Genomic DNA, 121896 nt, shown 5'->3' with positions numbered 1-121896 from the left:
GATTGAAGGGATAAGGCAGTAAGGGCCCCATCAGAATACCTTGCGGAGAGCTCTAAGATTTTGTTATGCCTCTGAGAATCTACAAGGGGAGAGCATTCCAAATCCGTGCTATGGTTACCGCAATGTGTTGACCCCTAGACTGGCTTTCCTAAACCTGGGGCTGACAATAAAGCCAGCGTGTCTTGGTCTTAATACTTTAACTGGAGTATAGAAAGAAAATATGGAATTCATATACAAGTGTAGACCATTACAGAAACTTTTTGCGGCACTGACATAGTGTTTTAAATATACATCTCTTCTCCCCTTCGTAAGCCAATGTGAACTGTCTCAATGATTAGATATGGAGATGTCTCTCCTTAACCCTAGGATCAGCCTTGAGGCTGCATTCTGCAGTAGCTGCAGACGATGAATCAGGTATTTTGGTGCACCTACCATAGGGGCATTAAAATAGTCCATGAGTGAGATGACAATTGCTCGGATCATGTCTCTGCTAGCTGATGTTGCGATAAAGGGCAAGATTTTCTTGAGTCTTGAGGACATAAAGTAATCTGAAGCCAGTGGCACACATAACTTTCACACAAACATCAAAATTCAGATCTTCATCCACTATAAAACCCAAAATCCATGCATGGGCCACAGGCACTGGCAGGGTCCCTAATTTAGCCGACCACAACTGACCAAGCAAAGTCGGGGATAAAAAACACCACTCTGTCTTCCTCCTTTAGGGTTAGGAAGTTGGTCTCCATCCAGCAGGCCACTGCCTTTAAAGACTTAAGATTTGCAACCGCATCCCCAGAATTGACATTGAGTCTGAAAATAAGCTGGGTGTTGTCAGCAATGGTAAAGAATGCTATCCAGAAGGATTCTTTAAGCTGTGCCAAAGATGTCATATACAGATTGAACAGGCTAGGGCTTAACACTGAGCCTTGTGGCACTCCTGAGAAAATGTATTTAAGAGAAGATTTAAACTTAGATAACATCACCATCTGAGAACGGTCTTGCAAAAAAGAAATGAATTACTTAAGCACTATCCCCATAATGCCAAGATCATGAAGACATGTAATCAGCAAGGAATGGGAAATGATGTCAAACACTACTGATAGATCTATGGGGATGCGCATTGAAACTTCTTTGTCTGGTGGTGCTTGCATGGCGAGGGGACTGCATCACCAGGAGGTGGCCAGGCATCAGTGATTGGCCTAGCAGCCCTCGAAAGGGCAGTGACAGCTCCGCAGCATGGGATGCGCGTGGGCGCACCCTGGCCAAGGGCCTGTCCAGGGCTGACCCAGGCTGGCCTGGGCCACCCCTCTTGGCTAGTTGGCCCTGGAAGAAACCTCTTTGCTGGTTCTTGTGCAGGACCTCCACAGTGCATCAAGAAGTTATGACTAAAACGGTGTCTGAGAATGGGGAAAAGGAAAGTAGCAATCTCTAGTAAGTGGGCAAATGGTACTCTTGCATCTAAATCATCAGTTATAAACTGCCTGTCGACTGTAATGGGGGCAATCACATTAGAACTCTAGCAAGTAGAAGAGAGGATTGTTGCAGTGGAAAGGCAGGCCCAACAATCTCTCCCTGTAGCCAAAGGTAACCATTCATAACATAGGACCATCTTTCCTTGTAGGGACCACAAGTGGTCTAGACGCTCTGCATCAAATGAAAGAGGGGGGCCTTCCTTTCCAAGAAGCACTCAGTGAAGCACCCCCACACGTTATTCCACCTATATCTAGTGATGAGGTGTCCCTTGTTTCAGCTAGCCCCCCAGCTAAAAAAGGGACATAAGGCAGAAACTCCCTGCAAAGCCAGACCAAGGCCAGTGGAGAGTCAAAAAGCAAGGGTGATGAAAATGGTGACTAAGGGCACAGATCCCTTAACAGCCCTGGAAATTGAGAACACTACTGTTGTGTACAATTTGCTCAAACAGTACATATCCAAAATGGAAGCCATGTTAAATGATTTTTGTAGGAAACTGGAAACAAAATGAATATCCTTAATTAATTAAGAGCGTGCACAATTCAGAAAAACTACTCAATTGGGCGTGACTTGGTGCTGCAGCTAGATGGCTGCAGTTTGAGGAGCTCCACAGCGGTTGCAGAATTGAGTCAGCCAGACTCAACAAACTTACTCCAGCACACAACCGCTTGGCAAGGCAACAAATGAAAGCCTCTTCCCCTCACATGGGTTAATCCTTTCACCCACTTGCTTGTTATTTTTGGCTCAAACGAAGTGGACACGCTGACTGGAATGTTGCACCCGCTATTTTGGAAATGGTTGTCTCGTGTTGCCTCAGTGCTACCATCCTCCTTCTTTCCAGATATGAATTCATCTCATACTGTTCATGTTTTTTGAAAGTAGATATTGCTGGAACACATAAAATATATCCGACATAAAGCATAAATATTTCCTTTTAGGTACTTGATATTTTGATCTCTTCACTGCTTTGGATACATATATTACAAACACTGTCTGCTTTCTCTCTGGTAACACTGTTGTTGATATATCTTTCCTCACATATCTCATGGGAAGAATTAAAGGACTGAAGTCTTTACGTCCAATTCTTGCAGAACCTCACATCATTTCTACATTTGCACTGCCAACTCTTTTACTCTGCTGGTGGGAAATATGGAGGACAGTAGGTAAGAGTTGATGTAAAACCTCCTAATGTCATCTCAATTAAACTTTTACTTGAAGAAATTCAAGTTCTTAACTCCTATATGGAGGACACTAGCAATAAACTGCAAATTTTAAATAATAATTTGTCCCTCACGGATAGAAGGGTGGCAAATTGGGAGCAAAGAGTTAGTGACATCAAAGACACCATACAGTCTCTTGCTAATCTACGAGACGAAGTATCTCAACTAAAAGGGCATGCAGAAGATTGAGAAAATTGAAGCACGCTAAATAATTTTTGCATTTAGGGTTTGGCAGACGGGGTGGAAGGTAATGATCCTGTATAATCTTTTCTATAATTTCTCCCTAAGATTTTTGATCTCTCAATCTCTTCAATATTAAATATACAGTGAGCGCATTGATTGGGCCATTATATTCATCACCTTTTGTAATTCCAAAAATTATGAGGAGCCATCATCTGCTTCCTGGAATTTGTTGATCATCTTCAAGTCATTAAAGTGGCTAAGGCCAAAGGGAGAATATCTTGGACTGGTTTGCACTGATTCTTTGTATAAGATTTTGCTAAAGCCACGCCAGACAGGAGGAAAGCATTCTTGGATATGAGACCAGCTCTTTGCGCTTTGAATACAAGATTCAGCATTTTTCATCCTTGCTTGTTTAAAATAACATATAATAAGAAAACTATGAATTATGAAGATCCTGCATTACTGCAACGTTTTATTGACAAATGCAGAGGAGAAGAGATCGATACTTCAAAATTTCTTCAACCTGAATCTAGTTATGCCTTGAGATTATTTTTGAGATAATCCGAATAATATTCCTGTTAAATGTTATTTTTCATATGTCATTTTCATCGGTCTAGCTCTCGTCTTGTAAACTGTCTTTTTTAGGTCTCGCTGAGACAGCGAAAACTGTCTCTTTGAGACATTTTGTAAGTGGGTTTTCAAAGTGCTTCCCCTGGCATAGAGCTACAGTGCACGAGGCGTGCACGCGCGCAAAGCAGCCATATGGCTTCACGTCGCTCTCCCTCGTATCCCCTCTCCGCCCCCTTCCCTGCTGCTATTTCACACCAGTTTTCATCAGAACTCCCGCTTCTCTCCCCCACCCCCCCACCATCGCGTCTCGCGCGTCCAATGCTTCTTCATTCCCCCCGCCCACCCATCGCGTTTTGCGCGGCCAATGCTTGTTCATTCTGTTTCATGTAACACGTACTGGGAAATTCTGCTCCGCTAGCTGCGAGCCAATTCCTTAACCACTGGGAATCGAGTCCCCCCCCCCATCAGTGGGCCCCTCCCCTACACGGCGCCTTGCCTGACATACTTTGCGGGGCACACTAGGCTCCGGCACAGACTTTCAATTCTGGCTCCAGTGGTAGTGCTATTGTCTGCTTACCTCTCCTTCACCGAGTCGTGGATTAGAGCATAAGAACATATGGGCTTCGCCTCACCGACAAAAAAATATAATCAGGTTTAAATTTGTCTTCACGGTGACTTTATATCAAGACCCGCCATCCGCCGCTATCGCCAGGTCCAGGTTAGAAAAGAGACGCTTAAAAAATACCATATTAACTGTGTTTGCTTTGCGCGCATAGCTTTTCTGCACGTCTTAAACATATATTTTTTTGAACCGCCGAGGAGAGCGCACGTCCTTACCTTAGCCGTTTGAGACCACATAATTACTCATTCGCTGCTACTTATAATAGCGGGGTTTGGTTACCGCTTAATAGGACACTACTACGCTTTCTAGGCGCTGTAAATACTGGGTATATTTATGACCCACTTTTTACCTACCTCGCAAGGACTGAGGTTCCATTAGCATGTAAATCACTATTAATTGGTCTTCTGCCTGGGCCGGAACGCTCCCGGCTGCGCTGCCTACTTTGGTGCAGGAAACCAGGGTTCGAGCCTCGAGGTCGCGTTCACATCCTGTGATCCTGGGCAAATCACTTCATCTCCCCGTGCCTGAATGTGTAATGTAAATACGGTGCTCATATACAGCGCTCCAATACCTTCGGGTTGAGTTCGCGCTATATAAAAGATGCAGAAAAAATAAATGACACAATGTGACCAGTTCGAAAAGCTTTGCTGTTTTTCCATGGGGGTCTCGCAGTCCTGATGGGACAGGGCCCTCTCACAAAGGTTATAAGCGAGAACTTACAACGAAGTCCTGTGCTTGATACTGTCTTCAATGTGAGCAAGAATGGCTTGGATTCGCCATCAGGTCAGAGTCGGATACCAAATTACAGGTTCTACTAGTGGGACGAAGAAACTCCAGATATTCGAGTGGATGACGACTTGTGCTTAAAGGCAGGAACATTTATTTTGCTCTAATTTTATAACTTTTGTGCTGATCCAAATAAACTTGGAGATCGAACAGTAAATTAGCCCTTAATAGAAGTCAGTGGCTGGTCGCCACCGTGTAAGGGGGAGGGGCGGGCGTGTGCTTGTAAGAGACCACGGAAAACATAAGTGCACAAAGACAATGGACGTTCCAGAGTATGTGGCAGGCCCACTGGTGTAAGATCATGCGGTTAAGTTACGTTCGCACCACATGTGTGTGTTTTAAGACCACAATCATCTCGAAGTACAAACGCAAAGTATTCACTGTTGGCTCTGAGGCATGCTTAAAGGGTACATGCGCATCACAATATGTGGAGGTTACATGACTGCAGCAGGCCTTGTGGTATTTACAGGCACCTGCTGCAGAGCAGCGGGAGGAACAGACAAGAGCCGTGCGCAGTCTGCAGCCAGGACACCTTGTATAGCAGTCCTGTCTGGGACTCAAGGCAACCACTTAACTCTTCCTCCTGTCCCTGATAAAGTCACCAATCACCAGAGTTGCTCTGTCAGCCCTGCGCGAGGTGACGTGCACGAAACGTCCACCACAACCTCCTAAATTAGCAATTAGGCGATGCAAGTTTATCTATCCTGCATACAACTTGAAGCCCAGACATGAGCCTCCTTCAAAAAAGAAGTAAAAATTCATCTAATTACATCCTAAGACTTTAAATCATACGTGACTGTTAGCAACATAATCCTATCTACCACTGTCTTTTGTATTGAATGTCGATTATTGAATGTATGTATATTACCCCCCAACCATCTAACGTTTCTGAACGGTGTAATGCAAAGCACTCTGATACCCTCTAGGATCATGTTTGCGCTATATAAAACTTTATAAACTGTATAGGAGAGGTTGACAAATCGATATTGTCACACAAATGCATATTATACCTCCTTCAACCATTTTGGAATTCCTTGCCAAAACTTTTGTGTTGCATGTTAAAATGAATATATACTGTGCTTAGTGCTGCTGAGTCAGCTGCAAGAACCACTGACAATTACTGAAGTACGAGTTTGTACTCATCGCGAAAAGCATGTGTGTGTTGAGCATTAAGCGGAGCGTTGTGTTTTGCTAGTGTAATATTACTTAAGCAATGCTTCCAAATGCTTCCAAACATACACAGACGCAGTGGGTGGCGGGAGATCATTACGCACAGTCTTCTTCATAACAATGCCTTGGCGTGTGAGGACCTCTGCGCCTGTTTCTGACTCCTGTTTTTATTTCTACTGTTTGTTTGAACCATTCTCTGGTCCAGTTATCCACAGGTAGCCTGCTGGCTGCAAAGGAGCTATAACACGATGCTGCCATGCTTCTCAGCGTCAAACTCCGCTGTATATGAATGCATGCTTTGTACATGTCCAGTTATGGTATTTTGGTAGTCTTGACGTCTTTGAAGTGAAAGTAGGCTGCTAGGCCACTGCAGAGGTCAGGTATGGACAGCTTAGAAAACATTGCAAGAATGCATAAACACAAATCCAACTGCAGTGCCGAGCTTTTTCAAATATGTTATAAAAACAGAATTATGAGAGCGACTTTTTATGGCTTGAAAAAAATTGATTTCTAGTTACAGGCTTCTTTTTCTGACATTTTGTGTAATTAGCTCTCACTGTTCACAAGCTGCTAATCGCACAGCAGCAGACAGTCTTCCACCTCGTGCACAAATCTCAGGTTATTTCAGAATTCATGGTATTCAACCCACGAGGGTTCAGCCAAGGGTAGCGGGGCCGTTCAGCTGTGGGTTGCTGATTCGTAACTAACTCTGGGTTTGCCATCCTTGGAAGGCTGAGAGTGTCTTGCCAAGACTGGAACTCATGATACGCCAATGTCAGCAGTGAGCGTTTAACTCCTTGGATAAACTGGCTGTCAGGTGCAGAACACTTTGTGTAACAAGTCAAGAAAGGTGCATCTCACTCCCAGAATGCATTGCTTATTCGGTAAAGGCCCCTGACATGGAATAATCTGGTGAGGCTGCCTTTTTAATCACTTGTGATAGTTTGATGCACACACTAGTGACTATTGTGAGAAAACTAAAATTCACTTTGCTCGCTTATGCAGTGTTCTAACTGTAAACGTTCTATGCCCGTAATTAGTAAAATATACTGGCTATGCCAATGCTTGTTCTATTTAGCCATCTATTTTTTATCATTCCATTTCAGGTACTGTTTGACCTCCACCCCCAAGACTGCATCATTATTGTTTTTCGTGGTCTGACTCACCCCTTGTCGGCTGCGTTGAGATTTCCTGTTGTGCGATCTCCCTTAGTGGTGTCAGCTCCCTCAGTTGCTTGTGTGTTTCATAGGTATGCTCATTTTATTATTTTGTCTTTTATGTATTCTGTCCCTATTCTTTTACTATCACTTTCTTCTTTTTCTTTTCTTTCTTTTCTTTCTTCTCTCTTACATATTTTACAAATCTCATACTTTTTTCTTCTTTACATATTTATTTTCTCACTTTCATGCTTCTACCTTTTTTTCTTAAGTTATCCGTTATCAGTCAATATGGAGAATATGTATAATGTGTACTGGTTTAAAAGTATTCTTCTTACAAATTTTTATTCAATGGTTATGTTTATCGCTACTTTAGTTAATTATATAAGTATCGATCATCTAGATGAAGTTAACTGTATAGACACTGGTAAGTTTAACTTAAATTGTTATTTATGTCTCTACATATAATTACATGGAATGTTAAGGGTTGCTTACACATTAAGCTAAGTTAAATGCAGATATCACTTTATTGAAAGAAATGCATGTAGTTGACAAAGAGGGTCAAAGCTTATTCGTAAATGGATAGGATATGCTTTTTTATTGCCAGGGAATGGTAAAGGAAATGGAGTTGATGTATTATGTAAAAAAACTTTAGATGTTAAATTATTATCACAAGAAATAGGCACAGAAGGTAGATGGTCCTTTTACATCTCATCATTAAAATTATACAGTCAACGATTTTCAATGTTTATGCTCCCATCCACTAGATAAGTCCTCTTGCCTAGCATCACAAATACGTTGATGTCTATTACAGATCACAATCTAATTTTTGAAGGCGATTGTAATCTTGTTCTAGATCCTTTTTTGAACCGCTCCTCTAAAACGCATATTACACATAGATATTGGATCTATATTGATTTTTGACCATGCCCCAGCCAGTCTTGATTTATAATTGCTTCCTATTACTCCCAGAATTAAATGTTGGTGTTTTAACACAGCTCTTTTATTGGACACTAATTTTACCCAATGTTTTCAAACTTTTATTCATGAATATTTTCCTTTAAATGAACAACAGAATTATCCTACCAAACCATTTGGTATGCTTTTAAGGCTGCCTCATGTGACTTTATCTTATCATATGTCTCTGATAAAAAGAAAACAAATGCAAAAAAAACCTTAAATATTATAAGTCATATTAAATCTCTAGAGTACACTTATTTTAATTCTAAATACAAATCATGTTCAGATGATTTAGTTAAAGCTAAATTTGAATTTAACAACATTTCTGCTGGTAATGCTGCTTCGTATCTACTCAAGTCCAGTGCCAAATATTATGAAGGACAGAACGAGTTAAAATTGATACAATAATACATGCTAATGATTCCCCAGTAACTAAAGATAAGGACATTTTAACTGAATTTTCTGATTAGTTAAGAAACTTGTATATCCCAGAAACGAATCCTTCTCATGTTGATATCATTCAATACTTATCCTCAATTCAAAAGAATTTGATTTGCTGATATATCATTCTAAGATATTTATAAAGCCATTAACTCTATCAAGAAATATAAGGTTTCTGGGCCATATGGTTTCCCCATTGAATTTAAAAATGAATTTTCCAAGAATATTAGTCCCAAAGCTCTATAAACGTTTTTCATCTTTCACTACAACTAATTCAGCCTCTGGCACCTTTCAAGATGCTTTCTTTGCCGTATTCCTCTAGATCACAAATTATGCAAAAACTATAGGTCCATATCTCATGTTAACTTGGAATATAAAATGTTTGATAAAATCATAATGCTCAGTTTAGATCTTCACGTTCCAAATTCAATAGGTAAAGAGCAATCAGGTTATGTTAAAGGTCGTCATTTTTCAGATAATACTAGAACTTTTTTCAGTATTTAAGTAAATCCAAGGCATACTCAAAATCATTAGCTGCTATATCTTTAGATGCTGAAAAGGCTTTAGATCAACTTCATTTTCTACACTTTCTTGGTTTGGATTTGGTAAAAAATCTATCAATTTGATTTCTATCCTATATTCTCCTAGGACTTCAGTTTTTGTTAATGGTCTAACTTTCACTTCCTTGCCTCTTCACAGAGGGGTAGACAAGGTTGCCATTTATCTCCTCTTCTTTTTAAATTGGTACTTGAACCTTTCCTCTCTCGTATTCAACAGAACTTTAATATACAAGGATTTAAATAGAGATTTACATATCAAATGTTCTGTATATTCAGATTATATTCTTTTATATATCGATAGATTGCCTTATGTTTCAATTGCCTGTGCCCCAGATTCATGTACAAAGGTTTCAGTGGGGTGCTAGGGGGTAGGTCAACCAAGGATCTTAAAAAACGATTTTCCAGAGCTGTTAAATACGATATATTTCCTGTCCCCCACAGCTCTACACCATACATACAGCAATACCCTTTGAGGGCAGACTTGAAATTATATTTTATCCATCCCTTTACTTTTTCAGAATTCTTGTATTTTTCTGATTGTGCCTTTAATATGTTAATGACTATCTTAAAAAATGCTTGTAAAACATTGCATCCTATCCTCATCTCTAATGTTACGAATTTCTTCAATCTTTTATTTGGTATAAAAAACTAATTAAAATTAATAACAGATATATATTTTGGAAATCCTGTCATCAGAAAGGTTTGTTATGGGTTAGTAAATTAATACAAAATCATTCAGTGATTTCTTTCTCCCAATCCAAAGAAAAGTTTAATTTGACTAATTCACATCAATCTAAATATCAAATTGTAAGCACAACTCTCTATCATTCATATCTTTCTCTCTCCTCCAATACTTCCCTAATTCCTATAACTTCTTCTTTACAACAATTATTGTCAGCCTTTCCCTCTGCCTCCAAAATATATACCAATCTCACCACATTGCCTAAACCCAGACAAAATTTTTTCCTGGAGTTACTGTGGGAAACTGATTTGCAAACCTTTTTCCCTATTTCTTTATGGAATAAGATTTGGATGAAAATTTGTAAAACTTCATGTGCAGCTAACACTACCAAAACATTATTTTTCGTTTATAATAGACTAATGTATACTCTGGATACTCTCTCTAAAATAAATTAATCCTAATATAGCATACATGTTGGACATGTCATCTATCTAACTCAACGTTATTTAAGTGCCCTCACCCCAACCAATTTTGGCTGCAAGTCTGGTAAAAAATTAACCACATTTTTCATGCACATGTCCCTTTTTCTTTCATAAATGTATTTTTAGGAAGCCTTTCAGAAACATGGAAAGATTGGGTTTTTAATGTACAGATTGTTGATCTATTAATTGTTGTAGCTTTCCAGCAAATAACAAAGAATTGGAAATATGCTCTCAATATTTCTTTTCAAGAATGGAGGTATGGTTTTTGTTATAATCATAGACTAGCAGGAATTTTGTAACTCCACTCTCTATGGCTATTAAGATAGATTATCTTTGGTCGCCAGTGACTGCTTTACGAAGGGGTATCTTGGTGCTGTATAAGAAGATATACAAATTTGGATTTACCGATGTTTACATTCACTATAATGCCAAGGGTAGAGATAGTGACCTCCTTGCTTTACAGCGTCTAGTGGCAAAGGTAACTACACAGTCAAATATATCATTAAATTCAGTCCCTCTCATTGGTACTTAGTTCAAAGACAGATTCCAATATATGTATAGCGTTACTATACTGTTGTCAAGAGCAGAGAATACACCTCCCCCCATCAGTAAGGTAAAATGGTAAAAAAATCTCCAGCTTCAAGCTTTGGCAAGATATGGAAAAAACACCCTCAGTGGTGAAATGGGATTAAGGACCTTACACACTTGGACAATGAAGGAGGCAAACGTAAACCCCTCACACCCTTAGGCAGGTTAAGGTGTTAATTATTATAACTCCTAGCCATTGATTAAGGTGGGGATTTAAAACAGCAAAATGATCCCTGTCCATGAGAAGGGTAGTAAATACATATAATCCCTGTCTTTGGTCATGTTGGGGATGTTGAAAAATGTCTACGCCTGGTGAGGTTTGAGGGGTTAAAGAAACACCCACCTGAGGGAAACACAATAAATGCACTTCGGCAAGGAGGGGAAATATGCAAAAATCCACCACTGGGCATGTGAGGGGTTGACACATATGTCAAAGGAGTTGTGCATACACAATCCATCTCTACCCTTGACTAAAGTGGGGTGTAGAAAAACATAATACTCACTACTTTTGATCAATTTGGGGGGCCATGACACAGCACACTTGCTCTTGGACAAAGCAAGAGCATTGATCTTGATATCACTCTCCTCATCCCTAAATAAGTATAGGGGTTCAGATCTCAGTGGAATAAGAAATGAAACAGTAGGCACTCATGAATTTCTATGCCTTTGGCGTTAAGGTCACACAATATTTTCAAACATTTGCCACCTAAAAAACCCTTCATGACACAGCACGATGAATAAGCCAGTCCACAAACAGATTAAAGTGGCAGAGAGAATACCTTCACAGTATAGAACACATATCTTGGGAGATTATCACATAAGGGTACTGACCAGACTATCACGATATTATTAAAGAGCCATGAATGCCACCCTTTTTAAAGATGTTTAACCTTAGTTTGGCTACAGTGGTGACTACTCCAATCCCTGCTGCTGCTAAACAACAACTCAGACGGCCAGACAGAGTGAGTCCAATTGCGATGTGCTGACAGATAGCTGTTTTTTATTGTCCATCACCACCAAGCAAACACTGGAGGCGAGGGACAGTAATAATAAATAATGCCCCCCACCCCATCATGTGAGATAATTCTAATGCTGAGGGGTATTCTCTTTTTTTATTAAAAAAAAAAAAAAATCTCATTTTTGAATTTTCTTTTGGAAAATGTAAAAAGTAATCGGTTTGGTGCAAGGCTCCGCCATGTTGACCAAACTATTAAAAGCATTGACAGGAGTCGCCATGACGGCGGTTCCTGGGAATACATTATAAATGACCCCTAGCCTGACAGTCATTTATAAATCTGGCAGGCAGTCCCTTCACCAGGGCGACAGAGTAGTTTACTCCGTTGCCCAGAGCAACGGGCTGTCTGCCAAAATATTAATTGGGGAGAACAAAGCAAACACAAGGAGATGATGGACGGAGCGCTGAATCTTTTCTGACACTCACCCCTAGTCACAGATCTGGGTTGAATGATGGATTTAACCCAGATCTTTTGACTGGGGGTGAATGTTTAGATTTGTTCTGCATTCCGTCCATCAATTGTGTGTCTTTTGCTTTCTCGCCCCCAGAATATAAATTGGGTCCTTAGCCAGAACACATTGGAGCTTGAGTAACATTGGATCAATAGAAACCTTTTGGTATACCCCAAGCATGGGCTTTGGGTGTACAATAAAGGGTTGGTACAAGTAACACCTAGTGCAAAGTAGTGTGCACCGGCAAATGGCAAAATGACATGAATGTCATGAAGAACAAGTGTAGCAGCACTGATTCTATTGCTGATATTGTAGAAGAATAAATACATACGCACTTGAAAAATATATAAATAAATCACTTCTGTCTAGACCAGAGTGGTGTACAGTAGTTACACTAAGCTATTCAAAATGCAAAATGTCAAAATATATTATGCAGAAGTGTACATTTGCCAAAAAGATACAGCAGAAAGAACATATCGGCATAATAGACACAAAGGCAGTCATTACCCGTGCCGAGATAACTCCATTGGGGCTGGGATCACGTGAAACGTCTGGGGAAAATGGGGCATTACAGAGGTTGCGAATGAGGTACATGGATGAAAGTTGGAATCAGAGATAAGAAATGTGAAACTAACAGAGAAGAAACAGACATTTGGAGAATTATGTGTTTCACAATTTATTAAGGATATATAAGCCGAATACACCTTGCCTGCAGGTAATATATTGCAGTAGGTGTCACTGAAGGTAAGATAAAGCTATGGAGAAGTAGACATGAGGAGAGATTGGTAGTAGGTGTTTTAGGGTTTTGTTTAGTTCTCCTTTTTGGTGTGTTGGGTCTACTTCAAGATTATATATACAACTCTCATTGGGCCTAAAATAATTAGGAGGTTTCCAGACTACAGACAATCTTGAGGATATAGTAGACCAGCTAAGAGCATTATTAAAGTCAGGAAAACCCCTTACTGAAGGTTGCCCAAAGTGTTATATTGATGATTATGTAATATGACAGCCTACCTCCTTCCTCACACATTGACCCATCTTTACATTTTCTAGGCCTCAGAATAAAGAAAATCAAGTCTGAGTCACTACAAATGTCGACAATGCTTCTTCCATGCCTACCTATACTGGTGAAACTGTGCTTAACTGTGTTGGCATCTGCATCCTACAACCAGCAACATGCATGTAGGCTCTTCACACCAAACATGGAGGTGTATTCTAGGGAGGGGGATGTCGTCTTTGGGATCCTAGCTGCTGTCCACCAGGAGGTTGTTTACCCTCCCCCCAAATCATTATTTGCCAAGGCACCTGCACCCAGGCGCTGTGAGAGGTAGATAAATGCTCCTCACAAGAATCCTTCTCCTGCATGCCTTTGCTGAGTTTATTGTTTGTGTCAATGAGAATTGAGTGGTATATAAAGGGAGTATCAAACATTTCACTTATCTGTTTAGTACAGCTCTGTGAGTACATAATTGTTGTACTGTGGATGTTTTTCTTATTTGGTAGCAATATAAGATGAACAAGTAGATTTTAATTCCTGTTACTTGCACTTACAAAACTTTAATGAATATTTATCGATTTTACAGTCATTTTATAGTGATGTGATGGTTGTTTTATGTAAATGGAATGTAATGTATTTATTGGCATATAATTCAAATAAGTGTGATTTGAATTGAACTCTTGTCATGCCTTCTTCCCAATAACTTCAGTATATTACAATTTTCTTTTACAATATTTCCCTAAGGGTTCGTTTTGTAATTCATATATGAAGGTTAATGTTGACCAACTGCAAGTAAATTGGGCTGGATCTAGTTGCACCATTTGAGTTTAGGACTTTTGAAAGTATGGGAAAAAGTGAGATGTTGTACTAGCTTAAAACCAGCAACTAAAACCAATTAACACCATTCAGTGTTTACTAAGGTAAAAACATAAGTGCAGGGGGCCAAACATTTTATTGGGCGACCTCCAGAGTTGTCTGTCTAGAGGCTAGAGACTGTCTAGCCTTGATTCAACCTTGAGTCTCTTTCGTCTACCACCCAAACTTCCTGTCACTTTATCTGAATATCGCAGGTACTTTTTTTTTGTTACATATTTTTCCCTTTGTTATTGTTTTCTTATCTCTGTATTCTTTCTTCTTTACCCTTTCGTGCTTTCATCTACTGCTCTGGATGAAAGACTGGTCATTAAAAATAAAGGCTTATTTTCAAAAATGAGTTTGAATGCTCACTGTCTGCGACCATCAACACAAATAGACTGAGACGCACCACTTAGCACTTTTAAATGTTAATTAAAGTACCCACCTAGAGTAGAAACAAGACTCTACCTTCAACTTCATATGGCTCTAAACAATGTCTGTCCTTCACCTTTTTCATAATGATTCCCTCTCAGGCAACCACTTCTACATTATATCAGGAGTAACAAGAGGCAACTCCAGATCCCCCAAATGCATGTTATGTCTGATGAGTTGTATTTACACATTAAGTGATAGCCCAAATACGTAAACTATTCTTAAATGTATTTACCAATAGCAACATGCTATTCCATCATTTTGTAGCTGGCCTATGCCATTACAAACAGGTACCAATTACATGTAATTAAGACTTAGCTGCAGTCCCCAAGGGGTGGTCCAGGGTGAACTGCTATATTAATTTTGCCAACACCTTACATTAATCTCACACCTTGGCAACAGATCTGATGTTACATTTCCAATCAACATTCAGTGACCAAAAAACACCATTTGAGGACTATCAAGAGATAACTTCATATGCCCATGCATGCTATATTTTTGTAAACACAATACTTGGAAATGATACAGTGTATAATTGCATGCACAGAAAAGACCAGGAAGTGACATATTAGCAGCATACAAAATAGCAGGGGACTCATTTAGAGCCTGGCAGATGTTCTGTCTGGCCATCATAGGGGTAGACCATACTTTCGTACGACCATTTTCCCCACTTAAAGATCCCTGTCTGTCAGGAGCAGATTTCTGTGGCATGATGGTTCCATGAGGGTAGTGGCCCTTTCATAGCAGTGCGGGTTTGGCAGGAAGGTACCATGTTTAAAACACCCAGTGGGCAAACTTTTTTTTGTTTAGCGAAAACAAATTCCCAAAGTAGAAGTTTGTTTTCTCTAAACAAAAAGCGATTTGACCAACACACATGGATGTGCCCCTATCCCTTTTCTCACCAAAGAACAAATAAATACTCTTCTTCCAAAAAGTAATTGATTTTGAACATGCAATGATATACAGAATAAGCACAATGAACTTTGAAACACATATTCAGGGTTGTGATTTTAATTTCAACTAAGCCATTTGGCATTAGGTACAGAAATCAATACTAAAGGACCTATTCTCAAACAAGTATTCACAGCCATACATCTCACGATGAGGATGTGGGTGTTCCTTGGTATTCCACGCTGCTTGTAATGCCCACAGACATTTATGTTTGTGGGCATTCACAAACTCCTATAATTCCCTTCCCCAGTCTAGAAAGAGATGGATTGTTTACTCCAGCACAGAAAATATCTTACATCTCTCAAATAGATGAAGATGCTTGGTAATACATTAGATCTTAGAATCTGTAGAGGAGCTAACAGTCTCTTTCTACAGCTTGTTTCTTATATTTGTATTTTAGCTTGTAGTGCATGAGCATTCAGTTTTTTTCCAATCATCCGAGAGACCACTAATGAATTTGGCAGCTGCTGCATTAGTAGAGACTTTATGAATGGGGCTGGTTTATTTGCGTGGATACTATCCTAGAAAACTACAGAACAGAGATCTGTTGTTGGAAGAATGTAAAGTATTGGTATAAGAAAATTCTTTTAGTCACTGATTTAAAAAAAAAACTTTATTGTAGGTAACACTTTGAACACAGCTATGTGCCTACAACCCTGAGGCCGGCAGCAAAGGATGACTTACAGTAGGAATGTTATTACACAGCTGTTACACCGACAACCCAAAGGCCCGGCAGCGATTTAGAACATTGCGTGTTAATATTGCATTTGTTGTGAAAAAGTCTGCATGGAATAACCAAAATGTACGAACCTGTGACCAACAATTAAAACGTTTGTAACTTCCCCACCCCACCCCACCTGTCATTTACACAAGTTAACAAATTAATATCTGCACATTTAGCGACGTCACTGGTGCTCCTATGACATATCACAGTTGTAAAAGTCCACATACCCAGCCAGCAGCGGGCAGCCTCCTATAACATTAGGCATATCTCCAACTGCATAAGAATATGGTAAGGACTAATAGCCCCATTTTGCTCAGTAGCCCTCAGGCAGCGCTATCTCCCCAAAGTTCTGCCCCTACGGCCGCCAACCAGTTCACGAGGGGAACCCATATGTCTTTAGGCCTAGATCTGCTTGGCATTAGTTCCCAATAGCAAGTTAGTTGATCTTTGCAATATGTGTCAGCTTTCAGCCACTCTGCCACTGTAGGAGCATGCTGTTTTTTCCAGTGCATTGCCACCTGACGTCTTGCAAGCAACAGCAGCATAGCCGTGAGTTTACGAGAACCTTTTGGGACCTCCAGTACAAAACCCAGCAGTGCCACCAGTGGTGTAGCCCGTAGGTGAAAGCCGGTAATTTGTCCAATGTGTAAGAAAATAGACTCCCACTATTGTGCTATTGTGCTACAATTACATGCCAGATGCGTAAATGTGGCTGCAGACGCACCACATCTCCAGCAGTTCGTATCTGGGTGTAGGCCCATACGGTATAATTGTGGTGGTGTGCAATAGACTCTGTGTAAGAAATTAAAATGCACAAGCTGCAATCTATAATTTGGTGACAGGTGCTCCAGCTGGGACCAGCAGAATTGCCACTGTTTATCTGTAATAGATGTGCCCGCCTCCCTTTCCCAATCTGCTTTAGTTGTATTGAGGATAATAGGGGAGTTCTTTTGTGTTATGCTAGATATACGCGTGATCAATTTACGGGGAGATGGATTTGACAATACATTTTCTAACGCTGGCAACGTAGGAGGTTCCCGCGGGAAGTCCGTATACCTAGCCCTACATGCCGCTCTGAGTTGATAGTACAATAGCATGTCCAATGCTGTGGGTGTCTGAGTTTTACACATCTGCTGAAGTGACATGAAGGTTGCCTCCGGATAAAGGTCACCCCTTTCACCAAATCATGTGCTGTTGCCCTCATAGTGGTAGCTTTGTCCATTAGTAGCGCTAGTAGTGGATTTCCCCCTAGGGTCGTAGATGGTGCGTATAGTTCCCTCTGGCCCGCCCTCTTCGCAATGCCTCTCCATGCCCAACGAGTTGTTTCTACTGTGTCTATCTCTAGATGGGGCCGCCTATACGGTTTATAAACAGCCGCGTTTAGCGGTATAGGAGCAACTCGATCTATTTCTATCGCAACATGGGGCTGAAATGGAGTTGGGTGGTGCCATAAGTGCAGATACTGTGCCTGCGCACTGTAGGCATAAAGCTCAAAATCTGGAGCACCCAAGCCTCTCTGAGCCAATGGCAGTGTCAATAAATTCCATGAAACACGGGGTTGTTTACCCGCCCAAACTAATTTGAGGATGAGATAGTGGAGCCTTTTAAAAAAATGAGTATTCAGTGGCATAGGGATGTTCACAAACAGATATAATAGTTTGGGTAGGATCACCATTTTTGTAACCTCAATGCGCCCTGTCAAGGAGAGTGATAGTAGTTTCCATCTATGTATCTTGCTTTCTATCCAATCGATCACACATCCATAGTTGGCTAAACATATTTCTTGTAGAGACCTACTTACTCTGATACCCAAATATCTTGTAGTATCCTTGGCCCAGTGTATCGGGAATTCCATATTGAATGGAATAGTGTCATCCGTTAGTGGGAACAACACGGATTTAGTCCAATTAATCTGAATACCTGTCAGCCCCCCATATCAGACCAATTCCCTCATGACCGCATCAAAGTTGTCACTTGGATTAACCAAATAGATAGCCATGTCGTCAGCGTACATTGATACCAAGAGACCTCTAGAGGTAAATCCTATGCTTCTATGCGTGTGATGTTGACGAAGTCTGGCTGTCAATGGTTCAGTGGCTATAGCAAATTATAGGGGCGAAAGAGGGCAACCTTGTCGCATCCCTCTCATAATTTCAAAAGATTCCGACACCTGCCCATTCACCATAAGTCTCGCCATCGGTTTTGTGTATATTTGCATCTGCTTAAAAAATAAAGGGCTGAGACCCATTTTGGGCAATAAAATGAAGAGAAATTTCCATTCCAAGGAATCAAAAGCCTTTGTGACATTAAACAATGAGGCGATTGCCTGTACATGGGGGGCCAAGTAGTGGAGGAGCCCGAAGATAGTTCTCAGATTGTGGGTGGTCGAACGCCCGGGTATGAACCTCGATTGCTCCGGTAATGCAATCTGCGGGAGCATCGGTTGCAGCCTATTCGCTATCAATTTGGCATATATCTTAGCATCTAAGTTAATTAACGAAAGGAGACGATAGGACTCCGGCCGCGTAGAATCTTTATCCGGTTTCAGTAAGGTGATTATAATTGCCTCACGTAAGGTAGGAGGGAGCGTGCCTGTTTCCATAGCCTCCAGATAAACCTGTAATAGCCAGGGGGCAATGATGTCAACATATTCCTTCTAAAAAGCGGCGGTCAGCCCGTCCGCTCTTGGGGCTTTGCCCGCCGGCATGCCATTTATTACTTGCCTTATATCTTTTACCAATATTGGCATGTATTCTCGAGCCCTGTTGTTGAACCACGCTAGTGCGACTGTGTTTAGGTAGTCAGAAATGTCTGTCTGAGATGGATTAGTTTGGTATGTGTATAGTCGTTGGCAAAAGCTGGTCATCGTTTGCAATATGTCCGACGGTGATCTGACCACCACCCCTTCATCTGTATGAAGTTCAGTGATGTAATAGATGCCTCTTGGGGATCTGAGTAGACCCGCTAGTGTTTTCCCTGCACGTTCGCCCTCCCCATAGCGCCTTGCCTGAGTATATTTATGCAGAAATTTTGTTTCCCTCTCCGCCTCCTGCTGAAATTCAGTCAATTTGGACCTGATCTGGGCCGCAACACCCGGGGCATGATTTATTAGTAGCAATCGTTCTAGCTCTCTGAGTTTACGCTCTACCCTGTATAGTGTATTGCGAATGTCTTTGAGTACCCCTGTTTTGAGCGCTATGCAGTTCCCCCTCGTAACCACTTTGAACGCTTTCCAGAGTACACCCTGAGACTCCACCGTGCCCTCATTCAGTGTGAAATATTCAACACTTTTTTCACGCAGCTCCTCACGGAAAACCTGGTCCAGGAGTGCACCTGAAGGGAATCTCCAGGTAAATGGTTGTTTGTATGGCTCAGGTACTTGTAACTTTATATGCGTGGGTGCATGATCAGAGAATGTGCCTGGGTAATGCCCGGCTTCCAGAACCAAGGCATGTATGTTCTTGGATACTAACCAGTAATCCAGTCTGGACCATGCATTTCGTTGATGTGTCACACACATACCCTCCCTAGCCATTGGATGTAGCGTTCTCCAGGTGTCCACCAGTTGAAGGTCCAGTATGATGTCGGACAACATACCTGCCGCTTTTGGGTGATGGACACGAGATGCCCCCTTTCTGTCTGCCGTGGCCGAGAGAACAACATTAAAATCACCCCCCACATCACCGCCACGCTGCCTATTGTCTGTATTTTCTGCCAAATATGTTGAAAAAAATCAGGACAGTCAGAATTTCGGCCATAAGTGTTAATTAGCACTACTGGGATGTTATATAGTGTGCCTTGCAATATAATAAACCACCCCTCCTTGTCCACTGTGGCGTGATGTGTTTTCCAATGTAGCCCCTTACGTATGAGGATTGCGACACCCCTGGAGTAATTTGAGTAACCAGCTTCCACCACCTCTCTCCATCTGTTATTTCTAAGTAAACCCGCAGCTGCAGTAGTTAAATGTGTTTCTTGGAGCAGACAGATGTCCACCCCATGTCTTGTCAGGTAAGAGTGGATTAATCTGGTCTTCCTGCGATCATTTAGACCTCTAACATTCTATGAAAGACATTTGAGGGTTGTAATTACAGCAGAGTGTAAGAGAGACAGACCCGGGTCCTAGGACCGCAACTAGTGTTTGGTGCATATATGAAAGACAGTGATAGTGCGGAGCAATTCGTAAAGCTACCATTCGCAGAATAATGCGCTGGCATGATTAGACAGATGTTCATCCAATAACAGTATGGCATACCGCCTAGTGGACTTGTGTGACAGACTGCAGGCCATGACAGGTCTAAGTAACAGAACTTGAACCCCCCCTCCCCCTCCCACACCAACCCCCAATTAGGTCATGTCAATTCCCCCCCTTTCCCGTCAACTGTAAACGAACCATCCACAGTAGTGAACATGAGGGAATCATCCCATGGGGGCACGTGGGGCCGCTGGCAATACTCCCTGCACTCTTGGCAGGGTGGCCGAGAAAACAATGTACTAACCTGAAACAATGAGCCAACCAACGCTATGGTGCAATAATTACAGTGCAGGAGAACATATTGACAAACCCCGATCAACCAACACAAACATACTTGTACATTTTACAGACAACAGGATCTTTAAAGCCCAAATTGGGCACTTATCTGTGTAACCAGAGTGCAGGTCTTAGGCCTTCAGTCATTATCGCTCAGATTGTTCTCGGTTTGAGCATCGCCAGCCAGTGAACGTTGTTTGTGCTCCTTTGCTAACTGCTTTGTGTATGTCAGAGCAGCTTTAGCGTCTGTGAAAAACATGGGCTTGCCATTTCCCTGATTTCACAGCTTTGCGGGGTAGATCAGGGCATATTTGGTGCCTATTTGCTGGAAGATTTTTTTTGCAGGCATGAACTCTCTTCTGGCTGCCTGAACCTGTAGTGTAAAATACGGATATAATGCAATGTTATTTCCTTTATATTGGATTTCACCTTTCTCTCTCGCCAACCTGAGTATCGTATCCCGGTCTCTATAGTTTAAAACTCTTGCCAGTATTGGTCTTGCCGGTGCACCCGGTCGCGGCCTGGGCCCCAGTGTCCGGTACGCTCGCTCGATTAAAAACATGGTGGACAGGTCGGGACCGAAGAGATCTGACATCATTGTCTCCATGTACTTCTCCATATTCTGGATGTCTGTTGATTCCGCAACACCCGTGATTCTGATGTTGTTCCTCCTCGACCGAGCTTCTAAATCCTTGTTCTTTTTTCTTATAACGTGCAGTACTCCATCCATTTCCCGCAATTTCTTGTCCATATCCGTCTGACCCTCTTCTGTCTCTGTCACTCTCATTTCCAGTACACTCATGCGGCCTTCCTGTTTGTCCATACGTTGCGTTATCCTGTCCATCCTCTCTGCTAGCGAGTCCATTTTGGAATCCAATCCTTGGAGGCTTGTTTTCAGGTCTAGAAACATTGCACAAATGTCCTCTTCAGGTGGGCGACCAGCCTCCCCCTCCTCGGTCGACTCCTGCTGGCCAGTGTCAGTGTCAGCCGTTTTATTGGACTTCCTGTCGAATGTAATCTTGGGTTGGCGTGTGTCTGGTTTCCTCATCGCTGCAAGCCGCAATGACCTTGACGAAGGGCGGGTAACAGATGTCTTATTACGTTGCACTATGTGCCTGTGTCTAACACCCCACAGCAAGGACCACTTGTCACCACGCTGTCACCCGGGAACTCCCTGCTATTACCGACTCCACCACCTGTAAGATTTTTACACCAGGAGTATGAGCGTTGGGACTATGGGTCTCGCCGCCTAGTATTGCCTGATTACTGACACCAGCAGGTCAGCCCTCGACAGCCTAATCGTTCGCCCCCACTGACCGGCCGCAGGCAGGGGCACCGGAAGACTCTGCTATGATGATGCTGATATAGCCAGGCGGCACCCACGTCGTGATATGAGCGACGAGCCGCAGCAAGACAATGCAGCGTGTATATGAGAAGCAGCTGCCCCCGTCCAATGGTGCAGCCCGCCGACCCCCCGCAGCTAGCGTCCACCTCATCACACCTAATAGACGTCGTCAAGGAGCCCCGCTGTAACTCAGCACAAAGGTGGTTGCTCTGGGTGCCAACGGCCACAGCAACGCGCAATCTGACCTTTTGATATCTTCCTCAACAGCTGCCCCTTTCTCTGAAACCTCCGGTCTCGCCACCGCAGAGCTTATGTCAAAACGAGGATATCTTGGCTGTAACGCCTGGCCCAAGTTGCACGACAGTTCTGTAGGAGAGCTCCTCACAACACCCCCGGCAGTTGCAGGTCACGCGACAATCAGGCCAACAGTCTCGACCGGCACCTAACAGATGGGAGCATGACTGGGAGGCCTCGCATATCCTGAAGTAGCGCTGGATCCGACGATTAAGCTACGCTTCCGATCCGTTAAATTCAGGGTCGCCCTGGCAGTGGCAGTTGATTGAGGTTGCAGATTGGTTTTAGCGCGGAGCCTCAGACGCCGCTCCGGCAACAAATGGTGCCTGAGTCGGCCGCCGGTCACATGCACTCTCAGCCCCCTCTATCCCTCAACAAGTTATGTGTCAATGGGGTAACCCGATAGACCACTGGACTCGGGTATATAGTGGTACACAGTGGAAATAGTTTACAAAATGTCAGAGAACACATGTGTCGGCAATGTATATGAAATTATGACAACACCTGATAGTAGATGCGATTAATGACTGATTTATTCAGCTTACCAAGTATTAGGTCAAAGGATCAACAATTCAACGACATGTGTCAATGGAGGGAAAAATAAAAGAAAGTAGTTGTTTCTTCATCTGGTTCAGAGTGATGAAGAGGAGTCAGTGCCAATTCAATGACAAAAGACTTGCAAAATATTTGGATATGAACTGACTTAACAGTTCCAATCTCATCTCAGAGATAGACTGCTTTCTCATTCACCTTTTGCAATTTCTCTGAAGTTCTACAGGGGACCTTCATGAGCCCTAACCATTTCTGCACATATATCATTCCTCTGGCATGACGAATATGCTGTCTTGGCTTTTATTTTCTCTCTTGCTGATGATAATCAAATTATTAACCATCTTGACAATCCTTCTCCTTCTTCACACCTTTATCAATGTCTTTCCTCAGTGTGTGCTTGGATGACCTCTAATCACCTTAAATAAATACAGATAAAACTGAAAATCTGCTCTTTGGCAAATTTTCCACCTGTCATTCCTCCCTCTCCTGGTAACCTGCAGAACTGGGAAACCATCCCACCCATTACAGGTGTGCAAAATGTGGGTGTCTTATTTGAAGATTTCCTGTTTTGATTATGTTTGTTTACTGACAAAAATGCTCACTTTTCTCTATTCTTCCTCTCACCAACTTGCAGTTCAATCAGTCATTACTGCCAACCTGGACTTCTGCAAATCTCATCTTGGTTTACCTCATTACCTTATCCACTATTTTACTCTCATTTAATACTGCTGCTTGACTCCTATTCAACCTCTCCAAAAGCTTTCCTACTTCTGCAGCTCTTTGCAAGCTTCCCTGGCTTCCAGTGTGTGCTTATATTCAATTTAAAGCCATGTGCTTGGCTTTTGCAGCCTTTCTCAAGGCTTCTTCTTCCTACAAAACAATGTTTCTTCCTACCATCCCTCCCTCATTCTCCATAGATTATATTTTTATGAACAAATAAACGCCAAAACAAACAAACACCAAATGCAGAGAACTGGAAATATGAATTTTGAAAGAATTAACACTTTCTCTTACTTAAAAACCTATAGCGCCACTTTGGGACATCAGGTCACTCTTGACTGGGACTAAGTTAAAGTTTGATGCTGACCGTGAGGGAGCCCTGCTCGGATACACTTATGTGAAGCCTCAGTCAAAAGTTTACTTTTCTGGAGGATTTTCTCTCGAAGTCAAGCGGTGCCTTCCAGCAGGCCGATTTAGATATAATGTCCTTGTATTGCTTCTCTGCGAAGCCTCCGTCAAATCCTGGAAGTCTGGAGCTCATGAGATTTCAGCGGGGCAAACCTAAAATCCAGGCTGGGTTGTGGTTGAAGGTAGCTCTCTCTCTCGACGTCGAGTCGGTCACCTTATGGAGTTTTTTGACAAAAGTTCCCAAGCTTCACCAAACTTCTGGAACTTCTTCAGGAAGTTCCTCTTGAGGGTTCAAAGTGTAACAAACACAAAGCCAAGGGTCTGCAATCTCCAAGGTAGTCCTTCACATGTCTGCACTACAATTCCCACAATGCACCTGGCTAAATTCTTAAAAGACCACTGGGCGTACTCCAGAATGGGGACTCTTGGTGAAGATGATGTGGTGGGCTCTGTTAACCTGTAGCTTGCAGGGAGTCCACTCCTTAATCCTTCTTGAAGCAATATAAGGTCCTTAGGGATGTAGTACCAGGTTGTATAGCAGGTGCAGTCCTTCAGAGTGCCGTCTTTTGGGTGAAAATACAGATTCCAGCAGGGAAGTCCTTCTTCTCCTTGTTGTGTCAAAAATCAGATCTGAGGAGCTATGCAGCTCTCCCATATTTATTCAGAGTTTCTGGGCTTCAAGCAGGGGGGCACCCATGCCAATGGGATACTGGGCATCACCCAGATAACTAACCACTTCCTCCAAAGTGTGGCATATTCTTGTCTCAGAAAGCACTATTCTCTCAAAATCTAACATGGAAAAGGTCTCTCCTTTGTGGTTAGACCTGGATAAGCCAACACATTGGTATGGCTAAGATTCACTGACACCGCTTCCAAACCCCTGACTGATCAAATTACTGAGGCTTCTGTGTTGCTGGAGGTGTAGGATGTGTGAGTCAGCCTGCACTGGTCCCAAACTGCAATTCTCCCTTTGAAGACCAGTTTGGCTCATCCACCCTCTTCCTTCCTTTTGGCTTCTGCAGCTAAAGTTCTCCACCCACAGGAAATTAATTGTCTACTCTGATAGGACACATCACACCTCATCAAGAAGCTCTGGCCCAGGCTGGAAAAGGCTGGTAAATCGGGAGAGTGCTGTAGCAACAAATGTAGGATAGAATGCTGAATAATTCATACATTCACCCTCAGTCAAGATCTGGGTCAAATCCATTGTTCTTTTGCTCCCTATGCCACCCTAGTTTGGGCTCAACCATATATCAGCCTTGACCCTGCTCCTCATGGGAACAGTTCAACCCGAACTGATAAGTTGGATGATCCCTGGGACCAGATACAAGCATCTTGGGACCGGTTTCTGGTTGTTACCCCTCATCAGCCAGGCTAGCTTGAATCCAGTGGCACAGTGAGAAAGGGATCCGCGTATGGGCATACCCAGCCCACTCAGGGCGAAAAGTGCTACAACAACAAATAATGAATGGAATGCTGAATAAATCATACATTCACCTCCAGTCAAGAGATCAGGGTTAAATCAAATGTTATTTTGCTCACTATGCCACCCCAGTTTGGGCCCAGCAATATGCAAAACAGTCATGACCCTGTTCCTCATGGGAATAGTCCAGCCCGAACTGCCAAGCTGGGTCCTTCCTGGACCAGAAACAAGCATCCTGGGACTGACTTTGGGGTATTACCTCTCATAAGCCAGGCTAGCTTGAATCCAGTGGCACAGCGAGCAAGGGACCCACATCTGGGCAAACCCACCCCACTAAGGGCGAAAAGTGCTGCAGCAACAAATGTTGGACAGAATGCTGAATAAATAATGCATTCACCCCCAGTCAAGAGATCTGGGTTAAATCCATGTTCTTTTGCTCACAATGCCACCCCAGGTTGGACCCAGTCATATGCAAATCAGTCTTGATCCTGCTCCTCATAGGAATAGTCCACCCAAACTGCCAAGCCAGGTCCTTCCTGCACCGGAAACAAGCAACCTGGAACCGGTTTTGAGATATTACCCCTCATCAACCAGGCAAGTAGAATCCAGTGGCACAGTGAGCAAGGAACCAATGTCTGCGCAGTCCCATCCCACTTAGGGTGCAAAGTGCTGCAGCAACAAATGATGGACAGAATGCTGAATACATCATGCATTCACCTCCAGTCAAGAGATCTGGGTTAAATCCATTCTTATTTTGCTCACTATGCCACCCCAGTTTGAACCCAGCCATATATCCAAATTAGTCTTGACCCTGCTCCTCATGGTAATAGTCCACTCGAACTGCCAAGCCAGGTCCTCCCAGGACCGGAAACAAGCACCCAGGGACTTGTTTGAAGGTATTACCCCTCATCAACCAGGCTAGCATGATGCCAGTGGCACAGTGAGCATGGAACCAATGTCTGGGCATACCCATCCCACTTAGGGTGCAAAGTGCTGCAGCAACTAATGATGGACGGAATGCTGAATAAATCATGCATTAACCCTCAGTCAAGAGATCTTGGTTAAAGCCATCATTCTTTTGCTCACTATGCCATCCCAGTTTAGAATCAGCCATATGCAAATCAGTCTTGACCCTGCTCTTCATGGGAACAGTCCAGCACGAGCTGCCAAGCCTGGTCCTCCCTGGGCTGGAAACAAGCATCCTGGGACCTGTTTTGGAGTATTATCCCTTATCAGCCTGGCTAGCTTGAATCTAGTGGCACAGCGAGCAAGGGGCCAATGTCTGGGCACATTTGGGGGTAGAAGCCAGTAATCTGGCTAAAAAGGAATCCAGCAGGGAGAAGGAAGTATTTGAAGGTAATGAATGAAGAAGTTCAAAGATGACATCTATAGGAATAGTAAATATATGCCAGATAAATCGGGGAGACTGAAACACTGCTTGTAATTGAGGAATGGAGCGAAGATTGGAATCGTCCAATAAGTGGTCAACCCATAGTATGACTTTTGGTCCCCAGGATTGCCAGTATAGAGGTCTGTTATTTATGCTAATAAGCTGCTGGTACTATAAGGGAGGATGCAGACAGACTTGTGAGAAATAGAATTAGATTGACAATAAAGATTCAAACTGTTAAAAGTATGTTTGAATAAAAGTGAAGAGGTAGTTGTGCTCTGAAGAAAAAGAGAGAATTTCTCTACGAGCGAATGGTGCAAGTAATACTTGTTCGATATCAAACTAGAAAGGCATGACTGTGGAAGGTGACATAAGGAGCCATTTCGAGGCTTGTCTCAAACAAAAGGCCTTATGATAAGTCTGAAAATTAGGAACATTTGCTCCACCCTCTACCTTGACTTTTGTTAGATGAGGCAGAGAAATTCTAGCTTTTTTATGCCCAAGAAAGTAAGAAAAGAGATTCCACTCTTTTAAAAAATGTTTGAGGAAGGTGTACTGGAATCACGGACAAGGTATACAACAAAATAGGTGAAACCATAATTTTATTGGAGTCTTCCACCACAAGAGGAATAAAGGGTTCAAGGAAGATAGCAATTTATTGATTGTTTTAATTCCTTCATGCACATTTGATTAGACAGATAGTAGCCGCCTGAAAAGTGCCACCAGCTAAACCAGACATAGAAAAAAAGCAAAAACAATTGTAAAAGTTTAGGAAGAAGGATATTTGAGAAGTGTAAATAGAACTCAACTGTAAAACCATCAGGCCCTGGAGTTTTACCTTTTTTAAACAAATTAAGGGGCATATCAATAAGGCGGCGATAAAAAATTATCTCCGCTTTCGCGTCCGTTTTCGGACGAAAAGCGGCGATAATTTTATCACTTTATCAGCAAGGTCACGCTATCGCGTGAATCCTTGCCTTAGCGCCCTTTCCCGTAACGCCCACCTTTGCATCTTTAATGAGATGCAAAGTGGGAATTCCGTCCAAAAATAACTGGAGAAATGTCGCTAACCGATATTTCTCCAATTATCAATGGGCACGCTAACAAGCATAGCGATAAGAAAAAAAGAGCTAACCTTGGTTATCGCTACTTTCCTTACGCCTGCTTTTCCTTTGACTACACAATGTTAGTCAATGGGTGGTGGATTATAGGGCTGAGACCACCCAGCCCTATCAACAAGGATATCGCCGTTTTCCATGGAACATCTCTGGAAAACCAGCGATGTTCCATGGAAAACATTGCTATCACAGGAAGAATTATTGCTATTGCGCTATGCGTTGGTAATACAGCGCTAGCATGGCGATAATTATCTGCGATAGCTGGCATTAAAATTCCTCACGCTAAGGGCGGCCAGCGATAATTATCGCTGCCAGTTGTTGATATGCCCCCAAGAGCTTTGAGTAATTCTGAAATTGATAGGTTGTGTTCAATTGTTACAAAGTTAATATTGTCATGAGCAGGAGGAGGGATATCTTTTAAATATGTCTCGAGAGAACCGTGAGCAGTAGATTCTGTAGTGTATAGGTTTGGATAAAATCTCATAAACTCCTCTAAAATATCCTGATCTCTGGATAGTTGTTTACCACAAGAAGACTGAATACAATCAATTAAGGCAAGTTATTTCTGTTTTTTTAAATAATTCACTTTCCTACTTTGCATTACCCTCCCTAATAGCGTGCACTACTATGAAGTAGTATAAAGGATGCATTATCCGTAGTGATTTTGTTTAACTGATTTAGCACAAACAAGTTCATGTAAATTTGACTCTGAAGTGTCGAATTGATGTTCCTAGATGCTTGATATTAGATAATAAGAACTTATTTGTTTTGCAAAAAAGTTTATTTTTCTTATAAACAAAATCAATTATAAGCCCTTGAATAGCAGCCTTAAAAGTATCCCATAATAATTGGGGGGTTATATCTGAATGTAGATTAAAGGCCAAAATAATCATTATAAAAAAAAACTGAGTCCAATAAGAGAGAGTTAATACATCGCCATCTAGATTTTTAACGTGCTGAGTGAAGGCCCATGTCTGCAACCACTGGGGCATGGTCAAGTGAGAGTAGCATGAAGAAGGGAATAAAAAGAAAACAATTTTATAGAAGGGTTATACAATCGCCATGTAACCACTAAGGGGCTGATTGCGAGTCTGGCGGTCCACGGACCCCCAGACTCATGGGGGCATGGCAGTGGCGGTCTTACTGCCACCCTACAATGAAATAGGCGGTGGGACCTCCACAGCCTGCTGCAGTCCTCAAGGAACTGCCATTCCCTGGCGGTGTTGCGGCGGTCAGGAGACATCTATATGCTTGGCTGGACTGCCATGGTCCCATCAAACATATTTAGAGCTTCCTCTCCGCCAAGGTTTACAAGGCACTTCCTCCTCCATGTTAACCCTGATGGAGAGCATGCAAAGTCAGTGCCCCCTGGTGCCTCTGCTCCCTGTGACTGCACACATGGGGCCAAAATATGTGCCCCCCATGTGTGCATGCACACTAGTTCCTGCACTGCATGGATTTCGAGTCAATGCCGTGCAAAACAGTTTTTGGTCTTCCCATTGCTGTCCTGTTTTTAAAGGCATGGCAGTGGGAACGCCCCAATAAAAGGCCATTACAACAAACAAATGATGGACGGAATGCTGACAATGCAGACATTCTCCCCCAGTCAAGAGATCTGGGTTAAATCCATCGTTCTTTTGCCCACTACACCACCCCAGTTTAGACATGGCCATATGCAAATCAGTCTTGACCCTGTGCCTCATGGGAACAGTCCAGCCCGAACTGCCAAGCCATGTCTTCCCTGGACCGGAATCAAGCATCCTAGGACCGGTTTCTGGCTATCAGCCGTCATCAGCCAGGATAGCTTGACTCCAGTGGCGTAGTGAGCATGGGTCCCACGTCTGGGAATACCCATCCCACTTAGGGCGAAAAGCGTTACAACAAACAAATGATGGACGGAATGCTGACAATGCAGACATTCTCCCCCAGTCAAGAGATCTGGGTTAAATCCATCGTTCTTTTGCCCACTACACCACCCCAGTTTAGACATGGCCATATGCAAATCAGTCTTGACCCTGTGCCTCATGGGAACAGTCCAGCCCGAACTGCCAAGCCATGTCTTCCCTGGACCGGAATCAAGCATCCTAGGACCGGTTTCTGGCTATCAGCCGTCATCAGCCAGGATAGCTTGACTCCAGTGGCGTAGTGAGCATGGGTCCCACATCTGGGAATACCCATCCCACTTAGGGCGAAAAGCGTTACAACAAACAAATGATGGACGGAATGCTGACAATGCAGACATTCTCCCCCAGTCAAGAGATCTGGGTTAAATCCATCGTTCTTTTGCCCACTACACCACCCCAGTTTAGACATGGCCATATGCAAATCAGTCTTGACCCTGTGCCTCATGGGAACAGTCCAGCCCGAACTGCCAAGCCATGTCTTCCCTGGACCGGAATCAAGCATCCTAGGACCGGTTTCTGGCTATCAGCCGCCATCAGCCAGGATAGCTTGACTCCAGTGGCGTAGTGAGCATGGGTCCCACGTCTGGGAATACCCATCCCACTTAGGGCGAAAAGCGTTACAACAAACAAATGATGGACGGAATGCTGACAATGCAGACATTCTCCCCCAGTCAAGAGATCTGGGTTAAATCCATCGTTCTTTTGCCCACTACACCACCCCAGTTTAGACATGGCCATATGCAAATCAGTCTTGACCCTGTGCCTCATGGGAACAGTCCAGCCCGAACTGCCAAGCCATGTCTTCCCTGGACCGGAATCAAGCATCCTAGGACCGGTTTCTGGCTATCAGCCGTCATCAGCCAGGATAGCTTGACTCCAGTGGCGTAGTGAGCATGGGTCCCACGTCTGGGAATACCCATCCCACTTAGGGCGAAAAGCGTTACAACAAACAAATGATGGACGGAATGCTGACAATGCAGACATTCTCCCCCAGTCAAGAGATCTGGGTTAAATCCATCGTTCTTTTGCCCACTACACCACCCCAGTTTAGACATGGCCATATGCAAATCAGTCTTGACCCTGTGCCTCATGGAACGATGGATTTAACCCAGATCTCTTGACTGGGGGAGAATGTCTGCATTGTCAGCATTCCGTCCATCATTTGTTTGTTGTAACGCTTTTCGCCCTAAGTGGGATGGGTATTCCCAGACGTGGGACCCGTGCTCACTACGCCACTGGAGTCAAGCTATCCTGGCTGATGACGGCTGATAGCCAGAAACCGGTCCTAGGATGCTTGATTCCGGTCCAGGGAAGACATGGCTTGGCAGTTCAGGCTGGACTGTTCCCATGAGGCACAGGGTCAAGACTGATTTGCATATGGCCATGTCTAAACTGGGGTGGTGTAGTGGGCAAAAGAACGATGGATTTAACCCAGATCTCTTGACTGGGGGAGAATGTCTGCATTGTCAGCATTCCGTCCATCATTTGTTTGTTGTAACGCTTTTCGCCCTAAGTGGGATGGGTATTCCCAGACGTGGGACCCGTGCTCACTACGCCACTGGAGTCAAGCTATCCTGGCTGATGACGGCTGATAGCCAGAAACCGGTCCTAGGATGCTTGATTCCGGTCCAGGGAAGACATGGCTTGGCAGTTCGGGCTGGACTGTTCCCATGAGGCACAGGGTCAAGACTGATTTGCATATGGCCATGTCTAAACTGGGGTGGTGTAGTGGGCAAAAGAACGATGGATTTCACCCAGATCTCTTGACTGGGGGAGAATGTCTGCATTGTCAGCATTCCGTCCATCATTTGTTTGTTGTAACGCTTTTCGCCCTAAGTGGGATGGGTATTCCCAGACGTGGGACCCGTGCTCACTACGCCACTGGAGTCAAGCTATCCTGGCTGATGACGGCTGATAGCCAGAAACCGGTCCTAGGATGCTTGATTCCGGTCCAGGGAAGACATGGCTTGGCAGTTCGGGCTGGACTGTTCCCATGAGGCACAGGGTCAAGACTGATTTGCATATGGCCATGTCTAAACTGGGGTGGTGTAGTGGGCAAAAGAACGATGGATTTAACCCAGATCTCTTGACTGGGGGAGAATGTCTGCATTGTCAGCATTCCGTCCATCATTTGTTTGTTGTAACGCTTTTCGCCCTAAGTGGGATGGGTATTCCCAGACGTGGGACCCGTGCTCACTACGCCACTGGAGTCAAGCTATCCTGGCTGATGACGGCTGATAGCCAGAAACCGGTCCTAGGATGCTTGATTCCGGTCCAGGGAAGACATGGCTTGGCAGTTCGGGCTGGACTGTTCCCATGAGGCACAGGGTCAAGACTGATTTGCATATGGCCATGTCTAAACTGGGGTGGTGTAGTGGGCAAAAGAACGATGGATTTAACCCAGATCTCTTGACTGGGGGAGAATGTCTGCATTGTCAGCATTCCGTCCATCATTTGTTTGTTGTAACGCTTTTCGCCCTAAGTGGGATGGGTATTCCCAGACGTGGGACCCGTGCTCACTACGCCACTGGAGTCAAGCTTTCCTGGCTGATGACGGCTGATAGCCAGAAACCGGTCCTAGGATGCTTGATTCCGGTCCAGGGAAGACATGGCTTGGCAGTTCGGGCTGGACTGTTCCCATGAGGCACAGGGTCAAGACTGATTTGCATATGGCCATGTCTAAACTGGGGTGGTGTAGTGGGCAAAAGAACGATGGATTTAACCCAGATCTCTTGACTGGGGGAGAATGTCTGCATTGTCAGCATTCCGTCCATCATTTGTTTGTTGTAACGCTTTTCGCCCTAAGTGGGATGGGTATTCCCAGACGTGGGACCCGTGCTCACTACGCCACTGGAGTCAAGCTATCCTGGCTGATGACGGCTGATAGCCAGAAACCGGTCCTAGGATGCTTGATTCCGGTCCAGGGAAGACATGGCTTGGCAGTTCGGGCTGGACTGTTCCCATGAGGCACAGGGTCAAGACTGATTTGCATATGGCCATGTCTAAACTGGGGTGGTGTAGTGGGCAAAAGAACGATGGATTTAACCCAGATCTCCTGACTGGGGGAGAATGTCTGCATTGTCAGCATTCCGTCCATCATTTGTTTGTTGTAACGCTTTTCGCCCTAAGTGGGATGGGTATTCCCAGACGTGGGACCCGTGCTCACTACGCCACTGGAGTCAAGCTATCCTGGCTGATGACGGCTGATAGCCAGAAACCGGTCCTAGGATGCTTGATTCCGGTCCAGGGAAGACATGGCTTGGCAGTTCGGGCTGGACTGTTCCCATGAGGCACAGGGTCAAGACTGATTTGCATTTGGCCATGTCTAAACTGGGGTGGTGTAGTGGGCAAAAGAACGATGGATTTAACCCAGATCTCTTGACTGGGGGAGAATGTCTGCATTGTCAGCATTCCGTCCATCATTTGTTTGTTGTAACGCCAATAAAAGGCCAGACACGTGAAAATTCCTTATCTAGCAGGCGGCCTCACCAATAGTTCGGTTGTGCGGTGGCGGAGCGGACTTGGCGCCGCACCGCCAAATTCATAATACGGCCCCAAGTGGTTATGAGAAATAGTAGAGTTATGAGTTCTATGGGGGACAATTCGAGATTGAGTTCTATGGGGGACAAGTCGAGATTGACAATCTATAAATGGATCAATCATCTGATTACAGTCACCACCAAGGATGAACAAATCATCAGAATAGTGAAGACACTTTTTGGGAAATATTGGGCCAAAATAAGTAATCAGGTTGTTGGGTTGGCAAACACATATTGCAAACTGTTAAAGAAATATCATTAATAAGGAGCTTAATAAGTATCCATCTGCCTTCTACATCAATATGTTGAGTAACAACATTGCACTTCCCTTTCTTATGACATAAGATAATTACTCCATTTTTCGTATTGAAAGCAGGTTGAAGGAAGTTGCCCACAAGGGTCACCCAGGTCGCTCTCGACCTCCTCTTGCCTTCCAAATAATGAAGAGTCGATGACGCAGTAGAGAATACAGGCAAACTAGTTTATTAATAAAGTACACTGCAGTGGAGTCCAGTCTGACCAGCCTCCTATGATGGCTGACAAGGGACTGACTCTAACAAGCATAAAATTACATTATGTAGGTTGCGGAGCCCACAAAGACCTGCCTATTATGGAAAAGTACTGGTAGCTATCGTAATACAATGGGGGCACAGAACATAAGTTTCCATTCCGCAGCCTGGTACAAGCTATCTACTATTCAAGGTCGTCTGGCCTATCCTCCTTTCTAGACAGGTGGGAGAAGGCCTCTATGTAACAGAAAAGGCCTGTGTTAATGAGCAAGTTTCAGCATTGGAGAAACAAAACTTACCAAGGACCATTTCTCGTAAATGAGCAAGTAACAGTTTCGATTGTAAAAGAAAATGGTGTCCTCAAGAGCTAAAATGGTGGCACAGATGTCAACCTAACTAACACAACATCTGTATTTACTGATTGCGTCTACCCACAATATGCAGATATAATGTATTAACCATATAAATGCTAACATAAAATTAGGTAAAACACGAGTAAGATGACCATGATATGTTTCAATTCTATTAGACCCTCCTATTGGCATGTTATGCTAATAAGGATAACCTTTATTCTTGCTATCAGGTAAGGGTCTTTACAATTCTAAAAGAGGACAGGAAAATATAGCTATACAGGCGATAATATATCAGGTACGAATATGTATATGAACATAGCCAACATAAAGAAAAATATAACATTAAACATTTTCAGTACAAGTAGCATCAGGGACAGAACCTGTAAGGGAAGTAGTTGATCCAAAAAGCCCCACATCCAGCTGCATGGAGGTATCAAGCTCTTTTTGAAGCATTATAGTTGCATTTGTATCATGAACTGAAATTCTTTTGGGAGTGAGATAAGTAGTACAATATGAGCAACATAAGGGGAGACACTGAATCAAAACACAGCAGCATATTAAAAGGACAATTAAATATATCACCATTTCTAAAATCCAACACCAAACACCAACAAAGACCAGCTCCAGTTTCCGCTCTCCATTCCTTTTACATTTTCCAAAATGTCTAAAATATGCTGTGTAATATTCTTTTCCATATTCATAATACCGACCACACACTGCTCTCCTATTATTGCGCATGCACCACCGGTTTTGGCTAAAATAAAATCAACTGCATATCTCGTTTGTTCAGAGTATATGCGCATACTTTCCAACTGAGTCATGATGTCTCGTAAAGCTGCCACTGTAGAGTTAGATAAAATTTGCAACTTACACCCAAAGTACTTTGTAGCTCGTTCACCCGGGCCATGGTGATACTACCAAACGTAATGATAGAGGAAAGAATATATCCAAAAGTGATACCATTACTATAATTATTAACTTCCAAATCGGTGACTCCCTCACAGAGTTCCTTGGTCAATGTTCTTTCTACCCATCTTACATTTGGTCTACTATACCTACAAGGTACCACAAGAGGTACCACCATTCCCAAAGCCACGTCCTCTGTACCGTTGTACATATTAGAATACGTACCATTTGATACAACATAAACACCTGGATGTGCGTAGAGTGGACCTTGATAATCTAATGGGGCATATCTAGTATTCATTCCCTTCATACTAGGATCATCCTTTTTCCAAAAACGCATTATATTTTTATACACTACTTCTCTGGAATAATTTAGATACAAACCAGCGTCAGTAATGTTTATTTCAGGGCAACATGCAGGATAAATACCTGCCTCTTGAGAAACAGTCAGATCTTGGTATTGCCAACCTGTCAGAGTGATATTCATTTTACCAAGATACAGATCACCACAATACATTTCGGGCATGCATCCAGGGTACCCTGTTCCTCTCACCTTTCTGTAATATAGGCAAGGTCCAGGATATCCCAGACCGAATTCACCTTTTACTTCTACAAATTGGGGAGGATGAACATATGAATAATTCACCAATGACAAGGGGTAGGCGGTCCATAAACCTGTAACAGAATCAGTGGGATAACAAGCTGTATTATCCCCAAAGAATTTTTGATGTGTGTCTAAAAAGACATTGCTATATGTGGCTCTTTTACTAAGAGCTGAAGAATCAGCCTGATATAGGACACATGATGAGGTAACTTCAGAGAACTCCAAAATCCAGAACAGCCCCCCCTCCCACCAATAGGAACAACACCTATTACCCAAAATATTTTCTGCCTGAGCAACCATTCAAAACTAATCTGCCCCGGACGCAGGGCGACAAGAAACTGTTCATCTTCCGCAAGAGGGTGACCAAACAGATACATTTTCACTACACTTTTACAAAGCAAATCACCAGAGAAAGAGACGTTATATAATGCAGCCAATGATGGAAAGGACACACAAAAAAAATCAAAAAAGGAAAATGTCCAAAGAAAGATCAGGGTGCGTGCTAAGCTTCCCTGGCAGGCTTCTATTGTCCAATCCTCTGTGGTGCTGTTGAGCACGCCGCGGTGGAGCCACACTGTTGTAGCTCATCTGCAAATCTTCCATTCCCTAGTCTACTGGGAAAATGCAGAAACAAGGGGGCATTGGCACTAATCTTATCCAATATAGTCCATCCCAAACTACATTCGCTTATCTTTTGGTGCACTATCTTTCCATCGAGGATGCAAATTGTACCATTCTACTACAGGCACTGTTTCATCTCGAAGAAGAATCTGAAATTCAGGGGGCCGCCGGGGACTGAGACTCAGGCACATGCAAATCAGATGAAGTGGAACCCTGAGCAGCTCTAATTTCTCTGGGTACTGCTGCATTCAAAACAGCATCATTTTCCTCCTCTGTCTGTGTCCAAACTAGTTGGTCATCAGAGAACAGAAAGAATCTTGGGACTTTCTCTGTCTCGTGGTCTCCAATGCCATCACAAACCCAAGCGTCGTAGGGAAGGGGTAGCGGCTCCCATCTGCAGTGGGATGCGTGGATCCAGTGTTTCCGACCCTCCACTCTTACTGCCATCCTCGTTGTGATGATCCATATAGGGTCCCTTCCATCTAGGCTCCAAACTGTCTCATCTCTAGTAGCTCTTTAGCAAAATATAATCTCCAGGCTGAATGGGGTGCTGAAGGTAACACCTTGTGTATCTGTTGGTTAATAGAATGCAAACTTTTAGTGAGTTCATAGAAATAATCAACCAATAATGGATAATCTATCTCAGAAAACTTCTTCGATCTAGGGACACCCTACACTTTCACTGGACGGCCAAAGATCACCTCGTGGGGTGATAATCCTGTTTTAGAATGGGCTGTCATTCTGGTGGACTATAGGGCAAGAGGTAAAGCATCTGGACATTGCAACCCAGTACTTTCTTTAATTTTTGCCTGAGAGTACTGTTGTACTTCTCAACTAAACCTTCTGACTGAGGGTGATTGGCCGCATGGAATTTTTGTTTGATGTGCAAACCATTGCACACCAATTGGATCACCTTCACATTGAAGTGACTTCTGTTGTCACTCCAAATCAAACAGGGCAAGTCGTAGCACGGAAAAAACTCTTTATTAAGAGACTTTGCTGTCGCCATGGCAGTATTTTCTTTTGTTGGGTAAGCTTTAATCCATTTGCTAAATGCACAAACTACCACTAACACATATTTCAAATTATTTACTCGCTGTAGCTCTATGTAGTCCATCTGGAGTACCGCAAAAGGAAAAGAAGGGGGTGCAAAATTACCAGAAGGTGTAGGGGTACCCTTCCCAGGATTGTGTTTCAGACAAAACATACAGTGCTTCACTAGATGAGCAGTACCTTTTGAAATATTGGGCCCGATTCACAGAACTAACTTAAGACAAAATCCTTAACTTACTACTTTTGGTATTCACAGAAGGCATTTAGTAGTAGTAAAGTTAGGATTGTGTCTTAAGTCTGTCTAAAGTCTCTCCTTAGTTTGTCTTAAGTTTGACTACTAAATGCCTTCTGTGAATACCAAAAGTAGTAAGTTAAGGATTTTGTCTTAAGTTAGTTCTGTGAATCGGGCCCATTGTCATTCTGCCACACAGGTTCTAGCAGTTTACAAATGCCTTTGGCGCTAATATGGGCCGCACCATGTGCCACAGTAACTACCGGAAGTACATATGCATCTTTTAGTATCAATCTCTGTTTCTTGGACCTGTCAGTCCAACATCCTTTGTCATCTAGTTGCCCTATACTCTCTTGCCACACTGCCAACTCCTCTACCATTGCCTCACTCTGTATCTCTCTAACACTTTCCAGTGAATTCTCAAACATACCAACATCTGGTACCTATCTAGCAGAACCTGCCACAAACATTTTCATTATTCTCTACCTGGCTGTCTTTTTCGCTATCTGGTCTGCAAAAGCATTTCCCCTCGCTGCATTATCCATAATTGCTTTATCAGCACTACATTTGACTATTGTCAGTCGTTTGGGAAGAGTCAAAGCTGTCAGAAGTCTCTCTATCAACGGACCATGTTGCATTTTGGTCCCATGTAAAGTCAAGAATCCTCTCTCTGCCCAGAGGTGTCCAAAATTATGGGCCACCCCGAAGTCATACTGGCTGTCAGTATAAATATTTACAGCCAGTCCTTCACTTAATTCACATGCTCACAAAAGAGCTAAAGGCTCTGCAGCTTGCACTGCTTATTAAGGAACACGTGACGTCTCTACTACAGTGCGCAGCGTGGTGATAGCATACGCCGCTGCAGTGGTGCCATCTGACAATTTGAAACAAGAGACATCAACATATAGTTCCCCTTGAGGATCAGATAAGGGAACATCTACCCGTCTCCTTCTCTGTCCGAAACAGACAATTATGGACATCCTTGTCCTCTTCTTCTGAAGGGAAGGGTAGTAACGTGGCTGGATTCAGTGTGGCACATCTTTTGATAGTAATATAAGGTGCAAACAATGTTAATTCATACCCAGTCAGATGAGCACAGATAAGGTGCTGCATCTTTGTCTTGTTCAAAATTACATCCACAGCAAGAGGTACCATTACTGTGAGACCATGATTGAGAATGAACCCTGCCGATTGTCGGATAGAGACCGCCACAGCCGTGACGGCTCTTAAACAACTCGGGAGGGCTCTGGAGACAGGGTCGAGTGTAGCAGAAAAATAAGCACAGGGCCTCTGCTTACCTCCAAAGGCTTGGTGTAACACAGAGAGTGCACATCCAGCCACTTTGTGTATGTACAACACAAAGGATTTCTTATAATCAGGTGTACCAAGCACAGGTGCAGAGCAAAGCGTGAATTTTAATTGTTCAAAAGAATGCTGACATTCATGCATTCAAGGCAAGGTTTCATGCATGTCTTTAGTTATCAAGCAAAGCAGAGGCTGTATTAATAAAGAATAAGCAGGATCCAGTGCCGACAATACGAGGTGATGCCTATGAAAGCACGCACGTCCCTCTGAGTCACAGGGAGAGGCACCTTAGCAATGGCATCAACTCGCTCCGGTGTTAGCCTCCGACCCTCCTTTGACAGCAGGTGACCTAAATAGGTGACCTGCTGTTGACAATATTTGAATTTGTAAAGGGACACCTTATGTCCTGTGTTTACCAAATGCTTTAACAATTTGACCGTGGCATGCCGACAACCCTCTTCGGTATCAGAGGCTATCAAAATATCATCCACATACTGCAATAATACATTACCTATGGGAAGAGAGAAAAAGTCCAATTGACTTTTCAAAGCTTGGCTATAAATACTAGGACTTTCAGTATACCCCTGTGGAACCCTACAGAATTGAAACCTTCTGACCGCTAAAGCAAAGCCGAATAAATACCGGTTGTCTGGATAGAGAGAGCTGTTAAAAAAAGTGTTTTTCAAATCCATAACAGAAAAGAATTTAGGTGTGGAAGGAATCATTGTCAAAAGGATGGTAATATCAGGGACTACCGGAAACTGAAGAACAACTATCTTGTTTATTTCTCGTAGATCAATCACAAAACGATAGACATCAAGAGTTGCAGCATGGAAAACCACAGTTGCCTTTTTAAGAATAGGGAGAATGGGGCTATTGCACACATTCGCTACTGTCTCCTCTACCGCCTCCGATTTGATCAGGTCCTGTATAATCTGCATCAAAGCCTGTTTCCCAGGCTGTGATATTTTGTATTGGGGAATACGAGGAAGTACAACATTATCTTTGACCTTTATTGAAACGGGTGGTATCTGTAACAACCCCTCATCCGTATCCCCTGTGGCCCACAGTGAGGACGGTACAGCCTTAAATTCAGCAGGAAGAGGTGCAATTTTCGCCAAACACTGTTTTGCACTAACCACATTAGGTACAAAAGTCAGATAAACACCATCCGGGGAACAGCAAATGGTGGCATGTAACTTCTTCAACAAATCCAGTCCTAATAAATGTTCCCCACAATTTGCCGTCAACAAAAATGGGGAGTACACGGTAAAGGGGCCAACAGTAAAAGCAAGAGGTCGGGATATGGGGCACACAACCGGTACACCTGAAAAGCCTACGTAGACATTATTATGTCCAGACAGAGCTATTCATTGCACCTCTATCCACCAAAAATGTCTGTGCTGAACCATGCAAATCTGCTTTGACATAAGGATCACGCTGATCTACAGGAATTTGGACTGGTCCCTCACCCTGTCCCTTGCTGTCCTAACTATAGGACATCCCAGTAACTTCATCCATATCATAGTCATCATGATAATACTGCCTTCCCCAGGAGTCATCGAATTAATCCTGATCTGAACGCTCTCCTGAAGATGTACAATCCTGATCTTCATCCCGACCAACCTGTCCCCGGCCCCTTCCACCTGGACCCTGCCCTCTGGGTACTGCAAGTTTCTGTAACAGTTCTGAACACTCGCTTCGCCAGTATCCCTCCTTTTTACAATACAAGCACTGATTCACCCCCAAGGGCGTACCACCTCTAACAGCACCCCCTGACCTTTGAGCCGGACCAGAGCCTCGGCCCCTTCCAGACCCCCTTGCAACTTGCTGTAGTAACACATTCGTCTTCAAATCATTACTCTTTTTCTCCACTTTATCCTTTTCCTTATTTTCTCGCTGCTCATAATATTGAGCAATACTCAATATCACTGAAGGGGAGGAAGTACTCCAAGTATTCTCAGAAGCTTGCAGCTGAGCCGCAATTTCAGGACATAAATTTGTAACAAACCTATTAACAAACAAACAAACACCACCTTCAACAGACAAATCCTACCCACTGAAATCTAGCAACACCCCTTCAAAATGCTTGAAAAAATCTAACACACTCTCCTCTTTCTTCTGACGACATGTCGTTAACTTGTCCCTATCCACCTGTCTAGGTGGGATAAGAGAATGCATATAGGTAATAATGCGGCCTGGCAAGGCCAGAATGTCAGCTTTGGGCTTTTCACCAGCATTTCTCTCTTTATCCCACACCCTAATCTTATTCCAAGTACCACCCAGCTCCGCCACATAATCTTGCGTATGCACCTGTCGCCAAATGTCCACTAGCACCAAAAGCCAAAAAAACATCTCAATGTCTGCTAAAGTCATAACTGATGAGGAGGCAGTCTCTGTTAATTCTTAATCGTATGCGGTAGGATTTTTCCTAGGCTCTGGTAACTGAATTTTAAGAGCAAGCACCTCACTTCTCTTCCATGGGGTATAGGCCCATTGTTCCCGAAAATGAGCCTCTACCCTCTGCTGGGACACATCTCCATTCTGGTTACACGTTTCTGGAATCACAGAATAAAAAACAGGGAGCACTTCTCTCATCGGAAATTGGGACACTGTAGTTGGAGTACGATTATGCAATCTTTCTCGATAACCGAGAAGCGTCCCAACATTACCAAAAACTTCTGCAGGGGCCATACAAACCGAATATACACGATCTCAAATATCATACATAACTTGAGGAGCTGTGTCTCCAATACACTGTTCCCACAAACCAATCACTGTAGCCAACATATGCTGAAGGGCATGCTGTTGTACAAATGGGACAAAATCTTTCATCACACTCCATATATCTTCCGCACTATAAATCGGATTCTGAACCCATTGTGCTACCTGATTTGCAACCATCTTCTTCTCCTCCTCTCCCACATCAGACCGAATCAATGCCCTCCCCATTCACTCCTGTGCCGCCGCCCTATCCCCTCCATCTGACCCTCGCACTAGTGTTCCAAGACTACCCAACACCATGGATGCAAAGGCCAGGAAAGACACAAGAGGTGCAGACGCAGGTGACAATGTCAGCAAAGGCTGTGTGGTAGGTGTAAGAGAAAGAGGAGCAAGATGAGGGGGAGCAGCAGACACTGCGAGGGTGCCTGCAGTCACCACACTCGCATGTTGCGAAACTGGAGGGGGGGACAGATACTGCTGGAGTCAAAGCTGTTGAATCTGCGGAAAGACCAGAAGGGGGCGGTGGGGCAATGGAGGACTGAGGCGATGGAACAAAAGGATATATTGTATGTGGGGCATAGGGAGGTGAGGGACGAGTGTCCAACAGGTCCTCCACAAAACAACATAGGACTTATTGCATTGCAATTGAAACTTCCTATCCGCACACTCAATACCATTTTCAGTTTGCTCCTTATCATACACTACCACTTTCTGAACCATTGCCTTCTTCTTCGACTCCTTCTCAGCATGTATACACCTTTGCTTAGCTTCCTTCTGCCATACCTGTAAAGTATCAAACATCGACTGCCTACTTCTTCTAGCAAATAATTTGTCCTGTAAATAATTCAGTTTCTGTTCATCAAAAGTACCTCTCAATGGCCACTGAAGCTCAATATTGTCTCAATACTTGTGCCACAATGTACAAAACATAATAGGGCCAATACCGTGCTTCACATACATCTCAAAACTCGGAGTGCCTTCCGGAGGCACAGACTGCCTTTCCTCCAGCCAAAGCTCAACAGAACAACAAGGGCCCCCCACGCACAACACTTTACTCCAACAAGGCATTCTAGCATTAGACACATTCACTCTCCACAAATTATCAACACAGATACACACACAACAAGAAAACACAGCTCTCCAAGTCAGTCCTCGGACTGCACCAAGACAAGAAAGGCTCTAGCTCCAGGCCTTTTCAATATTAAACAAAATTCAGCAAGTGGCCTGGCAGAATGTTCAAAATGCTCTGTATCACAAGGGTTCACAGGCTCACCAAGTTAATCAAGGCGGTGCTGCACTTACCAAAACTCACCCAGTGCACCAGGTTAAACAAGATTATTCTCCACTGCAGACTCTTCAGACCAAACGGTCAGATCCAAGGGTTTTGCCTTTTCAGGACCCCAGCCGAGATGACCACTAGATGAGGAGCCGTCCGATCAGACAGGTGGGGCAGCCGTTAGAACTAAGCTCTATCATATGGGAAACCCCGATCTGCCCATCCGACCAGAAGCAATACCGACCCCCCGACCCATTTATGGGCGGTATGGGTCACCTGGTGGAATACCTGTTCGGGCACAAACTGAAGTAAGTGGCCCACTAGGGTCACCCGGGTCACTCTTGACCTCCTCTTGCCTTCCAAACAATGAAGAGTCGATGACGCAGTAGAGAATACAAGCAAACTAGTTTATTAATAAAGTACAATGCAGTGGAGTCCAGTCTGACCAGCCTCCTATGATGGCTGACGAGGGACTGACTCTAACAAGCATAAAGTTACATTATGTAGATTACGGAGCCCACAAAGACCCGCCTATTATGGAAAAGTACTGATAGCTGTCGTAATACAATGGGGGCACAGAACATAAGTTTTGATTCCGCAGCCTGGTACAAGCTATTTACTATTCAATGTCGTCTTGCCTATCCTCCCTTCTAGACAGGTGGGAGAAGGCCTCTATGTAACAGAAAAGGCATGCGTTAATGAGCAAGTTCCAGCATTGGAGAAACAAAACTTACCAAGGAGAGCTAAAATGGTGGCACAGATGTCAACCTAACTAAAGCAACATCTGTATTTACGGATTGCGTCCCGCCAAAATATGCAGATATAATGTATAAGCCATATAAATGCTAACATAATATTGGGTAAAACACGAGTAAGATGACCATGTTACGTTTCAATTCTATCAAGGTGAAACGAATAAAGAACCTACCCAATGATCTGTACATATAACACCTTACAGTCTGAAATAACAACAAAAGAGTGATGAAATATAAAAAAAGAAAAGGTATAAAACAAAAAAAGGTAATTAACTAAAGAGGTAAATGAAGGACATATGGTAGATAAGAGAAAGAAATGAAGAAGAATAAGATAATAGAACAATAGAGGACAGTACAAGTCAGAAACCGATGACTTAGAGCATATACCTTGGCGAAGGACAAGAGGAATAATAGGGTGGTGACGTACGGATGAAAACAGCACAACCAAATGGGGACAATGTACCACTAAGGGACATTACATAGGAAGATGGGTAACACAAATGGAAAAAATCTTGATCATCTGCAAAAGAATGTCAAGAAAGAAAAGAATGAACAAGGAGAAGACAAACACATAAAAAGTGACAACCTGTGGAAAAGATAATATAAGTTAGAAATGCATTAAATCATTGTTTGAAGTGACAATGAGAAGAAGGGCCCGCTGCATCCGTTAAGTTAGTTGAATGCGATAGATTAAAGTTTCTGAGCTTTGCTGCCCATATGAAGTTGTCTTATTCTGATACGTAACTTTGAAGTTGCAGGGATGAAATAAGCCATAGCCAGTGTTCATAGCTTACAATGTCGGTGGAGATTAAATAAGTCTTTCCTCCTATTTGCAGTAGCTCAGGATATATCCTGTGGATGATTATCTTCACACCAGACCATAGAAGATGTTTCTTAGATTTGGCTGCTTCTAAAAACGTTCAAAAGACAAGTAAATTCCAGAAACAGGATTTAACAGGAGCTGATGACAAGGATAAATGAGGACCCAGTTTGTGAAACTTGAATGTTTAAGGCCATGGCAGATGGCATCTCAAGGAGTTTTGGAAAAAATAGGTAAAAAAGTTCACAGGATTGTCTTCAGGAAGTCTATATACACATACATTATTTCACTTGTTTCTGTTCTCGAGATCCTCTGCTTGCTTTTTCAACATGAGGATGTCCTTTTCCAAAGCAGAGATTTTAACATATTCATCTTGAAGATCATTGACCTGATAAACTAGTTTACATAGCTGACCATTTATCATCAAGCATCTGTATCTGTGTATTGTTTTCCTCAATAAGAGGTCTTAGGGCTCTAATCTCTTCTAGCATGTTCCCTAAAGAGAAAGGAGAAAGAGGATCATGTTTGAGTATTTTATTAGCAACAGAAGATGAGTGGGTCTTCAAAAGAGTAGCAATGGAGCAAGGGTTACTAGAATGTGTGATGAAAGGATCTTCGAGATAGGCCTGAAGTCAATATTTTAATAGATTTGCTCTTGCTGGAATATGTACTTTTCTTAATTCTGCCCATAAAAGAAAAATTAACAACAACCAAGGAATAAATAAGCAGGTCAGAAGTGCAGTGGCGCTAAGGCAAAATGCTGTATGCAAAATGCCTTGTTAATCAAATAAGCACTTGATAGACAATGGAGGAAATACCATACACATTGTAGACTTTATGTGATGCCACCAAAGAAGCTTGCCAGTGATACCTGTGTACCAAAATACATCACGTAATAATCCATCCAAAAGGCTGTTACAACAGGAGTTCTAGGTTGACAGATTACATCTTAGTTGATGGCCTCCACCTACCAATCAGTTGCTTGTAAGGAAAGAGACTATGGGCATGAATTAGATCTGGGTGGTCCTCCTGCCATCCTGCTGTGGTGATGGGACTGAGTATTCCACTGAGCTGATGGTCTCTGCCCACCGTGTGTATAAGTATACACAATACCCAAAAGACCACTGCCACAGAGGTCATCTGTGCGGGAGAACCATTGCCTTCTCAATGGCGGGGTGCCGCTGACCAGTTTTGGATGTTCCCATTTGGCTAACAGTGTCCTGTGGGCTGAGTATTGATGGAGGCGACTGTGATTGTGGGGAGACAGGTGAGTAAAAAATTTTATTTATGTAAATATCATATATTTTGTGTGTGTGTGTGTACATGTTTGTAAGTAGATATTATATAGTGAGCATATTTTGTACATTCTGCATTGCACCCCACCAACCTACACACCATGTAATGTATACCCACACACATTATGAACACCTACCTTTGGGTTCCTCAAAATGGGGTGCTGGTCCGTTGTGGTCAAGCTGCAGCAGGTTAAGGGGGGCCCTAGATGAAGGAGTAGAGGACAAAACTGCAGGCTAAACCTCTAAAAAAGATATTTTCACCCATTTTTCCCCCATTTTCCCTGACTTAAAGTCGGAGGGATTCCTGTCAGAATTCCCTTAAAAACAGCTCACATCCAAATCTGGAGGGCAGGAATCCAGACTGGAGTTCTGCCAACACCTGCTGCAGCCCATCTGCTGTAAGGGCGGGGAGCAAAGTCCTGGCAGAATCGGTGGGACCGCAGCGGTCTTCTCTCCCATTGCCAGGCAGCATCTAAATCGGGTGGGTGCACCACCAGGTAGGCAGACCGGAAGACCGTCAAAAAAGCCCACTCCATTGCGGTCCCGCCAGTATCTAAATCAGGCCCTAAATCTTTAGCAAAATGCCACCAAACAACTGAAACACCAAATACTGGGACAACGTGTAAAATGGATACAGTGCAAAAAATTTACTTTTCTCATCGATATTTATTTCAAAAAGCCTTATTTGAAAAAGGCATTAGAGGTGATGTAGAGGGCCAAACACTGAATAAAACATGAGGCACACCAGTCTATAGAGAAAGGGAAGCCTAGCAATATTGCTCAGAAAGAAGACAAAACTCACTGAGGCACAGTGTAATCTTCCACAGCAGTCGCTGGCATTTAACTTGTGTTGTTGAGTACTTCACAAATTATTATGGAGAACAGTGGTCCCTAGACAAACAGCAATGAGGTGGGGGGAATGAATAGACCCGGTCAGTACTATATTTGTAAAATTTGTCCAGCCAGACAGAGGTCTAATATTTAATATTTTGGATCAAACAAGAATAAAACAAACAACAGTTCAAGTGGGACACAAGCCTGCATCCTACTTGGTCAGGAAGGACAAACAATGGGGAACACAGCAGGCTCATGCAGAACTGTAGGTTTGTTAAAGACACAATTTTGAATATAACTAACAAATCACCTAGAATCACCTTTACACATAAAATGGCAAATTAGAGCAGTGTATAAGGTGTATAGGGTGTTGACGGCGTTTCGATCCATGTAAAACAGATGGATCATCATCAGGACATTTAGAATTAGCATGCCTGTGTACAATTGCCTGTAATAACTAAAATAAAATGGTGGGAAGGAACAAGAGGAAAAAAGGGGGGAAATAAAAAGAATTAAAACAGAGCACCAAGTCAGGTACAAACATTGAAGACAATTATGTATGGGCTAGTCAGTTCTGTGATACCAAAATTGAAAAAACTCCATGCAAATTACATACAAGCAACAACCGTTTATGATCGAAGATTTCAGAGGCCGTGTGGGTAGACGTAAAACAAGGGGAGGGGGGAGAAATTATATAGTGCCCTGCTGCGCTTATTCGTGGGAATACGCCGGAAAAGTCAGAATAATAAGAAAGGGCAATTGAGGATGGTGACAGCTGAAAAATTAACCGTGCGCACAGTAGTTAGCAAAGCCATAAAAGGACAGAATAGAAACCTACGCGTTGACAATTCCCGCGTAGATTGAGATAGATGAGCAGCTGACGGCACAGTGGGCGAGCAGCCGGACCTAAAAGTGATAAATGAAAGACTGTAGGAAGGAGGGAAAAAAGTAAGATGACTGTCGCTAAGTGAACGGACACGTGCTTACCAGGAGGAAGTCACATGTGTATTCTAGGGAAACCGGACCACTTAAGGTGTCAAAGGCGATGGCGCGGTGTTACAAGGGATGACCTGTTACTCTCATAGCGAGAGAGCAGAGAAAAGAGATAAAAAGCGAAAAGGAGAGATAAAGAAGGAGATAATAGGAAATAAAGAGAGATAAGAAAGAGCCATCGAAACCCAACACATTATTGTTCATATACATTTGCGCGTGTACTTGGTGTTCGTATAGTGACTGAGAGAGTGCTGAGAAACTCTCAAAGGGCTCCTAACTGGGCAGTGAGGGTCCGGTGCTTACGTGGCTGAAAGACAGAAAAAGCTTACACTAGTGGTCATCTTGCAACGATAAGAAGACAGATATAAACCATAAATTTTAAAGCGTGGCTCTATATAGAGAAGCGATATATAGCATGAAAAGAATGGAGATAGAGTCACATGAGAGCAATAAGAGTTCATAGCAACAGTGCTCATATACTTTGATGCAAAGATTGTCGTACTTGCACGAAGGGTTACAGGTATCATATACTCAGAACAAAAATTCATTTTGCGTTATATAAGTATAGTCCAGTCTTCAAGCCGATTCAGGCATGTGTGTATGCTGGTAGTCTTCAGGATCCATTTTAACTCTTCCTTGTTGAGTAGTTTAGAGATGTCACCACCTCTTGGAGGTGGCTTTACCACAATTATAACTGTCCAGGTATTTCCTGGAAGTGTTCGACAAGGGGGGCTTTCTGTGTCTAGCAGCGTAATCTACTGCGTTGTTGGCAGATCCTGATGCGTATCTTTTGAGTAGTTTGTCCAATATAGATTTTGTTACATGGACATAAAATAGCATAAACAACACTGCATGTGTTACAGTTGGAAAATGATTTTAGTTCGATCCTTGTATTTTCAAGAACAAATTCATTACATTCAATGGTGAAGTCACATACAATGCAGTTTTCACATTTAGCGTGCCCTGTGAAAGGTGCAAGTCCCCAGTGATCATTAAGGGGGCCTGAGTGCTTGGTACTGGGTAAGGCTGCACGTGCAAGGTGGTCTTTAATGTTTTTACTTTTCTTGAAGGCAAACATCAGACGTTCAAGATTCCATGTACCGGCATTTAGGATCTCCCAAATTTAAATGATAGTTTTGCGTATGATGTTAGACACCGGGGAGAAAGTTGTGACGCACACTAAACGATTTTGAGAGGGTTTTGCTCTGGGTTCTAGGAGAACGTCTCTGGGACAGTACCAGGCTCTTTTCATTGCGCGGATACCCTCTGGTTGTCAGTTTGTAATTAAGCACTTTGGCTTCATGAAAATAATCTTCTTTGAGTGAACAATTTCTCCTGATTCTAAGGAACTGGGAGTATGGTAAAGAATCCCTAAGGGCGCGAGGATGGTGACTGTCATATCTTAATAATGTGTTACGCTCGGTGGGTTTGCGAAAAAGACTTGTAATAAGTACCCTTTCTTTGTGAAGGACATTGAGATCGAGAAATGGAATGGAAGCTTTATTGTGTGTCAAAGTAAAATTGAGGCCCTCACAATTGTTTTAAGCCAGTGGAGAAATAGAAGCAGGGTGGTTTCTGTATCTTGCCAAATCATGAAGATATCATCTATGTATCTCTTCCACTTAATAATGCCATCGTGGAATGGGTTGAGAGGTGATAGGATGCGGTTCGTCTCAAGGATATTCATGTATAATATGGTTAAGTTAGGGGCAAAAACAGCCCCCATTGATGTGCCCTTCACCTGTTGATAATACTGATCATTGAATAGGAAGAAATTCCTGGTCAGGCAGATCTCTAAAAGTTGGAATATAAAGACTGTGGGTACAGCATGCGGATGTGTACGCCTATTGAGAATAGTCTCAATCACTAGTAAGGAGTCAATTTGGGGGATATTTGTGTACAAGGACTCCACGTCCAAAGTACACAAAGTATCCTTAATGGGATTGAAAGGATGGTTTTCTATGATATTAATCATAGCCATGCTGTCGCGGATATAGCATTCAGTTTGGGGGACAAAGTATTTGATAAAATAATCAACATATTGTCCAAGTGGCACTAAAATTGAACCGCAGCCAGGTGGCCCGGGGGTTTTCTTGATTTTTGTGCACTTTGGGCAGAGTATAGATTACCGGAGGTTTCTTCGTGATTTGCTTGTTAGATTCAAAATTGTGTCTTTAACAAACATACAGTTTTGCCTGAGCCTTCTGTGTTCCCCATTGTTTTCCTTCCTGACCACGTAGGATGTCGGCTTGTGTCCCACTTGAATTGTTGTTTGTATTATTCTTGTTTGATCCAAAATATTAAATATTAGACCTCTGTTCGGCTGGACAAGTTTTACAAATCTAGTACTGACCGGGTGTATATTCATTCCCCCCGCCCCATTTCTGTTTGTCTAGGGACCACTGTTCTTGATAATAGCTTAACTCCCAAGGTCCCTGGTAGACCTTACTTGGGTTCCCTTGTTTCTTTACAAAATGTACTTCACAAATTGGCAGCTGCGATTTATTGAGCAGTGCCATCTGCTCATTTTCAGTGAGAAAAGCCACACCCCTCCACTGCCCAATTTGAGGCATCTGTTGCCACATAAATTTCGAACAAAGTGTCAGGATGACGTAAATTGGTTGATGATATAAACTTTCCTTTAATAGCATAATGTCCCCTTCTGCTTTAGCAGTCCATTGGAAAGAAAAATGCTTCATGATCGTCTTAGTGATCTCCCCAACATTTTGAGAAAACACAAACATTTGCAAATAAATTCCAATAATTCTATTGATCTTTGATGAAATTAATACTTTTATGCTTTAACACATAGTCTATGTTTTGCAACACATTTTACATTCTTGACATGTTGATTATACCCCTGTATGACATAGCAAATATCATCTACATAGACAATAGAAAACCTGTTTAAAGGTTTGCACAGACCCTCATTTATATACAAAAAAAAAAAATTAAAGGCTGAAGGTTACTGAATAGTCCAAAGGGCATTACTTGATATTAAATAGTTTGAATTTGGTTTTAAAAATTGTCTTCCACTCATTACCTTGCCAAATTTGGATTAGATGTCATCAAGGATGTCATGAACCCTCCTCTTTAGCAGCACAGTGATGATGGGGTTCTTTCTGGGCTTCTTCTATCTGCAATTCGGCAGACAAAACCTGATAACTACTGCCACAAAGGAATACCACATTAGTAGGTGAGCAAGCAGGGGCAAGAAAGAATGAAAGATGGGTCAATAGAAGAGGGAACGATGGAATGAATATTGAATGGAATGGTGAAAAAATGGATGTGTGAGTGGAGGGATGAATGAATGGATGGACTGATGAATGGGCAGATGGATGATGTGTGAGTGAAAAGATGAGTGAATGGATAGGAAATAGACAGGTAAAGGGGTGGCAGAGTAGAATTATGGGTGGACAGATGCGTGGGTGAATGTAGAGGGAGCAGTTCAGATGAAAGGATGGCAGAGTAAAGTGATGGATGGATATGTGAGCATGCAGGTGAAGGGATGGCAGAGTAAAGTAATAAAAGAATAGGTGGGTGGACAGGTGAAAGGATGGATGAATGGGTGCAAAGTTGAGTGAATGGATGACAGGAGTAGATGGACAAATACAAGAGTGGGTGGGTGAGTGGATAGAAGAGAGAATGAATGTATGATGGATGGATGGCAAGATTGATGGATGGATTCAGTGTTTTCCAGTGATTTCAATGCTTTTAAAAACAGTGGTATCAGTGGTTACACATTTTCATGCCATTAAAAAACCAGAATCAGTGTTTTTCGGATGTTTACGGAACATTTTGGTTTTATTATTACTTGCTTTCTGCACTGCTGCACTCATAGTGCATGGTTTACAGACAGTGTATGTACAGTGTATACGAGGTCCAAATACATGTTTGCAAACTTTTATTTGTGAAAATGCTCTCTCAACATTGGCACTTGAGACGGGCAACATCAAAAAAGCCAGTACACAATTTGCTAACTCTGGCCACCGACATAGTATTATCTGGGACAGGTTCTGCTAAATATGCATTGAACTGGGCATATTCTCTTAGTTATTGAAGCGGTCAAAAATGAAGCAGTACTTTTCAAAGACCAATGAAAATTCCCCTTTATTGAAGGGATCTAGAACTTTAAACGCCATGTTTGGTAAAGGGTGCTGCGGCAACAAATGATGGACAGAATGCTGAATGAATCCCAAACTCACCCCCAGTCAAGTGATCTGGGTTAAATACATCCTTCTTTTGCTCACTACGCCACCCCAGTTTGGACCCAGCCATAATCAAATCAGTCTTGACCCTACTCCTCATGGGAACAATCCCGCATGAACTGCCGAGCCGGGCCCTCCCTGAACAAGAAACAGGCATCTTGGGACCAGTTTCAGGGTAATACCCTTCATCAGCCAGGCTAGCTTCAATCTAGTGGCACAGCAAGCAAAGGACTCACGTCTGGCATATCCATCCAACTTAGGGTGAAAAGTGCTGTGGCAACAAATGGTTGGTGAAGGGACATTTCTACGCATTGTAAAATAAAATTTCCTGAATTGCTCCTCAACATGTCTTTGCTTACAAAGTAGCAAACATTCTAACAGAGAACATGCTGCAGTGCCAAAGTCACAAAAATTGTCACCATGCCTAGTCGCAAGGAGATGTTTCACATCTACACCAATTACGTTGAACGCTTGGTAGACAAGGGTGTTTGCAAAGTGAACTTTTTTTTACATAACTCTCAATATGCTTCCGAAGATCCTCCATTTCTTGCCTTTGGCTTAATCACTTAGCAAGCATTCTGTAAACAGTCGCCACATGGGTAATATGGTATTCATGGCCTAGAGGACTAAGAACCACAATCTAAATGACACAGTTGGGATGACTCTTTGTTTAATGCCACCCAAAGCACACAATGAGAAATATTTGCATTTTAGTTCCCGCACATAACGAAACAGTGCACCAGAATGTACTGCAAAGTCAATAGTAGTTTTCATTAACTCTGAAGATTGTAAAGATGCTTTCAGCATATCATCTAGCAAGTGGCAAGGTTCTTGAACAGGGAAGCACTTTATCTCAGGTATCGATTTTGGGTGGAGTTGGCAGAGATCTGCTTCGCAGAACTACGCAAAGTGCAAAAAATCCTCAGCCGCGCTACGCGGAGGTCCGTAAGCTGTGGAGTGCGTTCGAAAAATGCAGTTTGCTGGCATTTTCAGCACCAGGTGTCTGTGCACGCTGTGAAATTATCGTGAATGGCACCATGTATAGCGCAAGCGGGAGCTGCTTCATTTCTGCCACTTGAAAAGATTTTCTACTCGAGCCGCAGCATTCCCAACGTGAATGGTCATGAGCATATGCGGCTCCTCGCATTTATAAATCTGACCGCCTGCGTTGAAAAATCTCGCCATGTGGTTGATTTCCCTCGCTTGTGCTTGCCAACTTGACATTGACGAGCGCAAATGAGGAAAAATCTCACTGGGAGGTGGATTTTCCATGCTCGCCAACTTGATGTTGATAAGCGCGAACAAGGAAAAAAACTCTGCTCCATGTTCAGAACTCCGCGAGTTCTGCATAACGCGGAGTGTGGAAAACTTTGCTAACTTCGCAAGCAGAGCAGAGGTCACTGCCCAGCCTTAATTCCGTGTTTTCCAAAAGTCTGGTGTCATGTTTTCAACACTATCCCAGATGCTTGGTGATAGCACTGTTTTCACATATACCTGTTACTACACTTTGCATTGAATGTTGAAAGCCTCAGGTGTTTAGCAATTCAATTACTATCAATACTGACTCGGTAGAAAAGGGGGATGATGTAGCAAAGAGTTTCACCCATTCTCTGTCTGTGGGTAAAAGAATGGTACTTATTGGGGAAGATTCTTATGAAACCAGCCATTTATCCTATCAGTGAAATAATCAAATTTAGTCAAAATATAACATATCAATATTAGCCTTATATGGCTCTTCTCTCTTAGATGGTCTCTTAACTGTTGTGCTCAAAACTAAGAAGAGAAGATGGGGTGATTCCTCTTTTACAGTGTTGGCAACGAGGAGATGAAACTCTCTGCCCAGGCATCTTTGGATTATCAAAGATGCAGGATCTTTCAAATGTGAGTTGAAAACGTGGCAATTTAATTGAGCATTTTTAGCTGCCTGACTTCCATTGGCAGCCACAGTCCCGTAGCACCGAGACACTATGGGGCATATTATCAAGCACAGCTTTAAAATTATCGCCGCTTTAGCGGCAGAAAACTGCCGCTAAAGCAGCGATAATAGGCTTGATAATATGCCGAAAGAGAATTCCAATAGAAGCCCATGTTGACACCAGAACATGGGCTTCTATTGGAATTCCCAAGGGCATATTATCAAGCCCATTATCGCCACTTTAGTGGCAGTTTTCTGCCGCTAAAGCGGCGATAATTTTAAAGCCGTTTCTTGATAATATGCCCCTATGTTTGAGCAGCAGTGAGCTCTATAAATGCTGGTGATTGATTGAATGATTGATTTTGATATTTCCTGATTCTCTACAGTTTATGAAATAAATAAATAATTAAGACCTATACAATGCATCCAACCCCTGCATCTTTAGACCAAAGACCACAAAACTGAAGAAAGCAAACGGAAGAAGAAACAATATTTTAGTGACATCCCTAAACAACAAAACTCAAGCAGAATAATGTTAGCCCAGTCTTTCTTTCTGCTACCTTGTATAACAAAGTTACATTGTATTGGCCCATTCAGGAAGAAATACAAATGACTCTTTCACTCTCTTTTTCCTTTCTTTGAATTGCATTTAGTTTGTGTTTGTGCAGGGATTTATCAGTGTTTATTAATTTACACGGGTGAGGGTTATTTCTCTTTTGGTATTGTTTCATCAATTATTATAGGTTTAAACCTAAAACGGCATACCCTACTGACATATTAAGATTACACCAATTGTGACAGTCATTTGGTTAACATAAGGCACATGAATATATGTTATGTGGTTTTATTTTTGCAATGCTTGGCTTCCTGTTATAGTTCGAGTGCAAGACACATTTACAGATGTATGCTGTGACAGATCTCTCCATGGATCTTAAACAGGTGCCTTTGGTCCAAACAAAGGGCAACTAAATGACTGTAATACTGTCAATCACAATCTGGTGAATGATGCACCCAATGTGGTGGAAAATTTGGCACAATAGGAAGTACAATTGTCTTGAAAACAGGAACTGGAACCGACCTCCACAGAGCATTCAATAACCATGCGCTTTAGCCTGTTGGACACAAACATCAACATTGGATGTGTATAATGTGGAAACAAAGGAATAGGCGTGAAAAGAGAGGAGAAGGAAGGTGAGAGAATAGCATACATGAGAAAATGAGTGCAGAGAGTACCTTCACAGCCAGGAGCAGGAGATAGTGCAGCAGAGGCAAAAGAAGGAGTGGAGCAGGACCATCAGAGGGATGAACACAAGAGAGTAGGGCATATGTTGGAGAAGTAGAAGAGAGGAGCGTGGTTTGAAGGAGAAGCAATTAACTTGAACAAGTGGCCATAATACCTTATGTGAACCAATGGGCATTGGGAAAGATACCCTCAATTCCTGTTTATCAGTGCGTCATGGCATAAGGCAATTTTGTGGAAGGCAGTGGAGGAAAGTAAACGGAACCCACAAAACCTTTGGTATGGGGCTGCACTAAGAGTTTAAACAGACCACAAAACACATATATAGTGCATGGAAAGTGGGGTGCACAGCAGAAATGGATGATAGTAAAATCACTGGCCATATAAAAAAACTCAGGTGGACTCTTTGTTGCTATGAATATTTAGCTAGGGGCTAAAGAGGAGAGGTTTTAGTTTCATCAAAAACTGCCTTGATTTAATGAACACCATCAAACATGTTGCAGTTTGTTGTAATATATGGTCTAATAATCTGTTTTCTACCACTTTTCTGTTTTAATAGTTCATTAATATACCCTGCACTAGAATATAGGTATTACTGCCTTTATAATATATAGTATGGAATTCTTCTGATCCATGGTTGTGGAAATAACCCTGTAGACTCACAGGACTGATTGTTATCCTGTAGGAACTATTCTCAAACAATACATGGGCAGTTTATGGGTTACAATCCACCTGATTTCCAGAGCATTTTGGATTTCTAAATCTGAAACATATTGGCTGGTAAACCTTCAAAAACGTATTAGGGGTCAGTGTATTTGAAACTAATAGCTCTTTTCCTTGGTGCCAGACACCACATCTTCTACCAGCATTAAAGAAGAAAGAGCTCTTTTCTTGCCTACATCTTTATTATTCTGAGAAGATTCTTAACAAGACCCTCTGCTGGAAGAATTTTGGAGCTTCACAACAAAGGTTTGCTTCATGAAGTTACACCATGCAATGTGTGCTACCCACAGCCCATACTGCATTTTTATAAAACATATGTTAGCATACTGGTGACTTCAATCCCACACTAGTAATGGGGTCAGTAAATGCAGAGTGGTTACTAACAAATCCTGGAGTGATTGACACTGTCTCATATGACATGAGCACCACTTTTATTCACACATTCTGCAACTAACCTGTCGCAGAGTCAAAGCACTGAAAATAAATCAGCTGCATTTGTAATGTGAGACAAGTGGATTAGCTAACACACCTTGTGAGGGAACAAGAAGCAGTACACTTATCCTTAGTGTGTAATTTAGAAAAGAGTGTGACTTAATGGATGGCCATGAGCTTTTGGTACACCACAAGGTCTTGTTAAAAGAAGGCAAGATTTCAATCTTGCTACATTTCGATGAGTGTGGGTGTCAACTGCATAAACATGTAATGAATATTACATGATTCATCATGGGAACTGAGTATGCATTAAGACAGAACACTGATGCCAGCCAGTGAACACATGACAAAACCAAACTGGCCCCACAAGTTACACACACCTGTGTTGATGACTAGTTCGGGAGAAGCAGAGTTAACCTAGCGGGTGGTAGAACAATCACAACTAGTGAACATGGGCATACAAAGTGGGATGCTCTTTACTCGCCCCGATTCAGTGGCCAGACCTTGCAATGTACAGAGCACTCTGTGGAGCATATTCACAAAGCTACTTTTAGAATAGGTAAAGTACATACTCCAATTTGCAATTCACAAATCTCCTGACAAAGATAGAGTATGATCTGATAGGTAAAGAATATATTAGTAAAGAAGGGAGGGACAAAGGGAGCACTCGGAAAATGGGGGATAATTACCTCAAAATGGTTGGGGTTACGTACATTTAAAGGAGGAGATAAGGGAGAAACATGTTAATACAAAACGCAAACTGACAGAACAGTAAAACAATTACAAATCACAAAGTGCACATTTTAAATATACTACAGTAGTACAACTGGCAAACTTGCAATTCACAAATCTCCTGACAAAGATAGAGTATGATCTGATAGGTAAAGAATATATTAGTAAAGAAGGGAGGGACAAAGGGAGCACTCGGAAAATGGGGGATAATTACCTCAAAATGGTTGGGGTTACGTACATTTAAAGGAGGAGATAAGGGAGAAACATGTTAATACAAAACGCAAACTGACAGAACAGTAAAACAATTACAAATCACAAAGTGCACATTTTAAATATACTACAGTAGTACAACTGGCAAAATAGGTGTAAATATAAAAAAAATACAAAATAAGTTACATTAAATAACATTTGAAAGTAAACTATAGTTAAATTGTTTTTTGTTTGTTATTTTTGGGAAAAATAGAGCATTACATATTTATTTTTAATAAACATAATAACAATTTAAGAAATGTATTTTAAATAATAAACTAATAAAAAACACAAATTAAAAAATATATCACTTGCGTTCAAGGTTGTCATGCATTCAACAAAAATGAGAGATGAAATTGTGGGGAGGGAAGACTCCCATTAACTTTAATTTAATTTAGTTTTATTAAAAAATTAAAAAGAATAATGAAGCCAAGATGTAATAGTATGGTACGTTTTAGAACTGGTGTAATTTCCCTTGTTAGAGTGACACTCCTCTGTGAATAGTAGTTTGGATGCTATGCTTTAATATTTTATTTTATTAAACAACCAATAGTCTTTATTTGTTACAATAACTTTTCTTAAAATTGCCTGTTAATTTCTATAGGCAGATCACTGCCATGGTGGCACAGATTAACACAAACAGGCAGAAAATGACTGTTTACTTCACTGTTCATTTGTGGGATTCTCCATACTCTCATTCGAAGGGTGTCTTGTAAGCCTACACCTAGGTGGAAATCTATTCTACGCATGGAATTGGTGAATTACATATATTACACCTAGGTGTAGGTACAGATCTACATATGAGGAGATCTACTCATGTAAACATACCTTTGTGAATAGGTTCCAAAGTATTACTGGTACACGTGGTAGAAGTACCATAAACTCAAACCAGTCTAGGATAGTATATTTGTTATTGAGCAGTATAGTAGTCAGAGTTCAAAGCCACCTCTGTTATGCAATCTGAAAAATAAGCAATTCCATTTAAGTGTTTCAAATATATGTCATGGGGGTCAATTGTCATTCAGTGATCTGTGAACTGTGGTAACCTTATGGAGTCCAGATTATTAGGACTGTACAACAGCAGCATCCTGCAATGTAAAGCAATAGTCGTAAGTCAGTACCTGCAGTGTGTTCTCAGTCAAAACATATCTTTATAAGGATAAATATATTCTCCGCACAAATTTTAATTTCAAAATTGTGGTAGTCTTCTTCCTTCAAGTCTCTAGCACTGTACCAGTGTTGCTTTACTTTGTGCTACAGCTTCTAAACCTGCCTGCACCATGTCATATAGGAAATATGGTCACACCAAAGGGGGACTTGCAACATATTGTTCCACCAAATAAACCTGGGCTATAGAGCAATTGGACATGGGACTTTATTGTCTTTAAGTTATTAAATTTGAGCCTAAGGTTGTAAGTCAGACCTGCAAGGTATTGCTGCTTATAAATGTTTATTTACATCCAAACAAAGCAAAGAAACAGGCACATATGGCAATAAGGCACAAAACAACAAAAACACTATTGAGACGTTGATGGCAGAAGTCTATCACAGCATCGGAACAATTGTGTCTATAAAATGTAAGTTAACTGCAAAAGAGTCAGAATCAGAAACCGATATTCGCGTAAAGGCATGGAAACACCTGAGAGATTTATTATTAGCTAAATATCCATCAAAAACCCAACTGTTGAAGTGCCTGCAAGGAGCTAAAACAGGAGGGGGCAGTACAAGGAACCTTTGGAACAATAAGGACCTACTCAAAAAGCTCAAATAATACGGGAGGCAAGACTAGTGGCACAGGAACGAAGACAAGGCAAGATAACCAATAAAATCTTGCTGCAAAATCTAAAATTCAAATATAAAAAAATGCTGGAGAGAAAAAATAAGATGTTCAGACGATCTATGGAACAAACTCCATGAGACTAGTAAACAACAAATCAGGAAAAAAGTCTGGCAAATAGTTAATGGCCTGGCATTAGGAAAGGAAAGGCAGAATAATGCAGCGATTGATGCAGCATCCTGGTAAGCCCATGTCCTCAACACCGGAAACAACGAGTAAAGGATTTAATGTCATCCCAAACAATTTGTAAGACTCCCCAAGGAATACAAGAAAACATAGATGAAATAAAGTGTTACATAAAGGAAGATCGAACAACCCTGCTATGTAACACAGAACAACTTAAAGGAATAATAAAATTATTAAAACCTGAGGAAGCACCAGGTCCAAATGGTATCCCAAATGCCAAATTACACAAACCAGATACCTGAGTCTTGGAAAGGCAATATTACCCATCCTATATTCAAAAATGGTAATCCAGCAATACCTCTCAATTACAAGTTTATAGCATTAAAAGATGTTGAGGTGAAACTCTATGCATCCTATTTATTGCAACACCTAAAAACATGGGTAGAAGAAAAACAACTAATACCAAAATTTCAGACTGGGTTTAGAGCAGGAATGGGGACATTAACTAATCATACAGTCTTAACCCTATTAATAGAGAGGGTGAAACACAAAAAAAGGACCTTTATATACATGTTTTATAGACTAGACCTCAAATCTGCTTTCAATCGCGTGCCTAGAGGTTCGTTATGGAAAAAAACGGATGAATAGGAAGTTCCGGAAGAATTCCTAAGGGCAATTATGGAATAATATACGTAAACTTGGGCACAAGTTAAAATAGGAGGTGGTAGCCAAGTAAAACCAAAATCAGGACAATCTGGCCGACACTTTGGATTTGGAAAGTACTCATCCATCAATTCTTGCTGCAGAGAAGGTGTGCTGTTTATAATATGTGGATGATATAGTCCTACAAAGTAAAACACCAATAGGCCTACAACAGATTATGAATGCCCTTAATAAGAATATGGTAAATCAAGGGTTATATCTGAATTCAAGCAAAACCAAAGTGATACGGCTGGTCGATTTTAAGTGTAAAAATCATACATGGTTGTTGGAAGGGAAAAAACTGGATGTAGTATGTTCATATAAATATCTGGGATTCACTATGGATAAGCAGATGACTGGTATACCCCATCTGCTAGCCTTCCAAGGCTAAAGCACAATCACTAATGTATGGATTCTAAATATTAAAAGAGAAATTGAATTGTCAGTCACTAAATCATTTACTCAAGGTTATGGAGGCTCGGTTACTACCTTCGTTATCTTGCGGTACAGAAATGATGCGGGGGTTGGAAATAGACATTTTGAACAAGAGCCAGAAAAAAGATTATTGCTCCGTATTCAATATTCGAAAATGTGTCTCAGCAGCCGAAATACATTTAGAGTTTGGATAAAAAAATCAAGTACATCAGTGCGAAAATGCTTTTATAAAATTATGTTGGAGAATGCGAGCATTGGAAAGGGGTTCTATTAGCAATTTATGCTGAAAGGAAATAGAGGAACAGCAATATAGTAAAACAAAAGAGTCCAGGGTAAGTCACTCAAATCTGGCTATAAAGGATTTCGGCATGCAACAAGCTTGGAAAGCAACAATGGGGAAAGCATCTTTCAATCAAGTGCTAAGAGCTGCAACTCGAATGGCATCAAACAGATAAAAACGCATTCACACTAAGGAGACACGCCTGGACAGTAATAAACTCTTATTCTAATTTAGCCCCTCAGGGGTATTTAGCAAAACATTTTTCATTAAGATTAAAGCATCAATTTATGTTATTCCAGTTTGTTTTTATGAAATCTAAAGAATTTATTGCATTCTGGAAACAACAGACACTAAATTTAGCTTGTAGACTTTGTGGATTTAAAAAAGAAACATTAATCCATATTCTATGTGTCTGTCCTGTACCTTTGGTGCAAAGGAAAATACTTTTTAAATCACTATTTAGGAACATGGGAAAATGCTCATCTAGGCAAGCCGTTATCACCTGACTGAGTGGAATGCAGCCCCCTATGCCTGTAGGGAAGTAAGGTTCATAATGCCATTATTTAAGAAAATCTCCAACAAAAGAAAAATGGACTAAGAACTGTGCTTATTAGTGATATCATATATATACATATCTTAAACACAAACATAACCTTTGTTTCTATGTATAACTTGGTCTTGAAAGCAGTCACTTCTACTTTTAGTGAGATAAGAGGTTAAAAGGACTATTGCTCTCTATAGACTGTTTATCCTTTTAAGAATCAGACAGAAATAGCTGCTGTCTTATGATCCTACACTTGGTGAGACGTGATGGTAAAAAAAGTGTAAAGCTGCTAGTTCTTAGAGATATGACTTTTCAATGGTTTTACAATATTCTGTTTCTAGAGCTGTTTAAATTACAACCGCGGCTGTGTTTTTTCAAGAAAAGCAACCAGTTCACATAATGACCATTTATCTTTGAAGAACCAGCATATAGTCCTTAGAGTGTTGTTATGGACACAATGTATTTAACGAAAAGTTGAAATTTTTACACAATTTCATACAATTTTATACAATGTAATAAATAGTTTTTATGCTATGTTTTTTAACGTAGATTTAAAATAATGATACTTACTTTGCATTGTTGTAAAGGTTATAAATAACCATATACAATAAAGAATATTCCTCTTCATGCCATAAATGAAACTAAATGTGTTTTTTCCAAAGAATATGTTTTAGCATTAAATTCACTATCGCAACATTTTGCTTTATCTGCAGGATTTTTATAGAATATTATCAAATGGTCCTCACCATGGTCTTTGCCATTAATGAAATCAACAGAAGTTCTTATCTTCTACCGAACACCACCTTGGGGTTTAACATTTATGATTCTTGTTTCTATGAGTTGGGAGCAATTGCAGGGACTTTGCAGCTGCTCTCCGGAGGGAAAGAAACAATTCCTAACTACAGCTGTCAACCAAGTCCCAAGCTAGCTGGCTTCATTGGTGATGGACCATCAGCAGGAGCTGTTCCCATGGCCAGAATACTTGGAGTCAGCTGGTTTCCTCAGGTATCAAATGGATCATGAATGAATTTAAAGTAATGAATGCCAAAAATAAATAGTTTTTATGAATAAGGTAAAGTTAGTCAGATCACATTATGAAAGTTATTTGAATACAAAAAAAATTCCTTCTATGTCCCTAAAAATTGAGAGTCGTGATTAGTGCACAGTTCTCTCTAGAGTGTCTCAAAAGAAATGAGTTAAGACAGGTTCCGAAAAACATCTTGAGCCCAGTGTAAGCTTTCCTCCTGAGTGCAGTGCAGGCTCTCCTCCTGAGTCCTGTGAAGGCTCCCCTCCTGAGCCCAGTGAAGGCTCTTTTCCAGAGTGTAGATTCACCTCCTGAGTCCTGTGCAGGCTCCCTTCCTCAGCCCAGTGCAGGCTCTCCTCCTGAGCCCAGTGCAGGCTTTCCTCTTGAAGTGCTTTGCACACATTTGTTTATCAGCATGGTATTGTGTGAAGAGCCATGAGGACGTATCTCCTTTGGAGTTCCAGTATGAACACCTACTTTACAGTTTTTGCTAATGTACCTACTGGAAGATCAAGTTCAATATAATATCAGAGCCTTAGGGACTAATTTAGATTATGATACACAGGTTATGTACCGCTGCAATAACGGAGTCCTTTACTCGCACCATAGCAGAGGTACACTGGCCGCCACATTTAGAGATACCTCCAGCCTTTGGATATCTCTTGAAAAGTGTCATTGACGGCTCCATGAACATGACGAGCCATGTGTCAAAATTCAAGTATTTTATTTATTTACAAAAAGAAAGTCCCAAAGTGGGAATTTGTTTTTGAAAATAAAATAAGCAATGACCCCCTTGACATGGGAGTTTTCTCCCATGGTTTGGGAGTCATTTTGCAGTTTTCACTGCCACTCAACACCACATTTTACCTGGTGGTGACGGACAGTGAAAACTTGCCATTTGTCCACCCACTCTAAATAGAATAGATGGACAAATGGCAAAATCTCAGACAGCAATTACTCTGTTGGGTCATCAGAGGCGTATGTCAGTGGCAGAAATGGAGTAATCTTTATCCCTACCTACCCGTGAACCCTAAAAACTCCTTACCTTCCTTTACCTCTACCCATGCCTAAACCATAAAAATCCCTTACCTCCCTTGACCTCTACTTGTCCTTGAACCCTAAAAAAACTTTACCTCCCCTAAACTCTAATACTTTACCTTTCTTTACCTCTACCCTCCATTACCCTTATCCATCCCTTAACCTTTACCCTATACCTTAATTTATTTAATGACATCATGTTTATGTCATTAAGAAAAATACTTACCTGCATGGTAAGGTACCACAGGGTAAAGTACCACAAAGGGGCCTTCGTGGTACTTACCGGCATGGTACTTACCTGTGTGGTAACATACTGAAAGGTAAAAACTGCGGGATAGGGGCTGCATACAACTCAAAACACCTACATGTACTAAGCAACATATAAGCTGGACTCCTTGAAGGGTTTAACTCAATCTTTTGATCTTCTAGCGTAATAAAATGAGTATCATGGAGATGGCTGGCAATTAGAAGCAATTATTTAGTGATGAAGCCAAACTTTGTATTGTGTGCTTTAGAAATCACAATTTTATCTATCTACCTTTTAAAGTAAACTGCATAGATATGATGAGATCCCTGGGGATTTTGCTGCCTGCAAAATATTTTTTCCAAAAATCAAGAGATTGTGATATTTTTGCGACAGGCAGAATTTGTGCTTGTCACAAAAATTTCACAAGTCATTTGGTTGGTCACTGCTAGAAAATGTGGTAGGTCACGGCCTCTGACGTGTCCTGTCTCCACCAGAACCGCACCTCAGATCACGATGATGTTGGGTGCCAGAGAGAAGGCAGATTTTTATTTGAAAGCTGCGCTCTCTCTGCGATGAGAAGGGGCAGTGATGAAAGGGGAACTCAAGTCACGGGAGAGGACCACACTCCAAACATTCAGGAGCGAGGCACTGAAGTCACTGGAAGACTTAATGGAGTTATGAGGCAGCAGAGGGAGGAGGAACTAGAGACGCTGGGGACTGCGGAATTTAGGGAGGGGACACTGGAGTGATGGGGAGGGGCATTGTAGGCACGAGGCAGCAGAAGGTAGAGGTACTGGAGAAAGTGGGGAGAGGGGGCACAGTGGAATCTGGGGAGGGGGCACTAGAGTCATGGGGAGTGAGCATGCAAGGTAGTAATACAGTGCAGGAGGGGGGCACTAGAAACAAGAAGCAATGAGTGAGGAGTGCAATGCAGACACTGTGCAGCACTGGAGGAATGGGGCAGTGGAAAGCTGGGCAGCTGAGACATGGGGAGGGGACACAGAAGGAATAGCACTATGTGGGATTGGGCACTGAAGGCATGATAATTTGGGGATGAGGCTCAGAGAATCAGGGCAGAGGGAGCACTGAAGACATAGGTACATGCAGTGGGGTGTGCAGAGGAGGTAATGGGTTATTGTGAAGGGAGTCAGAGATAACATAGGCGAGGGGGCAGAGAAGACTTGGGATAGTGGTGGTAAGTGTCAAGAGACAGCTCCCCTGTCTGCTGCTCACCCCCCCCCTTTTATTGCAGTCACAACAAAATCCCCTCCCTAGCAGAATTTACATATTTATGTATACTCCATGATATAACAAGAAAAACAAATCAATTGTTCCACACTGTGTTTTTATTACTATTTATCTTGATATTTATCATGAGACAAAGCAACATGTTCTATATATTCCACACGTCACAGAAAAGACAGCTTGTTATTCTTCAGATAACAATACTGTTTCTTCATGCAAGCTCCGCTCAGGAGGTGTTAAGTGTTGTGATTCATTTCTTGAGCCTAAACTTCTTTGGCTGCACAAACCCAACCTCTTTTTATGTTGTAATCTTCCTTTTATAAAGGAGGCTCATACCATTTTTTGGTAAGTTTTACAATTTTTGATAACATTGACAATCTATAGGAGTAGTTTGTACACAGTGATTTCTTCCTGGACTCCACAGGTATTTAAACTCATACATACTCTGTGGGGCCAGATACTTCAAACTATAAGATGCATCAACAATGCAGATCAGCAGGCTCACCCATTCCTTAGCCTTTTGTATGACTAAGCTGAACGAGTTGATAGTATCAGCTCATAGCTCTGGTGCTGGTTTGCACAAGTTTCCAATTCCTCTTTCTCACTTCCACTGCCAATTAATAATTCCTTCCTTCCTTCCTTCAGTCAATCAATCAGTACCTATTAAGTGTGGCTACTCACCCGTGAGGGTGTCAAGTAATTGGTGGGGTGGGGGGAGGTGGTTGCAGGTCCAACTGTGAGCCAGGTCTTGAGATCCTTCTTGAATTGTGTCAGAGATGGGGATAGTCTGAGGTGGAGAGGCATTGTGTTCCAGGATTTGTCGGCGAGGTAGAAGAAGGAACTTCCTCCAGTCCTGGTCTTGCGGATCCGAGGGACGCTGGTGAGCGCCAGTTGGGCGAATTGGAGGTGTCTGGATGGTGCGTGGAATGAGAGGTGGCAGTTCAAGTATGCCGGTCCGGCATCCTGGAGGGCTTTGTAGGCATGAGTGAGGAGCTTGAAGGTGACTCTATGTTGACCACAATCCAGTGGAGTTCTCGTCGTTGTTCGGAGATGTGGCTGCGGCGGGGGATGTTGAGGACCAGGCTGGCTGTTGCGCTCTGTACATTCTGAAGTTTCCTGAGTAGTTTCTGGGTGGCGCCTGCCTAGAGTGCTGTAGTCGAGACAACTGCTGATGAGTGCATGGGTGACCATTTTCTGGGCCTCAGTAGGGATCCATCTGAAGATCATCCAAAGCAGGTGAAGAATGTGGAAGCATGATGAACTGATGGCGTTGATCAGGTGGTTCATGGTGAGCAACGAGTCTAGTACGATGCCGAGGTTTCGTGCATGGTCAGTAGGTGTGGAGGGGTTCCCAGCTCAGCGGGCCACCAGGAGTCTTCCCAAGCTGACTTGTTGGGCCCTAGGATGAGGATTCCTTCCTTGTTCCTTGCTTCCTTGCTTCCTTTCTTCCTTCCTTCCTTCCTTCCTTCCTTCCTTCCTTCCTTCCTTCCTTCCTTCCTTCCTTCCTTCCTTCCTTCCTTCCTTCCTTCCTTCCTACCTTCCTTCCTTCCTTCCATCCTTCCTTCCTTTCTTCCTTCCTCCCTTCCTTCCTTCCTTCCTTCCTTCCTTATTTCCTTCCTTTCTTCCTCTGTGATTAATTACTGCTTAAATGCAATAGCCAAAAAGATAAAAGTGATACAACACATACTTCTGTCACCAGCATTTTAGTCTGAAAGCATTCAACTTAAGTATTTTAGAATGAGAGTACCAGTGTGTTTCCTGTTTTACAGATCAGCTATGCTGCAGCACTCCCTATTCTGAGCGACAAACTTCAGTTCCCCTCTTTTCTTCGGACAGTGACAAGCGTCGCATCTCAACCCAATGCATTGGTACAGTTACTGCTTCACTTTGGATGGACATGGATAGGAATTCTGGCCTCAGACAATGACCTGTGTCGTCAAGGCAGTCAGGCCCTAAAGGAAGAGTTAGAAAAGAATGAAATCTGTACTGAATTCTTTGAAATTCTTCCCTTACATTCTACCAAAGCCTCCCTAAGCCATATAATTGATACAGTGGAAAGATCCACTGTTAATGTGATTGTGTGCTACACGTTTGCAATTCATATCACACCAATTCTAAAGGAATTGTCTCTGCAAAAAGTCTCTGGAAAAATTTGGATTGGAGTGACAAGCTGGATTCCATCATTCACTTTCTCCAGGAAGGACTTGTGGGAATTGCTGAATGGCACCCTGGGGCTGGCAGTCTACAGCGGAGATATTCCTGGGTTTAGGAACTTCCTCCACAGCACCCACCCTTCGAAGGAAACTGAAGATACATTCATGAAGACTTTCTGGGAGCAAGCATTTGGTTGCAAATGGGAGGATGCGTTGAATGAAACACAAGCCGCTGGAATTGCAAATCAAAATGGACTCTGCACTGGGACAGAAAAGCTGGAGTCTCTTGATGCTTCTGTCTTTGAGGTGAATGATTTCAGGTTCTCCTATTCTGCACATAAAGCCACCTATGCCTTGGCTCAATCCTTGCAAGATCTGATTCACTGCATTCCTCAAGAAGGTCCATTCATTCAAAGATCATGTGCCGATCCTAAGGGATTTCAACCGTGGCAGGTGAGTAAACATATACTTTGTGGATGTAGTTAATCAGAACTTGCTCATTAGAAGTTTACCTATAAATTAGCAATGCCATTAATACCCAAAAAGAATGTCATTGCCATAGAATTTGTTTTGATTCTTTGGTCACACAATGGTATATCATTCATTCACAATATTTGCTAACATTTTTTGTGAGCAAACTCAATGAGGGGGTGAATGAAGTCAGAGATTTAACTTCAATTTGTTTCAAGTCACATTTTCTGTTATGTCTACAGATGTTGCACTATGTGAAGAATGTTCACATGCTGACCTCTGCTGGCAGAAACTTCCATTTCGATGAACATGGAGACTCTCCGCCATTCCTGGACTTGTTGTATTGGCACATGACATCCAGTGAAACCAGCAACTTTGTGAAAGTGGGGACCTATGATGCCATTGCTCCTCCAGGAGTTAAAATGGTGATTGATGAAAAAGCCATCTTATGGGGTGGAGAATACAATCTGGTGAGAATATTTTTTGAGCGTTTCCAACATATTGACCTCAGGACACAAGTCTTATACATTCACTTAGGCTCCTAACACCTTAACAATATTGTGTTGATAGCTTTATTATTGTATTGGATCTCGTGTATGATGTGATGTGGTGTAGGTCAGCGGTAGGGTGTAGCACAGGGACATTTTAGTGGTGAAGCGTATGTTATGATTAGAGTGTTAAGTTAAGTTATAGTTTGTACTTTGCAACGTCGTTCTATTGGAGAAGCCATTAGCTTTCGAAGACTCCTATGTGAGGATAAAGAACATTGTAATGTGTGGCGTATTATGTGTTTGTGTAGGATCTTATAAGTGAGTCAGTGCAGTGCTGGATATTTCATAAATGAGGCAAAACAGAAGGATTTCATATGGCAGTATTTGATTTCTGGTGCCCATAGGTGCGTTGTAAATTAAGTTCTTTTGTGGTTGTCGAAGGAAGATGTGAGAATGGCTTGACATGTCATTTTTGGGTTAGGTGGAATGGATGTCATTGTGAGTTGAAGTTTAGAGTAGTGGTGAGGTGGTATTGTTCCGATAGAATGGCTAGATGTGGTGGTGTAACTGGATGTTTTATGTTAGTGTGTAATAAAAAAATAGATATCGACATGTCCATATGATATGTTGGGTATGTTCAAATATAGCACAGTGTCGTATTGTGAATTGTAGTAATTTGTGACTATTGTTGTTGAATTGTGTTTGATGTGGAGCATTTTGAGAGCTATTGTGGTGATCAGTGGTCTATCAACTGCTCGAAGTGAGTGTAGTAACTTGGCTACTTTTTAAGGCATTGTGTGTAGAAAAATGTTTTAAGGTCAGCAATGCTTGTGATGTAATGTGATCTTGTATGTTATGATGAGTTGATAAGTGGTGTGATACAACCAGTGTAGTGTTTTGGGACAGGCTGTTATGCAGTGTAATCAATGTGGTGATGTGTTGTGGTTAATTTGGTCAGGGATGAGGCTGAGTTGTTCGGAGTGCCTGCCATGTGAAACATTTTAAAAGAGATAGGCGGTGCTCAGAAACCAGAAGTTGAAGAGGAGATGAGAAAGGTGATTGCTAGGAAGGAAAAACCAGTGATGGTAAAGATAACTGAGATACATCTGTAGAGGAATTGGGAAGAGGAGAATTTCAGAAGGTGGTGGATAGGGCATCCTGTGTGAGCATGGAGGCAAGGGAGCAGGGATGAGAGGAGTGGAGAGTGAGAGGAAAGAGCATAGGGAGGTGAAAGAGAAGGTAGTGCTGCTGGAAAGAAAGAAGAAAGCAATTAGGAGTGGCTGTATAGATATAATCAGATAAAGGACATGCTGGCATAATATAAAGATGTGGTACTGAAAAAAGGAAGAGGAAGAGGGGTAAGGGTGGGAAAATATGGGAAAGAGGAGAAGAGGCCTGAATGGTGTGGGAAGGGCAAGTAGATAGTGAATGAGGGCAGGAGGACTCTAGGAAAATATAATACTATAGATGGGTATATGAGGCATGGAGTTAAGGGACTACGAGGTTGAGTATGGAGACACGAGAATGAGAAAAGAGGATGGTGGAGAAAAGAAGGATTCAGAGGGTGATCAGGATATTTGGGCAGTTAGAAAGAAGCTTCATAGAGCTGAGATGTAGAGAAAAAAGAACAGGAAAAAAGATTTTTTAAATCATACACAGGCAATAGGAATCCAGCATTATGACATCACAATACTGAGAGATACAGGAGTTCAAACAAATGATTTGTATAATTTAATTTAAAAGAAGTTCCGGAATTTAGAGTAATTATGGCCAGCTCTGAATTTGGGCTCCTGGGTGTTCCATACCTTGAGGTCCAGTACTCCCATGTAAGAGCACAACAGAAGGCTGATAATGAGTTTGTAGTGAGGAGCCAATAATTTCCAAAATTGGCTATTATTTGTTCCAGTAGGCTTCTGTATAATGCAGAATTTCACAGGGAGCGGCCAGATGTTTTCCAAGCTGGTTTAGCATCAGCATAATTTCATATGATTCTCAGGTCTTCATATGGTTTAATATAGTTCTCAGGTCTTTCATTCAGATTCTTATAGAGTCCGGTACTACAGAGATGACATTAAATTGGTGTAGGCATTCTAAGCAAGTCACTTTTAATGAACTATATGATCATAGGGTTTGCTGAAGAGGGAGAATTTTTCAGAGCATGGAGGACTGCATATGGCCCCCTTTAGCCACAGTGTTGAATCGAAGGGTGAAGCAGGGTTTTGAGTTTAAAGTGATTTGAGCTAGTCCAAGGCTAGATATGTAATTGAAAGTGAGAGAGGTTGGCTGGTGTCCTCCCAGAACAAGGATTTCTTTTTTCCATTTGAACAGAGGAAGCTTTCTCTCATCCATTGTTGAAAGCGGTCTTGGCTGCTGGCAATTTCGGAAATAATTCTTCTTTAAGGGCAAGAACCCTCACTTACCTGAGAGTGACATGCTTCATTATTGGGCTCTCGCCTCACATCAGGACCACAAGGTGCCAGGTGTGGGCTACAGCTCTCCGATGGAGTGGAGCAGAGGTGTTTTATAAGGGATGAGCAAAAATTGTTCTTAGTGAGGGGCAGAGTGCAAGAATAAATGTGAAGTGGATACAACTATCTCTCTGATGGAATGAGCTTTATTCTGGTGCCCCCGGAGGACAGGATTAAAGAGCAAGAGAGGACATGGGGGTTGGAAAGAATACCCACTCTATATGGTCAACATGTTTCTGGCCAAAAAGTACCCAGTATGGGTACAAAGGCATTCGTCAGGACCATGGTGATGTAATCACTCAGCAATATGAAAATAAAAATAAGGATAGATACTGGCCTCAAATAGGTAAACCAGGTGATATGCGAGATGACCCACCATAAATGATAGAGTCCACTGTCGTTCTGTAGTGGAATAGTGTATCAACATGTTTTAGCCTAAAAATGTCCCAGCATGGGTTCAAAGGCATTCATCAGGACCAAGATGGTGCAGTTCCTCTACAATATGAAAATAAAAATAAAGATAGAAACTGGTCTTGCAAAGATAAGCCATATGATGTATGAGATGGCCCACCATAAATCACTGAGTCCACCATTGTTCGGTAGCATAATAGTAGATCTTGAATGTCCCTGTCGGTAACATTGGTGGTGGTCGACTGTCGCCGGGCGCACCACCAATGTTACCGATAGAGACATAAAAAGCTCTGCGGTTTAGGCTTGAGAGTGAGATGTACTTTTGCGCTACAGATTGACAGTGTATTACATTTTGGAAAGACACCTGAGATATTTATGATATTTATTTATTTATTTTAGTGTTTTATAGAGCGCGAACTTGACCTGTGAGGGTATCAGAGCGCTTTCCACGGTATACAGTGGTAACAAACAAAAAGTCTAAAGTGCAGAGATATACAAAATCAACAAATATATCGCAAAAAAGATGGTAAGGGGCAGGGGTGCAGAAAACATATGGAAAAAGGGGATACAGGTGTATGGTTACAATCATAGTTAGAGTCAGTAAAAACAAAGGTCATATATGTAATGTTGGAGAACATGAAACTGAGATCCATTTTAAGATGTTTCTGCAGAGTACATAAATACTTGTTGCGTTTGGTCAGTGGCTAATTACTTAATCTAGTTTAAAGCAATCTGTAGATCCCACCCTTTTCTTTCCATCTAACTAGAGTATATCATGATAGATTGTGTTGTAAACTGCAAGAGGTCAGGAAAAATTAGAATAACTTAAAGATCTTTCTCTCGAATGGGGAACAGTTACTTTTGTTGTTTTTCAGATCTCGTTCTGTTAATCTTGTGGGTCAGAACACTGACTGAATCTTGTCTAAAGCTGATGCTATTCAACACATTCTTATTGTTAATCTGTTAAAATTCCTTCCCGAATTCTACTAAGAAACGTAAGGCTGGATATTAGATGATAGTTTGCTACAACATAATGGTCTGATTAGGGGCTCTAAAGAAGTTAGATGATAACTGTGTATAATATTTGATTTAGGACTAAGGTTACTGGCAGAGGACAGTTAGCTGAGGCAGTCATGTAAGTGGCCAGGCATGGCAATGCTGGCGATACCTACAACGTAGACCTTGTTTTCAACAGCTAATAAGAAGCGACCTTGAATATTTCATCTACTGAAACCTGTTTGATGGTTCTGAATAAAGTGTTGAAGGATTTAGGAGAATGGGTGGATGTAAGATGACTGTGAGCAATTAAGTCCCAAGTATTTGTTATTGTTTAGTTGAAACACTGCAATGCATTTTTACAGTATTGAGTATCGGTCAATGAAGATAGGTTCTAACATGTTTCTAATTTCTGTTTATGGCACTGTTAATGCATTTGACTAGATAGAGTTTTTTAGTTCTATGAAGGTCCATTTGATATCCTAATTTAAAAATCTAGCATAATGTGCTGTTTCATTTAAACTGTGATTTAAAACTCTGACGTTCAAAGTTTCAACATTGTCATTGTTATGTTTGAACTATTTGGCCTGTTATCTTCTGTTATGTTCCAGTCACTGTTCAGGACCAAATTAGATACTAGAATTTTACGAGATAAGGCAAAGATCAAGGATTGTGTGAAGGAATTTTGAAGTCTTTCAGGGTGTGGAGTAAATTATACCAATGTTTAAGGAGCTATTTGAGTTGGTTGAGCACCTTTTTATCAGGCTTTCAAATGATGAGTAGGATGGGGTGGATTTTTCCATTCATATTAGTTTGATTGAGTACCTCATAGGAATTCACTGTCCCTCATGTTATTTTTCTTTGTTTTGTGGATCAGTTTAAATGCTGGTGTAAATGGAATCATTGATATTATGGTAGATGCATCATCTAACCAAGTTTCAATGAGACTGTGTACGCAACATTTGTGATCATAATTAGTCTGTCGACTGCATTATTTTGGGCTTTATACATTACCATTTTATATTGGCCACATTTATGTAATGGAGTAAATGGGATAATGGGGTTTTCTACTAGTCACAAAGAGTAATGATTACATACCACATTATTTTCTTGTGAAATGGCATACTTCTAAATAGGTGCTACCTTATTATGCTCCTGCTTTGCCTTTACTATTGACGCCGTGACTAGTATCCTTCCTTCATATGAGGCACAGAAAAATTATTTTCTAAAGTGATCAGGTAGCACACAGATCCTGGACTCAGTAGGGGTTCAGAATTCATTCAATTTTGTTATATTCCAGTTCCCTCTGTCTGTCTGCAGTCAAAACTGTTTTCCAGGTTATAGGAAGTCTCCCATCGACGGACTCCCTATTTGCTGTTTTTCCTGTGTGCCCTGCCCTGATGGGAACATTTCAAACCAAACAGGTGAGTTATTTCACTTTCAACAATAAAAATATTTTAATCTGTGGGAAGAATTATAGCAAGTCAAAGTATAGCACAACTTTATATATTCTTCTGTATGGCTTCTCACTGCATTGTAGCCTAAATATGTAAAAAATGTCCTCAATATAAAAAGAGAACTATAAATTAAGGGATACCGTAAAACATGACAAAGAATATAGTAGAAAGCAAAATTTGAAGACTGTGAGAAAAAGTTCTTTTTTCTGCGTGGTCACCCCCAAATTCAAATTCTCCTGAATTTTATTGCTGTTTTTTAAACTTTTAATACTGGGGCACTGCTGTCCAGTTCACATTGTATGAGCTATGATGCTAACACCATTGGTATATTGGTAAACTCCTAATTGCCATTTTTAACTTATAAGGCCAAAGTATATGGTACACCCATGGCATGGAAAGTTAAATGTCACCAGTGGACTGCAGCACACAATGCGACATAATCTAAAGGGACAGAGAAACATGGATTCAATATTTCCAGTGTAGCCTGACTGTTGCAGTTTAAACCTGTAATCCAACCTGTCAAAATAAACCTTTTGATTAGGAAAACTTACCTTATGAATATTATTAAGTAATCTAATATTATTAAGTCACTCCTATGTAGGCCTTGAAACCCACAAGGCAGAGTACTTGGTGTTTAAAACTAAGACATGTTGAATTTTAATGTTACCCTGTTTCTACAGTGACAAGGCCCCCAAAGCTATCATCACTGTGGAAGGCTCTGGCTGTCATATGAGGAAATCTAGAATACAGATTGAAATTCTTCTATCTTCGGTTTGGGATCACCTAGAAAAAAGGTCAACCAGTATATTTAATAATTATTAAAAGCCCATTTCAGTGGTTATGTTGGATGTTTAGAAAATATGTAGGAAAATAACTCTTCCCTGTTTGAAGCTCCTGGAGGGTAATTTGCATTAGTTCTCCAGCAGCTGACCAGCTAGAGCTTAACCATAATCACATCTGAAAAATGCTCTCAGAGGAGACACAATGACCTGGACGTAGGGAGTTATATTTCATCACCCTTACACGAAGGCCAGTAAGGGTGTGCCCAAAACTTCATTAGCTTTTCAAGGGGCCTTCTCTTTCACAAGTCAATGTAAGGTGAGACCTGGAGAAGGCAACCATCCATTTGCTCCCTCAACCAGGCAGGCACCAAACTCTGAGAGAGGGGAGCCACCCCAGATCCATTTTTGAGTGATGACAGCAAAGGGGGCTGCTCATTTCCAGGCCACATCACTCATTGGGTACACAGAATCTGCACAAGAGAGGAAGGGTTCCCCCATTTTGGATTTTGGGAGTAAGGTCCATTGTGGGATAATATATAGCAGAATAAACAGGAACTGCTGTAAAAGTAGCTGAATTTCCTCTAGGATTCTTCACATCATTGATTAGGGAGGTGTCAGGAGTACCTCATACACACTAGCTGGTGCCAAATATAAATCCACAAATGTGGGATTCCAAACCACCTTCCTCAGAACATTTTATTTGAAGTGCCTAGCTAACCAGTTGTAACTGGACCAATCAATTATTCAATCGATCAATCAATCTGAGGTCCAATATTTATACCTCTGGACTGTCAAGAGTAAACCCTAGCGGTAACATATGTATTAAAATGGACACCTGGGGTCTGGGGAAAAGTTTATTTTGCCTGGTCGAAATGACAGTTTAAAACTACGCACACAGGCTGCAATGGTAGCCCTAGACATGCTAAAGAGCTACTCAAGTGGGTGGCACAATCAGTGCTGCAGGCCCACTAGTAGCATTTAATGTACAGGTCCTGGGTACTCATAGTATCACTTTACTAGGGACTTATAAGTAAACTAAAAATTGAAATCAGGTATAAGGAATTTTTGCCATGTTTTAGCTAGTGAACCCCCGCCCTTTAACACTGGTTACCAGTAATGCACATTATCCTAACGCCAACAAAAGCAAATTCAGGAAAAATGGGAGAGATGAAGCCAAAATGTTTGGGGGTGGCCCTGCAGAGACGGCCAAGTTCAACAATGAAACATGCATCTTTCCTACATATTCACAATTAAAGTCCTCCCTTCATACTTCACCTATTTATCTTTCTGGATGCCTCCTCACACACCAAGCATGTATTCCGTACTTATCCCCAATAAAAATGAGTAATTATTAAATGTAATAGGGCAACCCAATGCCTCAAGGGCTGCCTGGGGCCTATTTTAGGGGTAATGTATAAGTAATGAAAGGGAATTCAAGTCTTTGAAAGGGGGTTATTTTGACAATTCAAATTGGCAGTTTTAAAGTGCATTCAGGCTGCAATGGCAGACCTGAGACATGTGTTAAAGGGCTATTTAAGTGGGTGGCAAAAAAAGTGCAGCAGGCCCACTATTAGCATTCAATTTACAGATCCGGGGTATATGGTATACCACTTTACTAGGGACTTTTAAGTAAATTAAAAATGCCAATTGGGTATAAGCCAGTTCTACCATGATTTAAGGAGAGAGCACAAGCTCTTTAAAACTGGTTACCAGTGGTAAACTGTGCAGCCGTCAAAGCCAACAAAAACAGGTTCAGTACACAGGAGGGTGAAGGCAAAATGTTTGGGGGTGACCCTGCAGAAAGGTCCTTGACCAACAGAGGCATACATTCATGGAAGCATTGCCGTGCCTTTTATTATTATTTTTAAATTGTGGGGGAATATATAGCCTCCTTGCTGTTAGGGAGAAGGTGCAGAGCAGTATAAAGTGCAAAATTATTTTTTCAGCACCTTACATACAATTGCAGGTAGTATTGTCGTGTTTCTTCAGCTAGTTCCTTTTGAGGGTCTTTACTGGGAGGGATCTTCATCTAAACATTTTCTAATAATGCTCTCTTTGTTGCTGGAAAAAAGTTGGTCTAGGTATCTCTCATAACAAGGAATGGGTTTAATTTCCTGGAACAATATAAACAGCTTGCCTCATTGGTTTTGGGACCACCATGACCAGAACTTTTATTTAATTACATCCAAGGTTGAAGGAGGCATTGTTTCTGGGTTAGACCAGAACTTGTGACATTTCATGCTGATTAAGGACCTTGCAGTATGATTTAGCAATGGCAGGTTATGTGAGTTACTACTTGGCCACAGCTCACAAACAGGGCTAAGATAATTTACAGTGTTGGGTTTAGTCCATATTTAATGCCACAACCACAACAAGAGTGGTTTAAGCACAGGAACAGCTTCAATGCTCTACATGCCTAATTTGTGTCATCGGGCTGCCATCTGGATCTTCAGGCAAATGGACCTGAATTGGACCCTGCTTGTGGCCCCTGCCATATAAATAGTTATTTTTTGCTCTATTTTTCCATGCGTCTTCTAAAATTCATATCTCTGATTCTCCCTATTGTATTTTTTCCATTTTGAGTTTATTACATTTTACTAACTTGGAGTGGGGTTTGAGCTCAGGTTTAAATTACTGGCTAGCAGGTTAGTGACTTTATTACTTATGGCTGGCTACCACCCACCCCAAATAGTAATTCACTTTCTTATAAGGATATACTCTGAATACATGTTGCTGGGATGCTGAAAGAGTTAAATATGCTATTAACATGCTAATAAGTGAGCAACATAGCAGATAAATGTAATGTTAGGTGCATATAGTTAACAAGAAATTCAGTGAGTTAAAACGACTCTGCTGATATCAGTGTGCAATCTGCAGTCACAGTTTTAGATTCTTGCAAGTCTATTCTGCCTTTCACCCTTCTAAGGTTGATAAAGTGAGTGCATGGGAATTGGGTTGCTATAATAATTGGCACCAAGAGGCACTGCTGAGTGAAGAGCATGCTCAACAATTTGTCATTGAGTTTGTAGCTTTTGCATCTTCTAAAGCATAACTGATTTACTGAAAGGTTCACTGGAGGCAGAACTGAATGTTGAATAAAAGCTTTCTCAAGATCCAAGATAATAGCACAGAGAGTGGACCTGTTGATTACAGTAAATGTTCTATCCAAGCGGACAGATGTTAGATATATAAACTAGGGGGTTTGAGTCCAGTACTTCACTGATAAATATGAGAAGCAACAAGCTGTTTCTGTTTCTAGGTTTTGTCCAAATGCTGAGAGATGCCAATCCTCATAATTTCGTTATCACCAACATCAGTTAACAATGCAGAAGGTGTTTAATGTCTGTTATAGGTATGCAAGATAGTTTGAGCATTTGTCATTTAAATAATAATAAATTGAAAACAGCACACAAAACGATCCCACACCAAGTTAGAAGAATAGAAACTTCTTGAATAAATAAAACAAGACCAAAATGACAAAAATCAGAGACGGAGATATTCAATTTCTGAGAGTTTAGTGAAAATAGAGCCAGTGGGTATCTGGTTGCGCTGGACCAAAACAAAGTCACAAGTTCAGGCCAACCGTGATGGGCGTGGTCAGTCTACAGGGACCGAGCGAGGCCCACTGAACAGAGTACTTTAAATCCTGATTTGCAGAATATTGCAAGGATACACATCAAATATGCGTTGCACAGCCGAAGCAATGTATTGGCTATGAGATGCCGTGAGGCTACAATGTGGGGACCTGTGTCTTTGTTGAAGATCCAATTGACATGGGTTGCAATGTGAAGTTCGGCATCAAGGATGGGTGATGCGTTGGTTCCGAAGAGCTGTGATGTGAAACCGGTCTTTGTGTCAGGGTCCAATCCATGCCACAGAGGCTATGCGTCAGTTTTGCTTGGGCTTGCATCGTGCAGCAGAGGAGATAAGTTGCTTCTTCTGGATCCACAGAGGCTATCAGAGGATCTTAAGCTCATTTTCAAGGGTCTAAGACTGATGGTAGCACCAGTTGGCAGGGAAGAATCACAGACTTCAAGGTGCAGATGCCAGGTTGTAGGAAGCCTGCTATGTCCCTGAGGCTCCAGACCAGGAGGCCAGCCAGCCAGCCCTTGGAGTCACTCTGGATTCAGGGGTCCAGAGATGCTGGTCCAGTCCTTCTCACCCAGGGAAGTGGGCAGCAGGCAGCTGGTCAGCACAGAAGGGCAGCAGTCCAGCAGAGTGGTTGTCCTTGTAGCAGCATAGCAGTCCTTCTGCCTGGCAGAGTATCCACAGGTCCAGGTGCATACTGAAGTGGTGGTGTCTGTAGTCCAGCATATATAACTTGTTGTGCTACTGAATTGGTGAGAAGCTAGTAGAGGCATGCCTTTGAAGTGCACAGGTGCCCTGCCTTCCTGGTCCTGGCTCCAGACTAACTACCCAGTGTATGCAACCCTTTGTGTGGAAGCAGGACACAGCCTATTCAAGTGTAAGTGAGCTGGGTCCTGCTCCTCCCCCATCTTGCTAGTGATGGCCCATGCAGTCACACCTAAACTTCCCATTGTGTGTGGCTGTCTAGGTGGAAAACACACCCAGCCAGGTACCAAATGGCTAAGACAAGAACATGCCACCTTTCTAAAAGTGCTGTTTTCAGACTTGTAGTTTAAATTCCAACTCCACCATCAGTTAGGATTTTAAATAGGTCTGGGCGGAGCTCGCGGATTTTCACTCCATGGAATTCGACAGTTGCCAAGAAACTCTGCCAAATTCTGTGGAGTTCCGTGAGTGGGCAGAGTATTGCTCGACAACCCCTAATCATGTCTCCTTGGCTGCTGAGGGTCATTAGGGGTTAAGAACACCTATTGTTGCCACAAGTAATTTCCCCACAGCGGGATTGCTAAGACATCTTCAGAGGCTTCGCTCCCTTTCTCAACCACTCTGTAAAAGGTCATCCTGGTGCACTACTGGTTGGGGGATGGATTACCCTTGGCTGATGAGAGTCATTGGGGGCCACATACCCCTATTGTTTCCACAAGTAAGAACCCCCCAGTGGGATTGCTGAGGCATAATCGGGGGCAAGACCCCTTTTTCAAACACTCTGCAAAGGGTCCTCCTGGCGCATTACTGGTTGGGGGATGGATGTCCCTTGGCTGCTGTGGGTCATTGGGGGCAAGAACCCCTATTGTTGCCATTAGTAAGAACCCCCAGGGGGACTGCTGATGTGTCATAGGAGGCCCTGTTCCCTTTCCCAACCACTCTGCAAAGGGGCCTCCTGGCACGCTACTAGTTGTGGGATGAGGTTTCCTTGGCTGCTGAGGGTCTTTGGTGGCCAAGAACCCCTATTGCTGCCTTAAGTATATCCCCCACAGCAGGGTTGCTCAAACATCGTTGGAGGCCCGCCCCTTTGTCATTCAACCTGGAAAGGGGCCTACTAGCACACTATTGGTTGAGGGGATGAAGTCCCCTTGGCTGCTGAGGGTCATTGGGGGCCAAGAACCCCTATTGTTGCCATTAGTAAGAAGCCCCCAGTGGGATTGCTGAGGTGTCGTAGGAGGCCGCAGACCCTTTCTCAATCACCCTGCAAAGGGGCCTCCTGGTGCACTACTGGTTGGGGGATGAAGTCCCCTTGGCTGCTGAGGGTTGTTGGGGGCCAAGAACCCCTATTGTTGCCACAAGTAAGTCTCTAAAAGCGTGATCTCTGAGACGTCAGAGGAGGCCCCGCCACCTTTCTCAACCACTCTGCAAAGGCTACTCCTGGTACACTATTGGTTGGGGGATGAAGTCCCACTGGCTGCTAAGGGTCATCGGGGGTCAAGAACCCCTATTGTTGCCACAAGTAAGTTCCCCACTGTGGGATTGCTGAGACTAGGGGAGAGAGCACTAGTAAACCAACCCCCTGGCTGAGTTTTTGAATACCTCCATGTTCAGCGTGGAGTGACAAAACTCTGCAAACTCCACCGCCGGAGCGGAGTTTACAGCCCATCCCTAATTTAATGATTCCTGAGACACCAAACATGACAGGGTTACCAGTGCCAATTTGGTAATTAAACTTGTAAAACATAATATGGTAATTCCAATATTATCTTATGGAAGAGGTGGGCCTTGCAGTAGTGCAATACGAATGGAAGAGTTTTTGACTACTAGGCCATGTAAAACTTAAACATACATGTCCAACCTTTTAAATACACTGCACCTACCTAGGGGTAACATATGATTAAAAAGGACAATTTGTTCATAGGAAAATATTTATGGCAGTTTCAAACGGTACACATAGGCTCTGCAATGGCAGACCTGAGACAAATTTAGTGTGCTGACTATGTAGGTGGCACAATCAGCGTTGCAGGCCCACTAGTAGCATTTAATATTGATCATCTTGTTTTTCAAGGATCGTAGTGGTCACCACCTTACTGGACTATTGACATCAGAGATGGAAGGTTGCCAACTAACCCTAGGAGTTAATTTCTTTGTCTTGGGAACAATTGGGAGCAGGTCCAGCCCTTAAGGTTTTCCTGACAGGTTACAAAAGCAAGGGAGTCCTTGTTCTGTCTTCTACAGGTCCAGCAATGTTCAGAGAAGTCTACAGAGGGTACCACATTTATCCCCAGTGCTAGCTGCAGGTCTGAGAAGCTCCTGGCTACTCCCTAACCAGTGGGGTAAAGGTTCCCCAGGGTGACCTTACCCACATTTGCAGCACTTCCTGTGCATTAAACTGTAAATGATCCCATAGTACCCCTCTCTACCTGAAATCAACATAGCAGAACCTTTCACTGCCCTGTGCAGAACTCCCTGTGGCCTTCCAGAGGAATGGCTGTAATAATGGGCATCCCTCTGCTGAAGGTTACTCCAAACCAGTTCTGGGGTAGACCTCCTCCCCACTGGGTTTGGAGAGAAGTTGACTATGAACATACAAGGGAGGCTGGTCTATGTGAGAGAGTCAACCAGCAGTGACATTGTAGTCATCCTTTAGATCTAAGAAAGGGCTGGGCAAAGTTCCCAGGGCACTCGTGCTCAAGGTGCAAAAACATCTCTCTACACCAAGCCCTTTGTCCACTGTCTGGGAGCAATCCACATCTCACAACAGCGAAGAAATCAACAGTCAGGTAACACTAAACCCTGGAAGAAAGGCACATTTGGCTCAGGCAGGAAAATTGCAACTTTCTAAAAGTTTCAAAATAGTCATATAAAATCTGACTTGATGATTAAGTTGGGTCTTTCAAAATGAGTTCTTTAATAATTTTTCTAGATACTTCCAAAATTAAGTTAGGGATTATATAAAGTGTCATGAAGTAACCCAGTGCTTCCCAATGGGAAAGCCAGCCTTGCCACAGTAAGAACAACTTTGGAGTCTTCTGGCTGCCAGGACATGTGAACCATAACATGTACATGTCCTACGTTTGAAATACAATGCATCCAGCACTATGGTCATTTAGGGTCTACATTAGGGGTGACCTGTATTATTTTTAAAAAGGAAGGTATTTCAAAAAGCAAGGTTTAGGTGTAGCAAAAGGTCTATTTCTCCAGGCCGAAATGTCAGTTTTAAAATTGCACATCCAGAGTGCTGGGGCAGGCTGGAAGACATGCTTTGTATTGCTACTTTATGGGTAAAACAATGGGCTAAATGTTTTTAAAAAGAATTTTGCGATTACCAAATAGCGATGTTTACCAAATTGCTATTTGGTAATCGCAAAATGTTATGTATGTTAGAAATTGCCAAAGATTTAGCAATTCCTTAATATTACCAAATTGCGATTCGGTAAATAGGTCATCGCTATTAGGTAATACTTCTCCATTCATTCCTATGGGCCTAAAAGCCCATAGGTGCATATGGTTTTGTATTAGCTAATTTGGGATTACCCAACAGGTAATCGCAAATTAGCTAATGCAAAGCCAAGGGTGCCCAGGGGCCTAAGGCCCCCACGGAATACCCCAAAAAAGAATTATTGAGCCTAGGGTCATGTGTGTGCTACATGGCACTTTGTAAAATGCATTTTTCACAATTTGCACATGGATACCATCAACTTGAAGCTGATGGCAATAGTATTTTCATAAATGCACAGTTTGCCTTTAGAAAATGCTTTGTGCATGTGCTAAGGGGATCACAATTTGCAATTACCTTTTTGTAGTTGCAAATTTTTTGTAATCACAATTTCTGGGATTACCTAAAATTGCAACTACAAAGCCTTTCATACATCATGAAAGGCTATATCCCATTTTCAAATGGCCGAATTTTGCGATTCGCACCGTTTTCAAAAGCAAAATTGTTTAATACATGTGACACAATATGTACTGAAGTTCACTAGTGACATTTACCTTACAGGTTTTTGGTACACTTTGTACCACATTCTAGAGACTTATAGCAAAGTTACATTTGCCACTCAGGAGTATAGTTTAGCTGCCAGGAACCTAAAGAAGCTACCACCAAGGCGCTTTCTATTGAATTTGAAAACGCCGACCGGTCCTGTTACAGCTGATTTTAAACAGCACTTTGGGTGGTATGGTGAAATCATGGGAAGAAGATAACTCGGACCTTTGCCCTGCAGTTGTTTGTGAATGTAGCACAGGGCTTTAAAATATATCTATGGGGAGCCAGTGAAGTGTATGCACTATATCACCCTAATGGCCAAGTTAAGTAATCTGCTCTCCAGCAGCAGGAACAAAGGCCTTCCACACAAAAGGTGTAATTAACAGTGATTCCCTCAGCTCCTGAGGAGTGATGTGTGGGGATGAAAGTCTGCATCTGTTAATTACCTGTAGCACTGTACAAGGGCTGAGGACAGCCCAGGCTGACTGAACAAAGGAGGAAGCACAGACAACTGGAGCCAACACTGAAGGGGGCTCCTCTTTGATGTTTTGGTTGGAAAGGCTCTGGCAGTGATGTTAGGGGAGGGAGAGCTGAGACCCCAAGAGCAGTGGTGAATAGTGACTTCTGGATGACACTACCTTGCACTCTCATAGCATACTGTGCAGGAGGTTTGGGACAGGGATGGGGTGGTGATGTGGCACCCTAGGATTGACTTAGGGTGCCTGGATTCTGGAATCTTCCACCCATTAAATAAATCTTGCTCAAGGGAGAAAAAGAGCTGTTGGTGTTTTTGTGCTTTTTGCTACTGTACCCTGGGACTGCAACAGACATGGACAACTGGAAGTAGGAACCTCTGATGCCCATAATGACTAAAGACTTTGCTCCCAGTTGTCACTAGGACCAGTGGGTCTCTCCAAGGGCCAGTGAGGCTGGCCACTTACATCCCCAGAGGATCAACTGGGGAAAGATCTGGACTTTTGCACCCAGAGACAAAGACCTGAAGGAAAACAGGTGAAGGGAGCAAGCGGAACCAGCTCTCTGCAGGGTACACCACTCTGTAGGCCAGGAGACCTTCTAGAACTGCTACTTGTGGCTAGGTTGGTGACCTTTGAACTTTTCTGGGAAACAGAGCATGTGGAGCTCTGCTACATGAGCTGAAAATCCCCTTTAGGTGAGCCAGGGTTTTTTCTCTAAGGAGGGGCTTATATGGGGCCGCCTCACCTGTGCTCATGGGGCCCAGGGATTTCAACCCCAGGGCTGGTTCATATACAGTAGGCCTGGGACCCCATCTCTGGGAACTCGCAAAGAAATACGAAGGGAGAGCACATCACTTGCCCCACCCCCAGAAGGAGAAGAACATCTTGCAGGCTTCCGCTTCACAAGAGCTCAAGGACAGCAGTGCTCCTGCCTACACGGGAGCACCAACATAGTATCGCTGACTGGCACAACGGGAGAGCCACTAATAAAAGCGTGACCCATAGGTTTATTTGAATACTGTTTTGCTTCTTTCGGTGGCCTCAGGAAGACTTGGGCACCACCAACAACCTACAAAATGTGCATAGGGACTGCAGGAGCTCAGTAGCTTCCTTCCCTTACCTCTTTGAAAACTAACCCTCATTTTCGGGGGTCACAGAATTTAGGACACTCTAGAAAGTTCTAATTTTGCAAAGCACTCTCAAGACTGGGGCATTTGCTCTTTGGCTGGGATAAGTGTACTCTTTAGGGGCTGGTTCTTTGGATTCATTTTATATGGCCTGAAGGTACAAAGAAGATCCATGGAGTGTAGTGCCTACCAGAAATACCAGCATTTGTAAAGCGCACAGCTACCTCCGGAGAGGTGTCCCGGTGCTGGGGGCCCTCGGGAAGATTAAGCAAGCTATTGCCCAGAGTCACATGGTGCTGGGCTAACCTGCTGCTGGCGATCGAACCGTGAACCCCGTGGTCCGGAGTCAGGCACCATGGCCGCTGCACCACACCTCTTCTACTAGTTCTATAGCTGCATTTTATGGTGCCTTTAGGGGCTATATTGTGGTTGTGTTGTATATGGCCTAAAAGTATTAAAAAAACACACACAGATGCATGTTATGTTCATTTTAAAATGCTTTATTGATACAATAATGTTGACAGTGATTACTGATCAAGGTTGATAGGCTTTATTGACATTAATAATGACATTTCCACATGGTTAATATTGATTATTGCATTTACGTTCAAAATGATGGTGTGACATGTAATTTGTTGTTCTTGTAATGTGATGAACCCTCAATAATTCCAATAGGCTTGCTTTAGCTAAAATAATATTCCCCTATTTTGTGATGTGTTGTCTGGTATAGGTAGGTGGGCACTGTGATTTTGAGAAGTATTGCTCTTTAAGGTCAAATGTGACTTGATAACAGTAACCCAAGGTATTTTTTATATGCCTTATGTATTTATTTGCAAATGCATGCACAGTATTTAAAAGTGGGTGTGTAATAAATGTAATTTCCCTTTTTCTAATGAAAAAGCACTAATTGGAGAAACAGTTATTGAGTGTTATTATTTCATGCCATCTAATGGTGATTATTAGCCCACTCCATCTCCCCTGAGTGATCCTTGGACTGCTCTGATTTGCTACCCTGAAAAAGCCAACCTAATTTCCTACATTATGTTATACTGCATAGCTAGTCCTAATTACAGCCTTGATTTACTTAGGGGCAGATTACGTTTTTGTGCAGGAAGTCTCTGACCGACAGTTGGATTCTCTTAGACCGTGTCGGAACACATCCCTCCGACCCAGTCGGACTCCAATCCGCCCGACTGATTACGATATACGTGGCCAGAAGGGAAACCATTCGGTCATTCTGAATCGGTTCCAACTGGCTTGCGGAAACTCTGTGTCGGTCGGAGTCAAATCGTACATCTCTATGGACAGAGTTTCCGACCAACCGATTACTATGCCGGATTCTAACAGCCTTTCCGACTCGGACTGTCCGACATGAGAAGGCTTTTGGGAAACTAACTTTGGGGGCTCCTAGCAGGCCCCCCTTCACCCTGAGGCCTCTGGTGTGGGGCCGAGGGGGTACCCAAGAGACCCCCTGTAAAACCATGCACTTTGTAGCAGGCACCATGGGGTGCCTGCGACAGGGTTCAAGGTTTTCCACAAGTACGTTTTCCCCATAGGACCCAGTGTTGTCAGTCGGAACAGGGGGTCCCATAGGAGTCAATGGGAGTCCGACCGAATGGTGTTCAGAAGCATTGTAATCCGTCATGCGGACCGGCCGATCGCGATTCGGTCGGAACCGATTGCGACAAGGAATTGAGCGGAAAGTTTCGGCATAACATCGTAATTGGCCCCCTAGTGTTTTTCAGGTACGAAGTTGTCGGTTTGAAGTATGTTTCAAATGTTCTTACTGTGTCTACTTTAACTATCTTGCAGAAAAATAATTGTTTCACTTCTAACATGTATTATTTGCTCTTCTCCTCAGACTCCCTAGATTGTTTGAAGTGCCCAGGTGACCACTGGTCAAACAACAAGAAAGATAGATGTATGCCAAAGAGAATTGAATTCTTGTCCTATGAAGAACCACTTGGTTTCACCTTGACTTTGTTCGCCATCTTTCTCTTCTTCAATGCCACTGGTATCTTGAGTATATTCATAAGGTATCGAGACACCCCACTTGTCCGGGCTAACAACCTGCAGCTCAGTTACATTCTTCTTGTTGCCCTCATGCTGAGCTTTCTTTCTTGCTTGATTTTCATTGGTCAGCCCAGTCAATTGGCCTGCATGCTAAGACAAGTTACCTTTGGTATATCCTTCTCAATTGCTGTTTCCTGTATGATGGCTAAAACACTTGTGGTAGTCACTGCTTTCAGGGCCATTAAGCCCAACAGTAACTTAGGTAACTGGATTGGCACCAAGAGTTCTTATCTTATTATCATGGTATGCCCTTTCATGGAGTTTGCCATTGGAGTTATCTGGTTGGGGATTTCACCCCCATTCCCAGAACTTAACAACAGTGTAAGCCATTGGAAAATGATAGCTGAATGTAATGAGGGTTCCATTTTGATGTTCTATAGCATTTTGGCCTTCTTGGGAGTCTTGGCGTTCATAACATTCGGGATTGCTTTTATGGCCCGAAATTTGCCGGACACTTTTAATGAAGCCAAGTTCATCACCTTCAGCATGCTGGTGTTCATCAGTGTATGGCTTTCATTTATCCCAGCCTATCTCAGCACAAAAGAGAAATATCTGGTAGCTGTTGAGATTTTTGCAATCTTGTCCTCTGGGGCAGGCCTTATGTATGGTATATTTGCTCCCAAGATGTACATCATCTTGCTGAGACCAGACCTGAACACAAGAAAATGCTTAGTCCGAAAATCAACAGTTTGCAATAAACACATTGGATAAAAATATCTGAACAAAGACTTTTTTTATTTCATAACTAAAAGGCTGTAAATGGATTCAAAAACATGTAAGGTAGTGCATTATATTCCAGGGAAGCACCACTACAGTCAAGGTTCAAAATGCTTGGTGTTTATGGCTTGGTGCCAATATCAGGTCCTATACTCACAAATCTCAATACTATAGAACACCATCTCCACCATAATTAGGAATTCAAAAAGAACAACTGTTCAGGGAGCAAGCAGAGGTTTTCAGAGAGCCATCACATAATCTAAGGACACTGATGCACACTCTTCATTCCACTGATCTAATTACACAGACAGGTATGACTCGACGTACCTGCAAGGTTTGTAAAATTTCAAGACCTAACACACTACTGAGACATCATTGGTTACAACACACAAGCTGAGGAAATGGTTTTAAGAGGCAAGGACATGCAAAGAAAATATGTGGGGCAAAGAAACTCAGTGTTAACAAGGATAGAACGCAGCTTTGTTTCTTACCACATATGGGTTTAATATATGTTCACTGCTACGAGCATTTAGATTGATTGCATGCCAATCCAGCTGATGATGATTTACATATGACAATGAATGCAGGTGACAACAGGGTTCTGATACTATTAGACCTCTCCTTCACCTTTGATACCATTGATATTACTCTTCTCTTGCAGCCTCTTTATTTAATTGCTATCAAGGATGCCATATTTGCTTGGAGGAAATCTTTTCTCTCCAATAGGTCACAATCTATTCATCTTAGTGGTTTCCATTCTCATGTTAAACCTCTTCCTTGGTAAGTGCCACATACACTATTAAGTCCCCCTACAGGTCAATATATACATAGGCCTGTTGGCTCATACTCTGCACTCATGTCAAGTAAAGTGACATGTCCGTAGTGACACTTTACAGACATGTCACTCGGCTCATCTGTCAACTGCCCAATCTTGCTCAGCTGTCTGAATAAAACTGATTTTTTTTTTAAGTTTAAATACACTGTATTGAAATATTAAACCTGAATATGGGTACAAAAGGAAAAATAACAGAAGATATTAACATTGAGCTTTAACATAGTATTTCATAGATCATGTATAAAAAGCAATGATCTAAATGTAAACTAACAAGAAAATAACAGTTAGGTCACGAAAGTTGCAGTGCCATGCTTACTGAAAGGTAAGGAAACTTTTCAATAAAGCGTAATATATAGAACAAAAATTGAGAAGGTACTTTAATATGTTCAGGAAATATCAAGTATAGTACCAGTATGAACAAAGTTGAATGAGGATATGTATCAACATTAAACAGTTTAAGTAAATATTCATAAAAAGAAGAATTGTTATAAATTATTTAAGAAAGTTTTCAACTGCCTTTTCAGGTAAAACAATGGGTTTGCTGTGAATACTGGAGCCAGTGAAGAAAGTAGTTAGAGGTAACCACATTCATTCAGACTTCAAAGTCAGTGAAATTAAGAAACATTGCTAGCATTTTTCCTACTAGAGGTAATTTCACTAAATGCCACATCTAATAAAATATATATTAAGTGATCCTTATGAGGCAAAATGTCCCAAAAAGGGGAGACACTCCCCAAAAATAGATTAGGTAATGTAAAAGGAATTGTAATCTTAATATTATATTTTCAGATTCAAAACCTCTTTCCAAAAAGTAGAAATCAAAGTACTGTTGAAGAACATATGCATTAGATAACTGTGTTGTGAGTTACATGATCAACAATTATCATGTACTATAACTTTGCAGCTGTTAAAAGTATCCTTTTATAAATAAAAGTGTTTGTGTTATATTAGCGGTTGTGGAAGATTAATAGATTTATTACAATATTTTATTCCAACAGATTGTTAGAAATGAGGTCTCTATTTGGCAGTGCTTTTCACACTGTGCTAGTAGGGACCCTCACTATAGTCAGGGTAAGCAAGTTACATCCTCAGAAAACCCGTGCTCACCCCTTTGGTAGCTTGGCAAGAGCAGTCTGGCTTATCTGAGAGGCAATGTGTAAAGTATTTGTACACACACAACCAGTAACACAGCAAAAACACCACAAAAGGACTCCACACCAATATTTTATTCCAACAGATTGTTAGAAATTAGGTCTCTATTTGGCAGTGCTTTTCACACTGTCCTAGTAGGGACCCTCACTATAGTCAGGGTAAGCAAGTTACATCCTCAGAAAACCCGTGCTCACCCCTTTGGTAGCTTGGCAAGAGCAGTCAGGCTTATCTGAGAGGCAATGTGTAAAGTATTTGTACACACACAACCAGCAACACAGCAAAAACACCACAAAAGGACTCCACACCAGTTTAGAAAAGTAGTAAATATTTATCTAATTAAAATAAGAAAAAAGAATGGCAAAAATTCAACATATACAACTCAAGATATGAGTTTTCAAAGGTAAATAAAGTTATCCTTCTTTAAAAATCAATGGTTGAGATTGACCAGGGCAAAGTACCTTAGAAGTCTTAAAGATCAAAGATTATGCATGGTGCAGGGGAGGTGAGGAGTCAAAAAGGCAGGTGATGCATTGATTTGTTGCTGATAAGCAGGTCGGTGGCAAATTGGCGCTCGGGAACGGTGCATTATGCAGAGGAGGTGATGGGTCGCCCTTGGCAGTGATACTTAAGTTCCTTATGGCAGTGCAGATTCATTGAGCCACTAATGCCCAGTGACGATGCATGGTGTAGGAAAGGTGATGCATCGTTTCCAGGCATGATAACTCAGTTCCTTACTGAGGTGGTGTGTTATTTGCGAAATCTGCACCCAGAGACGATGTGTCGAAAGTCAAGTCGCGCTTTGTTGATTCAATGGTGTCGAACCAGTGCATCATGGACTTTGGTGATGCGGTGCTCGAGACTTACACAGCAGCACTTGTTCGAAGGTATTGTAGCAAAAAGTCTGGGCCTGCATTAAAAGCCGTGGCCATTGAGTCAAGCGGGGACTACGCTTCAATGCCAACAAAGGAGATGCGTTGAATTTTGCAATGATGAGCCGATTCCAAATAACACTGGGAGTCAATGATTTGATTTTCTTTCCTTGTGGGACCAGAACTCACTTCCAGTGGTCCAGGGACTGGATTTGGCACCACTTGGCAAGACAGGACTCTCAGCAAAAGAGCACAGGTGCTGGTAGTTGAAGTCTTTGATGGAGTTGAGACTTCTTAACAGGAGGCATGCTCAGATCAAGCCCTTTGGATAACCTCAGAAAGCAGGATGTAAAAGGCAAGGTCCAGTCCATTTACTCCCAGGATGGAGGCAGCAAGCCACATAGCAACACAGCAAAGCAAACAGCAAAGTGGCACTCCTTCCTGAAGCAACACAGACAGCTCTTCTTCCTGGCAGAATGTTCTCAATCCAGATGAGTTCTGAGTATATGGTGTCAGATATCCATTACTTATACCTATTTCAGCCTTTGAAGCAGGCAAACCTCAAAGAAAGGTCTTGAAGTGCACAAGAACCTGCACTTCCTTGGCTTAGACCCACTGCAGGGGGTGCAGACCTCTTTGTGTAAGGACAGGCACATCCCCTTTTAGGTATCAGTGTCAACTCCTCCCACCACTCTAGCTCGGGAAGGCCCATCAGCCTGGTGACTAGCTATCAGGATATGCAGGGCACACTTCAGGTCCATTTGTGTGACTGTCTAGAGTGAATGCACCAACAACCCAACTGTTATCCTGACCCAGATGTGTATTCAAAGACAGGCAGAGGCACAGAATGTTTAACATAAGAAAATGGCAACTTTCTAAAAGTGGCCTTTTCAGACCTGCAAATTAAAAAACAACTTCATTAAAAGATTTATTTTTAAATTGTGAGTCTAGAGACACCAAACACCAATGTTCTATTTGTTCCCTATTGGAAAATACACTTTTAAGACGTGACAAGGCAGGTCCAATGCTAACTTATGGGAAAGATAGGCCTTGCTGTAGTGAAAAAACACAATGTAGCTGTTGTTCACTACCAGGACATGTACAACTCACCAGTACAGGACTTACCTTTTAAATACACTGCACCCTGCCCATGGGGGTCCTAGGGATTTTCTTAGTAGTGCCTTAATTGTAATAAAAGGGAAGGTTTGGGCCTGGCAAGTGGGTGAACTTGCCAGGTCGAAATGACTGTTTCAAATTGCACACACTGACACTGCTGTGGCAGGCCTAAGCCATGTTTAAAAAAGTAGTGGGTGGGTGGCACAATCGGTGCTGCAGGACTACTACTAGCATTTGATTTACAGGCCCTGGGTACCCCTCGTGCACAATACTAATAACTTACTGGTAAATCAAATATGCCAATCATATTACCATCATATTTTAAACACAGAGCACACGCACTTTAGAACTGGTCAGCAGTGGTAAAGTTCCCAGAGTCCTAAAGGCAACAAAAAGTGGGCCAGAAAAATAGGAGGCGGTGGGAACAAAGTCTGGTGACAACCCTGGAAAAAGGGCTCGGTCCTACAAAGATATAGGCCAAACAGCCCAAGTGTGCTTACCATTGTGATTAAAGATGAGATTTAGGGTGAACTTCAAGTGAAAGTAAGATGTTTGAATAGGAGAGAAGCATTGAAGTGAGAATGTAACATAGATATCATTGTAGTTTCATAAGGAAATATCAGGTTCTCATTATCCAAATGTGAAATAGATATAGAGATCTTATTTGTTAATAAATTATATTTGTTAAAAAAATAATTAAGCAAACCAAACAGCGATTGAGCTTCAGAAAACAGGATGATCGCATATTTGATAATAGCGGATTCAGCTATTTAGGACCCCTTGAATTCCAATGCTTCCAATATATAATTTATTCTTAAATGAAGTACTTTTATTGTACCACAGAAAGGAGTTCACAAAGCCACTTTCTGCTTGGAGTTTGGGAACAGGAACGGTCTCAAACAATCAATTCTATGATTGTGATATGACAGGTACATTTAGTGAAAGTGTTTTGGTTGGAAAAGACAAAAACTCAGTCATGAAAAAGGTGAAAGGAAGGAGTGTTCTACGTTTAATCAATCAATCAATCAATCAATCAATCAATCAATCAATCAGGAATTATAAAGTGAGGCAAACCACCTGTGATGGCCTGAAGGCACTTAATCATAAGAGGTTAGGGAATTCTTTTTCAAATGTGATCCATAGAGCATTTTGTCTTAGGTAAGTTTACTTCTACATCCTGTTTATTTAACTTGAGATGAGACTGCGCTATTCTGGACTTTTTGTTATGTCAAAGAAAGCATACCAGAACACAATCCATATGTTTAAAGTAGGTATTCATTATATGTAGAGGGAACTTGGAGAGTAAGTATAACTCTAGAGATGAAAGCATAATTTTAATGGAACTGAGACTACCCAACAGGGACAAAAAGAACAAACTCCATTTTGAGCTTAAGGTTTCCAATTTCTTTATGAGTTTAATTCAATTATTTCCTTTGTAGAATTTGTAAACCACATACCTAAGTATTTAATTTTATTAGGATTTCATGCAACTTCTAATGGTGTTAAAAGATCTTTAGTACAAAATGTATTAAAAGATAGAACCTCAGAGTTATCAGAATTTAGCTTATAACCCGAAAGTTCAGAAAAAGTGTGAAAATCTTTTGGGAATACAGGTATGGGGTTGTTTGGGTTAGAGATATATGAAAGAATGTCATCTGCATATTCGGATAGGTTTAGTTGTGAGTTATAATAGCGAAAACATGAAATGCTTCTGTTTAGTTGAATTCTAGAAATAAAGGGCTCTGGAGTTAGAAGAAATAATAGTGGGGATAAAGGACAACCATTCATACACCTCTATGTATTTGAAAATAATCTGATATAATTCCATTCACAAAAATGTCTGTTTTAGGTGATGAATATAATAATAAAATTAGGTTTAATATTTTTGGTCCAAAACCAAACCATTTTATAGCTTCAAACATAAGGTGCCATTAATTATGGGCAAATGATTCTCAGCATGTAAAACATTAGCTGCTAATTCATGGTTTACCTTAGATTTTTTAATAATGATATTAAAAAGACATTTCTCAGATTCTGAAAGGTGTCAGGCAACGCAGCACAGCACCCAAAGATGCTGCGCTGTGTTGCGTGACAGGAAGTGAGCAGGAGAGCACCATACTCACAGTGATATGGCACTCTCCTCTTCTCTTCCTAGCAGCAGCGCTGATTTCAACTGCTGTACGCCAGGCACACATCTTAGCGCCATGGTGCTAGGGTGTGTGCCTGAGTCTAGCATAGGTTTTGCACAGGAATGACACCCTTCCTGTATAAAATACTATGCCTAGACATGTTTAAAAGCTGTTTCTACTTTGTATATGTGTTGTACAGTGCAGCACGTGTGCAATTTCAGAAAAGCACTGAGAAATTAAAACATTTCTCTGTTTAATGTCTGCTTTTCAGTTGTGTTAATTGTTGGTGCTAAACCCTTTCTACCAATATTAGGGTATAGGTTTTAGTGTCAAAAAGCATGGGTGGTTGCATGGGAACACCCATATAACATCCCCTTGATGCAAAGTAATGCAAAGTAGTGTTTCACACTGCTTTGTGTCACTTTTACATACACATCAACACTAATACCAATTAGCATTGGTATGTAAATCCCAAAATACGTTTAGCATTGGGTTTGCATTGAAAAAGTGAGCTGACTCAATGCTAAACCTATGAAAATCTGGGCCATTGGGTGTTATCAGATGAAAAACGACCATTGAGAAAGCAAACCTGTTCTAATCTAATTAAGTTAGGAAATATTTTTTTAATTCATAGCGTTAGGATCTGGGCAAATATTTTGGGATCTACATTGACAAAGGAGATAGGACAGACATTTCTACACAATTGTAAATCTCTATTTTTCTTAGGTATTAAACAGATAATTGCTTCTTGAAATGAGCCATATGCTGAATAAGAGTTAGTAAGAAAGTGATATAATTTAAGCAGTTCATAGTATAAACGGATAAAAAAAAATTAGAGCGAAATTGAATAGTAAAACTACCTGGGCCAGGTGCTTTGCCATATTTTAATTGGTCAACTGCTTCCAGAATATCTTCATAAAATATATCATCCTCCAGTTTAAACAATGCCTTTTGGAGTCTATTCCAAACCGTTGATGAGAGCACCATTCGAAAAGCTCTGGCCACTCTGAAACCTTCCAACCATTTCAGTGACCCCGTACCTCCAAACCTCTTCAAGGAGATCAAATCATCCATACTCCCTCTAAGGACAAAGATAGTTAAAGCATCTCTGCTTCAAGGGTCAATCCCAGACTGCCTAAAGAATGGGTAGGTCACCCTTATACTAAAAAAAAACAACGACTGACCAGACCAATCTTCACAATTTCCGTCCAATCTCCACCACTACTACACTGGCAAAACTCCAGGACAAATGCATTCACACCCAACTTTGAAGACATATTGAACAATTTCAACTTGTTGAGAAATTCCAATCTGGCTTCAGGCAAGGTCATAGCATGGAATTTGCTCTTATTCATATTGTGGATGATGCACTATGTATGCTGGACCAAAATTAACCATGCCTTTTGATCCTACTTGACCTCTCATCATCATTTGACACAGTCAAACATAATACCCTCATCGGTCTACTGGAGCACAGGATGGGGTTATCAGGGGTGGTGCTTAGCTGGTTTTCTTCTTTTCTACACAATAGATCCCAAAGGCTGAAGGTTAATCAGTCCTCGTCCAATCCCTCTCCGCTCACTCTGGGATTACCTGTTCATGGAACCTCGAACAGAAATCCTGAACGTTTCCAACATCCATTATCACATGTATACCGATGACACACAACTGTACCTGAAAATCTCCACTCCAGAGGATGTCAGATCTCTTAACTCAGTTCTTCAGGAAAAGCAAAGTTGGCTGACACTCAATCATCTGAAATTGAATGCTCTCAAAACTGAATTCCTCCTCTTCGCCCATTGCAAAATGGGTGTGCCAACTGACAACCCTCAACAGCACTACAAACATCATTGACTCTACAAGCTCACTTGGATTAATACTTGACAGACATCTGAACATGCATAATCACATCAGTTCTCTCACTAAAGGAGCAAACTTCCATTTAAGCATCCTAAGGAAAATAAAATTATTCCTTCCACACAACGACCTCAAAACTGTGGTGCAAGCATTAGTGATCTCTAAGCTGGATTACGGCAGTGCAACCCTCTGTGTACTTCTGAGAGTGAGGATTGCTCCACACAAGATCTCTCTCAATTCCGCTGCAAGGCTCATCACAAGCTCCAAACGTTATCACCAAATCTCGCCTGAGCTAAAAGCTCTTAATTGGTCCCGTATGAAGCATGGATACATCTAAAAATTGCCTGCATGACTCACAAAGCTCTACACTTCAACAACTCACTATATCTTGCACAAAAACTTGAGCTCTCGGGAGGCTCCAGATGCTCTACAAGCTCCAGCACCTTACTACGTAATTCACAGAAATTCCATAAAACGAAAACATACAATTGAGCATTCTCAGGTATTGCACCTAGAATTTGGAACTCCTTACCACCGGAATAAGGACTGAATAATTCCACAGCTTCCTTCAAAAGGGAAGTCAAACTGATACTGATGAAAACATTTCTGGCTAGTCCCATAGTCCACCTGAGAAGGCGCTGCATTACCCTTGTCTCGAGAGTACTACAATGATTGTTATTGTCATTTAGTTCTGTCCTCTCCTGTTCAACTGTGATATGAACTCTTGCTCTCTTATTAAGAAAGTCAAAGGGTGATGCTGAAAGAATTCTTTGGTCAGTCCTTCAGTCTCACCCTAGGGTTCGCTCTCTTACTCTTCCCTTCTTTTGAAATGTTCTACTGTTGTGACCAATGTTGTCCTTTTCCAGGACTTCCTGTTCTAATGTTGTTTATATTTCTTATACCCTTGTAACTATGTAACTACCTGAGGCGCTCTGATACCCCCTGTGGGATTGTCTGCACAATATAAAACTCTTTAAATAAATAAATAGTAAAGTTAACATTGTCCAGATGAGGTTTTGGGATTTAGCATACATAGGGGCCAGATGTACAATGGCTTTTGCAAGCGCAAACGGGTTTGCAAACCCGTTTGTGCATGATAAAACAGCATGGGGCATGTACAACCCCTATTTTACGAGTCGCACATTTTTCCAACTCACAAAATAGGGTTTTGCGGATCACTATTAGGAAGGAGTGTTCCCTTCCTAAAAGAGTACGCAGCCCTATGTACAGATGTTTTGTGTCTGCAATTGCGGGCGCAAAACACTCGCAAATTACCACCCTCTTCACGAGGGTGGTCATGGGGTCCCAAAAGGGAAGGAGTTCCCAGGGGACCACTTCCCCTTTGCAAACGCAGAGGAAAATATTTTTTAAGGTCAGGCAGTGGTCCCAGGGACTACTGCCTTCCCTTAAAAAATTAAACAAAAGCGTTTCATTGTTTTTTTAAAAAAATGTAAAGGAAAACGGGCTGCATTTGGAAAAAGAACTGTTTTATTTAAAAGCAGTCCCAGACATGGTGGTCTGCTGAGCCCAGCAGGCCACCATACCTGGGAGGGCCTGCCATTCCCAATGGGGTCGCAAATTGCGAGAGTCTCATTAATATTCACGAGCCTCTCTATTTGTGACCCCATTGGGAATCGCTAGCAGTGTGTTACACACTGTTGTAAGTCCTAAATAGCGCCTCACAAATTGCGACTCATAAAAGACTCACAATTATTATTATCGCTATTTAGGCCTCCATACATCTTGCCCATAGTCATTCATTTCTGGTAAAAAAAATATACATTTTGATAAAAGTTTGCAAATAGCAAAATATCTTTGTCCATGGAAACCGTTCAGTCATCTGAAGTCGTAATGAATTCAATTTTGCCTCCTTCTTTTATAACTTTTACATAGTTTGCTTATAATTTGCCTGTTTTTCTGTCTGCCAAAATAACTGGAATTTTTATTTAATGAAAAGGATGAAGCCTGTTCAGAGGGTGTCATGTTGAAGTTTATTTTTCCTCTAATTAAATGCTGTAATTACATTTGGAATTTTGATTGATTTCCCCCCATTTTAAGTGCCTTCTCCCTCATTTTCACTGTTATCTATGTGCTTTTCCCCAGTTTTTGAGTGTCTTCTCCTTGCTTTACCCATGTTTTTATTGCATTGTCCATGTTTTCCCTCACTGCCACTCTCTCTCGTTTTCCCGCCTCCTGCCTAGCCCCATACACCACCTCCCAGCATCCCTCCCTCTATCCAGGACCTACTTAGTGGAGGTGGCAGTGTAACCTCATTGAGCATGTCCCAGGGCCAGCTCTACCCATTCTGCTGCAATACTCTTGCTCCTGTCTTCCCCTTGCTTCTCCGTTTTCTGAGTGCTGTCTCCTTGCTTTTCCATAATTTTTCACTACATTCTCATTCCTTTTTCTCCCATTTTTTTGAGTGCTTTTTCATTTCTATTTCCTTGTTTTAACTGCTTTCTCCTTACTTTTTCCCCATTGTTGATTGCCTTCTCCTTGATTTCCCTTGTTTTCACTGTTCTCGACTAGGTTTTTCCCCAGTTTTTGAGTGCCTTCTCCTTGTTTTCCCCATTTTCTCATTGATTAAACCGATCACCATGATCAAAACACCGTGGACATATGATGACTCGTAGGTATTTGCTGTAAAAAGAAAGAAACATCATTAGAGATTCTAATCTCAGAAATGCTGTCAGAAATGATGGGGAAGCAGTGGCGGAGAGTTTCAGTACAGGTATGCTGGCCATAGGTAATTGGATGTCAGCAAACTGTCTGAAACTTAATTCCGATAAAACCGAGGTGGTCACTTTTGGCCATCTCAATCCTAGCTGGTCCCCAACCTGGTGGCCTTCTTCCTTTGGAGCGGTACCCAAACCGGTCACGAAGGTGAGAAATTTGGGAGTCATCTTTGATGACAATCTAAATTTCATGGCTCATGCCAATCAAACGGCCTCCACGGCATTCCATAAATTACGGCTGGTCAGGAAGATTCTTCCTTTTCTTCCAAAAAATGTGGGAAAGACATTGGTCAGCGCTTTGGTCTTGTCAGCATTGGATTACTGCAATGGCTTGTTCGGCAATGCGCAAGTCAGGATTATCAAGAAAATGCAGACAATCCAAAATGCAGCAGCCAGACTTCTTCTTAATATTCCTAAATTCAAGCCAATAGCTGAGACTTTGAGGAGTCTCCACTGGCTTCCCGTTAGGAACAGAATTAAATTCAAAACTTTATGCATTGTCTACAAGTCACTACACCATCAAGCGCCTCAATTCTTGTGCGACCATTGGTTCCATACGTCCCCACTCGAACGCTACGATCAGCAAGACTGCATGACCTGGTAGTGCCACGGACTAGGCTGGTCAACTGGGGAGACAGACGCTTCCTAGTAGTCGCCCCAAGACTATGGAATACACTCCCGCAAACCATAAGATCCTGCCCAAATCTAATGTCCTTTAGGAAGAAACTGAAGACCTGGTTATTTAACCTCTAAAAACTCATAAGATCACTCGGGAGAGTAATAACAGTACAGCGCCGAGACGCCTGCGGGCATTTGTTCGCGCTTAATAAATGCTAAAAATAAATAAAATAAATAAATATGACACGTTCAAACAAATGAAAAACATATCATGATTTAGAAGTATCCTATCCATCACTTCTACTCTGCAAGTATCAAAACATTTATTAAATTACATGGGTTCCTCATAGATAACTGTTTTGCCTGTGTACGTCACACTAAATCCATAGGGGTGAATCAGGCCAGATCTGGCATTAATAGCTTGCAACTGTAGGAGAATGTCCAGAAATGTCTTTCTTCTGTCTGTTGTTGCTCCATCCACATCCTGAGAGAAATACATGGTCATACCATATAGTCTGTCTCTTTAGCTTGACAGCATCAAGGATTTTAATGTGGTCAGTAGGCTCTAAAAACAGAATAATAACTCCTCTGACTTGTGTCCCAATTTACAAGCTTCTTGAATGTTCAAGGATGCAGTTGAAGGAATATTTAGGCCTTTTGGGAGAAATTATGTGAAGAAATGTATCGGTCATGTCCCTCTATGTGTTCTGGTAAACCATACATTCTTAGATTGTTCCTGCAATTTCTGTTTTCAAGGTTATTGGTGTGTCTTTTTAGTGCATTACCTTCTCATTGCAAAGTGTCTATTTTAGTAAAGGATTCTTCACTGTTGCAAACACTTTGTTACAATCTGTTCTATCTTTTGTTCAAAAGGACCATTTCTCTTGAAGGCTGTGCAGCCTTTTACTAGTGTCGACCATATGTGGTTTTAAAGCTCTTATTTCCTTTAGCAATATTTCCACTGAAATAGGCGGAGGAGATTTCCAGTGCAGAAGGTAGATCTTTTTTAGGTCCTTTATTAGTAGAAATAGCGATGTTTTTATGTGCTCCCTGAGAATTGGCAATCATTGCTGGGATTTCCACAGAGCCTAGAATCGCTGTCTATGCCATTTGACGTGTTTGATTAATAGATGCGGATGGATGCAAGATATTAAGATTTTAAGAGCTGCTTGAGGATAGTATGTGAGGAGGCTTCCAGCAACATGATCTCCCCATAAAGCTGTAAGCAGAGGGGAAACAAACAAGTCAAAACGCAAACCTCTAGAAAACTGACTGGCAAATATCACAAATTCTCCATAACAGGAAGTGGCATCAATATAATTAGGATTATTAGCTCCAGCAAGAAAAGTAAAGGCAGTTGAGCCAACTTCCATTACAGCAGATGTCAGAGCAACAGAGAAATGAATCTTGTTAATAGTACCTCATAATGATGTCACAGAGAAGTTCATGGAGAGAAGAAATAGTGTACCTCTTCAGTAAAAAGTGGGTCTTACATAAAGCACATATGTAGACAGTCTAGACATGTGAAGAGGAAATGACTGTCCCCAAGAAGCAATCATGTCAAAAGTAAAAAATGCAGCGATATTGCTGTATGAAGGTATATGAGAACAAGAATGTTATTTAGCAAATTTTTTGTAGATGTTATTATTTCTCATGTTGAAGAAAACTGTTTTTCCCAAAATTGTATGACGTGCCCCCATTGAAAAAGGTGCGCGTAATATACATGGCAACTGCAACATCACAGAAACCATCATTATTCTTGGATGCAAAAGCTGGAAGACATGACAATTTCTCACCAGATGGAGCTTAGTAAGTAGAAACACTCAGAGTGAAAAATCTGTTCTGTATCATCAGGAAGTGCTTATGAGAGACCCCCGGGATGGATCTTCGGGGCTACACATCCATCCTGTTCAGCATTTAGGCCACGCCTCAAAATTTAATTTTTGAAATGGAATGCAAGCAACATCAAATCAGACTTATCTGAAATGTTGTCGACTGTTGTGACTTCATCTCTTGCTATTTCCCTAGTTACGGCTCCACTGTCTGTGATCTTATTCTGAACTCCAAAATTTTACTTGAGCCCCAGACTTTGGTGGTTACAAAGCACTGTTTATTGCACATTTAACAGCTTCATAGGTGCCCTCTTCTGTCACACCTTCCAGAATGATTATTAGTAATGTCTTTCCACAGTCCAGATTGGACTACAACACCTCAGCATATCTTAGCCTGCCTACACAATCATTGATGAGATTTGAAAAACACCAGAATGTGGCTCTCAAGCTGGTATTCAACAGAATAAAGATTGATCATGTGACCAAATAGCACAACAAATTTCATTCATTACCTGTCATATTCACTTCAAAGTTGTCTGCTTGATATGTAGAGTTCCCTGGCATGCGTCTTCTGAAAATGTACAAAATAAATCTATCCCAGCAGATGAGATTCTCCAACAATTTACTGTGCTTTATTCCAAATGGTAGGCTCCACAACGAGGATTGGAAATCCCACCAGAATTTTCAGCCATCTTTGTTGAACTCACTAAACTTTAAAGTTGAGCAGAACCTGAGCACTATGAGTTCTGTAAACTGCTTAAGAGTTTGTTTTTCTGCCAATTAACTAAAGGATTTACGTGTTATATCCTGGCTCCAGCAAGAGGAATCTTAAGAACCAATAGACTCTACCCATGAAGTACATTTTACTTAATATTAAAAATAAAAATATGGGTACACTTAAACACTAGAAAGAATCAGGCCCTGGTGTACATGCATTGGGCACTCATGGACCATGAAGTAAACAAGCAGATATATGGTTACACTAAACTGACATGAGATTGAACCGGCAAACATTGAAATCGTCCAATGCTTGTAACTATCTTTTTTAGTGAAACATTAGGGGAACTCTTTCACTATATAAGAAATTGATAAAATACAATTAGAGACTGTTATTCCTCAACTCATGGATAAAAGCATAATATTTTCTGAATGGGTCAATACTTACTTAAAATTAGATTGTTTATCACACATTGTTCTCAGCATTCATGACCCAAGTCTGTAATTTCACCTACATTTACTACATCTATTGTTATTAACTCTGGTTTTCATTTCCAAGTCACTGCGTTTTGTGGCTCAACATATTTCAAAGGAAGCAAGTAAATCTAGATATTTTGGTCTACTTGCATCCCAATTTAAATACATGTATGAAAGTCATTAAACACTAAGACTGGGCAGAGTTTACAGCATTTTACTCCACGGAACTCAGCAAAGTGCCAGAAAAACTCCTCCGTGCTCAGTGGAGTCTTTTAAGTCACGCTGTTCACACTGGACCCGATTCACAGAACTAATCTGTGACAAAATCCTAAACGTACTACTTTTGGTATTCACAGAAGGCATTTAGTAGTAGTAAAGTTAGGATTTTGTCTTAAGTCTGTCTTAAGTCTGTCTTAAGACTGTCTTAAGTCTGTCTTAAGTCTGTCCTAATGTTGACTTAAGCCTGTCTAAAGTCTGTCTAAAGTTTGTATTAAGTCTGTCTTAAGTTTGTCTTAAGTCAAACTTATGACAAAATCCTAACTTTACTACCACTAAATAGCTTCTGTGAATACCAAAAGTAGTAAGTTTAGGTTTTTGTCTCAGATTAGTTCTGTGAATCGGGCCCTGGTCATTTAGTAGTAGTAAAGTTAGGATTTTGTCTTAAGTTTGACTTAAAACAGACTTAAGACAGACTTAAGACAAACTTAAGACACACTTAAGACAAACTTAAGACAGACCTAAGACAGACTTAAGACAGACCTAAGATAAACTTAAGACAGACTTAAGACAGTCTTAAGACAGACTTAAGACAGACTTAAGACAAAATCCGAACTTTACTACTACTAAATGCCTTCTTTGAATACCAAAAGTAGTAAGTTTAGGATTTTGACTCAGATTAGTTTGGGCCCATTTATTTTTAGCACTCCGAGTTTGTCCCGCTCTTTATAATCAGCGCGAACGGCACTACGAGTTGTGTCAGAGGACACTGCTGCTTTCAGTCAGCTCATGTAGACATTCTACTCGAGCTTCAGCATCCTCAACACAAATGGCAGATTTCTCAACGAGAGCAGTCGTGACCTGCCACAACCACCCGTGATGAGAAATCACGCCGGGAGGAGGTCTAGAGCGTGATTTTTTCTCAAGGGTGCTCACCAACTTAGCAATGTCAAGCCACTACACATTGCAGAGTTTTTCAGAACTCCACGCTGCAAAACTCTGCCGACGGAGCGGAATTCTTTGCAAACCCCTATTAAACACCAGGCTTTATCTTAAATATTTTTAGCAAATATACCACTTCAAAGTGCTAATTTTCAATTTTTCATGATTGTAGATTCACCAGTTCTGTCCTGTAGAACTATGGAATATAGGGGACATCAGCAGAACCCTCAATATTTTCCTCTTTGAATCAAATATGATGAATATTCGAAGGAACTCTTGAGAAATGAACTTCTCAATTTAAGAATACTGTTGTCTGGAATGTTTGTCAAATCTTAAATGTGGTAGACTAATTAAATCTCAAGGTTATAAAACAGAGCTGATGAATCATGTTGCAAACTGTTGAACACACTGTACTGTTTGCCATGCTGTGTTATGACTCAATAAAACAATGTGTTACAAAACATCTTCAGTTTACCATTTTAGTAGAGGCCTCATCCCTCCTGCATGCCATCATTACAAGTTGCATGCACACTCCACTTTGTCACATCTAATTGCAGTGTTATAGTTCATGTAAGGACAGGCACAGTTCAGCCATTGGTGGTTGCTGCACAAGAGGCTGTATTCACTCACTTACAAGCAATATCACAGCAGGCAATGTGGGACACATCTAGGTTGCTTCGTTGGGACAACGGCTCGCAGTACCCTTTTTGTAGAGCTGACTTGCTAAGAACCTGCCATTTATTGGTGTGTAGGAGAGAACAATGGCGTCCTGGATAAAACCTTTCAATGTGTGTCAATAAATAACAAAATCCCTGTCACTGCTAATCACATCTGGAACTAATCGCACTTTCTGATCAGAGGTTAACTTCTAATCCCAGATGACTTGAGATCATGATGCATCTACAGTGGATGGGGACATCATGAGCCCTCGCAAACCAACCCTGCATACCCCTGGACAGGAGCTGCTACAGTCTATCACTGGAATCATTCCTCATTCATCAGGGAACCACTGTCGCTAATACTTCACCCTGCAATCACTGTTCGTCAATAGCAAAACAACACTGGCATTGCTGCCTTTAACTGGTTTCCTGAGGTCTCTTTCTAACCTTAAGTAAGAAGTTCAATTTGAGGGGGGAAAGTTTCTACCCACAGTAATAGTTTTAAATTCTCTAAGTGGCTTGTAAATTATAATCGTTATTTTTTGTATCCACCCCTCCTAAAGATAAACACACACACAGACAGACACACATATATTTACTAAAAAAAAACAAAGGTTAAGGTGACAAAATAGTTAGGTGTTGAAATGGATTGAAAAACTTACATTTATAAACCCAAGAAAACAATTGTAAATCAGCAGTTTTATTTCAGTGTACTACATACAACGTCTGCCTCTGCTAATGTAGCCTTATGAATTCACATATTACATTCCTCATGCCATGTTAAATGGCATCATGGTAGACATCACTGATGACATCTCCAATGACATCTCTAATGACAACATTGGTGACATAATCCAAGCTACTGCTCCTCAAATTACTCTATAAAAACCAAGACTATTTTTGAAACCAAGTAGGTTTTGAAGGGCCCACAAACACATACACGTAGAATGACTATATGCACATGTGCATGTCCGTAAGACAACTATCGTAGTACTGGAGACAAGTCTGTTTCACTATGGTAAACTTTTTATGGGGCACAGTTTAACTACCAGTGGTGCAAACAGTATCTCTTTTACAAAATGTAGAGACTGAGCACAACTAGTGTGAGATGCATCTGTACATCACAAATAGGTTGAATCTAAATCAAACTCCTTCTGCCATAATAATTGAGAAAAGCCAAAGTTTATACTTACAATACTTTATTCACATGTGGATTTCTGTACACCTGATGGCATCATAGATTCTTCATGTGGTGCTGTCAACAATTTCAAATTAAATTGCAGATTTATTACTTACAGGTATTTAGTTCCAAAAGTTTATTGAAAATTCAGAGACATTATACATTGTTGAAGACTGTATAATGTATGAATGACACACAGACACTCTCATTTCCACTTCATACCAGCTTTGTGGGCAAATCATTCTGCCTTGTACTTGTTCTAATTGGCACAATGTCATAATGTCTGCTAGGGATGCTACTTTTCTGTATGTTTTCTCCAGGCAAGGAAGAAATTGAGGAAATTATTGAGCAGAGGGAAATTTCCTTTAAAAGAGTTGACGAGATGAACATGTCTATTATCTTTGGAAATTCAAGCTATTTCCCAGATCTTCTGTACAGATATTGAAGGCAGATTTTTGCAAGGGCTGCTGCTATCATCATCTCTCTCAGAAAAAGAAGAACTATTCTGGGCCTTAAGGAATATGGATGCGTTGATTGATCCATTTCTGTCACGGGCACAAGGTACAGTCATACAAATTGAGTAGAGTTTTATCAAGACAAGTGGGTTAACACCAGGGTAGGATTTTTGTGGATCCTTGCAGATTCAAGTAGTTTACGTCACAGAAATACAAGGAAAGTGTGTGATTCTGGGCAAAGTTTGAGGATTCTAGGGCATTGTATGTAGGAAAACATTGTGGGTTCCACATCCATGCAAAGCACACATCCCTGAACTCCCCGGGTTCCAAGTTTTCAGAAATGTCTGGGTTTGGTTTCCCTGGCTGATCACCAAGCGCTAGTCCATGTACCACAGCTAGCCCCTTTGACAAATCAGGCAACAGGTGCATGGAACACAATTAAAATTAGTTATGTCAATGCACTGCATCAGTGGCATTGGATCTCCTGAAATTGAAAACTGGTGGTTTTAACCCTTCAGTGGTTTTCTAGATATATGGCCAAGCAAACAGTGACATTGTGGACCTGATAAAAAATGTAAGGATCGCCATGACCACTAGTAAAAAATCTGAGTTTTGGTGAAAGAATCTTTAGAAATGGGGGCTTATGAACTAGTCAAATGGTTTTGCAACGTGACACATCTGAAATGACCAATATTACTCAGCAGCCCAAAATGTGGTTCATGACTTCGAAGGAGTGGCCAAATTGGGTGTGCTTTGACTATTGGAGACAAAGAAAAATCCTTCATGTGATAGATGGTTGCAAGGTATTTTTAATATGGCATCTTATGAGAAAATCATTTATCGATTGAATGCCCAAAGGTCAAAATATGAGTGGATTTGGGGAGCCTTATCACCAAAAAGCTTTGTCTATTATTCACTAGGTGTAGCATCCTCCCCTGGCCGGTAGCATGTAAATTAATTATGCCATACACGGAGCCCGGTATTACACGTCTTTATTCTCTAGAGTGTAACCATTAACTGAAATTAACTGCATCATGTATTTTATTAACCACACCCAATTACTTACGTCACTAAACTACGGAGTTAATATGGGAACAAAAGGGTCCCGCACTCTATAGTACACAATACATTTAATCTCCCCCTCTGTTAAATAAAAAGATACAAACAAAACATATATGCATCGTAATTCCTCCATGTGTCATTGAGGTACTCAAACCACTCATTCAGATCTTGTGGTGTGATGCTAAGGTAACACAGGAGAAACAGCCACAGCAGGCACTGGTGAGATAGTCATGGAGGCAGTCCAAGGGCTCTCCTGGCACTCTGAGAACAGAGTCTCACTCGCTCCTGATGCATAGAACCCGAGGCAGGTGCTTGAAATGTGAGAATTCCCTTGTAATTGACTTTCCAGGATGGTGAGCAGTCACCATGTGTCTGTTACTAATCACAACTTGCAATGGATTGGTATTGAATGGGGCATCAGATTTGCGTTTCTGACTCTGCTTGTGAAGGACAGGGTACCCTCTCTGAAACGTAAGGTCCCGAGCACATTGAACCTTGTCCGCATAAGTCTTGATTCTGGACTTGTGGGATGAATAACTGAGTCGAACATTCTGAGCAACAATTGTTCTTTCAGTGGTCCACTGGGGCAGCTTCGTACCCATGGCTCTCCTGAACGTCAGGGTGGTTGGCCATTCTCTGGTTGTAGAATGGGGGTAGATCTGTAGGCATGAAGAGTAGAATGAAAATTGGACTTGAGCTCAAGTCCTTTTAGAGCAGCGTGCTGGACAACCTTCTTAAGACTGGTCATAAAATGTTCAACAGCACCATTAGCCTGTGGCCATAGAGGTGTGATTTTCTGATGCTTGGCATTCAAATAAGTAAGAAAGTCTTTGAATTCCCAACCATTGAATGTTGGGTCATTGTCAGATTTTAGAACGGATTGAACACCACAGGCTGCAAATATGCCTTCTAGTCTTTCACTTACTGATCATGAGTGACTGATGAAATTTCTTTCACCAGAGTAAACCGGGAGTACTCATCTATAATTACCGAGAGGGAATAGCCATTTTAAAGGGGTCCAAAGAAGTCACTCACAATTTTCTCCCAGATGTGAAGATTTGACTTGTCCTTCTTAGGAACCAACAATATCAGTGACACCCATGGAGTTGGAGCAGTAGAGTGCTCAATGATATCATGTTTTAGTAAAGTCTTAATTTCTTTTTCAACAGCCTCTTGTTGATGAAATGCAATTCGACGATGTTGTTGAGCAACAGGACAAATGTCCTCATTAATGTGGAGCTGCACCTTCATTGTCTTAAGTTTTCCTAATCCATGAAACAATGAAGGAAACTGATTCACTATGTCACGATGAGCTTTGATATTGTCATTTATAGAAATCAGTCTCATTTCAGCAGCAGTGATGAAGCTAAGCAACCATGCACTGGACGAAGTGCCCAGCAGGACCTGGATCGGGTCTTGTACCTTCGTGCTTTTGTGTCTCATGGCCGCCATGAATGAACCCTGCCTTGGCGTCAAGGCTGCCCATGTGCATACTTTGGTTTTCAGTGGTGTGAGACGAGGCACCGAAGGCAGTTCATGGTACTTTTCAGCTGGCATGAAATTTAAAACACACCACTGCCTATAATTAATGGTATATAGCAACCATTGAACTTCAATTTGATTTTAGGACTGTGTCCAAAGCAATTTCATGATTTCATTTGTTGATCCTTTTTCAACTTGTATTCTTCCTTGCTGGAAGACAAACCCACATGTGCATGATGTCCATTGACATTGCACACCCATCTTCTTCACTGTCACTCAAACGTGACATAAATGAACCTCTTGAAAAAGAATTAGATGACAATTGGCCTCTCAGTTTCTTCCTGCCTCAACTGATACTGCTGTTAATTTTGGTGTGCGTGACTGGAACGCTTCATTCCTTATTTGTATAGGATGGTGCAGGTCCACGTTGTCAATGTACATTACGAATACTGAGTAAAGGTCACCACAAGGGGAATTATATCCAATGTATAATGTATGATTGGATGATTTGTGGCTATCATGTTGCTCATTACTTTTCTTAACCTTTTTATAAAGAAAGATCATTAAAAAAATGCGATAAAAAACCATGGCCAGCTCAGGCTTACTATGGAATTTGTTTTCCATTGGCATCACGGAGGAAGATAAGGTTCTGATGATGATCAGAGGGTTAAATTCAGATGAAACAGAAATTTGTACAGGCATCAGCATACACCGTTTTGTAATAAATATTAAATCCCATAAATTTTACCCTGACATATTTTGCCCGATCAAACATGCCAATGTGTATAGGAATTTTGAAAATTGGCCCAGTAGGGGGCATTAGATGCAGAAATACAGATTCTTTTGCCACACTTGACAGTACAAAATGCAGAATAGGAGGGGCACTGGCTGAACGCAGGGACTAAGTTAGGCCTGCTGAACAAAGTACCTTTATCCTTGGTGTGTGGACTGCGCGGCATTGTTTTATGAGGGTTTCCGTTATCTGGTGTCAGTTCCCATGAAGCTGTGGGGTGAGGCTTTCCATCGTTCTGCTTTGGTTCTGGTGAGCTATGTGGCAATGTTTAGCGGGGCTTCGCATCACTCTGTTTTAATTCCAATGACGCTGGCAGCTGTGCGGTGAGGAATTGTGGGGCTTTGTGTCCCTTCACTTTGCTGTGCACCAGTTTCGATGCTGGGGACCACAGCTGGTCTGCCAGAGTACCTTCAGGCCCAATTCCAAGGGTCAAGGACTGGGATGGCACCACTTCGGGGCAGGACTCACAGCAGGCAGAATCCAGGTGCAGGGTTTAAGGTTGTTGGGTCCTTTTCTGTCCCTGATGCTCTGATCAGGAGACAAGTCAACTCGCCCTTGGAGCCACTTTGGTGGTCCTGGGTTCAAAGTGAAGGTCCAGTCCTTCTCACTCAGCCAGCTGGTCAGCAAGGTAGCAGGGCTGCAGAGTAGCAGTCCTTATATCCGCAGAGCAGCACAGCAGTCCTTCTTCTGAGTTTTTCACAGGTCCAGATGTGTTCTGAAGAGTTGAGTCTGAGGGTTTAAAATGTATACCTGGTGCCCACTTTGAAGTAGGTGAAGTTTCTAGAGGCTTTCATCTCCAAGGACGCTTGGAATTTCTTGCCTGGATCCCAGCTTGGCTGGTGTCACAAATAGGGGTTGGCGATTAAATCTGCTCTGCATGTCGAGAATTTTGTGGCTCTCACCTCTGTGGGGAGTGCGGTGTTTGGCAAAAAACTGATTCCACCATGTGGCTGTGTTTTCCCCCATCCTATATCAGAGGTGGACGATGTGCAATGTCCCACAAATGTCCACAAGTATTTAAGCATTACCTATATTTTGTAATGCCCAACATTTTGGCAGTATTGGAAATGGGAGTCAGACCATGAATGAACAAAGGTTGCCAAGAATCACCATGGTTATCCAAGGGCCAGTAGTGGTCATCACTAACTGTGGCACACATGGCTTTAAACAGCCTGTATAGCATTTAACAATGGTACGTGTTGCATCAGAGGGGATGTCATTGTATTCCTGAGAAGTGCTCTAGTCTCTTGTCAAGGGGAATGTGATATCTGACACTGCCTGGAGCACCAGCATGTGAAATCACTTCTCGGCTCAGTCTAAGGAGCAGCATGGGATTGGGAATACAAGACCATTAGAAACGTGTGGGATTTTGGCCCGGCGCTGCAGCGGTAGGCTTGCGCAGAACTGCAGGATTGAGTACACGAGCTACATAGGACGTGAGCAGTGCACCCTTCATTATTTGCCATTTCCATAATCTAGTGATCTGGAATGGGGAATGTACAAGTAGGGATTTGAAAGTAGCAGAGCTGGAGAGTGGATTTGGGTCTTTTGTTGGATTAAATGTATACTTTTGAAATATCTTGGAATTGCCAAGCCTCTTTTTTGACAGTGCATACAACATATTTTTGGCGATTTTGTAAGTTTCGAGTTTTGCTGGCCCACCAACAACTTTCTACTCTACAGTTTGTTTGCCGACTGATTTTATTGGTTGTACAGTGTTGCGACTTGCTGAACTTCACATTACAGTAAGGTGACGTTCGTAAGTAAAATAATACTTTTACTGTCTGATTCTGTATTTTTAACAGTACATCAGTGTGAGCAGTTCTTATTTTACCATTATCCATCGTGGCTGCAATTGAAAGACACTGTGGAGTGCATGTGATTTGTGCATTGTCGAAACCACTGTTAATGCCAGTGTATTGGAGCTGTGTATTACTCGGGTGGAGCAGAACTGCATGGAATTCCACTGAGATTGTATGCACTTCTGTGGAATGCCACGTAGTGCAACTCCATGAAATCTTCCCACCCTTAGTCGCAAACAAATTGTGCCAAACACTTGGTAAGTGCGCTCAGGCAGAGGCTTTGCAATGTGCAAGTGAGGTAGGTGACAGCTCCGCCCCCTATCAAGACAGAGATGGCCGATCCTGTCAACACCTATTCCCTCTTTGTCTCACTGTCTGGGAGGAATACACAAAGGCCAACTGCCAGCTATGCCTAGTAATCTGACGCAGAATACAGGCTGCAGGCACCAAGGTGCCGATTACGATCCGGTAAAAAATGTCCCCGTACGACTCGTATCCGGTCTTTTTACCGTACGAATCGTACAAGTGCCGTACAAACTGCCAATCACGATTCGCATGGGAAAAAGACCATACGAATCGCATTTGGAATCATTCCCCACACGTCCTCGGGTCGGAAAATGGGTCCGACACGTCCCCGGACGATTTACCGTAAAAATGTGAAAAGTGAAGTCCGACCGCGGAATCACGATCCATCCCGTGCGTCCGATGTTACAACCGTATGGAAAAAACACCGTCCGCACCAAACACCCATAGCAAACATGGAGACATGTGCCCGCATACGCGCCCAACACCCCCCCAGCCCCCGTACGTTCAAGTCGTACCCCCTGTGTATGTACACCCCCATGCGTGTATGTACACCCGTGTACGTTCGTGTTGTACCCCCCGTGTATGTACACCCGTGTACGTTCGAGTCGTACCCCCGTGTATGTACACCCATGTATGTGTCGTACCCCCCGTGTATGTACACCCGTGTACGTTCGTGTCGTACCCCCCGTGTATGTACACCCGTGTACGTTCGTGTCGTACCCACGTGTATGCACACCCGTGTACGTTCGAGTCGCACCCCCCCGTGTATGTACACCCTTGTACGTGTCGTACCCCCCTGTGTATGTACACCCGTGTACGTTCGTGTCGTACCCCCCGTTTATGTACACCCGTGTACGTTCGTGTCGTACCCCGTGTATGTACACCCGTGTACGTTCGAGTCGTACCCCCCTGTGTATGTACACCCGTGTACGTGTTGTACCCCCCGTGTATGTACACCCGTGTACGTTCGTGTCGTACCCCCGTGTATGTACACCCGTGTACGTTCGAGTCGTACCCCCCGTGTATGTACACCCGTGTACGTGTCGTACCCCCCGTGTATGTACACCCGTGTACGTTCGTGTCGTACCCCCGTGTATGTACACCCGTGTACGTTCGAGTCGTACCCCCCGTGTATGTACACCCGTGTACGTGTCGTACCCCCCCTGTATGTACACCCGTGTACGTGTTGTACCCCCCGTGTATGTACACCCGTGTACGTGTCGTACCCCCCCTGTATGTACACCCGTGTACGTGTCGTACCCCCCCATGTATGTACACCCGTGTACGTTCGAGTCGTACCCCCCGTGTATGTACACCCGTGTACGTTCGAGTCGTACCACCATCCGTGTATGTACACCCGTGTACGTGTCGTACCCCCCGTGTATGTACACCCGTGTACGTTCGAGTCGTACCGCCCCGTGTATGTACACTAGTCCTGGGCGAAAATTTCGTTCCGTTCGCGGAAATTGCGATAATTTGACATTTTCGCGTTCCGCGGAGAGCGCGAAAATGTCAAAAATTCCGGTTTCCGCAGCTTGGCGATAATTTGTTTCTTGCTCGCGCTATAAAATAATACATTGTCGCGCGCGCGATCGCCTTACCTGAATCCCTGCGTTCGCCGACAAGTTTTCTTGATCCGGTCGCGTTCTCCATGAGATGTTGTATTGTTTTTAGCCATTTGCGCTGTCTCGCGACAGTTCGCGTCCGCAGTGACGTCATGCGTCGCGCGATCACGTCTTTCTTCTCGCGATCATGCACCGCGAGAAAACTCAAAACAAGATGGCCGCGCCCGCAAGCAACCACATGGGTAAGTTGGCGACCCGCAACCATGCAGAAAATCTCGCGAACATGCCGGAAAAAAACTTCCGCATCTTCGCGATATTTCCGCTTGTTTGCGATAATTTTAAACATTTTCGCGATAATTTGCGAAAGTTAATTTCGCAAATTCCGCCCACCCCTAATGTACACCCGTGTACGTGTCGTACCCCCACCCGCGTATGCATGGAGCGTACCCCCACCCCAACATTCGAAGTACGGAGCGCACCCCAGGCCCCAACATCACCACCTTCACACAACATCGCGCATGTACGAGTCGTACCAAGCCACACACAAGGACAGTACTGTACAACAAAATGGCCCATGTACACACCGTACACACGCTAAAAACGCAAGTACACAACCAGGACAAACCAAAACAACACAAGAATACACCATTCGAATGGCACAAAGCCACAAAACATGTCCAACAACTACTAAAACAACACATTCACTGACCTGCAACTGCCAAAAACCAAAACAGAGGCCCAAAACACAACCACTCCTTATAACACACCCACCCAAAGTTCAAACACAGCCACACCCACCAATGGACCAATAAAAAGGGCCCACACACACAAACCATGAGCCTTTGCAACAGACTCACTGCTGCCAGACCCCACAGACAACCTACAGCACCATACTAGAACCTTTCCTACACCTTACACTTGCACACCTTCACACACACACCTTCTCAAACACCCCCTCATCACATTACACACACACCTGCTCAACCACACCCACACACCCACAACCATCCACACACCCCCCCCACCATCCACACCCACACCCCTCACCATGCCCACTAACAAGAATCCAAAGTTCACTAGCCGAGAGTTGGAGGTCCTTGTCGATGAAATCCTCGGAGTCGAGCCACATCTCTTTGGAACATTGGTCAGACAGACCAGCATTTCAGCAAAAACAGCCATGTGGCAGACGATCGTCGATGCTGTGAATGCTATTGCGGACACCAGAAGGACCAAGCATGAATGCCAAGCCAGGTGGTACGATCTGCGGAGGAGGGTCCGAGCCAAAATGCCAACGTCACTGGAGGAGGGCTGCCCCGCAGACGCGTAGAATACCATCCCTGGGAGGAGAGGGTGATGGCCATACTGCCGGTGGTGGCAGTGGACGGAGTAGATGGACTCCGAGAGCCGGGTGAGTACACAAACAACTCACCTCACATGGGGGGAACGTCATCCACAACCAAACTCACAAACAGGCACGCAACCACCCCAAGCTATCGCATGACTCAACCACACTCCATGAACACGCACATGCCACTGGTGCCACCATGCCCCATGCACCCAGCTGGACAATGTCAAGTCACAGGCCACAGAAAACACCAACACATGACACGGTAAGCCGGATGGCGGGAGGGTGGGCCCAGAAAATCACATAGTGCAACTCAGAAGCAGACAACAATGCCCCCTGCCCATATGGCCTAGGTCACAGCCAGACAAACAGTGTGTCCCAACACAGGAATCACTTGCCAGCAAATGGCGGACGACTTGCATCAACACATGGGGGTGACGGCACGTTCTTGCACATGACAGCAGCTAATAAACAGCCAACACTGTGAAAGAGTGGCAGCACACACCACCACAGCAGCAGTGCAGACACAGACACTACACCCAATGGGTGCCTGGAGATCAGAAACAAACTCACATCAACAAGCCAAGGGCCATTCAAAGATCTGCTAACAGTGTGTGCTCAGGAAGCTGGGCTGAGGTGACAGAGGGTGACACACAGAGGGAGGGAGAGGGGGACAGAGAAGGAGGGAGACACATGGAGACGGACAGAGGGAGGAGGCTGACACACAGAGGGAGGGAGAGGGGGACCAAGAGGGAGGGAGACACAGGGAGACGGACAGAGGGAGGAGGCTGACACACAGAGGGAGGGAGAGGGGGACAGAGAGGGAGGGAGACACAGGGAGACGGACAGTGGGAGGAGGCTGACACACAGAGGGAGGGAGAAGGGGACAGAGAGGGAGGGAGACACAGGGAGACGGACAGAGGGAGGAGGCTGACACACAGAGGGAGGGAGAGGGGGACAGAGAGGGAGCGAGACACAGGGAGACGGACAGAGGGAGGAGGCTGACACACAGAGGGAGGGAGAGGGGGACAGAGAGGGAGCGAGACACAGGGAGATGGACAGAGGGAGGAGGCTGACACACAGAGGGAGGGAGAGGGGGACAGAGAGGGAGCGAGAAAGGGACACACAGGGAGAGCAAATCAGCCTTGTGGTGTGTGGGAATGTCTGCTCATCAGCAGGTGGACTGCATGCATGTAGACAAAGGTGGCCAGTGCCAGAACCCCCCCTCTTCTCCATGGCAAAACACAGGGCCATGTCACAACCTGTGCACGAGCACAACGACAGCTACCTGCATCATATAAGTGTGTGGAACAACTCCATGTGCCCACGTACAGTGCTACACGGAAGGCGCCAATGCATGGCTCGCCACACCTGCCCACTCCACTGCTGACTGCAGTCACACTTGACGCAGCAAGTAAGACTGTGCCACACATAGGTAAAGTCGCAAAAGCTGTGCCCAAGGGACATACCCATGCACAAGTGCACTGTGAGTGGAATGCAAGACATATCCAAATTCCCAGAGGAAATGTGCCAACTTTGAAACCAATGAAACATGGATGTTGCATGGAACAAAATTAACATTGTCTCTCTCACACACAGGTCAACATCGTGGATCACCCCCCAACACTGGGGGGAAGACTCACAGGACCCGGCTCGGCGGGATGACGGAGCCACCGGCAGCAACGACTCTCACCACTCTGTGGACGAACCCGACCCCGACCAACCTGGCCCCTCTGGTGTCCAACCACCTGCAGCACCTGCATCAGGTACAACTGGGCCAACCACCACCCCCACTCCTGCCACATCCCAGGAGACACCCAGGATCCCTGCCCCACCACCACAATGCAGCCAGGCTGGCCAGGAGGGACACGGTGTCCCGGGCACCCAGGAGGAGGCAGGCGACAACACCAATGCCACCCCTCAGGGGTCCCGGAGACCCGATGTGCCCACAAGGGCAGGCCAGGTGCAAGTGGGCAGGGGTGGTGGGAGTGGAGGACGGCGGAGGCGCGAGCCTGACCAGTTGGCTGGGGAACTGGTATATTCCCATGTCCAAAACATCCTGGACACATACCGGCAGGACACCACGGGCATGGCCCAGGTTGTGTCCATCCTCGAGGAGATCAAGACCCAGCAGGCCCAGCAACATGCGGAGCAACATGCCTGTCTACTGCAACACCAACGGCGGATGGAGGACAGACAGGCTGAGCTCATGACAGTGTTCACGGGAATTCACAGTACACTCCGTCGGATGGCCGACAACATGGGCAACCCTCCCTGTGCCAGCAGGCGTAGAACATCACCACCCACAGGGAGGGATCAGGAGGAGGAGGAGGAAACATCCGATGGAGCATCCCAAACATCGTCACGGCCTGCTTCTGAGGGTCCCCGCAGGAGGGCGGGTCGTCCACGGAAAAGACCGTGAGGGTCGGCGCAACAGCACCATCTCCCAGGACACCTGGCCCACTGGAGCAACAGCAGCACAGCATCAAAAGACATTCTCTGCCACATGGACTTGCTGGTCACTGTCTGAACAATGTTGACAAAGACTGTGGCGTGGACTCTGAGGATTTCAAATGGCAAGGACACCAACTCCCCTAGTGAACTTTGGATTCCACACACCCGGAAAGCCCCTCATGTCAAACCCCCCCCCCCCCACCCCAACCAAAATAAAAAGTCACACCATGAAGAGAAGATGCCTACTGGTTGCATTATTACCTTACATGTGTCTTGTAAAGTCTAACCATGCCTGAGTTCTCATTTGACTTCAACCATCCACACCCTGGGGCCTGAGTCTGGCACCGGACACACATGGGTCACATTGTATTAGGCAAGACAGACATGGAGCACCATACACACCCGTGATGGGCCCAACCAGCTGAGGGGGGGGCTGCTCAACCGTGCCGACAGACATATTGAGTACAGCGACAGCCATGCGCAGAGGTCAGGGTTCATGTGGAGTGTCCTGGGGGCACCCAGGTATGTGTGGACAGGTGGCAGAACCATGTCCTGCAAGCTTGAGTCAGGTGGATGCAGAGAATGGTGGCCTGGCCAACGTTGGATGCATGGGGATGGCACATGTCACAATACCCACACAGTCATGGACATCATGCACAATACACAGTCTAATCCCACAGAAACAGCTTGCATCTTGCTACTCTACACATAGACACATAGCCACTATCACGGTAAACCATGCCAGACATGCCGTATGCCCCATGGCAACACACCAGCATTGACTGAGAAGAGGCACCTTGGAGGCATAGGGACACCTTTATTAGTCATGTATTTGGGATTGCAGAGGCAACTCGGAGTACACATGAACAGGTCATGTGGAGTAACATGTGGGTCCAACACTGGCACCCCCTTTCTGCAGCACAAATGCGTGATAGCCATGGAACTGCCACACAAGTGTCGGCTAACAGCTAAACACCCCCTGCTGCTCACGGAGAGCCTGCCATACACCATTGATCCGCTGATGTGGAAGTCCCACACCATGTCAAGCAAATGCAAACCGTATATGTCCGAGGGCAGTGTAACACACATTGATGCCATCATCACATTCCACAATCCCATCACTGATGACTGTCAACAAGTCTGACCATCTATTCAGGTGTACCCAGCTGCATGTCATGTGTACCATGGTGATGCGACATGTCTGCAGAGGAACCAAACATCGACAGGGGCAGTGTGCATACATCGTAAACAACTGCCACACCCAATACACCCCTGATGCATCCCTTACCCTAAGGAGACTTCCAAACTTGTCCGTGCGTGTAACGCTGAGTCAGCACACGATGACGTGTCCATGAGGAATAGCAGTGCCACAACATTGCAAGCAGCAGACGGCATGCGCAAGTACCTGGGGAAGAGAGACACGCAAGAAGTCAGCCACAAAAAGCACAGCCACTTGTATGTGCATGTACTCGACACATGTAAGGATGACAACATGCTAGGTCAAAATTATGACTGGGGAAATACACATCACTGGCACCATCACTCCAGTGACACATCCACACACACCTCTGACTCACGTGGCACACATCGCAACACATGCCACACGGGGACCAATGCGTGCACACGCAGACACTGGTACTCACCACTAAGCAAAGAAGTCGCGTATGAGCCGAGTCCGGATGTCCTCTTGCGGCTCCACATCCTCCACATCACTAGCCCCATTGCCAAGCCTTTCATCCTCCATGGGTGGATGGTCCTGATCATCTTGATCCAGGATGAGTGGCACAGCTTTCTCAACTGCCATGTTGTGCAGCATGCAGCAGACCATGAAGATTTTGCAGACCTTCGCCGGGGCATAGGGGAGGCGCCACCGGTCTTGTGGAGGCATCGGAATCGGCTCTTCAGGAGGCCAAATGTCCTCTCTATCACTCGCCTTGTCCGGCCATGGGCGGTGTTGTAGCGGAGCTGGGCCGGCGTGATGGGGTTGCGGAGAGGTGTGATCAGCCATGGCATGTTGGGATAGCCAGCGTCCCCTACATGGAAAGCACATGGACATAAGTAGGACAGGAGAAGCGGTCGTGCTGGAAGTCTACGCAAAATACAGGACAGACAGAGTGTACCCACCAACAACACATGCTGGTTCGTTGCACAGCTGCGTCATCATTTCAGGCACCCTGCTACGCCTCATGATGTAGGCATCGTGTGCTGATCCTGGAAAATGAGCACAGACATGTGAAATCACCATGTTGGACAGACACACCACAAGGGCATTGATGGAGTGGAAGTGCTTGCGATTCCTGTACGCTACCTCCTGTGCCTGTGGTGGTACCAAAGCCACATGTGTCCCATCTATGGACCCAATGACATGGGGCATCCCTCCCAGGGCATAGAATCCACGCTTGACCCCAGTCAACATTTCAGGGGTTGGGAAATGGATGAACTCATCCAGGTGAAGCAACATGGCCTCTAAGAAATCATGCAGCACACGGCAGAACATGCTCTGGGACATGCCACCAACATGAGCTATGGTATTTTGAAAGGTACCCGTGGCCAGAAAATGTAGGGCTGCTATTACCTTAAGCTTGTGTGTTAGTGCCGTAGGATACCTGTGCAGCGGTTGCAGGTGTGGTGCCAGTCAACTCCAGAATCAACGGTTGGGGAAAGCGGTAGCACCAGATACAGTCATTCTCCCGCATGGCAGCCAAGTCCGGAATTGGTCGGGGAAGAGGCGGCGCTCTGCAGTAATTTGGAAGTGACAAGGAAGGGTGAGTGCACTACAACAACAATTCATATGTACTGAGCACATGTCAATCTGTCAATACACATATGCGACATACGGAGTCAGGTATGTGCCACATGCCCTGGACACGTATGGCTGGCAGGTGACACTCCTACCAAGACCCAGCTACACACGGAGATTGTGAACCTCCACATGCCATGGCATGGGATTAGCTGTGTCCCAGTGTAAGTGAACAGCCAGACGCAACACAGGAGTGACATACATCCACACATCAGCAGAAGAAGGATGTCGATTGCAGAGACTGGTAGCGGAACACTAGAGCCACAGGTCACATGACATTACACTAGGACAGCCCACACACCTTGCCATGAAGGTGTACATGTGATGACTCACCACACATTCATAGAGAGGATGCAGACATGTCCTTGTTACGCTACTCTGTGTCCCATGCATACATACGCACCTCACATCGGATACCACATGTGGCCTGGTGTGCGGAACAGTGTGCCATGTCAATCTACACACAGACACATGTTGGTTGCTGCAACAGCTGATGCTTTTGAGGGAGCACCAACATCAACCCAATGTGAACCCCCCACACATACATGACATAGTCACATGGTGCACCGTGGGTAGTGACCTGTCTGGTGTGGTAACCCCTGTAGCAGGCATCAGGGGACACTTGCGTGTGTTGTTGACCTTACCATGCCAGTGACGCTCATCCCAAGTGTGCAGTACGACATGCACACATGTCAAAGGAGTCAAGGGCATGCCTGGCACACATTGCACCGTCACACATAACATCTGTACACATCTCATCATACATATGGTGCCTTCTCGACTCAGGAGTAAGTTGCCACATCACAGCCTTTCACACCTGTGCCCCACACATGTAGTACTGCCCAGACAATGCCTTGATGTCCATCCATGGACAAGTATGTCAGCCCTATTCCTTCCTGTGTGCTGCCTGTCACCACTGTGATGTGTGAAAGGCACCGTACTTTCGCTAAGAGGGCCTGTGTACGTTCCCTATCACTATGGGAGTGCTGCCGTATGTGTACCCATAGTGATAGTGAGCGTACGCACGCGTGTACGGTCCGTCTCACTATGGGTGTTCTCGCGTATGTGTACTCATAGTGATAGTGAGTGTACAGGCGTGTGTACGGTCCGTACCACTATGGGTGTTCTCGCGTATGCGTACTCATAGTGATAGTGAGCGTACAGGCGTGTGTACGGTCCGTACCACTATGGGTGTTCTCGCGTATACCTACTCATAGTGATAGTGAGAGTACAGGCGTGTGTACGGTCCGTACCACTATGAGTACGCATACGCGAGAACACCCATAGTGATAGTGAGCGTACAGGCGTGTGTACGCTCACTATCACTATGAGTACGCATACGCAAGAACACCCATAGTGATAGTGAGCGTACAGGCGTGTGTACGGTCCGTACCACTATGGGTGTTCTCGCGTATGCGTACTCATAGTGATAGTGAGCGTACAGGCGTGTGTACGGTCCGTACCACTATGAGTACGCATACGCGAGAACACCTATAGTGTGTACGGACCGTACACACGCCTGTACGCTCACTATCACTATGAGTACGCATACGCGAGAAAACCCATAGTGATAGTGAGCGTACAGGCGTGTGTACGGTCCGTACCACTATGGGTGTTCTCGCGTATGCGTACTCATAGTGATAGTGAGCGTACAGGCGTGTGTACGGTCCGTACCACTATGAGTACGCATACGCGAGAACACCCATAGTGATAGTGAGCGTACAGGCATGTGTACGCTCACTATCACTATGAGTACGCATACACGAGAACACCCATAGTGGTACGGACCGTACACACGCCTGTACGCTCACTATCACTATGAGTACGCATACGCGAGAACACCCATAGTGGTACGGACCGTACACACGCCTGTATGGGCCGTTGCTATGCATTTGGGGTGCCCTAGGGCCCCGGAACGCACCGTACCTGTGTGTGAAGCTCCAAATTACATAGGGGACACATGAGGGACAAGTATAAAGGCCTACATGCATGCTGGTTGTCATGGAGACCAAGTTTAAAGTTTTAATATTTTGAAGCAGGTGCACAGCAGTAGTCAGTTTGAATGAATCTACTTAGTTGCAATGTGCTTCAGGAGTTGACATCATGCTGAAGAAAAAAACCACAATGAGAACCCACTGACTGTGCTAGGTTTGAAGGGATTGGAGGAAACATAGGATGCAAATGTGAGTGACCAATCACTCTGTACTCCTGTGCATGAAACAGGCCAGCAAGGCAGATATAAGGCAGCCAGGTCCCATGAGGGAGCACTTGCCTGCACATCTTTGTATTCCACGACCCAGCTGCTGCTACTGATTCCCTGGAACCATGTCAAGGTCTATGGAGAGGTCACAGCCCTTCACCCTGGAGGAGAACCTGGCTTTGCTGGATGTGATCCTCCCACAGTACCCCATGCTGTATGGGCGACCAGGGTATCAGGTGAGTGCAGAGTCCACCAGCACAGACTGTGTCCCTTTTTTGTGAGTGTGACTTCTGGCATTGTGTCCAGGTGTGGCACACATGCTATGTACTGTAGGAGGGTCCCGGGGGGGAATGCCTGATGTCTCCCAGCCAGTGCATGCTGTGGTGCATGTCTGCCGTCCTCACTTGCATTGTGTTTACTGTGACAATCACTGCATGGTGCATGCCACATTCTGCCTGTCTTGTCCTCCTGGGAATGTAGCCTCTGCAGTCCTCATGTGATTATGTGGTCAGCCCAGTGTGACAGGTGACTGTACCCACAGATGTGTGTTAGTTCTGTGTACCTGTGCTGAGAGTGTCCACATGATGTGTTCGTACCCTGGACATCGGTGTGTGTGTAAGTCCCCTGTCATGTGGGTGGGTGCATATGTGGAGTGTAGCACCCCAGCTGCATGAGGGATGAATATACCCTGCCCATGTGATGTGAGCAGGGAGCAGTGCTGTGTGTCTGACGTGCAGAGCCAGCCCCACACCTGTGAGCCCCCCCGTCTAGTGGCACATGTGCAGAGTGAGGTTTGTCGCAGCATTTGGCAATGGCAGGTGAATGTCCTGTGCCTGTGTGTGTCTGTGTACTCTGCTGCGGTAGCGTCAGTGGCCTGTGGCATGTGACTGCTTAGAGGTGCTGCACATTATCCTGGTGTACCTTCTGATGCACAGTGTGAGCCTGGATCATTGATTGTGTCGTTGCCCTCATTCCACCTGTGTACTTTCAATGGCACGTACTGCTTTTGCCCTTCCCCAGAGGATCATGTTCCTATGACAAAGGTGCAATGCGTTGGATGCATAATATGCCTTGTTGTAAACAGCACATTTGTTCTAATATGTCTCTCTGTGACATGTGCCTGGTGTTTTGATGTAGTGTCACTTGTTCATCCTCACAGGTAGGCGCCTCTGCCAAGAAGCAGATATGGCTGACCGCCGTCAGTGCCGTGAGGAGTGTGGATGGTCGCAAGCGGCGCTTGGCCCAGGTGAGGAAACGCTGGCAGGATATCCGGTGCTGGACGCGGAGGATCGCACGGGTCCTGCTGGGGGACTCACCTGAGACCCATAAGAACCGGGGGCGCCGCCGTCTGACCCACATCCACAAGCGTGTGCTGGCGGTGGTATTTCCAGACTTGGAGAGGTGCTTACAGGAGAAGCAGCAGCAGGAAGGGGGTAGGTACATGTGTGTTTGTTGTGTGTCACCAGCATTTGTAAGTGCACAGTTGCATGGATACACTGCCAGGGTTTAAAGGTGCTGTGCAGATCCAGTTACCCACAGTATAGCTGTGCTCTCCTGCCTCCCTTCCCCTCCTTGCAATGTGTTCCCTGGTCTGTGTGTA

The 121896-nt window shown here is 43.0% G+C and overlaps 1 protein-coding gene across 1 annotated transcript; it reads left to right on the top strand.

Annotated features, from left to right (window-relative positions):
• Positions 1 to 13458: 13458 nt before the first annotated feature.
• LOC146796884 (extracellular calcium-sensing receptor-like) lies at positions 13459 to 86692 on the top strand. The gene is made up of 6 exons (XM_085631417.1): positions 13459 to 13685; positions 61958 to 62249; positions 66568 to 67404; positions 67665 to 67892; positions 73089 to 73212; positions 85770 to 86692. Exons 1-6 carry the CDS (start codon positions 13459 to 13461, stop codon positions 86690 to 86692), a joined length of 2631 nt encoding a protein of 876 aa, XP_085487543.1.
• The last annotated feature ends 35204 nt before the right edge of the window (positions 86693 to 121896 follow it).

Source organism: Triturus cristatus, chromosome 10, assembly GCF_964204655.1.
Source record: "Triturus cristatus chromosome 10, aTriCri1.1, whole genome shotgun sequence".
NCBI classification, from domain to species: Eukaryota; Metazoa; Chordata; class Amphibia; order Caudata; family Salamandridae; genus Triturus; species Triturus cristatus.
This window is presented reverse-complemented; position numbering and strand designations above follow the sequence as displayed.

Coding starts and splice junctions, on each gene's coding strand:
- LOC146796884 (XM_085631417.1), top strand. CDS start 13,459: ATGCTTCTTCCATGCCTACCTATACTGGTGAAACTGTGCTTAACTGTG. Junction 62,250..66,567: donor GAGTCAGCTGGTTTCCTCAG/GTATCAAATGGA, acceptor CCTGTTTTACAG/ATCAGCTATGCTGCAGCACT. Junction 67,405..67,664: donor AGGGATTTCAACCGTGGCAG/GTGAGTAAACAT, acceptor TTATGTCTACAG/ATGTTGCACTATGTGAAGAA.